This window comes from Paramisgurnus dabryanus, chromosome 7, assembly GCF_030506205.2.
Source record: "Paramisgurnus dabryanus chromosome 7, PD_genome_1.1, whole genome shotgun sequence".
Classification (NCBI taxonomy): domain Eukaryota; kingdom Metazoa; phylum Chordata; class Actinopteri; order Cypriniformes; family Cobitidae; genus Paramisgurnus; species Paramisgurnus dabryanus.
The window spans coordinates 865029-1009207 of NC_133343.1; the positions used below are offsets into that span (position 1 = coordinate 865029).

Here is a 144179-nt window from a genome sequence, read left to right on the forward strand (position 1 = left end):
CCCCACATTCCCAGACTTTACACAGAGACGTACCGCACTGGACTTTAAACAGACTTTACACAGAGATGCACCTTGCCAGACTTTATAGAGACTTTATACAGAGATTCACCATGCCAGACTTTACACAGAGATTCACCTTGACAGACTTTACACAGAGATTCACCTTGACAGACTTTATACAGAGATTCACCATGCCAGACTTTACACAGAGATTCACCTTGACAGACTTTAAACAGAGACGCACCATGACAGACTTTACACAGAGATGCAACGTGCCAGACTTTACACAGAGATGCACCATGCCAGACTTTACACAAAGATGCAACCTGCCAGACTTTACACAGAGACACACCATGCCAGACTTTACACAGAGATAGACAGTGCCAGACTTAACACAGAGATGCAACGTGCCAGACTTTACATAGAGACACACCATGCCAGACTTTACACAGAGATGCAACCTGCCAGATTTTACACAGAGACGCACCATGCCAGACTTTACACAGAGATAGATTGTGCCAGACTTTACAAAGAGATGCAACCTGCCAGATTTTACACAGAGACGCACCATGCCAGACTTACACAGAGATAGACCGTACCAGGCTTTTCACAGAGATGCAACGTGCCAGACTTTACAGAGAGATTCACCTTGACAGACTTTACACAGAGATTCACCTTGACAGACTTTACACAGACTTTACACAGAGACACACCGTGACAGACTTTACACAGAGATGCAACATGCCAGACTTTACACAGAGATTCACCTTGACAGACTTTACACAGACTTTACACAGAGACGCACTGTGCCAGACTTTACACAGAGATTCACCTTGACAGACTTTACACAGACTTTACACAGATACACACCATGACAGACTTTACACAGAGATGCAACGTACCAGACTTTACACAGAGATGCACAGTGTCAGACTTTACACAGAGATAGATCGTGCCAGACTTTACACAGAGATGCAACCTGCCAGATTTTATACAGAGACGCACCATGCCAGACTTACACAGAGATAGACCGTGCCAGACTTTACACAGAGATGCAACGTGCCAGACTTTACAGAGAAATTCATCGTGTCAGACTTTACACAGAGATAGATCGTGCCAGACTTTACACAGAGATGCAACCTGCCAGATTTTACACAGAGACGCACCATGCCAGACTTACACAGAGATAGACCGTGCAAGACTTTACACAGAGATGCACCATGTCAGGCTTTACACAGAGATGCAATGTACCAGACTTTACATAGGAACGCACCATGCCAGACATTACACAGAGATGCAACCTGCCAGACTTTACACAGAGATGCACCATGCCAGAATTTACACAGAGATGCAGCCTGCCGGACATTACACAGAGACGCACCAAGCCAGACTTACACAGAGATAGACCGTGCGAGACTTTACACAGAGATGCACCGTGTCAGACTTTACACAGAGATGCAACGTACCAGACTTTACATAGGAACGCACCATGCCAGACTTTACACAGAGATGCAACCTGCCAGACTTTACACAGAGACGCACCATGCCAGAATTTACACAGAGATAGACCGTGCCAGACTTTACAAAGAGATGCAACGTGCCAGACTTAACACAGAGATGCACCATGCCAGACTTTACACAGAGATGCAACCTGCCAGACATTACACAGAGACGCACCATGCCAGACTTTACACAGAGATGCAACCTGCCGGACATTACACAGAGACGCACCAAGCCAGACTTACACAGAGACGCACCAAGCCAGACTTACACAGAGATAGACCGTGCCAGACATTACACAGAGATCCACCGTGTCAGACTTTACACAGAGATGCAACGTGCTGGACTTTACACAGAGATGCACCGTGTCGGACTATACACAGAGACGCACCATGCCAGACTTTACACAGATTTTACACAAAGATGCACCATGCTGAACTTTTAACAGACTTTACACAGAGATGCAGAGGCCAGCTAATGTGTGAGAGCTGTGCAGTGAGTAAACATCACTCCCAACCTCAAGAGGTGTTCTAGCAACAGACATTAGAGGTCATGTCATTTAGCCTTCTTGTTAGAGCGCCCAACTCCCATGCCGGACTGATTGGCGGTTCAAGTCCCGCTTGAGACGGGCGAGAGGGTAACCAGACTTTACACATAGACTTACTGCACTGGATTTTACACAGACTTTATCAAGAGATGCACTGTGTGTGTTTGTGTGTGTGTGTGTGTGTGTGTGTGTGTGTGTGTGTGTGTGTGTGTGTGTGTGTGTGTGTGTGTGTGTGTGTGTCATATAGAGATGAGCAGGCCTCTATCTGTGTGTGATGTTGTTTCTCAGTAAGGAACATCATCTCCTTCACTGAGTTTGTCTCCTGAGGGCCGTGTGTTTGTGAACAGTCTTTTTCGTTAAGCCTCTGTACTGAAGGTCAGAGTTTGTATGTGCGTATCATTGTTGAAGGTGTTTCCAAATTGCTCTGATTGGCTGGGGCTCTGCTTGCTCTCCTAAGGTGAGGTATTAGCCAAGATTATTTATTTTCATTTCCCAACCTTTTATTCTCCAGCCCCCCAGTACTCATTTTACTCATTGTATACTTTCTCTCCCTCTCTTTCTTTCTGTTTCAATGTCTCTTCTCTTTGCCCAGAATAATGGATCTTCTTCTCGGGCTGACGGGCTACCGCTGGGATGACGGTAAACTGGATTCTTTTTTCTTTGCAATTAATTGGTGTACAGCCATGTGAATATATGATAACAGATTTTTTTCTTCAACCAGGAAAAGGGAGGTTAATTAATGTAAGCGCTGTGTTCATGCAGATGCAGATTTGACTTTGCACACAGACACACACACACACACACACACACAGACACAACCCCCCCACCCCAATGCTGCCTTAAGAGCCCTGATTCCCCGTTAATGACCCAGTTCTTTTAATGAGCAGTATTAACCCCACGGCTACAGTCGCCCAGGTCTTAATTGTCAACTGAGGCTGAAACAGGAGATCCCCCACCTCCACCCCCCGTCAGCAGGTATGGGACATTACCACATGTCATCACAGGCACACCATAAATACATTTGTCACCAAGGTAACCGAAGCGGCCTCTCCTATCATCTGTCACCTCGGTTGTCTGTTAAGATGTCTCCTTTTTCTTCATTTTATCGTTATTTTTACAATCCTGGAGTTTTTTTAGAAGGGACAACACCCCCTCAACCCAAACCCCGCCCCCTGTGACAACGACGTGTCAGTTGCAGCCGCAACCAAATAATGCAGTAATTATGGGATCGCAAACCTAGAAACTCATTAAAACGTGTTTAAAATGTCTTGGCTGGAATACGATTAAATATTCTGCTTTATGTTGTACCCAAGAGGTGCTTTCCAAATTCAGCCATTATTTACAATGAAATATAAAATGAATTTATTGGGCAGATATGGACACCTCATTAAAGGACCTCTGTACAGATCACCACATTTCATTCTGCCATTGGGGCATCAAACCTCCTTTCATGGAGCTTACACTACAAATCTGATTTTGAATACCACAGAATATTAAGATTGCAGTTACAATAGATGTCAAAGGGACAAAGCAGAAATAATCTGTGTATTTTAAAATGTAAATATTCATTGAGAGCATGTTTGTTATTTGAGCTGTGGTTGAGGTGGGACTCATGTAAACATGTTTAATGTTTAATTCTTGTCTCTATCAAAACTGGCTATTTAAAATGCATGCTATGAAAAAGTATTAGTGGCACTGTACTCAATAACTTGGTCAGCCAATCAGATTACTAGATAAGAAAGTCTTTTCCAGTTTTGCCTACATTATGCATCATACAGATCGACTGCAGAAGCTAAAAGTGATTCAGACATCAGGTTAAGACAGCAAGCAGACTGTGTGTATGATGGACCTTGAGAAGAGAGAAGGTGATGTGGTTTTCGAGAACCGGATCAGAGAGGGCAAGAGTTTGACTGATGGTGATTTGGTCCAAACATGACCTGAGAGGTCAGAGATACAGGAACAGTGCTTTTAGTATGTGGCAGTCTGACAGGAGAAGAGCAGCAGTCGGGTCATGAGCTGTCCTTCATATACAGACATTAATGCGCACCAATATCCTGTCAGAACACTTTATTTCACTTCTTTCACCTCACACATTCATAAACTTTATCTCAGAATGTACTCATACTTTTAAATATCGGCGTAAAAAATGGTGTGAAGTGACCGGTCACACATCTGTGTGTTTATAATGAAACTTTGAAGAAGTGATTATTTCATACAGTTAGAGTTACGGCCCTATTTTAATGATCTAAGTGCACTGTCTAAAGCACACGGCGCACAGTCTATATGTGTGTGTCTGAATCCACTTTTGCTAATTTAACGATGGGAAAAATGGTTTGTGGGTTGTTCCTATTCTAGTAATGAGTAATGGGTGTGCTTTGGCGTAACATGCAATAAACCAATGATAATCTTCCATCCCCTTTAAAAGCCAGTTGTGCTCGTGCCATGCCGATTCCTTATTTACATGGCAGAATTTGTAAACTGAAAATAAAAAACTAAATGGAGAAAGAAGACCCCCTAGTTTAGGATTGATGGAGATAAAGAATTTACAAACATGTGGAGAGACGAAACCTTTCAGCACTCGGACAGCGCTGTGAGTGCTTTGAAAATCATTACTTAAAAAGGTTTTCATCTCAGCATATCCACAGATACAAAACCATCATATAAAATAAATCCATGGGGTAGCATTTAAAAAAAACTTATGGCAATATTTGCATTTGTTTAAAACAAAACATTCAATTACTTACCAGGCTGCAGGTGAAGCAGCTCTTTATGCCTTCTAACGTCTTGTAATCAGTCCTCAAGAGACTCAATTATAACCTTTTACATTTTAATCCTTTAATTTTTTATTTTTAACGTTTATGTGCTGCTGCGCCTCCATGCGTGTGATAAGCAAACGCACCTTGTCATCTTGTTTATAGGCGCATATTACTAATGCGCTCATTAAATAACAAAAACAATATTGTGCCATAGACTTGAGACTTTAGAGCAGGTTTTAGTTGGTCGATGGCGTAGTCTATTTATTCGCCTCAAAATAGCAATGTGCCAACAATGCGCCTGAACACACCTCGTTTTCAGACCAGAACGCCCATGTGTGCAAAATTGGGTGCAAATGCATTTGTTATTTAAACAACCTGGTGCTAAACGTGAAAATGCTAAATTGCACTGTGTTGAAATAACCAAAAGACACTGGCGTCGTGCATTGCCCTGCATTGCGCAGGGAGTATGATGGGGCCCTTAGGGTTTCTCAAAGACCCTCCAACAAAGCTAAAAGAAATCAGATTTAAATGTGATTTGGTTTCCTTCTGGATTGATAGAAACGATTAGTCGTGTGTCCCATTAAAAATGTCTGTCTGAAATCGAGTCTGAATCGCAAGGCTCTGATTCTGTGTTTCATGCACAGCTTGTGGATGTACTATGGCATTTGGTCAGTAGGAAGTCCTTATCAATCTTAAATCACTATGAGTTTGAGTCGTTTATAACGTGCATTTAAAAAACCAACACTCGTTAAAGAAAATTATTCAAAAAATTCTTTATTATCATAAAAATACCTGAAACTATTTGAAGAACAGCGATATAAATATTCTTTTAGACATTTCTTGGAATAGTGTTTGTAATGCTGCTTCTTCTGTGGCACAAAGGGAGTTTCTGCATGAGAGCGCCCCCTAGCCTTGGGATGTCAGGATCTCACTGTAATTCATTAAAATTCATTCATTGAGAAAACGCACATTTGCACGATTAATTGTTACAGCCCTAATGACGATGCTGCATTTGACTGTAAAGCTCTGGGTATTTTTTACGCAAACGTGCAGCCTTGCAACAATTTGCAATACCTCTCATGGCTCACATACTTCATACTCCTGTGCACGTGCAACCTACATTGTTCATGGGATTTCAGCAGTATGCATAAAATACATGCGCACTCTTCTGATGACGAAAAGTTCATCATGCACACTATATGATGACCCTCGCGTACATGTAAAAAATACAAAATATTTCAACTTAAAGTCGTAATTTTACAAATGCCTTGCATCTGAAATGGCATACTGTGACAGTACATGATGAATTAAATAAAGTAGCTACTTATCAACCGTTAAAATTGTATGCATATGGGTTCATGGGTATGCACATGTTGATACATCACACAAAACATGTCGGCATAACAACACTTGGATGATGTTAAACAAGCAACTGTTTTACATTTGAATAAAGAGGCGTTCCCACTTTCCGACATACATTAATATGACGATGCCTCTCGTTCTTCTTTTTTGCGTAACTTGGGATTGTATTTTTTTTTATTCTGGAAGTAATAAGTCATCAGTGTACTTTTCCACCCACTGAATACGGACATACTATTCGCCTCGCCTAATGATTTTTGCCATAGTATGAAAGTAAGTGATTTGGACGCAGCAAAGGTGCATTTTTGTTTATATTCATGCAGGGTTAGCGACTCTGGTGACTCTGTTCATCTCATTACAGTGTTTAAATAACCTCAGAATTATGCAGAACGCCGAGCGTTTGAAATCAGGTTAATTAGAGAAGAATATTTTGTTATTTATGTTGTTGTCTGAGAATAGAATAGATTTTTTTCCTCCTGTTCACATCGGCTGTAGTCTGTGAATCTGTGTCTGTTCTGAGGTTTAAAGGGGAAATTCTCCCACTCCAATTGCACTTCAGAGACGTCACGGTAAATTTACACCGATTCGCTACCTCAGGAACTGTGCAGACGCTCGCTACTGCCCCAGGATCTGCTAAATGTTTCTTTGACACAGCTAGTATCTCAGAAGAGAAAAAAGTTTCTCTGGTTTTTGAAATAAAACAGGCCCCCTTCATCACCATCATCATCATCATCACAGTGTCGATGTCGTCTGACGCTTCTGGAATGGCAATGGCTTTGATGTCCCTTCGTGAAGTGCTTTTCTCCATCTTCACTTCTTCGTGGCTTCTTTGTGCCTGAGGGTCTCACCGCCGCTGTGGCGTTCCTGTTTATTCTGGGTAATCTCACACTCATCTCTGTGTGCCTTTGACAGATGGTTTCGGGCACAATAGCATTAAGAGTTTGATTTTTCTGCTGCTTGCAACACAACAAACAGCCATCAGAGCAGCCGTGTGTGTCACTGGCCGGGCCGCGTGTGTGTGTGTGTGTGTTTGTGTAGCGTGACATCTACACACATACACACGCCTGCACATCTCGCTGCTAGATTACACCCCTTTATGCACCCCCTGTGTAAGGTAAACTACATTAACCTTGCTTGCTGTTATTAAAATGATAGATTTGCCAGGTTTACCTTTTTATTCTCCACACAGACGCGCACACGCGGAGGCAGGGTGTCGTCGTTAATATCCGGGCATGTGATGGCAGTGCTGTCATTTTTAAAGCGGGTGTCGTGGTGTCAGCGCGGCGCTCAGAAATGATGCATAGAGGTAAATAAGGAGGGTGAAATTAGCCCTCCTGTCACCGCGCTACCTTTCACCCTCGGGCCGGGGGAAATTGACTGCACGCTAGATTTTCAAAATTAGCCCTTAATGTTGGCCTGACAAACGGGGGCTTCATAATGCTTTTCTGTGTCATCCGCAAAGAATCCATCATCACCTGCCCCCCTCACCACACCTCTCTCTCTCTCTCATAGATTTCCGTAATTCAGTAATACGGTAAAGGAGAGCGAGAGAGAGGTACAATACCGTGTCATTTATATTCAGGGTTTGCACAGGTATTTTCCCGTAAGGGATTTGCATTATAATATCAGCTGCCTTTTATGGGCGGAAATCGGCCAATGAACTGCAGGCTGTTATTGCGGGGATGTTACGGCGGCGTGGTGCTAAATGTGTCTGCTACTACATAAAAACCTCATGCCCTGAAAAATTGTTTGCTAATACAGATGATGACCCCTAATGGCATCCGCATAAATAAATCAAGATTTAATATTCTAATGTGCCCTCATTTAAATATTCGCTTTTTATGGATACCTGAAACGGCCATATATCTGACGGTGGATCTCACAGTTTATGTGCTTATTTCAAGGTTGAATATTTTATAATGCAATTTGGGAATAATACAATATAACAAGTCATGAAATAAAATATATTTTTCTTGGACGTTCTTTGTCATATTTGTCATTACTTCACCAGAATCTCTGCGTGTTTTTTGAAGAACCCAGAAAGCAAAACACTGATCTGAGGACCAATAATGTGACTTCTTTATATCCAAAAAGTACGTCAGGAGTCCAGATCAGAAGAGGATTCTTTGTCGTTCCACTGAAGAATTTAATATTTTTAAGTGTACCTAAAGCTGAAGCTCTTATCCCAGACGATGATGGACACCAAGCCATTTATGTGTTATTAGTGTCTGAGGAAAAACTCACTTTTATCCAAAGCTGCTCAGTGCTGACGGACCTGAGAGGGATCAGGAATATTTTCATGTGACACATCCCTTCAGGACAACACAGATCCTGTGTGACTCTGACCAGAAGGTTTCCTCAATATTGAGCTTTATTAAATATAATCACACTTAAAGGTGACATACAGTATATGAGTGTTTAGATTATCAACAGTATTATTCAAACATTGTAACATTTAAGTGATTTCATCTTTGTCTTTGGAGTGTTAAATCTTTTTCATGTTCGTGTGGTTTTTCCTTTCAAATACTTTAAGGCTATTTTGTACCACGGTTTCGAGGCTGGCTGGAGAAACGCTCTGTTTAGCCACATTGAAGACCTGGAAGTAAACGCCCACTGCTATGATTGGAAACTAGCTTTTAATCCTGCGTCATTACATGAAGGGAATTGTTTTGAAAACTTCTGATGTGGAAAAATGGTAGCCGTATGGATGAACCCATATATGTTCAACCTGTAAGATGTTGTATGCATAAGACATGATGCACATAAATGACAACGCGTATGGGTGAAGCAAAAAACAACAAATCTTCAAAAGCGACGGGCCTAGAAATTACCGTAAACAACACAGTAAGCGTGCATCAGAATTCAAACTGCAGTTGGCTTGACGACAGACACAGTAATACCAATGATGCTTCAGCGTGTGACAGTGTGATAAGTCCTTATCACCAGGCCCAAATGCAATCCATGCCCACAGATTTCCGCAGAAAACTCTGCAGAATTTCGCGGATTGAATGCCCGTCATTGACAAGCACACATAACCCGTGCTTGAGCATGTTTGTGACGTCATTGACAACAAGCACACATACATAGCCTATCCCGCATGTTTGACAAGTACATTAACCCTGCGCATGCTATTTGCTGTGATTTTTTTAATGATAGAGAGCACAAACCATTTGATATTTGAGATGAAATAAAACTTACCGCTGAGTTAAGCAGAGCTCACTTGACTCTATGGGGCTGTTTACACTTGGTATTAAGATGTGTTTTCATCGATTGGATCACAAGTGGACGAGAGAGACACTTTACGTTTACACCTGGTATTTAAATCCGTCTCTTTTGTTCACTTTCGACCGCTTCTGTCCTGAATACTGTGAGGGGACGGTCCGTGAGACGGTGGGCTAGTCTCTCTGCTGTCATTCACACGCGAGCGGGAGTAATTATGAGTTTATATGGACGCAAACTAATATTATGTTGGAGTCCACTGCTTGTTTAGCAAGTAAACATGCTGAACAGTGTTTTGTACGGTTACATGCTTGAGCTTTTTCTGAATTTTCGGTGCAATTGATGAAATAGGATCGCGCAACTTTCACACGCTTTCAAAACAAAACTACGGAGAACACCCCGCAGTAGTTTTATCAATGAAAGGCTAAAAATAGCGCTGTTCACCGTATGTTCACGGCAGAAGTAAAAAAAATACGTAAAACTTGTGTTTAATACCTCAGATTAGATAAATGGGCGGAGAGAAGGCAGTCGCGTGTGGCTGTTCAAACACATTCAACCACATTTGCGTTCCGCAACTACAAAGCGATCCGATCGAAAATGGTTTCGACTACCTCTGGATGTGGTTGAAAGTGGTCGAAAACGTTTTGAACACTGTTTACACCTGGTATTAACTTCGTCCACTTGTGATCCGATCGATGAAAACGCATGTTAATGCCAAGTGTAAACAGCCTCTATGTGACGCGCAACCATTTTAAATCCATTTACAAGACAGATGCCCTTGTTATGTTTAATATAAAGTTCACTTTGCATTGTAAAAATGATGAAATTATCATCATATGTGCTTTATTCATACAGTAACAAGAACGTAATAACACAAGCTTTTCATTCTGCTATAATATAACACTATAAATAATAATATATATTGCATATTGTTGCCGCCCCATGTAGTGGACACACTAAGGGGCGTAACATTTTAGTCACACACTCATTCACAGCTGGCCAATCAGAGCACACCATGCTTTTCAGAACAATGAGCTTTGTTAAAGTTGATGAGTTTCAAAAAGACAAACATAGAGGAGCAACAATGAGGAAAATAATGTGCTTTTTGAACCTTTCACTGCGTAAACACATTGTATTACTCCAAATACACAAAATCATGTTATTTTTAGCAACGTCATACACTGTAAAAAGTGTTACTTTTAACTCTTTCCCCGCCATTGACGAGATATCTCGTCAATTAAGAGAAAACGCTTCCCCGCAAATGACGAGATTTTCCGTCTTTCCGCAATACCGCTATTATCCACCAGGTGGCGCCCTTCCGCAACTTTTTAAAACCGGAAGTATTGCCCTATGGCAAGCTGCTGCATGTCCGTGTCTGTTTTAAAGATCGCTCTGAATGGGATCTCTATGAAAAGTCCGTCATAAAAATGGAATTATTTCTGCTTTTTGCTCAAAATGTGGTGTTTTTGCAGAAACCTACCCATATTCAAAAGCTGATTGCAAAAGAACCACTAAAGGTAGGATGAAACGTTTTTTTTTTGTTTGAAAGCAGAGGGTCTGTTCTTTCATTTGGTATATTGTATGTTTATATATTTAAAGAAGAACATTTTCTGGAAGGCATTAAACTTTGGTGAAAATCATGAAAAACGCTGGCGCTGGCTGGCAACTTTTTTTAAAAACGCTGGCGGTGAAAGAGTTAAAGGTACTTAAAAGGTTACTTCAATTGGTAACACCTAAAAAAGTTTAGTTCAACTTAAATGTTTCACCTAGAGTTAACTAAAGTGAAATAAACTTACATGTTTTTAGGTGTTACCAGCTGAAGTAATTTTTGAGTGTATTATGTCCTCTTTAAATTAAAGCAATATCTTACCAAGACTTTTTGTCTGTATGAGGTCAGTTGCAGCTTATTTCTCTCTTTGTATTCTGCAGATGACAAAAGATCATACAGTATGGGCTTTAAATGGCACAAGGGTGAGTAAATGATGTTGAAATGTAATTTCTGGAGCTGATACCACCAGTAGGGTTTTGATGTTTCTGTAGGTCTGTTAGTGCCGATGAAATATGATTTTCTCCTCATCATCCCTCTGAGGTTCTTATCGGGTCACATAGGTGCTCCACAGAGCGTCTGTCAGATTTATTGATACCTCTCGCTGCGGGACTTTGTCTCCTTGTAGAACATCAGATGTGTAATAACACAACAAAAGCACTTTTGCTGAGAAAGCATTCGTTCTGTCAGCACAAGCTGTCACGGTTGGATCACGCAGGTGCCGATAACAGCCGGACAGACAAGAAAAGCTCTGCTTTTTATTTCAGGAGCAGCAAAAGTGCCCGAGGCTCTGCGCTTCCTCTGTATTCAGCTTAAATAAACTAATTACAATAAGTCATGGTCAATAATTACAAAGGTACGGCCGCTAATACCGTGCGAGAGAACCGCACATAAAGCTCAAACTAATTGTGTTTGATAAGGTTACGGTTAAACAGCACTTTGGGATAGAGCGACTGCAGCCATGAGATTCCCATTAAAACTATTACCTCCATTATACATGAATGTGAAATTCACAGAGCAAAACTAAAGTGTGCTCACATATTTCAGACGGGGCTGAAAACGATCAAATGTAAACCATGAGGGCAAGATAGATGTAATGTCACCTTTAGATACAACCAGAAGGTGTCTATAGCTGAAGAACATCACATTACTAAAAATAAAAATGAGCTTTAAGCTGATAGAGGTGAGCATAACTTCACAAAAAATGTGTTTTATTTACTCACTGATGAAATACGAAAGGTTAGCAGACTCGGGTTCAGATGCAAAGCTTCTCCTTGAATGTCTGACCTTATTTGTTTGCACTGAAGTAATTTCATTATTGCGTGCGATTCCCTGAGCTCCGGTGTTACCGCTAAATGCTGGCAGGGGATGCACCATTGCGGGATTTGGCACCGGGATTCTCAACAGAGAGAGGCCACGCAACAATACGACTCTTTCATGTTGACAAATTCCATTAGTGAGCAAAAGGTTGAGCTTAAAGAGCGTTTTATTTATGATAATAGCTCACCATAAAGTAAAGAAATATCCATCACCTGCCACCTATACAGACAAACACAATGAGCTCTTCTGCCTTTCTGCTGTCAGAGAGGATGAGATGCATCTCTCTCTCTCTCTCTCTCTCTCTCTCTCTCTCTCTCTCTCTCTCTCTCTCTATCTCTCTCTGTGAGCTCAGGCAGGTTTCAGGTTAATCGTTACAGGACGGGTGAACATGTAGGAGATGTTTAACATTCTCATCTCTGATCCTTTGACATCCAGCAGTAAAATCAGTCAAGCGCAGAGCAGAGATAAAACTTAAGTGTCTTCAACATCAGACCTCAATCTGTTAGACGTGTACACTCTGAGATTGGGTTCCTTAAAGATTTTAGGGAGTTTAAGTCTTTCAAAATAGTCAGAATTTTTTGTTACAGTTTGACTAAATCTATTACATTTGTCCTCCAACAAATAACAACCTCATAAGTCGTTTGTGCAAGCATGTTATTACAACTTAAAGTGACTTATTAAGGGATTAGTGTCCTCTGCATTAGCTTATAAATACAACCTGTTGTTACGTTTGAAGTTTTTTTTGCCTTATACGTCCGATTAGAAACATTTAATTTTATGAATTTGTAAATGTAGAAACTGTTTCATAAACATATATGGTTTTAAAGATATTTTGGAGCATCTAACCCCACCCTCACCCTTACCCTAAACCCAACCACTTCTCAATCATATTAAACACAACACGCAAGTAAAAGTACAGTCAGGTATTTATTGCATAAAACAGCATAAAAGCATTACATACCATTCGCGTTGCAAACCTTGCGAACTGAAGCCATACGATTACTTTATATGAAGAACGCACATTCAGATCTCATTCAAACATAAACCAGCATGACGTAGCATCATGGCTTCTTCTGACGGCAGTTTTTGAATCAGTATTTTGATCTGATATTTACAGCGGATTGTCATCACTTTTGCAAATTTTATTCAAATGAATCAATCTTTTGACCTCGGTACACTTGGTATATTTTAAGTACATTTAAAAATGTGTTTTGTATGCTGTGTTTATATCATATAATAAATAAATGGGTACGTTATTTGCCCTAAATGCCTGAATAGTGTATTGTGTAACAAAATACATTTAATCCTGTCGGTTTAAATTGAAAATGTTATCCCAGTACATGTCACCATAGCAAAATTATACCCCAAAATATCATTTTATATTAAGTTTCACCTGCTGCTAATTTAGTAAATGCATCTATTGGTTGTATTTGGTGAAATGGACATACAACCAAATCAATCGTATGGGTTGGAGGATATGTTGGACATTTGTATGAACTACTGCTGTGATAGTAATATACAAATATATTCTGGAGATGAGCACTGATATGCATAAATACTGTAGTCACTCTTTGTCTAGAGTTCCCATCTATTCTGAGCTCTTATTGATGACTATTTCTTTATTGTTCAGTCCAATTTATCCATTTAAAAAAAAAATTATTTAAATATTTTTAGTTTTCAAATAATAGACATTAATATGTTGTCACAATTATATAACCCTAACACCTTTGTCTACAAAAGTAATTTCAAGCTTTTAAAACCCTCAGATTAAAAGATCACAGAAAACATTACAGTCTATATATATATATATTAATCACATATAAAATAAAAGTTTGTGTTTGCATAATATATGTGTTTGTCATGTGTGTAATTATTATGTATATATAAATACTCACACGTATGTATTAAAGAAACATTTGTATATATGTTTATTTATATTTTTTATATATTTAAAATTATATATACATTTTAAAAATTGATATATAAATAAAACATTTCTGAAATACAGACATATTTGGGCAGTTTCCCAGGACAGGGATTAGACTAGTCCTAAGAGCTGTCCAAACTGAAAATAACTTGCACTGACATATCTTAGAAAACATCAGCACACAAGTACTGTTTTAGTAAGGCATGTTTGTTAAAACTAGTTCTATTTCCTAATTAAACTAAAGCCTAGTCCTGGTTTAAGCTAATCCCTGTCCAGGAAACCACGGCATTGAACGGGTGAAATAAGTATTGAACACATTACCATTTTTCTCAGTAAACATATTTCCAAAGGTGCCATTGACATGAAATTTTCACCAGATGTTGGTAACAACCCGAGTAATCCAAACATTAAAGAAATGAAAATAAATAAGTTCAGAAATGAAGTTATGTGTAATATTGTGAAATGTACTGAACACATGAAGAAAAGGAGGTGCAAAAAGGCATGGAAAGCCAAGACAACAGCTGAAAACTATCAGTAATTCAAAAGCAATCCAGCCCCCTGTCAGTGCAAATGAATATCAGATGGTTCAGTCTCATTGCCAAGGTGTCACACAAAACACAACTCACGATGTGTAAAAGCAAAGAGCTGTTGCAAGACCTTCGCAACCTAATTGTTGCAAAACATAATGATTGCATTGATTATAGACGCGTTTCTAAGCTTCTGAATGTTCCACTGAGCACTGTTGGGCAATAATACGGACGTGGAAAGACAATCATTTGCCTCATCTATGTGTGTGTGTATTTATATATCAACACATCCTCATCCCATTGCGTCAATATTTGACGCCACTTGACCATGCGTCAATATGTTACGCGGAGGGTATACCCTTCGCGTCATTTTTTGACGAACTGGGGACTTCAATACTATTAGGTACGCGAAATTAAACAGTTGTCGCCTGACATTGGGGTTAGGGATAGGTTTGGGTAGGGATGTCATTATGTAAATCTAACCCTAAACCGACGCGAAAATGGTAAGAAAATGGTACGAAAATAGGAAAGAGAATGCAACGGACTCAATAGTATTGAAGTCCCCAGTTCGTCAAAAATGACGCGAAGGGTATACCTCCGCGTCAACATATTGACGCATGGTCAAGTGGCGTCAAATATTGACGCCATGGGGTGAGGATGGGCTGTATATATATAGATAAGAATTACACACAGGACAAACATGTATAGTATACAAACACAAACCTTTATTTGGTATGCGATTAATCACGATTACTCGTTTGACAGTACTAATATATATATTTATGTCAGTTAAATCAGTTTAAGGTTTGGATGAAGCACAGGGTGTTTTAATGAGACAGAAATGTTTATGTAAGGGAAGCACTGCTACTGACATCCTCAGAGAGAGAGAGAGAGAGAGAGAGGAGAGAGAGAGGAGAGAGAGAGAGAGAGAGAGAGAGAGAGAGAGAGAGAGAGAGAGAGAGAGAGAGAGACGAGAGAGAGGAGAGAGAGAGAGAGAGAGAGAGAGGATGAGAGAGAGAGAGAGAGAGAGAGAGAGAGAGAGAGAGAGAGAGAGAGAGAGAGAGAGAGAGAAAACAGAAAGTCAGGAGCACTTGAATAGAAAGCACATTTGAATAGTTGGCAGTCACACTAAAGTTTGGGGGTCAGATGAAAGTATGACAGAGATGTTGGAATTGTATGTAACTTACACATCATGGTGGGTCTTTATCCTCAGAAACAGACGACAGAGAGAGAGAGAGAGAGAGAGAGAGAGAGAGAGAGAGAGAGAGAGAGAGGAGAGAGAGAGAGAGAGAGACCACAGGTTGGAGCGATTAGAGCAGCTTAGTAATTCAAGAAGAGACAATTTTAAAGAGTCAAAAGAAAGAAACAGAGATTATGAGATTCTGTATTCATTTCCTAAAGAGCAAATACAAAAAAACTTAAAGAAATCTTAAAAATAGACAAACAAATCAATAAAAAAATGTATGTATAAAACTGAGTTGCTTTGAGGTCATTGTCATGTCAAATCTGTGTTCAGATACTTGATCTTATCATTCAGAAATACATTTTAGGAGATAAAAGTTTCCAAATGGTTCCAGTGTCTCTCTTCAGATCTCACAACAAAATATATTTTATCCTAATTTTGCTGTGTGATGAATTAATGATTTGGGCAAATTTTGTAACAAAAATGACTGTACACCATATTTTTAACATATCAGCACAGAAATATAATGATAACACTGTGATTTACCTCTGCAGTCAATAAATGCTGAACTTTCTCTTTATATTTGTGACCCTGGACCACAAAACTTTTAAGTAGCACAGTTGTAAATGATTTATAGCAATAACAAACAATACATTGCATGGGTCAAAATGATCAATTTTTCAATAATGCCAAAAATCATTAGGATATTAAGTAAAGATCATGTTGCATAAAGATATTTTGTACATTTTCTTATTGTAAAAATATATAAAACAGTATTTATCATTAGTAATATGTGTGCTAAAGACTTCATTTGGACAACTTTATAAATAAATTTGATTTTTTTCCAAATAGTCGTATATTGGCCAAATATTGCCCTGTCCTAACAATACATTAAAGTAAAGATAATTTATTTAGCTTTCAGATGAATTTGACATTTGAGTTCACTCATTTTTACATTTAAAGCAATAGTTCATTCAAAACTGAAAATTAGCCCATAATTTACACCCCTTAATGCAATCCTATATGAATTCCTTTTTTCAACGGAACACATTGGTTTCCTGGACAGGGTTTAGATTAATCCAGGACTTATATTAGGACATTGAAGTAGTTTTACAAACAAATCTTACAAAAAACAATACTGGTGTGCATCTTGAGACAAAACAATGGCACTGATATATGTTAAGATAACATCATTAAAGGTGATTTTAAATGAAGACATCTTAAACATAAATGTTAGTCTGGGTCTAGGATAAGCCCAGTCTGGGAAACCATCCCTAAGAGTTAAATAAAGTCCTAATGTATTCAGGCAGGATTAGTTTTACAGGGGCAGATGAAATAATGCAACTTTACCACATGCAGGACATCTGTAATATTAATGGACAATTGGCACAGGTTCAGTAAAAATCTGAAGTTGGAGGGATAACTCGATTATGCAATGCTATCACCCTGTCATTACATGCACATTACACTGTAAAAAAATGCAATTGCACTGTTTTTTAAGTCAATTCAACTTACTATCTTTTACCTGACTTTACTAAGTTTAGTTGACATAACTTAGAAAAAGAAGTTGAAATTGTTTAACTGAAGTTAAAACAAAATACAAATATATGTTGATTTGACAAAAAAATCCGATTTTTTACAATGTACTTAAAGCAACACTAAAGAGTTATTGCTCTTTGCTCCCCCTACAGGTTAGAAGCGTAATTGTTCATTAGCACTGTCGTAAATACTGCAGCATACCTGGCTCTGATTGGATTGTAGGTCTGCCGTAAAGCAAGTTTTTGTAGTTTTCACTCGAACTACAGGACCACTACCCGACGGTTGGAAACTTCTTTAGTGCGGTTTTGGCCGATAGAGGGCTGCAAAGAGAATGTGAAAGTGCCATTCACCCTGTTTTGAGTGGATGAACCACTGAGACTTTTTTGGAAACGTTATTTTAAGGTAAAAAAAACTCTTTGGTGTTGCTTTAAGGCAATATGATCATTATATATATATATATATATATATATTTATATATATACACAAACACATCCTGCATTTAAACGTGACATTAATGCTGCCATTTTAAACCACATCACATGAAGACGTATGTGTATTCATCTGTTGTATTTCTCATGAAAGTTATGCAAAGTAGAAAGAAATGTTCCTGTTTTTTTTATGTCACATGCATATATCATTATTTTCTACTTGTTATTGCTCGTCTCGGGCTGATGGTACTGAAAGCAGGATGTTGCACTCGGGTGCAAGATGATGTCATTAATGTATAAACATCTTTTTCTTTTAGATGTATATAAATGTTTATTTGGTCGCGTTTTGAGTAGACCAGCATATAAATGGCCTTAAAGTTAACAGACAGAAACTAACTAGCAGAAATTGAGATTGTGTGGGGCTTTTAACAGATGAAGGTTTCTCAAGGTAAACGGGCAAGGACAGCACGGCTCCATATTCCTCAATGCTTTACCGCACTTATAAACACATTTGCATAATTTGGTTACTTACGCACTAAATCAAAATTCTCTTCTTTGTACTTGGAGCCCCGGCTCTTAATTTGCAATCACGCAATGCTACAAAGGACTTTTGTCAAGTACAGCAAATCAACAGAACGGGAAATGAGTCTTAAAAAATGAGCATGATTCGGATAGCCCACCCTCTCCTCCCACCCAGCCACTTTAGCTGTATAATCTAGTAAAGATTAAAAATAACTATCATAAACCGCGCATTTGCCGAAAGTAATCCACCTCTACGGAAGAGGACGGATCCCGGCGCCTCTCCTACTCGATCTGTCAGCCCGTATTTTAAACAGTTCTAATCATATACCTTTGTGGACACTTAATTAAAATTACAAAACCAATTTTAATCTGTAGTCCAATTAATATGTAAATATATGCAAATGTAGCGAAACAAGGTGGTGATTAAGTTAAGAACACTCTCCTTTAAGTGTGAAAACAAACCCTGGGTTTTTTTCTCCTTCCTCTCTGATGGATTGTAATGTTTACTGGGCTCATGCTGAGCGGCGGAAAATAGCCTTAGCAGAATCATCTTTGAGAACGCGCCAAAAAGAAACGTACGAGTAAACGAGGACGGACGTGACCGTTCCATATGTCGAAGCGTCGTTCACGCTCGTCGCGGTGATTCGGCTAAAGGTCGTGACAAAGTTAGACGACTTTTTAAAATGCAAGACTCGGTTTATCCCGCTCTAGGTGAGCGCTGACAAAAGGATGGCCGTATTTCTAATTAGGCCTTGGAGATAGACCTTCAAAGAGCTCTCTGGAGGAGGTCGTCCGGACCAGGTAATGACTACGGCTCATCATCAGATCGCTTTTTTATTGAGGATGTGTTTTAGTGAGAGATGAGTGGGTGGTGAAAGGCCACGGCAGCAAACTTTTCTTTTTCTCCTCCCAATTATTTTATTTCAGAAGGTTAAAACGACATATTCCACAAACTGCATCGTCGCCGCCGTCAACAAAGTTTCCACTCGAGGAATCAGAACCTCTTCTTATCACAACACGCCACCTTACGCACTTAAAGAAGACGTCTATAAGTTGCGCTTAATTAGAGCGTTTCTGATGAAACGGCCAAAACAATCCAAGCGACGGCGGCGGACGACTCCGCAATTTACATCCTGGCCGAGTGGCGCCGGGCTGAGGTGTCTGTTGGACTCTAATTAGTTGTGTTTGAGGGAAAAAAGGTTCATTTTTCTCTTCCTTAACAAACCACAGAGAAACCACCGCATGCAAATGAAGATTTCCCAACCCAAACAGAGATGAGATGCAGAACACGTATCACACAACTAATGAGTAGCCAGAAAGCTTCGGTAAATAACAAGATTTGGGGGTTAATGGATGTTAGATGCGCAGGTAAGAGCTAGACGGAGATTTCCTGGACTAAACAGAGATCTTCAGATTTGACCTGGAATAAAGGAACAATTTTGGGAAGTAGCTCAATTTGTCAACGTTTGTCAGGTTAATGGCATCTCTGAAGGATATCGTTTGAAGCTATTAGTTTAACTAGATATAAATGCAACTTGATGAATATCATGAGACCCCAGATGTTTGTGAGGTGAGTTTGATTTCTTTGGAAAGTTGAATATTAGTTAAATCAGTGTACTTACTGTACCTGCAAAACCCAGACGGACGATGGCGAGAGGATAAAGCTTTAAAACATCAGTGGATGTGTGTTGGGATACAGTATGAAAGGAGACACATGCAGACAGGTATTACTGATGATTCTGTCAATGCGCTCCTATGAGACCTTCACTCAATAGTCATTTGAAAATGAAGTCAGAGTCATAAAACAGCCCAACAGCGCGCTTAAGACAAACGCAACCCAATATCTCATTTATTAATCAACAGCAATTCCACTGATGACTTCTGATCGGATTAGATATAAATTTCAAAGTTGAAAATCATTTGATCTAATTCTCTTTATTGGTAATAATCTGACGTCGTCCCTGAGAAGCAAATAAATCCAAACTTCCATTGATTTTAGCAAACTGAGCTACGCACACAAACAAAATTGACTTTGTACATTACTGACCAACTTTAACAAATATGTACTTGATCATCTTTAAAGGTCAAAGGTCCTGACAAGTTTTGGACCGAAATCAGATTTATTCTAGATGCATTATGTGCCGACACCATCAGTGATGATCCTACCCAGTCTCACAGTCACATAATTTTTGATTCTTTTTCACTAATTTCTGCGTTTTTCTTGATCGTATCATGAATTTTTGTTTATGTGTCATTGTCACGTATTGGTTACTCAACTGTTTTTTTTTTCAATTTTCAAAACATTTTCACTTTGGTTTAGGGTTAGAGTTGGGTTTGAGTTAGGATGTCACGTATTGGTTTATATTATTTTTTCAGATTTAATTTTTATATTTTCTCAATTTTAAACCATTGTCGCCTGGTGTTAGGGTTAGAGTTGGGTTTGGGTAAGGATGTCATTTCATGTAAATGTAACCCTAAACCAAAGTGAAAATGGTAAGAAAACAGGACAAAACAGTTGAGTAACCAATACGTGACAATGACACATGAACAGAAATTCGTGATATGATCACGAAAAAACACGGACATTTGTGACAGTATCACGAAAAAGAATAAAAAAATTACGTGACTAGGTACGTAATTTCGTGTGACTGGCCTGGATGATCGGTGCAGATCGAGGGTCTTTATTTATAAAGCATGCATGCGCACAGAAATTATTGTAGACGCAAAAATCCACAGCAACGTTCATACTTATAAAATACGTCTTTGGTGTGGAAAAGTGCTTAGATCCAGTGATGCGTGAGGCGTACAGATATACGTATACGGGCTTTTGTGAAATGATCGTAAAATCAAATTAAGGATGGCTACACAGCATCTCTTTAAAATGAGGGCGTCTGAAGCAGTGCAAAGAATTGTGGGAATAAAGTTTTCATGAGTTTATGAAAATATCATTTGAAATTGCCCTTTGATCTTGAGCGCTTAAGTTATGAACAACGCCTACAACATGACTGCCAAGAATCCACAAAGTCCCATACTGTATGTAATCAACACCTTTAATTGAAATCTCTCCTACCCTATATTTGTGTGTACTGTACCATGTATGTTTGTTCTTACAAGCTTGGTTGAGTGCATTAATAATAAAGGACACAAATGAGCAAGTGATGTGGGATGGGATATGGGAACATTTAATAATTTTGTGTAAATGCTTGGTTTGACTGTTATAATGCACAGGTTGGTTAACCACTACACACAGTTTACATCTTTTGTCTAGTTTTGTCAATTTCTTTTTATTTAGCACATTTTAAAACAACCGGAGTGGACCAAAGTGCTGTACAATAACATAAGAAAGCAGACAAAAGAAATAAAAGACAGCAAGAAATAAAAGAAATAGTCTAAAAGAGTTTGGGTTTCTTTCTAATGCTGCCTTAATAACTTAGTAAAACTTAATATTGCTACAAATACAACAGTTTGATTTCTCCATTGGCTTTACAATTTGTGATGTAAAATCAACATCTCGCCTTATACATAATTCATGTAAAATGGCTTCGGTGATGGAAGAGGATTCTTATACAGTAGCACCTCACTGTATGATTAATTCCAGCCTTGGATATTTATATATAACACAACATTGATTCATTAAAATCAACATTAACAGCTTGCAGACACACGCAGACAACTGCGCAGTCAACATCAGAGAATCTAATAATCACCTGATGAGAACGCTCTCATTTATTAAATGCTGTGCATAAACCATCCTAAATTCTTATGACAGTTTTTCAAAGTGCATACCTGTGATTCATAAAATGAATAAATGCACAGAAAACTCGCGTACGCCTCTTTTCCAGATGTGAAATCACAAATGATACTGAATCAGTGCAAACGATGGCTAATTAATGTCATTGACGTATTAAAGAGCCCCTGTCAAAATCAAAATCCTATATGAGCATCAAGAACGACTTTTTATTCCAAAACCTGCAACACTTAAAATCAAAAGTATATACTGTATGTTTGCTTCGCACACTTTACCATCAAATCTGAGAGCCCAGATCTTCTGCTTTCCGCTATAGAAGATCAACAATAATCTCCAGTCTTGTTCATGTCAGTCTCAAGAGAAAAAGCACAGGGTGATAAAACATGCATAACATGGTAAATGTTTCACTATGTACACAGCTTTAGTAAGTCAACATTCAGGCGTTGTGTATGGAGTAATATCTCTGTACGATCTGTGTCTATCAAATCACACATCAAACCCTCATATTTACTCCATTATTTCTTTCCTTTTTGCCTTTAATCTGCACATCATCTGTTTGTTTGTTTTTTCTAATAAAAACAGCAATTTTCTTCAAGTATTACAACATGTTTTTTCATATAAAGGGCTGTTTTAAATTTTAAGTGTAGTGTGTCAAGAGAGGATATTCTTGAGACAGAGAGATATTCATTTCACCCAAATACTCTCTCTCTCCTCTTAGATAAGTCTCTGGATGAAATATCATCACTAATAATCAAACACACACACACACACACACACACACACATATAGTGCTGAAAGTTATTTGTTAAATCTCAAAGGGGCGGTTTCCCGGAAAGGGGAAAGACTAAAATGCATGTTTGAGCTGCTTTAATTTAAAAACACATAATCCTGACATATCTTTACATATTTCTGTGTCATTAATTGTTTTGTGTCAAGATGCACACCAGTATTGTTTGTAAAAACTACTTATATTTCCTAATATAACTAGGCCTAGTCCTGGATTAATCTAAACCCTGTCCGGGAAACCCCCCCCCAAAGGATTTTAAATATCTATTTCATTATGTTCAGAACTGAGGGTGCCATCCACTGTGCTAGACCAAAGGTACCAAAGAAATGTACCTGACCCGAATCACTTTTTATTCAAACTCGACATGCATAAATCTCTGTTTTTTTTTATAGAAAGACTCGACCTGAGACAAACCTAAAAAAAATTAGACCTGAGTCCGAACTGAAGCTGAATGTAAACAGCATCAATGTGTGTACAGTCTGCAGCTCTGCGCACATCAGTCAGACAGATAAAAACCCAGGTGGCCTTGCAACCAATTTGGCTCCATTTATTTTCATTTATTATCTGATGACAACACCAAGGTAACCGCTTACAGTGTGCATTCAAAATTGATTGACAGGTCTGTCTCAACGAAAATTAACCTACCGCCATCCACATGATGTTGCAAGCGTAAGGACTCGATGCATACAGGCGAGATAGTTTCTCAGGTCAAAAAGACATGAATTTTAAATTACCCAAGACCAAATGCTGCTATTATTATACCCGGGGCACATGTGAAACTTTTAGACCCAAACTCGCTTGGGTCAGACATTGGGTTTTCAGATCTTAGTGGACCAGTGAAGACCTCTACCATCCACCTTTAATGATTTTATTAAGTCCCACCCACATTCTGTCTCATTGACTTCCATGTTTAACTCTTAAATGTGTTTGATTACAGATGTTCATGCTGAGAATGTCATTTCACTTGACATTAATCCAAAAAAGTATTTCAATTGCAAATAAAGAATAATTCTGAATGTCATCAGTTTGAAAGCTTTCCATTAAGATTCATTCATTCTGTTTCTCTTTAATAAGATCAGATGTGTGACAGCACCTTTGTTTATCATCATCCCACACATACTGTGGGAATTCAGTGGGTTCGAGCTCTCTGATTGGTTCAAAGACAGATTTGTGCTTGATGTGGCACACGGATGGATAGCACACTTTTTTCAGTTCTTCCTGTCTGTCTGTTTCTATGCCATCAATGCCGTCTCTCTCTCTCTCTCTCTCTCTCTCTGTGTCTCTCTCTCTCCCCCGTGGAGAGCTGATTTGTGGATGGCTTGGGGAAACAGTGCTCTCTGTTCTCAAGACCTTCAGTGAAAGCGTTTCTTCTGGCTCACGAGCGAGCGCTCTATACGTCTGCCTCGCCCGTGGCAAATCCTTTGACTTCCTCAGCCTGTAGTTGTCCATGATCAAAGTTTCTGTACAGTAAGTCTGTCCTGACAGTCTGATAGCTGCTGCCCATGACTCTTTGTTTATGTCCCATTGAATCCATCACAGGTTTAGAGAGGTGTCTGAGGAGGACAAACACCACACTAAAGGGAAGGGACGCTCCCCATGATTTTACCTTCCATAGAAAAAATGAAATGAATTGAACTAACTAACCAGTGATTACCAGCTATGTTCTTAGTGACCACCCAGACAGCAGACAACTATGGGCCGGATCTGCACCGAGTTCAGCACAGATTTTTAATTACACTGAAATATTTTAATCAATGCATTGCAGTATTTCAAATGAATCCATAATCAACATTTGTTTCTATATATGCACCTTTCAGATAGATTTATCACAATGCATTCTGGGATTGCCTTCTCCATGAAAGATACATGTGATGCTGTCTCTGACAGAAATAAACTTAAAGACAGCATTCTGACGCAGTGTCCTAATGAAAAGTGAAACATCAAATAAATGTGTGTAACTTTGAAGAGGTTTAAGTTTGGACTCTGTTAAAAACACCACACAAGGAAACAGACAGAGAGAATGAGTTGTATTGAAGCTGTGTTGATGAATGAGTTTGTATTGTGTTTTCTGTCAGACAGGTCAGTTTCTATTAAATTAGCACTTGTCAATGTGGTGGTGGTTGATTGATAAATGATGGTGTCACAGAGATGAGGGATAGAGAGAGAGATGAGAGAGAGAGATGTATTGTTCAAACTCTTTGTGTTACACAGAAAACCTCATCTAATGCCAAAAGCTTTAATTCACTTTAGACTTCTCATTGATTTTATTGTTGATCATTACTGATTCTGTTAAGAATGATGTATTCAAACACAACTATGACCTCCTTCATTTAGTCTGAAAAAAAAATGTTTCTTCAATCTTAATTTGTAATATATATATATACATCACTGTTTATACGTTTAGTGTCACTTGACTTGAATCTGTTGGAATTTTGTGAAGACAAATGTATTTGTTTAAAGTTTATTTGAATGTAAATTTTGAATTTAAATTCATTACTTTTTCAGTTTTTGAAAAGAATGTCCTAATGAACAAAAATTAAAATGTGTGAGACCTCAAGGAGGTGCTTGAAAAAATGATGAGAAGATTTCTGTTAATTCTAGACAAAGGGTGACTACACTGAAGATTAACAAATATATAAATATTTGTGTTTCATCAGTTATACATACCATTATAATTGTTTTAATGCTAATAATTATAATATAGTAAATAGTATATAATAATAACAACATTAACAAGTCGTGTTATAGTAACGAAAACGTTTATTAATTTATTTGTGTTTGATGACACGATTTTCCGCTGTTTTTTGTGTCTCTGGAGACGAATGTCTTTAGGCACGACTTTCTATATTGTGCCATTTAGAATTTTTTTTCTCATCGTTCTTTCCTATTTTTTTAAATCTTTGTTGCTTGGGGTTGGGGTTAGATTTGGGGTTTGCATTAGGATGTAATTTTATGCATTGCTTTCTACATGTTTTTCGTCCGCTTTTAAAACTATTCTGGCCTGGAGTTGGGGTTTGGGTAAGGAAGTCGCAGAAAATGATTCTAACCCAAACCCCAAGCGACAATGGTCAAAGAATAGAAAACAACAATGAGAAAACAAAATATAAAATGACACAATAAAGAAAGTCGTGCCACAGACACGAACAGCCATTGATAGAAATTCGTGATGGGAAGGACGAAAAAGACATTTGTCTCCAGAGACACAAAAACAGTGTCATCAAACACGAATAAATTAATCAAAATTTTCGTTACTATAACATAAATTGCCATGAGACTGGGTAGGAATTATCATAGACATTATAGCTAATGATAAACACACAAAGTATTTGTTGAAATGTGGTGAGATTTCTGGTGGAAAATATGATTTATTTAACAGCAACCTTCTATTAAATTATTATTTTCTTGAAATTTTTAAGAACAACAGACACCGTTTCCTGAGAACGTGAGGATTTTTTCCTTAAAATTCTCTCCAAAGAAAGTGAAATTATTTGATAATCTGATCAATTTTTTATTCACAAACACTTTTCTTGCCCTGTATCATGTCCTGATGTAAATGATTGTTAAAGATGTCTATGTTTTATCCATGTGTCCATATACAAAAAGACTTCAAAGACAAAAGCATTGAAAATCACCTTCAGTCGCTCAAAGCAGCAGAGCAAACAACCACTAACTGTACAATATTTTAGTTTATTTTAGTTAAAGTAAATTTCCCTTTTGAAAATGAGCTGCAAATAATCATCAGCTCTCTCTCTTTCTCTCTGTTTTTTAAAAGAGATGGAGAAAAATAATGAAAAATGTTCAAAATCCTGCTACACTGTAAAAGAAATTTGTGCTTGATCGAACATCACCTACCCTTTTCTGTAATTTTATGAATTTAAAATTAATTATTTTGGAAGTTATCATCTAAAAATACCAGTCTGAGTCCAAAACATGCCCATACTGTGCATGCGAGGGTGTGTGTGTACGTGCATGTTTGCGAGTGTGAGCATGTGCGTGTTTTACAAACAAGACAATCTTTTGTCAGTCCACAGTTTTGGTCCCTTTAATGTGAAATGAAAAGATGTTTCATAACTTCTCAGTTGAGCGGCTTTGATGAAGATATTTTGGACTTTAGGTAGAAAACAGCTCCCAAATGTATCTCATTGGTTATGTCCTGCTCGTGTTTCTAGGTCTACCTTGAGTTTAGCGGCTGGCCTGACGGATTAAACCTGCAGTCGTGTTTTTTAATCAAAGTGTGGTGATCCCTGCAAGACAAATTACTGCCGGAGAGAGACGAGAGCCAAACCTTCTGACGGCAGCCAATCAGAGAGGAGAATGAAGTCTTGGCACGACTCTTTGAAGAGACATCCTCGCTCCTGGATCTACAGACCTGTGGTCTGGCCTGCACACAATCTTCAGCCATGCGAGACTTTATCCTAACCTTAAATAGGAAAGAACATCTGCTACCAACATGCACGAGAGAGAATCCAATAAGGATAACAACATATGCCTGTGTAATTTACAGCCTTAAACTTTAATCTTTTGAAAATTTCCCATTCTGTTGTCAGACTTAAACTTATCCAAATCTAAAACTAAATCAATGTAAAACCCAGTGGTGGGCTGTCAGGGCCCAAGCCTTCTCTGCTGGCCTAAACACTATCTGAATCACTGATTTATATTTTCAGACCTTTTTCCATAAATATGTATTTAACTAACCCCATAGTAGGCTAGTCTATTATCTTTTTTCCCAAACTTTTTGTCTTTGTTGCACTGCTTCCAGTAGTGTTTATATATGATAGAGCATTTATCCAATCATATTTCAACCAGTGGCTGACATCATGTGTTGCCAGGGTCAAAGAAATCTGCCTAGGCCTTCAGAACGAACAGTGCAGGCGTCTGTAGCTTCAGATCAATGGCAACGAAATCATTGAATCAACCAATCAGATTTTGAGTTGGTGTCACCGGGCCATCTAGAAGGCTTACAGTGACTTCAGTACTGAACCCCTGCTATTTCAAATATACTGAAAAATATTCCCACATACTGTACAGCGCTGGTAAAACCAAAAAATCTAAAACAGTTTAAATAAAAAACAACACTGATCAGTAAGGGATTACATGAGTGTGTCAGATTATTCAACCAACATTTGAATTCTTTCTTGACATTATCATAAGTATCTGTCATTTTATCAAACAGGACAAATCAAATACTACCACAAAACATCAAATCATTTCTTAAATCTATCTCCCTTACTGATGTATCTGCTGTTATTTTCATGCAATGAAATGATGTCACTTCCTGGAAGATGATGATGTCATTAAGGCTTTGGTTTGTTGAATGTACTGCAAGAAACATTACATAATAAAATACAGTTAAAATATGAAAACATGGTTTAAAACATTTTGAATAGATAAAGGAAAATTACACTCTGAAGAAATTATGTAGTAATTTTTAACACATTGTTTTGTGTTTTCCTATAAATAAATAAAAGGTACAACATAAAATATGTTAAAACAACACACAAATAACACAGATGTGTCTAGTTAAGGACAACACATTCAATTGTTTTAACACTGTCGTTCTAAGAGCAGGCACGTGCAGAGGGGGGTGGGTGTTTGGAGGGTGCCCGAGCACATGACTCTTTACCCCTGGATGACCAAAGTGGCCTTTTTGTCAAGTCATTTTTTTTGTAATTAAATGCCTTTTTGTGAAGGCCTGACCAATCTAACTATTAGTAAAATTAATAAAAAAATAAGCCGTAAATAAAATGAGTCACATGATGACCTATTGACCTTTGACCGGACAATCTCTTCCGTGATGATCCCTAGCTCACCTCGCTCACACTCTCTTACAACGACACAGTGCACATCACCCTCGAGTCAGCAGTAATGCTTGTTAACATTACTTATTATTATTTTACAAGAGCGACGTGAAGAGAGCATGCACAGCTTTTGTTTATATACAAGTAACGTTAGCTTCAGCAGCTAAACATCTACACACAGCATACAAATAAACTATGATGCATACATTTTCACTCACTTAGGGGTTTTTTTTGGCATAAAAATAGTTTCATATCACTGTTACCAGGCTCTGATTTGTATAATTCTCTGATTTATCCTCATAAATACAGTTTTTATTATTATTTAGATAATTAAAAAGAATAAATTCAGAACAAGAATTAAAATAGAATTATATTTAAAAACCATAAAAAACAATTATATAAAAAACACTAGCCTGTAAACCTAATAATATCTTAATTTCACAATGCAATATATAATATAATATAGCCTACTATCAAAACGGCATACTGTTGACACACACACACACACACAATGTATACATTGTAATGCACTGTAAGTCGCTTTGGATAAAAGCATCTGCCACATGCATAGATATATAGATATAAAACTCTGATAAAAAAAAAGATTTTTCTGTCTCAGTCTATTTGCAGGGAAAATAAATAAAAATGTTAGATTTAAAATGGTCTTTTTATTCTGTTTTGCTTTATTATTTGTTTCAGTTGTGTGCATGCGTGTCAGCGAGGAATGTCCAATTTTATACTTTGAGCACCTGCCACTATAAGGTCTTTGCACGGCCGTGTTTAAGAGTGTAGGAGTCATTATGACAAGCAGCCACTTTCAAATAAATAATAATAATAATACATACATACTAATGTATGTGGTCAAGATAAACTCAATATATGATCTGTGGCTAACAGTGAAGATGGAGGACAATTTCTTAAAGTCGTGTTCATCTGCTCGGGTCAGACTGAGTTTCTCAATCAGAATGAAATGAAGATTCACAACCGTCTGATAAACGACAGCAAGGAATTCTGGGATTTATTATTAAGAGACAAATTCAGCCAAACAACAACCAATCAAAATAATTATTATTCCACTATTAATGAGCGTTTCAATGAGAATCAGACGCTTTGCTTGTTTAAAAATATCTGGTGACCAAATGTTTTCTCTTCCCAAAGACAAATGATTTCTTAACAATGAGAAAGTTTGGGCTGGTTTATTGTTGTGTGTTAATAATCAATTTGTTGACAGTGAAAGCGCTGCCGTTTCTAAAATGGTCAAATAATTAACAGCGCACTGATGAACATCATTTGGAAAATTAAAAATCATCAACAAGATTTTTTGTTGTTGAGCACACATCTTTTGTGCATATTAATGAAGTATTATTGTAAATAATTAGGTGTGAAATCTTCAGCGAGCAGGAGACCTGTCATTACCTCTCTGAATTTAACCTTTATGATTCCTGATGTTCATTTATTTACTCTTAATCTTCTGTTTTTGTTGTGTTTACTGTACTCAGAGTTTGTTGTGTCCAATTTAACCAGAACCTTGTGAAACTCGTCCAGAACACATTCACATTACAGTAAAAAGAAAAAAACCCAAATTTACATTTATGCATTTATCAGATGCTTTTATCTAAAGTGAATTACATCGGTACAGAAGAATGAAAGAGAAAAGAGTATAAATAATAATAATAATACACAATAATAATAATAATAATAATACACAATAATAGTAATAATTTAAAACAAACATTTTTTTACATCGTGTTGGTATTTGCTGTACTGCTCTTAATTCAGGCTGATGAAAAAAAAATGGCAATAATAAATATAAAATTTCTGCATTATCATATGAGAATAATGACTAATGACCTGTAAAAAAACTAAATTAAACCTTGATGTCTAATGTTCGGATGTTTATGACCAAAACAAAATGTGTATAATGTATGTGTCTGTAAAGGGATATCTTATGCCAAATATCACCAGCTTTCATTGTTGTAGGTATTTTTGTGTAAAATAAAGTTTGTTTCTCTCACATGGAAAAGAGAGAGAGAGCGAGAGAGAGAGAGAGCGAGAGAGAGAGCGCTCATGAATCAGTAGTAATTAGAACGGTGACAGTCTACTGCTCTCTGCCGATCTTCAGATGAATGCAGACAGGTCAAGAGTAAAAGGTTAAAGGTCAACCTGTTCAGTTAGAATGAAGAGCGATCTGAGGTGACCTACATCAAAAGATGAGGAAATACGGGAGAGAGAGAGAGAGAGAGACTCCTCATGAGGAAAAGCTGCATCACTGCCAGGCTTTAAATGGAGGTGTTTTGATCTGTTGAAGGAGTCCACTCAAAAGTGTGCAACCTTTTTAAAACAGACAGAGCAGTAAAGAGTAGAAAAGTGAGCATTAAAGAGATAAAGACCCTGTTGTTTAGGAGGTGGTAAAGGACGCATGACTCTTATGCCCACACTTACATTTCTAACAATCTGATCACCCCTGCTTTTATACAAAAACCTCCAAAATAAAAGTGTAGACTAACTTTCATATCAAATACTATTCCATCGGATTAATGACATATTGGCATCATATTTACATCTGAAACAGCATGTTTTGTTAGTTTACGTTTTGTTTAATGACTTGTTTAATTGTGTCATTAATGCATTTTGCACAACAACTGCATTATCCTATGAAATTAATGTAATTTTAAATCCATAAAGTATATAAACAATGAAAATTACATAAGCTATAGCCACGTGATTGATTTTAATGTTCACTAATGATTAAAAAAAATATGTTTAGATAAAATTATATTAGAGGAACGCATTATTGCATAAAATTTTAACTCATATGATTCTATGCCCCAGTGAACTCTGGCGAACTTTGGCGTTGTACCAAGAAGATGAATCTAGAAATCTACTAATATAACGTGTAGACGGTCACATTTTAAACCATACATTTTCTACACTACACAGAGGATGTTAACTGAACATTACCGTACTGGGGTTTGGAAATGTTGTGAGTGTTTCTTACACATTTTAATTCCTCAGATAGCAACATGCAACAGCAACAACAAAGTTTGTGAGCGCGCTCAACGCTGATGACGTCTGTGACTGCGTTGACTTCAGCGCCTGCGCCAGAATAAAGTAATGTAACACCATCAAAACACTATCAAAACGGCGAAAATCTCTGAAAAGTGACAAAGAGGCAGCACTGAATTAATAATATTGTGCATAGTAAACAGATTAAAAAACAAGTAACAGATTAATGGACGCTTCTTTGATTTTGAGGTTGCATGGAAAATCCATGTGGCCCGTGCCCCCTCAGTTTGAATGGGCATGACGCCTCTGTCACCATCACAGGTCATGTGACATCATTAAAACTCATTCATTAATTATAACATGTATATATATATATATGTTATTGCTATTAATATTATCATTAATTTTTACAGTAATTTTAAAAGTAAAATGTAAGTTTTTATCCTTTGGGGGGGTCTCTATAAACAGTGATTGTATTAAAGAACTCACCATTTTATCCTCTTCTCAGAAAAATGTCAACGAACTTGTATTTCTGCGGGTTGGATTAAGTGGATTTGAAGTGAAAGTATTTGATGATTGTCCAAGAGCATTGGGTTAATATCATTATCTCATTTTTGACGGAGGTGGCATTTAGTGGCTTTTGCATCTGAGCTTTTCATTTCTTCTCTTAAAAGCACAGTTTCTTTATTCGAACGTGTAAGAGAGAAATAAGAGCTGTATTTTTTCAGGCCCGTGTGTGTGGAGATAAGACGCCGGTCGCTCACGACTCCATACGCATGTCTTTAGAAGTAAAAGAGTTTGTTGTTTCAGCGCCTTTGACTGAGGTCATATCAAATTAACAGTCTATCTTCAGTGTAAAAATAGCATACCATTAATTTCAGCTGCGCATAAATCTTAAAGGTTGACCTGATTTTTACTCTTAAAGTCTGTGAAGAAATTAAAGAGTGCAGAGTTTTACAGTACACAGACTGAAGTAATTTTAGCTCGATCTGCGTGTCTTCATGGGTCAAACACACGCTGTCTGTCAGTCAGTCACTTTTTACAGTGATTTACTGTTGCAGTTTTAATGAAACATTGGTAAAGCGATCTTTAAACAGTTATGTTTATTAATTATCGCAATCCATACTATAGATTATTAGTCAATATAGACGCTTCACGGTTGCCATGCAGAAGAGTTTTATCAGTTTTATAATTAGGATTTTAAAATGTGTGTCATTATGCAAAGAACTTCATTTAATAAACCATTAACAAATACAGCGTAATGCTCAACAGATCACTAGTGCATGTAGATTCAGCTATAAATGTACGTATGAAAAGATATGAATCAACGTTTCTTGACATTTCTATCTTGCTGAATGTACGTTGACTAATGATCTGTTAAGCATTGTATAGCATAATAACGTTTGTTAACATTTTAACTGGTGGAGATTATTACGAAGACTTAATGGAAATCTTCAACTTTGTGTGCATGCGACAAACTGGTGCAATGCTAATGGTTTCTTCAGGTAATACAATTCTTGGTTAAGTTTAGCGGTCTCAAAGCCTTTAATTGTATCTGCAGCGGTTAACAAGCTTAAGAATGTGGTCAGCGTAGTTTAAATAGATCCTAATTATTTCTCGTTAAAGGTTTTAGATTTGTTGCCTCTTGTGCGGAGCAATGATAAACCTTCCCGCTTTCAAAAGCAGCCATTACAAGTGCATTAGCTGAGCATTAGCACTCGCTACTTTATTAGCACGTTCAGCCGCTAGCGCAGACGCCTTCACCAGCCAAAGCAGATTACGCCTCTGAATCAAGCCTGAACTAATGATAAAGTGGTACCACAGAGTCAATTATAGTATTTTCATCGGCCTTTGTGCTCGCCATTTATTGTTTGTTATTGGGAACGCTGGATGTGAAGTGACAGCGGCTTTACTGGGCTGAAGATGAGTCAGTCAGACTGCTGGAGATGGTTTTAAAAAAAAATCATTATGGTTAAATCGGGACTGTTTCCAGAAGCTGAGAGCAGAAGGCGTTTGTGTTAAGATAGCAAGAACCTTTGAAACTATAATGCATGCATGAACTAGAAAATGTACAACAATAAAGATGAAAATATGATAATATTAAAGTACAGCACTGTTAGATTGAGGACAGCGTTTATCTGGAATTACAACTCAAAAATTAATCAAAATTGTATTTACTGTATGTAGTGCTTTTTTACAATGTTGTTTCAAAGCAGCTTTACACTAAATAATTGTAAAAATAAATATCAAATTATACACCAAATATACAGAGATGGCACTAAAGAGTTTTTCTATCCAAGCTTTATGTTTAGAGATATTATCAAGCTCGACTTCAATTCATCCCAGGTCAGGTTTGTTTGACATATCTTAAAAAACGTCAGGCCTGAAACATATGAAATGAAGCAGTGATCAGGAGAAAGCTCTTTACTTCTCCAGCTGATGAATAACTTCAGTAAACCGACCCGATGGGGCTTTAACCTAATTTAACTCTATACAAGGTTAACGTCCAAAAATATGCGTCTTGCGATGATAACTTCACAAACAAGCAAACTTCACTCCCGTGGTAAAGCAATAAAGTCTTTTTAAATAGTTTCTCAATAAAAAAGCAGCTGGAGATATAGCGTTTAAGGAGGGGTTAGACTTTTTCTCATCAAAACTTGATGGCGTCGAAGACGAACAATTTAAGAAGAAAAGTGAGAGCATAAAACAGCGTGAAACGATGAGAGCCATTAATAAAACACATCTTGCGGCCGGCGACGTACAGACTGAACCTTTGAGCTTCAGAAGCGGCCGTGTCTCTTTAAACGCAGGCACCCGCTTCCAATTCTTTCATGTGGTTCAGCCCGCGAGTCTCCAGCACATCACCGCACATCGTCCCGTCCAGGAGTATTTGTATTTCCTGCGCTTTCTAAGTTTCAATCAAACCTTCAGGACGAAAGCGTTCCCCTCCCAAAGAAGTGCAGATGTTTGAGTTGAACCAGATGAAGCTCATCCGCCCCTCCTGTTTTTACCCATGCAGCGCTGCCAAGCTCGGTCTCAGGGACATCCACATTACTTTAACTGCATTCAGAAACAAAGACATTCCTCAGATTCAACCATCGGCCTTTGAAAATGATCCTGATTAGTTTGCTTCCTCTGATTTCTGCCCTTGGAAAATCCTGAGATGAGGGTGAAACCCAACCCTTGTGTATCACGCATCTGTGCTGATATCATACCATGAGTTTCAATACTGATTTCACATAACAGAGAGCAGCCGGTGAGACGGCGTAAACATTATTGATCAGTGAAAGATTTCAATTAAAGGTTTAATCCATTTTCTTTATCTTGATAATTTACTCACCCCATGTCATCCAGAATGTTTATGTCTTTGTTCAGTCGAGAAGAAAGTTTTTTAAGAAAAACATTCCAGGATTTTTCTTAATTTAATAGACTTTATTGGACCCCAACAGTTTACAGTTGTATGCGAAACTACCGCTCCATTGTTTACAAGTGTGGATAAAGAGAAGCGTTCAGATGTTGTTGTATGTGGAATGATACTAATTAATGTATTTGTGTCAGTTTATTGTTTAAAATGGTCCGCAAGTGTGCGTTTGCAACCTGATCTCACGAATTTCCGTGTCATAGTCACAGAATTTTTTGCTAATTTTTCCGTGACATTCTCACGGATTAGTTACTCAACCATTTTGTCCTATTCTCTTACCGTTGTCGCTTCGGTTTAGGGTTAGATTTACATAAAAATGACATCCCTACCCAAACCCAACTCTAACCCCAACGCCAGGTGACAATGGTTTAAAGTTTAGAAAATATAAAAGAATACATCAGAAAAAATAGTATAAACCAATACTGAAAGTGACATACTAACGCAAACACCAAATCTAACCCTAGACCGAAGTGACAATGGTTTGAAAATAGGAAAAAGCAGTTGAGTAACTAATCCGTGAGAATGAGGGCCGCGAAAAAATGCGGAGATCCGTGAGAATGCCAGGGAAAAATTCTGTGATTATCCCACGTAACTTTGTGAGATCATGTTGGCGTTTGACATATGTGTCGCGTGACCTTTCCACATGATGACGCAATCACGTGAGGTCGCGCTGGCACGTCACATGGCTAGAGAAAAATTAGAAGTTTAAAAGTGCATATTTTTATTTTTCTTGTCAAAAATCATTTTTCTATATAAGACCCTTATGCCTCATTATGGATCGTTTAGAGCAACATGATCTAACAGAAATTTGTGTTATAGTCACAAATAATTCGATTCATTTATTCGTGCCTTAAACACTAATGTCTATTTCGTGTCATTCAGCACAAATTTATAAAAATAGTTTTTTGTGTCCGTGGCACAACTTTCTTTTTCATGTCATTTTATGTATTGTTTTCTCATTTTTCTAACTATTTTTAAATCAGTGTTGCTTGGGGTTAGATTTGGGGTTTGGGTTAGGATGTACTTTTATGTTTTGGTTTCTTAATGTTTTTCTTCAACTTTTAAAACTCTTCTCGCCTGGAGTTGGGGTTTGAGTTAGGATGTCTAAAAATGTAACAGAAAGTCATTCTAACCCAAACCCCAAGCGACAATGGTAAGAAAATATGAATAAAAAAAAACAATAAGAAAACAATACATAAAATTACTCAAAAAAGAAAGTGGTGCCATGGACACAAAAAACTTTTTAAAGAAATACATTCGTGCTCAAGGCATGAAAAAAGCTGAATTTCGTGCCATGGACATAAATAAATCAATAATTTTTTTTCCTGACTTTAACACAAACACAACTTGCTGTGAGATCAGTCTGGTTTAAAGTCCTTCTAAACTGCATTGAAACTGTAAACTGTTGAGGTCCAATAAAGTCTATTAAAGTGAGAAAAATCCTGAAATGTTTGTGAGTAAATATCAGGATTTTTTAAAGTTGAGTAATCCTTTAAACACATGCAAACGTTGCAGTAGCAGAGCGACATGATCTCATTCATTTCAGTGAAAGCTTGGCAACTCCAGGCGAGATGAGTTACCGTTGATGACCGGACAGGGTGTGTCCAGTGGCGCGACTAAGTTGAGAGAAGATTAACTATATACAAGTGATGAGCAACTTTTCATGATAGTGAATTAGCCATCCATATCTCGTCAGTTACCGCAGTGGGCAGTTACTCATTTGTAACTAAAACAACCATGACCTTTGATGACCTCATTAAAATAGACAGGTGACACACAACGGTTAATACTGTAAACCACTGTGAGTGGTCACATATAGACAGAATATTCAGTGGGTTGTTGGTTTCACACAATCGACATCCATATACAACTGATGCAAAATGGAAAGAGATTTTAACTGTGTTATTTTTGCAGCAACAAACGTATGAAATAAACTAAGGCCAAAAGTGAAATAATACTTTTTTAGACTGCACCCTGTCTGGCTCAGTTGAGTTCCTAAATCAATTTGTAATTCTGTTTTGTGCAAGTGGTAAAAAAGTGTCAAACTTTATCCATAAGAAACTTTATCCACATTTAAACTAGTTCTGAAATATCAGATGGGTGTTGTTTAACTGTGATGGGTTCAATTTTAACCCCGTGATGTCATTGCTGTAGAGGCTCATATCTCATTTAAAAGCAGAAGCACTTTTATCTTTATTAAAGACATGTGAGGACATTCAGTAGCCAGAAGGTATGATTCAAATATATGTATGTCATTTAACGGCTATCAGAAGAGAAATCTGCTTTACTGATGAAAGTTAAGAACACATGTACTGAGAGCACTGATTAAACAAAACATCCAAAACTGAATACAAACACCTGTAAGAGGACTTTAATACCGTCAAGTTGTCGGTTACTGTGCAAAGATTTTAACAAAACCACAAACAGCCAATCAGAAAACACTTGCTACAGCAATGTAGGGTGGGAGGGGCTAGCCAATATAATGTCAGGGAAATAAAAAACAAAAAAATCCACCTCATGTCTTACTGCTGTTAGGACAGATTATTTTTGATAATAGAAGAACACGCCTTGTCTGCGTGTAAACCTACATAAAAGCAAATCTGTAATAGTGATGTCACGCACATGTGTTATCTCTAGCCTGATCTCACCGGTAATACCTAGTAATAATGTGTAACAAATCTGTACATCTGTATAGACGGTTTCAGCAGTAAAAATATAAACACGCAGTGGTCATCACGTTACTTCCAGTAAACTCTGCGAAGAATAAATAACAACAAAGTCCTTTTAAAGTAGTTTATTTATATAACAAGCAAAATAAACAACACATAGATTACATAGGAACCCAAAACATTTGTTATTTTCAACGAGGTATTTGTTTAAAGCTAGGATAGGTAATGTTTGAGAGCTAGCAAAATTAGAAAATGGCACCTCTTCTAAGCTACACCCCCTCTCGTTAGCACTCCGTCCAAAGCTACGCCCCCACAAACATGAACGCACATCCACAGTCGGAGTCAGCTGCAGGTCACAGGAAAACCGAGTATTTCAACACATTATAGGCATCAACCAAACGACTCCATGTCTCATTCACCTGTAACTCAACTGATTTACACCGACAGAGAATCTAATGTTAGCATTGGGCTAATACTAGCTACAAAAATAGCTACGTTGCCTAACGTAACATTTATCATGGAAATAACAAATCCCCCCGAAGCAAAACAAATTATTACCTGTTCAGCAGAAAGACCGCAACCTCGGCATCGCTTTTCAGGCCCTTCAGCTCCCTCAGTTGTCTCCACCGTTCAAATGCTCCACCGATGTTTACGCGAGTTTGTCCTCTGGCTTTATCCAGTACCTGTTTAGTTGCAGCCTTTTCTGCCTCAGATTTTCTTTTTCTAGGTTTTTTATTAGGGCGAGCAGTTACCAGCAAAGCTGGCAGTGGTAGTTTTGGCTGCTTTTTATCTTCCATTGTGCCGGTGCCGCAAACTCCTGCTTACTCGGTGTAGTGTTCAGGGTGACGATGACGTGATTAGTGCACGCAGGGCAGCGCGCGCAGTGGGGCTGGGCCACGAGACATGAAGGCATCTGATTGGTTCTTTACACACGCACCGAATGGCAGTGATTGGTCGGAGTTTTTACTGTCCTGCAGCTGCTACAGAGGTCTGATTGTTTTCATTCCGTTTTCTGAACACATAATGTATTAACTACTCTCAGGATAGAAGGACCATTTCACCCAGTATAATAAAAAATGTATCTGAACAGGATTACCTACGCTAGCTTTAAGAGTTCAGTTTCAGCAACTAGTCAGAGCATTAAACAAACAGAAACCGGAAGGAAAGTTCAGACCAGACGCGTATTGCGTCACTGCACGTGCGCCCGATGAAACCGTATATAGCTGTTAATACGTAAATAATGAACATATTAGTCCTGTCAACACATTGATATTATGGGCCCTATTTTAACGATCTGAAACGCAAGTGCGAAGCGCAATGCACAAGTGAGTTTGTGGGCAGATCTTGGGCGCTGTTGCTATTTTCCCGGCGGGAGAAATAACTCTTGCGCCAAGCGCAAATCAATAAGGGGTTGGTCTGAAGTAGGTTCATTATTCATAGGTGTGGTTTGGGCGTAACATTAAATAAACCAATCAGAACGCTATCCAACATTACCTTTAAACGCAAGGGCGCAAGTTTCATGGCGGGTTGCTATTATTATGACGGATTTACCAGGCGCACGCCAGGAGCGGTTCACAGCCGAGGAGACCGACGTTCTTTTAAGAGCAGTCAAAGACAGAGAAGTTGTTTTGTATGGGGATAGGAGAAACCTGCCCAAATCAGCATAGGTTAAACAGGCGTGAGAGGAAATAGCCACAATTGTCTCATCAGCTGGCATCCCCATCATTGCGCCAAGCACTACAATGATGTCAGGAGACGGGGGAATCCCAAGCTTGCCAGCATAAATCGGGCACGCCGTGTAACGGGAGGTGGATCTGCACCTACACAGACTCCAGCAGAGGACATCGCTGCGTCCACCCTCACCGCTGAAAGGGTTTGGGGGCTTTGAAATTGGACCCAAGAAACGCAAGCAAGGTCCAACCTCAAAGTACACTCACAAATCAAGTTCATATACATTAAGGTTTCTTATGAAAATATTTTAATCGTTATTTGCATGAGAATTTTTTAACGAAGCCACACAATAAATAAAAACTATCAACACAATGCTCACCACTATGATTCCCCCAGCCCAGTCTCACGAAATTTTGTTATATAGTCACGTATTTTTTTTATTCTTTTTTCGTGCTATTATCACGAAATTTCGTGTTTTTTCGTGATCGTATAACGAATTCCTGTTTTCGTGTGATTATCACGTATTGGTTACTCAACTGTTTTGTCCTATTTTCTTACCATTGTCGCTTCGGTTTAGGGTTAGATTTACATAAAATGACATCCCTAACCAAACCCAACTCTAACCCCAACGCCAGGCGACATATAAAAAAATAAATCAGAAAAAATAGTATAAACCAATATATAAAGGGACATTCTAATGCAAGCACCAAATCTAACCCTAAACCGAAGCGACAATGGTTTAAAAATAGGAAAAAGCAAGTTGAGTAACCAATACGTGATAATCACACGAAAACAGGAATTCGTTATACGATCACGAAAAAACACGAAATTTCGTGATAATAGCACGAAAAAAGAATCAAAAAAATACGTGACTATATCACGAAACTTTGTGAGACTGGGTAGGATTCCCCTTATCTCATGTGTTAATATTTTTTATTGTAACAATTTATGATTTGCAACACGATCCTTTTTTGCGCTGAACCGCCCAGGGAGCGCAAGTTTATTCCCTAGTTTGCCGACGTGCGTCTGTGGAGGGAAAAACCCACTGTGCGCCGGGGCAAAATACGAATGATACATGCGTCACTGACAAAGTCAATTGTGCTGGGTGCAACATACAGTAGGGCCCAAGATGTTTCAGTGTGTATTTAAACGTAAGTTAATGTGTGTGGTACAACAATACTTTATCTAAAAATACCCTCATATTCTCATGAGATCACGTTGGTTATCTCACACAAATCTCATGCACTAGTCATGCACGAGTATAACCAAAACAAACATGTTGGCCTACAGGACTGTATTTGTGCTGCTCAAGATATTAAATTAATTATTGCTTCTCCAACAAAGATTACAAAATATTGTGGCTTTATAGTCCAGGTTCACTTGTAATAATAAATCTACCATATCATCTGTCTAAACAAAACTGCTCGATGCTTTCGCCGTCTTGATTGTTTGTTTTTATCGCTCTTTAGAGTAATGCATATGTGCGCAGATGTGTAGTGTTTCTTTACAAGGTAACATCGCCATCTACTGGCCTGGCACACATTTTTGCCCCCAGCAAAAGTTCTTTTTTGGACAGAGAAGGGAACGGGACCGCCAAAGGATGCCAAACCGGGACTTGAGGTCCAGGGTAAGATGGAAATCTGGTGTGGTTTAATTTGTGTTTTCTACAAACTATGATGCAGATCACCGCAGAAGACGACTGCTGAAATGAAACCAAGAGGTTGTTTTTCTCTTCAAGCTTTCCTGAAGAACCCATGAACTCTATTAAACTCTGACAGGTCTGTTTAGGTTGAACTTAATTGTTTACAAACCTGTTCAGCTGAGGTCTGCAGGAGAGATTTCATTGAGATTAATGATATGGAGCTGCTTTCTAATGAGGCCGTTTGACAGTAGACACTTCCATTCACTCGGCCTCTGGGAAGTGTCTCTGTAGTTCAGGTAATTACACACAAAACCCTTCACAAACACTAACCTTTACACACACACACAACAGTAAATGCATTCAACCATTGGACAAAATGGTCTTCGACAGACACGAGCAATTAGCTTGAGCTCTTTTTGTGTGTTGTGCGCAGTGTGAATGCGTTCTGCTTATGATTCATTTGTTGTTTAATGTCTCAGTTGTTTCTCCTTGACAGCAAACTGAGATCAAATGAAGATTTTTGTCCCAAAATGTCTCAAACAAATGTCAGACATCTTAACATCTGAGCTATGCTTTAGGCATTCGTTTCATTGCTCTCTTACCAGGAAATATTTTACAAAATGACTCATTTAATTGTTTAAAAGTATTTGTGGATATAACTAACTCAATACCTAAATGATCTCCAGTAAGTCTCTGCACATGAACAAATACTACAGGCTGATCACCCATAATTTTGACTCGAATTTAGCTTGGCACGCATTCGGCAGAGCCGAAGGGAAAATATACGTTTAGTCCCAGTAGTTTGATGCGGTTTTGTGCTGGGAAAAACAGCAGACAAAAGATCGGGCCGGAGACGGGCCGCCATTGAGAGGCGAGAAAGTGCAGAACAAAGTGATCCGTGTGAAAGGCGAACGGAAGAAAGAGACAGATTATCTTAATTATCATTCAGAGGACGCACGCGGCAGCACCTGTGCATGAATAATAACATTTATCAGCGCTGGGAGATGTGTGAACATTCTTCAAATCACCCTCATTACCGCTGAACTGAGAGATCAGGCCTGAATTATCTGTGTCTACTCACAGACAGACTGAAAACACCTCTCTGTCTCAGAGGAACGGGCCGTGCACGGGCGGTAAAATCCCTGGCGGGCCACACCGGGACCCTCTGAGTGGGTACGGAAAACAAAACGCTCCCGGGAGAGACGCTGTGGCTTCACCTTGCATTAACTCACAGACCTCACCGCGCTCACGGCGCTCGCTTCTAATATTATCTTGATGTGAAAAGCATTTGATGGGATAAGGCCCGGTGAATGACTGAGGCTCTGTACTGTCACACACGATCACTTCTCTTTAAGACAGACGGACGTCGTCAGACACACGTTCATTTTTACAAATTACTGCATGGAAAATTGCGAAAATTCAAACAGAGCCAGTAGTATATGGTAGGAATCAGATTAACAGATGAGAAAAAAACACATAGTGAATGGTTCTGTCTAAAACATTGGTTTGTTTACAAACATTCCTCAAAATAACTTATTTTGTGTTCATCAGAACAAAGACATTTAAACAGATTTGTAACTACATGATAGTGACTGGATGATGACAGATTTTTTGTGTACTAACTCTTTAAGTGTTACAAAGAGGATTTTGGCATTTTTAGTGAATAATTTAGCAATCCCAGTGTTATGTATGGGACATTTTCAGTCAAAAATTAAAATGTAATGCATCAAATGATGAAACCATCTGTTGATGTTTTTATAAAGTCCAGACATCATAAAAATGCATGTTTTCTGTCTTCGATGAGTACATATACGTATGTTATGTATGTTATAAAAGAGGACACAAGTTTTTGGGTTGCCAACTTTGTCAGTCTGAAATATGGGACAAAAGGTGGCCTACAGCAACAGACTAGTCTGTTGGATTAGTCACTGGTTAGATCACTTAGTAGTCAAAAAACAGGACACGGGATGTCCCGTACGGCACAAATCAAATCAATTTAGCCCAAAATACAAGACATCCCGGCTAATACAAGACAGTTGGCAACCCTAAGATAACATACTTTGCAGAAATTTGGTGAATTCAAATGCACAAACCAGAAGTATTAAAATCTTTCCCCGCCATTGACAAGTTATCAATTAAGAGAAAACATTGCCATAAAAAAGTGTTCCTGATGAATTTTATGTTAGTCTGCAATACCGCAATTATCGCACTTACCCAATATATGAAAAAAAAAAATGTTATTTACTAAAACTCTGTGTATGTTTTGATAATCGTTCTAAATCTGATCTCTAACAAAATTCCTTCACAAAAATGCAATTATTTCAGCTTTATGCTAAAAAAAAATATTTTTAAAGAAAAATACCCATATTTAAGAGTTTATAAGCTGAAAAAATATATTTTTTATTTGATTTTTTTTTCGGTTTGTTTGTTTGTTGTTTGTTTGAAAGCAGAGGGTCATTATTTAAAAATAAAAAATAAAAAATTTGAAACCTGAAAATCACAAAAAGATGCTGGCAAGCAACTTTTCAAAAAATGGCTGGCGGGGAATAAGTTAATACCAAACAAATGGAGAACGGAGATTTTTATATTTATTTCATTAACATTTCCATGTGCGTATTCAACCCTGTATCACGAAATTATGTACCTACTGTATAGTCACCTAAATTTGTGAGTCTTTCTGTGACACTGACACGGTTTCCCGCCTTTTTGTGAACATGTCATGTATTTGTTACTCAACTATTTTGTCCTATTTTCAAACCATTGACGCTTCGGTTTAGGGTTAGATTGGGTGTTTGCGTTAGGATGTCACCTTAAGCATTGGTTTATACCTTTTTTTATGATTTATTTTTTATATTTTATTATTTTTAAACCATTGTCGCCTGGCATTAGGGTTAGAGTTGGGTTTGGGTAAGGATGTCATTTTATGTAAATCTAACCCTAAACCGAAACGAAAATGATAAGAAAAAAGACAGAACAGTTGAGTAACAAATATGTGACAGTGACACGTAAACAGAAATACGTGACATGTTCACACAAAAAGGTGGAAAAACGTGTCAGTGTCATGGAAAAGACTCTCAAATTTACGTGACTATAGGTATGCAATTCCGTGATACTGGGTTGGCGAGGAAAAAACAGCATTATGATTTCTCTGTACTGGAATTCTAAAATCCAACTATAGAAAATAATTTTAAAAATTGACACAAATAACTAACAAAATCTTAGGTAGCAGCACTGTTAAAAACAGTAAGGTTGGCGTTTGCATGGAATCGCTCAGCTGTACATGCACAGTAAGACTTTTCTAGTTTATAACTGCTGAATAATTTCACTGACAGATCTCAGATCATTTGAGAGTTATTCACTGAAAAAAGTCTGAATTAATTATGCTGGTGTTAATGGTGCTCTAGTCCAGAGACTACCGAGGTTTAAATAAGACTGCATTATCTGTTTCTCCACGGACTACAGCTGGTCAGTTTCTGCTGGATTCTTCAGTCACGTCATGGTGAATTGCAAGGATTCCCCAACAACCCACGTCAACAAACACGCACTACGTTTGCAAACAACCCTGTTTCTGGCAGAACCCAGAGTTCAACACGCCGGTCGCCTACGAGAGCCGCCGCTCCCGAATGTTTCATTCCCTGAGGGCTGCGACACGCAATGCCACATTCCAAAGTCACGTCGTGGGTGAGGAGGAGACCCTCATTTATCAAAGACACGTCATCTACGAGGAGGAAGGAGGTGAATAGTTGTAGAGGAGTCGCAGGGCAAGGGTTCGAGGTTGAGGAGGGAGCACCATGGGAGGGTTTGAACAAAGACGCTCAATGCAAGAAACACGGAGAAATGTGAAGAATTCAACCACTGCAATGCTGTCACCAAAACATGAGGAGATATTGAGCAGAGCTGTCAAAAGTTCAGCAACATAAGAGTCGGCTTTGTGTAAGGATACAGAATAGAAGTCTTTCATCCCAACTGAGAAACAATTCAGTTGTGTCATTTCCTTCTGACATCTCTCAAATGTCTGTCGGTTTGGCGGGTAACCTTATGGTTTTAGGTTCAAGTTTCTAAAGCGATTCCCATTAGCACGAAACCACAGAGCTATTAAATCTGTAGATAGTCACACATAAGAGAGCTTTGTCATGAAGAAAATTTTGAAAATTTCATGTTTGCATTTATGTCTTTCATCTTTTGCAATAAAATGTGATCCTGTTTGTGGCCTCGTACACACTGCATTTAAATTTGGTTGTCACTTCACCTTTTAGTGCTTAATCCTGTTCTGTGCACACACACATCAGTCATTCTACAACCAAATTCATTCCCGCAAAATGCAGGTAGTGACAACCGCATTTACAGAAACTGCATATTGTTAACATAACCCAAATGAACAACTAGTTGTTGATAAAGTATAAAAAATGCATCATGGAAATGACAGGTCTCTCTTCTGAAAAAATAAATGCATAGAAGGGGAAAAAGTATGCAGAAAATGCAAAACTGGTGTTGCCAGATCTTGCATGTAAAAAATTCAGCGAACAAGAAAAATCCAATAATAAACCGAAATATGTCCAAATGCTTTACCTCAATAATCAAATCATCGGAACCGGCAGCTTCTCACTTTAATATTGCCAAAAACTTGTTTGCTTCATGAGCCAAAAGCCATAAATGGTTAAGCGCCACAACGGTATGTACAGTAAGTACAAAAAGACGAGGACCTGGCAACACTTCAAGACAGCGCGCTGTGGAGCAGCCTCACAAATGCTTTCAACACACAACGCCAAGATGCAAAATATTATGTTTAATGCAAAACATTACGCTGTAATATTATTTTGGTCAAAGCTGTGAATGATAACCATGCGAGACGGCAGAACGTTGCTATGGTTTCTGTGTCAATCATCCCAGTTTTGGGAGTGACTCTTGTTCTACGATCATTTATGGGATTCACTACTGCATTTAAATGCGGTTGTCACTCCCAAAAGTTTGCCGTGTTTATGACCGGGGTGTAATTTAGGTTAAACTCTCGTAATCTAGTGTTGAGATTTAGAGCATCAGTGTTTGATTTCACATGATTTCATGATCTTAAAAATTTTATTTCTCAAAATATTCTCAACTCAACTTTCAAAACCATTTAAATGAACCAAAGTGCCATCCGTAAGTAATTATAAATAGTTACATTATGTAGGAAGAGTTCATGTAGAAAACAGTAAATCACTAAAACTAACCAAATAATCTCAGATGTAACGCACCTTTGACAACAACAGACTGAAATGCGAATAAAACATTTGATCAATTTGTGCATCTTGTTGAATCACATTTAATAAAACGAATCATTTTTAGCTCTATTTTTATGTGATTTTTTTCTCTTGTCTTAAAGATAAAGCCGTCTATATTCACCTCCATCAGTGTGTGTGTATGTTGAAAGAGTTTTATGAAGGTAAATGAGATGATATTATTCAGCGGTGTGATACGCTCCGGCTGTTGAATTTTTTATAGATCTCTAATAGCTCTTCAGAGTTTTGCATGCATGTGTCAACCGGTGAATGTAGTTCACTGACCTTCAGACAGCAGATTAAAGACGCCCAAATCATTTCTTATGAATATTTGCACGTCCTCCTAATATGTGAAAGATTTGCTTTTACTGTCTCTCCTACTGTTTGATTTATATAAAATATCCCATCACAATAAATTATTCATGTCAATTAGCTTTTCATCTTGCCGGATATAAATGCATTGATCCTTTTTAACAACTGTTTGTTTCAGCTGGCGAGTGTGTTTTCACAGTGGTGGGCCGGCTCCGAGCCTCGGGCCACATTTCTTTAATAAAAGCATCAGATTTTTTGCAGACCTATGATTTCCATATTAAAGGCGTGCGTGTCTCTTTAAGTGGATTTGGGCACTCGGACTTCCCCGGAACGTTCCTGGGAATTCTACAACTAATTAAAAGAAATGCTAATCTAAATGATTGTCTTACATTAAAACAAATACTGTACAACAAACACCACTACATGCTGTATTACAGTAGTGAGAAGTGGGTTTCATTTAATCTCAATAGTCTTGAATACACCGTTGCAATGAGCTGTTTGTTTTTTTAACTGGTACAGTAGATCAGGAATGAAAGCATCTGAAACAATAAAGACATTTGAAGCGTAATACTCCAGCCCGATGAATATGGATCAAGAGAAAGCAAGGAAACTTTAATCTGAATCTTTCCTGTCACCGAACATAAATTCCTCTCCGTTTCTCGGGTTGGCGTGCATCATGGGTTGAGCTTTACTTCGATAGGACAGAATGATCGTACGCTGACAGTTTGTGGGTCTCGTACAGATGTCAGATGGACAGTAATACTAACACATATGTAACACAGATCAGACATGTCCATTGGTCAGCTACAGTGAAACATCGCGTCAGGTCACGTCAGGTTTATTGTAAGAGCACATGATTTAATAAAGCTTATAAAGGCCCATATGTACGCTGGACTGTGACCTGCCACCCGTCAGTCGACTCAAACTTTGACTGCTTGTCCCTCTGGGCTCAAATGTTTGAATCACTGAAGGAAAAAGACTAAATGCTGAGGTCAACAACTGCATCATCTCCAGCCCTTCACCGTCTGACCCAATGAATCAGATGTGATTGGTTACTCAAGTAAGAAGTTTTGTGTTTGCATGTTTACTAGATTAAAAACTCATCTGTGAGAGTAAGTAGGTCAAGATTGACATCACAGCTTATTGTGTTTTTACATTCGGTTAGGGTGGTCAAAAATATTAAAGGGGACATATCATGAAAATCTGACTTCATGTTTTAGTGCTATAATTGAGTCCCCATTGCTTCTATCAACTTAAAAAATGTGAAAAAGATCAACCCAGTAACTTAGATTTGGTAAACCATTCTCTGCAAGCATGTGAAAAAATAGCTAATTGAAATTTGGCTCCCCTTGTGATGTCAGAAGGGGATCTTTTTACAATAATACCACCCCTTAATCTACACTATCCAACCACGACACTGCCATTCAGTGCATAAAGAGAGAAAATAATTGGCAGCACAAATAAGTTTCAATTTCAACAAACCACCATTATGGCAATCAGTGTTTGCATGACCAACTCATTTCCATTTTAAAGGACAGACCCAAAAATTGCAAATCTTTGCTAAAGTGTCTATTTTAACGTTATAATAAAGTATCTATATGGTAGGAGTGCGCGGGGGAAAAACAAACGCAGGGTTAGTTGTAACACGGACTGTTTACATTGTTGCACAAGGTTGAGCATTTTGCTTTTCCGGAATTTTTTCATGCTGCAAAAAAGGCAATCTCCCACAAATGATTGGAAATGTATAATGTTTTTCCAGACAGTTATTGATGAACGAAAAATTGATGTTTTGGTGGCATATAAGTAAATTTTTTTATCATATGTTTTTTTTTTTGGGGGGGGTTCTAAGTTGGGTGTGTAAGATACCAAATCCAATGCTATGTCATATTAATCAGTGTCTTGTTGACTAAAACATACCATCGTTTTAAAATATGTTTTAGCAACTTTTTTGGAGGGCTTAAAAATATTTGACCCAGCCGATTTGATTGTAACGCTGTGTTGACTAACCCCTCAGCACTTACGATATGAGGGCTACAAATAGGCTACACAGCACGAATGATTGCTGGCTGCCAACAAAATAAATGTGCCTGTCTTATCAAAAACTGTTTGTCAAATTGATTTTTGTTCATATCTTTAATATTGATTGAATAAGACCTTATTGTCAAAGATTAAAATCATAATGAAATCGGACTTTGATGCTTATTATCTCTGTAGTATAAACTGTACAAACTGTAGTATGGTTATTACAGACTGGGTCACAAATAAAAAAAAATGTTTTGTCATAATTGTGCTGCTTTTTCTCACATATTTAGGCATTTGTATCCATTTATAATTGAACTATTGTTGGAAAATGCTGGAAATATAAACAATATCCACTTCAAGTATATATACAAAATTGTATTGAAATATTTGCCTGCAAACTTAATTTTAGCAAGCGTTACAACTAACCCCCTACCTGTTATAATTAACCCCACCTATGGGGTAAGTTGTAACGTTTGCACTTCTTTTACGTTTGGTGTAATTGTCTAAGAATGGTAAATACTAAAAACAAACTTCAAATGTTCATTTGTAGCACAGATGTGTGTGTTGCTTGTGTTAAAATATAATTAATCAAACTTAAATATTTTTGAATGATTGAGCCAAAACCAAAAAGCGTTAGGTTGTGCCCCGATCTCCCCTTATTTTGAGCGTAAACTTCACATATGTAGTCAGGGGACACCAAAGATTTATTTGACATATTTAAAAAAATCTTGTGAATTGTCCCCTTTAAATGCTTTCATTTCAATATTAAGTAGTTGATAAAATATATTTAAATATTAACTTAATATTTATAAGGTTAGAGGTGTAATGGACATTTTCTCTCTTCGGGTATTCGGTAGCTCTATAAGTGAGGTACACAGAACCAGCCAATCAAAACCCATCATTTCAACAATCACCAGCTTCCCAAAATGAGGATTTTATCAATGTCTGAAACAATTCCAGTATGAAGTTTATTTATTTTTTTGCTTGTTTTTTCCGTGTTAAGGGTTGGTTTCTGCAGCGTGAGAGTTCTCGTGAGTTTTTAATGAAGTAAAAACAACTCCTACGCAAGTTCACGAGTGTTTCTGAGCAAAATCTGAGATGATTACAAGTGATGGAACCGGAGGAGGTCTCTGACTCCTGTGGCTTTTTCTTTCTCTCTTTTCTCCTGTTTAGTTTTTCTCTCTTTCACACACACGCATTCTGCTGTTTTAATCACCCTGACTTTTCATAATCGATACGTGGCTTCACGCCAGATCGCCGTTTGCAGCGAAATGAAAGAATTAAAGAAGTGGACCGCATGCAAGCACAAACAAATAAACATTTCCACCAAAACTCAAGTAAAGTATGCAGAAGAAATGATTGTCCTGGACTCGGTCCAGATCTAAAGCACATCACATCTCACAGGTCTTCAAAGATCTTCATGCAGGAGACGGTGAGCAGAATCATTTGATGTTCATCTCTCCGGGAGGTCAACACGGAATCCGGCCGGAGTCTTTAACATATCACAAACTGATTGCAGCGAATCTACAAATAAAAACTCACATCAAAACAGCGCGTGGATGCTGACCGACACCACACCAGTGCCCGCAGACGAACACGCGGCTCTCGGGCGGTTCGTGTATTTGGCTGGATAATTACCGGTGGAAATTTCTGCCTCGCCCTCAAAAATGACATGCAAATGAGATACGCATAAAATTAGGCCGGTGAATAAATGAGTAATTGAGCCTCCAAACCTTTCCTTTTGTGTGGGGACGTTTCACACTTTCTTCTCAAAGCCTTTCTGCCGTTCTCTCTATAATGGACGGGGTTGGAATCGGTTCGCTCTCGGCTCTTTGATCTGGTATTAAAGGATAAAGGAAAGTTGAATTTTTCTAGATTAAGGTTTCAAAGCAACAAAATGGCCGAGACCTTTTCTCTTCTTTTATTTCAATTGAGCGAGCCGAGAGTATCTTTGCCTCTCAAGAGTGAAACTTCATAACCGACGAGGAAAACGTCAGGAGGTTAATTATGAGACGATAATGAGCCGCTGGACGTTTGTGTCACTTTCTGTTTCACACAAATAAAAAATAGAGAGAAATTAAAGAGAGAGAAACATTTGATTTATTATTATGTGCTTTAAATGTCTACCAAATTTACAACAATGATATTTATACTGTAAGATCAGGCATGTGATGCTGTTAAAGCACCTATATATAAGCAAATATATGAAGCAAAAAAATGCTTAAATAATGTTTAATTATATAAATATTAGAGCTGAGAATATTAGTTATAATACTTGATTTGATCAGAGTTTATAAAAGCTCAGTAAAGGCTCTGAATTAAAATGAGTGTATATTTTACTGCTGTAATCCGGGTGATGAATGACAGTACTCATAAATAGTTTTTCTCCATCTCTTTTTCCTTGGATTCTTTATTTTTTTATGTGATATTAAGACATGTAATTAACATGAAGCACATTAAAGGGGCTCTTAACTATAATTTGCAGTTCATGAACTGTTTTTAAAAATTACACTTAATATAATTAACTTCTGTCATTAAGGCCTAATCCCCAGCGGCTGTGTGTAAATGCTTCGCCTTAAAAAATTACATATAGAAGAAAGAAATGAAAAGAGATTTACTGCAGATCCACAGAGTTTAAAACATATTAGACTGACTTCAGATACAACACAATATAAACTATATCTACACAAACACACACACATGCACGCACACACAATTTGTCAGTGCTTCGGAAGAATGTGCTTATAAACATTTAATAATAAAAAAAATATAAGTATTCGGATGTGTACTTTAAATATTATAAAGTATAAATCACTGACTGTTTTCATGAGGTCCCATGAGATGGTGCTTTGGGGAGTTATGACATTTGATAAAAATAAATAAATTTTTTATACATTTTGTGTGATTATATCTTAGAAGTATAAGGCTAATAACCAACAGCAATAAATTGTATCATTTAATATGTTATGTTAATACAAATTATTTTTGTTTTCACTTGGGCGGGGGCTGCGAAGGGAGGCACCCAATACAAGGGTGTGTGTTTGTGAAAATACCTTGTAATGCACTGTAAGTCACTTTGGACTAAAGCATCTGCCAAATGCATAAATGTAAATGTGTGTGTGTGTGTGTAATGTAAACAGATACAGTATGATTATAACCTGTATGACACGATCACAGCTTTGCTCCATTGGTTACACATAATGAAGGATGTTCCTGATGTCCAGCTGAGAACCTGCAGTCAGAGTCATGAGAAGATATCTAATCAGTGTTCAGATACACACACAACCATGCACACACACACACAAAGTTTGTACAGCAATCTTTGTGAGGACACTCATATGCAACCCCCTCCCCAGCCATCACAACAAGATGCCTAACCATTATCGAAACCCAATCGAGACCCAAACTCTTTCCCTCAAACACAACACAAACGCACACACACAACACAAATGCACACACACACATATTAGTTCAGCCAGCATATGGTTAAAATCGGTCAAAAAGTTCAGTCAATTGTGTGATTCCAGCAAGACTCTTGTTGATCTGCTGTGTGTCAGAATTATATCGACAATCTTTCATTTATAAACACTGTAAAATATAATTTAGTCTATTTTGATTATTTATGCTATAATACATTTATAATAATTTATTAAAGTTTAATTAAACATTTATTACATGTTTTAGTGCAACAATTGGGTCCCCAGTGCTTCTATAAACATAGAAAATGTTAAAAAGATCAACTCAGTAACTTAGATTAAGTAAACCATTCTCTGCAAGCATGTAAAAAATAGCTCATTGAAATTTGGCTCCCCTTGTGATGTCATAAGGGGATCTTATAATAATAATAACGCCCCTTAATCGGCACTATCCACAGCATTGCCATTTAGTGCAAAGATCAGTTCATTTGCATTTTAAAGGAAACACAAAAACGGCACATTTTTGCTCACACCTATAAAGTGGTAATTTTAACATGTTATATTAATATTATCTATATGATATTTTCAGCTAAAACGTACACACACACGTACTCTTGGACACCAAATTTATTTAACATTTTAAAAAAGTCTTGTGAAATGTCCCCTTTAAAACTATTTCACATTTTAAAATAATAGACATGACAGTATTTGAGTATTTTGTGTAAGCACCTGTGATCTTCAGCTCTGTACACACTGTTCAATCTCTTAAACATCATCATGAGCTTCTCATGTGTGCTGCTGGACATCTGATGATTTACTTCACTCTTGAATAAAAATAAAAAATATTAATATATTAGTTTTTGTTAATATTTATATTGTGTACTAAAGCAATTTAAATTATTTTTACACATCTTCTTTATTAATTATATTGATATATAAATTTGAGTAAATGGGTCCCTTGCTATAGGTTTATTATATGTAAGTTTAAAAACCCCTGACCTAAGGCAATGTATAAATATTAGTGCTGGTTTACACACAGGAGAAAACATAAATCCTCATGCACAAAAAGCTGTGCTTTAGTGATGTTAGATTGTGGTTTTGAAATATTACATTTCTTTATTTAAAAACTGAAATGACAACAGCGTCAGATTTTTTATTATCTACGGGAAAATGAGTGAACACAAAAAATCACAATGGCAAACATTCAAATCAACTAAATAATGAATGTAGATTTTAATTTGAATATTTTATTATATCTTCTGCAATCTAACACAATGGGTAATTACAGTGCAAACGCTTCATTGGCTGAGTAGGGTTTTTATTTTATTATATTTTGTAAAGGCTTTAAGGTTTGTAAATATACAGAAATATTCACCGGAGTTAAAACTAGCCCCAGTCTCCGGATGCATCTGTTACACGTCAATCAAAAGTATAAACAGTCAAAGGAGAAAGTTTTAATATTTGATGTATTTATATATATATATATTTTTTTTAGTTGAGCACAATTTAATTCTGCTCCTGTGATAATTGTGTTTGTTATTTCATGCTTTGGCAACAAACAGTGAATAGAGTGTAGATGTATCATCAGTTGATCAGGTAAGGAGATATAGAGACGGTCTTCTGTGTGAAAATATTTGATCTGTCTTTCATATGCATATGCTGTAAGAACTGAAGACACGTTAAGCTTCACTGTCCTCTCTCTCTTTCTCTCTCTCTGTGGCTTTGTTCGACAGGTTCTTTGCTCTTTATTTGAAGAGTTCATTGAAAACCTGCTCAGTCTTTATCGACTGTGAAGTTGTTGAATATCTAATGATGAAGGCTGTGAATCACCTCTGAAAGGTGAAATATCTGCCGCTTTGAGACAGAAGATTATAATGATGTGTGTGTGTGTGTGTGTCCTCTAAAACAAAAACACATGAATATATGGAGGACCTGCGATACATCAAACGGTCACACACGCTTACGTTCACACAGTGGCGTTCTTGGAAAAACTTCTTTAATTTGGCTACTTTTATTTGAGCATGGTCATTTCCAAGAGAAATTACAAATGAAAAAATCCATAATACTCTTACAAAGACATATTATTTTCAGGAAAGGTTGTCGTGTCTCGTCCGTTACGCTATCTTACATAGAACTCAACTGTCCCCGTTCCGCTTTAAACATCAAAGCGGATGTTAATTTTTTACGTCGTTCAGTTGAAAATACAGTGATCTTACAATATCGTATCAAAATTTCCAAATTTTGGAATTTCCAGTCACTGGAAAATAAAAGAACAGAAAAACAAATCATTTGCATTTCACAATTAAGGTAAACACAATAAATGCTCTCATTAACTTCATGTTGCATTTTACTAAAATAGATCTATTTATTGAGAACTATAATACTGTACTGTACAGTATGAAATAAATAAAATCAGGAGATACAAAAATGGGCCACATAAATAAGATGTTCTTTAAATCTACAAATAAAAAGATGCGGTTCTGGTTTGGTGTAATACTGAGAAGAAGAAAATTGCACAAACATCATTGTAAACTAAAGAGCTGCTTGGCCAAGAGAGAGAGAGAGAACGAGCTGAACGGGGTCGGCACTTCAGAAACGTGCTGAATAACAGGTTTGTCTATAAGGCAACGACCTTACAAAGGCTTCATCTGACCCCTCGCCTGTTTCTTTGCTCGTTCTCTCTTCAGCAGTCTCTTTAAGACTTCATATCATCCAAAACAAACCAAATACTGTCACGTTCCTTCACATAAATTAGGCCTTAAAGTGTGTGTCAGTGTGTGTGTGTGTATCAGTGTGTGTGTGTGTGTGTGTGTATCAGTATATGTGTGGTAAGGGCAGAAACACTGAGCATTAAATACTGACGGCCCACAGCCCGTGAGCTGCAGATTCTTTTTTAACACTGTACTGTATAATAAATATACATCGGCAAATAGTTTTCTTATTTTCGTAGTGATTATAGAAGCAGAGTGCAATTATTGTACAAGTTACTAGTTTGTGCTATAAATACTATGGAACACAGGATTTTAAGATGGTAGCACCACACATTTTTTTTAGGCCATAATACTGTACAATTTTTTAAAATTTCATTATTTCGTTTCCTTTTTTCATTTTTGCATAATGCAGCTTCTCGCACCCCTGAACGAAAACATCGCTAAACCGCGATGTCCTCCGCAACGTCCTCGTGATCCGATTTGAATTCGGCTTTCCCGTCCACGGAGCTCTCGTCCATGGACTGCTCGCAGTTTTCCTCGTCGTCCCTCATCGTGTCGCCGTCCGTGTCCATGCTTTTGTTCTCGCTCTCTTCCTCCTCCTCTTCGAAGTCCTCATCCCGCCGTCGACCCATCTCGGCGAACGTTCCCTCCACGTCCTTCAAGCGTTCTCGTATGTTCCCGTTCAGCCCGTCTCTGAGGATAGGCTCTCTCTCCGGGTGCTCTGTGTATCCGGACGGAGCCATGCCCTGCAGGTACGCCCGGTTCAGCAGCAGCTCCGTGGGCTCCAGGTGTCCCTTTTCCCGCGCCTCCCGCTCGGCCGCCTCTCGCTCCTCGGCTTCTCTCTTGCAGTAGGAGTATCTGTGGTTCATGTGCTGCGAGTACGAGCCGGAATGCGAGAAGCGTTTGCCGCATTTGTCGCACTGGTAGGGCTTTTCTCCCGAGTGCAGGCGACTGTGTTCGATCAAGTGGTGCTTGTGTTTGAAGGCCTTCTTGCAGATCTGACACTGGTGCGGCCGTTTACCTGCGGAAACACAAGACAACAGAGGAGACGCCGTGAGCGAGCGCTGCCGCGCACATGAAACATCGCACATTTTACAACCAAAATAAACTCTTAATAAAAAGGGAAACTAAACAGTTCGGATGAAAAAACAAGCGGAAATAATCGAATACGCTGGAGTGTTGTGTGTGTTTGTCTTTCTTCTCTGGCTGCAGTTCTGCTCGGTGTGCCGTCTGTGCGAGCGTTTGTGTATTTACTTTGTAACATTCCCTCACAGAAGTGAAGCGTGAAGCGGTGAGCCGGCGTCGCAACAACGCTGCAACACAAATAAACCGTCGCAAACCAAACAAACACACAGAGCTGTTGCGCAGGGACAAACAAATAAAGAGTGAGATTGAGCGAGGGTTTCCTGCAGCGTAACTCTTTTGTAAAGAGACTGAGACTGTTGCGAGCTGCATTACTCATGACGCAACACGCTCACGTCCAGAAGAAGAGCCTACACAGTGAGGACTAATGAAGAGAGAGAAAGAGAGAGAGAGAAAGAGAGAGAGAGACGTAAGGTAGAAAGTAAAAGAACAAAACATGAACAGAAGAGAGGAGAGGAGGTTTGAGGTATAAATGAAGTCTTCCTGTAGCTCATTCCTAGGGTGTTGTGTTAGCTGCACAAAAGGTCAAGGGTTCGATCGCAGGAATGTACATACTGTACTGATAAAAATGTATAGCACTGTAATGCACTGTAAAATGTAATAGTCACTTTGGATAAAAGCGTCTGCCAAATGCATAAATGTAAAAATGCACAGTAAGTGACAAAACACCCCAGAATTTTTTAATCAACGGCAAAATAGATGAAATCAGATCTTGTCTCACCACCCCAGAGCTTTAATGAAAACAATCCCAATAACATACAGTCACAAACTTTAACATGAGGACTTCAAAAAAACATTTTCCTGTTCAGTGTTTTCAGCACTATAACTTGTGTATTTTATATTAATAGAACTTAACATCCAGAAAATCTAAAACTTACACATTGCACCTTTAAATTATTATTATTTAAACTTCAATAGCAAAAACAATATTAAAGTTTCATTTGCTATAAATCAGTTCAAACATACCTAATGGGAATTTTGTTTATGGCAATTTCTGCATGGTATAACTAAATCTGGGTAATAATAATATCTATCACGGTGTAGTAAAATCCCAAAAGTTCATTCAGTAAAAATGTATATTTTACTTTCTGAATTAAACAATTATATTTGCTTGGAAACTAAGACGACACAATGTTGAATGCTCTCTCGTTTGTAAGTCACTTAGGATAAAAGCGTCTGCTAATAAAAAAACTAACAGCAAATAATTCACTTGAGAAAAATAAATCCAACTTTTAAACCAGAGGCATAAAATACATAAATATTGAGATATAAGATTGAAAATGATGTGATTGTCTGATTGTTGTAGCTCTACTGCCCAACACTAATCTGAACTTTACTGTTATTCTGCAAACACACAGCTGCAGCTGAGAGAGAGAGAGAGAGAGAGAGAGAGAGAGAGAGAGAGAGAGAGAGAGAGAGAGAGAGAGAGAGAGAGAGAGAGAGAGAGAGAGAGAGATGGGGGAATTAAGTTCATTCCAGTCTGTATGTTGTGATGCAATCAGGAGAAAGATAATGTGTGTGAGTGAGTGTGTGCGCGTTTGTGCATGTGTGCGTGCGTGCGTGTGTGTGTGTGTGTGTGTGTGTGTGTGTGTGTGTGTGTGTGTGCGTGTGTGTGTGTGTGTGTGTGTGTGAGAGAGAGATCTTCATCACATTTAATCCATCCACATGATTTACAGATGTTTTGTAACACAGTGAGTGTGTTTTTTTAGTTTTGGGGGTGAATTTAAATCCAGCTCATGATTTTTCTGTTGTAAATTTAATTTAACATCCGCAAGTCAAAATGTCCATTCTGTTCACATGACCTTTATCACACCAATCTAAACTGACACACATTTATTAAAACACTTTATACTGTAAGATGAAGATTTATATAGATTTATATTACTTCATATTAGAGATGCACCGATATATCGACCAATAATCGGTATCGTTTGCTAACAGCAGTTTTTATCTTACATTATCGGCCGATAGTTTTAAAAACAGCTGATATTCATGGCGGATATATCTTGTCAATCAAAAAGAACTGGAAAATGCAATGAATTTGAGATCTGTGTGTACAAAATGTAAAGAAACATCACTCGTTTAATGTTCAATATTAATTCTCATTATATAAATGAATAACATTAGAAAAATGTAATCTTCAGAATTTAGTTAATGCAAGTTAATATAACCACCAAAGATATCAGTCTAAATAATCAGCTATCAGTATCGGTGGAAAGATTTAATATTGGTTAATCTCTACTTAATATATCATGTTATATGTTCTATATAAAATTAAAAGATCTTTGACTTTCAAAGACTTAACATTCAGTTAACATCTATTTAATCTAATTTCACACCTTTTATTTTATACAAAATATATTTTTTTCACTTGACGTATATAATTCTACAATTTATATAATTTACGGTTGCATTTTATTACTGGTAAAGAGAGCAATTATGACAAATGTCAATTAAGTCTGAATTCTCTTGGAGGATTATTGTGAAGATATTAACTGTTCACACAATAACTATTGTGTGTCTAAAAAGCTAAATCTTCAGTCATTCAGTGTTCAGGGAGATGATATAGGTTTGTTTTTAGTTGTGTGTTTTTAATATCAGTATAACATCAGTGCTGTGTCTTTTTATATGAATTAAGTTTACTGACTGTCAAAAGGAGAGAAAGTCAAAAAGAGGAGAGAAGTCAACATGATTAAAGAAGAGAGAGAGAGAGAGAGAGAGAGAGAGAGAGAGAGAGAGAGAGAGACAGCAGCAGTGTGATTATCTGACGTGAGTTAGACAGACAGTTATTCAATGATGGTGTCTAGAACAGTATACATATACATATATATATATACCTGTGTGCTCATATTTGTGTCTGAGGAGGGAACTGCTCTTCTGGAATGTTTTGTCGCAAAGGTCACACGCGTACATACCACTTTCTGTCTTCTTAATCTTCTTCCTGGACAGACAGGCCTCGGGGTCGGCCATATCATCTAGACTGCTCAGATAATCTGCCGTCCCGTCGAGAAGTTCAGTCTGGAAAGAGAGACCATCAGCATTACTTTAGATCAGACAACATTAACAACACAACTCAAACCATATGACTGTATTTTATCTATACTGCATATTATTGTTATGTTGATTTTTAATAAGGATTGATAGTTTTACTGTTTGTTTCAAAATAGCAGATTATTTTCCCACCGATTGCAAGCATAAACATTTTATGTGCAGCGTGCCGTGCTCTGAAATACCAAACTAAGCTTATATTGTAAATGTTGGATTAGCTCATAAACGGGAACTTGCTTATTATAAATGTCACTATATTTTCAACTTTTTAGGCAATTTAAATGCCCTGCTAAAAGAGAAGCCGTTACTGGGATCAAAAGAATTAAACATTAAAATATTTGTGCGCTGAAAAGACGTGTAAAGGCAGGATATTGCAAATGAGGCCTTTCTCTCTGAGGTTTCTTAATCACACCTTATTCCATATATTTGCATTCAAATTTGGTTTAATTTCATACATGAAAGGGTGTTAGCGCAGTATTTATCTGAGCAGAGATTACCCCGATAGGCTTAAACTTAAATTAATGGGGAAAAAATATTATTACATTAGAAGCTAATAACAATACGAGGAGAGGCACGGCGGGGCATATTGCCACAGTCCTCTAATTTCAAGCGGTAATGATTAAATCAAGAGGGGCGCGAAACGGCCGAAACGGCAGCGACGATGCCCTCATTAAGGACAGTGAGGGCTCTGGACTGACAATACTTCTACGCAGTCTCTTTTAAGAAACCTCTACGCTATCGTTCCGCAATCAATTTAAGCTAAATGCCCTTAGCTGTATTTTTAAAATCTAATTTAATAACTTAGAATAGGAAACATTATTAATACTTTTTATCAGAATGGTTTCCCCGATGTTAAACAGCCTTCAGCGCCGAGATGTAATGAACATGGGGAGTGTGCATTATTAATCTTAATGCTCAAACTCATTTGAGCTTTTCTTGCTGTAGAAATCTAGAAAAAAAGAGGAGCAGAAAAAAAAGGCGAGGGGACGGAAATAAAGAGAAATGTCTCGAGCTCACTGACTCGTAATCCTTTTCTCGCACCTGAGACAGGAAAGAGGACGGCAGCACCGCAGGCGAACGTACACGAGCACTCATGAGCACTCGGAGCACCTGCCACTTTGAATCTGTTTCCTGCTCTCAGTCGAGGGCTGGCAACAGAACGCTTGGCACTATATAAGAGCCTGTGTACGGCACTAGAGGCAATGACGTCTGCTGCAGGTTCGCTCTCATCAGTCACCGGGCTTGAGGTGAACTCTCCGCTCCCACTCTGAGTGGCTTTTAATTAGTGTCTCAAAGTAGCCGAGCTCCGCTCGCAACCCACCCACCAGAGGGCTAGAAGAAAGACACACAAGGCCTGAGGCTTTTAAAAAGGACGAGACGGTTATTTACCTGGAACCCTGGTTTCCGATGGTACTTTCTCCTCTGTTGCATCTCGGCGAAGCTGGCCGCCCCCGCTGCGTATGTGTAGGCCATGTGTGGCAAAAAGCTTATCTGGTCAAGGCTGGGGTAAGGTCTAAGTCCCGGGAGACTGGCTTGCACAGGGGGCATGAACGTGGGGGGTGGAAATGCGCTTTGGGGCGGCAGGGAGGTGTACATGGGCTTGGCAGCGAAAGGGTTCAGACCGAACATGGGGCTAGAGCTTTTCTCCAGATTGTTGTTTGCATTGGGGCTGCCAAACTCCTTCTTGGAGAAATAAGCCAAGTTGAGCGGCTCGTCCACGTGCTCGCGGGGCGTCGCGACGTGGTTGTGGTCAACAGGGGTGCTGTTGAGCTTAGGTCTGCTCTTCACAGTCAATATATGCTTTGGCTCCTTCATGAGCTTTGGCAACGAGAGGTCCAGCGGTTCGCCCTGCAGGTCCTCAGAGGTGAAACTGTTGGGTGTGTAAGAACTAGTGTGAGAGTTTTTTGAGGAGGCAGACGACAGGTTAAGAGGAGATGGCGTGTTGCTTCTCGAGTGGTCCAGCTTCTCTCCCAGTGGCTTGTGGTGAGAGAAATGGGGTGTTTTGGAAAGCATGAGTGGGGTATCACAGTTGTTGATGTTGTTATGAAGCTCAGGGACGGAGGGGGACGTGATGCGGTCGGCACCTTTGACCAGGGACATAGGGGACCGCATGCCTGAAAAGTCTTTAGTGGGCGTGTGAGCGGAGATCACGTGACCCCGCTCCACAAGGTTCATGTCTAATGGAGGAGTCCTGGAATTGGCGTACTGAAAGACTTTCCTTTGTTCGAACCACTCTTTCACAAACTCCTGAGGAAGGCCGACTGCTATGGAGATTTTCAGTAGCTCTTCTGAGTTGGGCTCCATGTTCATGGCAAAATAAGCTTTTAGCACTGACATGTGGTCCTTGTACGGACTGATAGGGCCGTTGACGCCCTTCTCAGGGATGACGGAAGGGTGCAAGAGGCTGTGTTTCTCTGCGAACAAGCCGCTTTTGTTGGTCATGGCATTCTGAGTGGGTTGAAGCACTGCCTTGATCTCCTCGTTCATCTTGCAAAGGTAACGCTCATGCTGGTGCAGGGGAATGGGACCAGGGAAAGTCTCTTTGCAGTACTGACAGGAGAAAGGTGTAAACATTAGGTTACTATTCTCGTGGGCTTTTTCCTCTGTACCTATATCAAGCATGTGATTTGCCTTCTCTTTCTTGATATTGCTAATTTGTCTCTTAGAGTCCGTGGTCAAGCTCTGAAGGCAGGCTTTGGCTTCGTTGACTTTCTCTAGCGTATAATCTATGATGCTTTTGGTTGCACCGTTGTGATTGATGAGAGGAAGAGTATTCTGGGGTCCAGTGGGTAATGTGAGCCCCTGCTTCTGTTCCTCTATGTGGGTACCTAACTCCTTCATGTAAGCCTTCAACTTGGTGATCTCCTCTGGCTTGTAGTCCATTTTTTGTCGACAAACGGTGTTGTCCACGATCTGCAGGACCTTTTGCACCTCATTAAAGTTGTTTCCCAGTGACGGATATCCCAGCATCTGCCCTTCCATAGCCATACCCAAATGCTGAAGGGGACTCTGGGAGTTCTGAACGCCCAGCGGGCTGCCTCCCCTCACGCCGCCGTTCAGAAACGGACTGCCCGTACCGTATCCATGAGAAGCCATCATCAGCTTATAGTCGTTGAAGTCCAGTGGTTCAGATTTGATGTTGAGGTGGTTCGAGTGGTCCTGCAGGCCGAGAGGTTTGCCGTTCTCCAGTTTGTGTCGGAGCTGTGATATCGCAGCGTTTGTGGGTGAGGAAGACGCAGAGGTCGGAGATGAACCCGTCTTTATGTTGTTCCTCACCCTGCCGTTGATGGCGATCAGTCCGATGCACTTCTTACTGCTTATGTGCGAACTGTATGACCCCGAGTGAGAAAATCTCTTCTTACAGTTTGGACATTCATATGGCTTCTCACCTAGAATTGAGAGATAATTTATGATTAAGAACCTCATCAATTGTGCATTTTTGCAAAGCAGCAACATAGAAAAGACTTTTACAGAAAAATTATGTTTTAATTTTTTTCCGGTGCAGAAAGTTTTAGCTCATGTCTGAACAATGCTTATTTATATCACAAACCTTAAAATAATTGTCTATGGATTATGATCTAAAAGGGATTTTTCTCAATGCTAAATAACGTAGTGAGCAATAAAAGGAAAGTGACGTACCACTGTGTATCCGCAGGTGCTCCTTGAGATGATGTTTGTATTTGAAGGCCTTTCCACATTCAGTGCATTTGAACTTGCGGTTTCCAGAACTCTGGTTTAGGATCTGGTGCTGTGGAGGAAAAAATATTCACATGAACAAACACACATAACAGGAAAGATTTAAGCAAATGATTTTACGACAGGCCAAATGCAATCTTGCTTGGTTTGGGTGCATTTAAACAGTGATAATAAGCCAACATTTACCATTTAGAAACACTGCACAGGCAGCTAGTTTTTTCTTCATTAAGCAGTCAGAAATGTCCCAGTTTAACTAATGTAGGATAAACGTTCAAAACGAATCCAGCATATTTAAGCAACATATCCTTCAGATACCTGAGCAAACGGTTCATTACGCGAAAAGGTGGGTTCGCATAAATATTGCAATTTCATAATTGGACTCAAATGCGCAGACTGTTTAAAGTCTTCAAACGTCTCTTTAATAAGCCGTGAACACGGCTTGTAGGCAGGCACTTCATTTGCTGTTCAAAGGTAGAACATGAGAACTGCGCCCCTCGCATTTGCAATTCAAAGCAGAGCCTCGAAAATCAAAATATAATAACAATAACAACAACAACAATATGGGCGTCGGTGCAGAGAAGCAGAGAGCGCACCAGGCGAGCACAATTAATTCAGAGTGGGAGGTGAGCATGTCGAACGGGCAGAGAAACACAAAAGGCCTGTGAGCGCCGCCCATGATCGGCTCCGACAACTGGTGGTGAAGAGAGCGAGCGAGAGAGAGAGACAAGAGAGAGAGAGAGAGAGAGAGAGAGAGAGAGAGAGAGAGGCCCGCATTCCGCTGGAGACAGATGGCATAAAGCGCGGGACACACAGAGAGAATTGTTCAAACAGCGGCAACCTTCAAACATCAAGCAAGGAGCGAGCGGCCCACGGCGGGAGGGACCCGACCATTCGCTCATATGCTGCCGAGCCGCATAAACAAACAGCAACAGCTGCTTTCTGCCCTCCCCACCCTCCCTCTGAGGAGGGAGGCAGGTTCGGTCCCAACGCGCCACCCTCGATATGTCACCCCGCCGTCCTAATTGTGACTGGCAGCGGGGAGAGGATAGGGACCCGCCCGCCCGACATGATGCTTTTACACAGTGTCAAGCACGGTGTGGGCGGGACTTTGATTGGCTATTTGCATATGTTTGGGCTTAGCAGGTAAAAATGAGCTTGGGTTCACAAATACACATAGAGCGCTCTATTTCCGTCTCCTGCACGTTTGGACAATCACGGTCTGATTTCGAGTTTTTAACAGAATCAAGCACACAAACGAAGAGCAACAAATAGGAAGTAATTTGTGGATTAGGGAGGTCACGGGTGCAGAATGGGCCATCTGTTCATGTTTTGAGCGGCCCATGGCATCAGGTGAAAAAGTTGGCAGCTCTTCGCGTATCGAATCATTCTGTTCTCGTCACAGCGTCGTGTCTGAGAGATAAAGAGCTGCAGTATCTCATCTCACACGACCTCGGGAGTCATCCTGATCCTGAGCCGAGATGCTGCGATAAGTGGTTTTGTCTCCGGAGAGACCGTCGATTCATTGTATTGTACTTCGTCAGTCAGGAGAGAGACTCTACCTGTTTGTTGAGGGAATTGCACTCTACTGTATTCGGATATGACGGCCCATTTAACGCGTGTAAATAACGGCAGAACAGACTGTTAAGAGACAAACGTCAAGCTCTCGACGTACCCGAATCATTTACGCAAATGGAAATTGCGATGCGTTACTCTGTCACCACGGACAAACTGATTTTTAGAGAACTTAAAAAAGAAAACCTAAAGAGCGGATACGAATTCTAAATTGGAAATTAACATAGCCATTGGATCGTGAATATAAGACTGCAGTATCATATCAGAGGAGGCCATCAAAAAACCATTTAGACCTCAATTAAAGCTATAACCATTAAAAGATCTGCATCTTCAAAATGCCATGAAAAATTAATAATGATTGCCAATCAAAACGATATCTTTTCTCCGAGGGAATACAGCACATTAGACATATACTGTAGAGCGCAGGGAAAGAGAGAGAGAGAGGAAACGCAGCTCACCTGATCTCGTCCTGGCTTGTGTGTGGCCATATGTCTCTCCAGCTGAGTGCGGTAAGCAAACGTGTAGCTGCACAGAGGGCAGGCGAAGTTCTCCTCGTTCTTCTCGTGCCGGTACTTGATGTGCTCCTTTAGGGAAGTCAAGCGTTTGTAGCCTCGGTCGCAGTAGGGGCAGGTCAACAGTTGGGCAAAAGCATCTGGAGTTCCAGGTGGCAGGTCTGCGGCAGAGGGAGAAGCAGAGAGGTCAGCAAAGCGACGGCTGAGAGCGGGCACTGTGCCCGGCGTGGTATGAGGAGGTATCTGTACAATCTGCTCCACTGTGTGCCATCATCGAGGTTGGCACCGCCGCTCGTACGCGCTCACGCCAATGCATTCGAGAGCGTGCTCTCAAATTGACGTTTGACGATTTTGCTCGAGGGCTTTGTTGGTGATGAAAAAATATAACAGGATTTATAAGCTATTTTAAACTGTAGCCCTGTTAGACACTGGTGGATCAAGACCAGACCAGACAACATGTAAACCATGCTCTCAAAAATCCATTAAAATATAACAAAAACGCAATAAAACATTGAAAAATCAGCTTAAAGTAGTAACGTTCTGTCACGGCTGTATGATAAGTGGTGTCGAGAAACTTTTTTAAATTGTATTGGAATAAATGGCTATATCCTTGGCTAAAAGCAATATTTCTGGCAGCATTTGAAGCCAGTTGCGGTCATAATCGTTCCCAATGGTTCTCGCATGTCTAATCTTTCACACGTTCTTCATCAGAGAGGTATGCGCTGTAATGTCCTCAGCTCCTCCTCCACAAGAGAAATTTAGAGTTTCTAATTTCACCACGCAGACAGCTGCACCTCGCTCTAAAGGTAAACACTCGGGCATCAGGCCAATCAGACGACAGCAACAGCTGCCCGTGTTAGCGACGGCATTCTCACCGTTCTCCTCGTGTCCGTTGGCTTCGGGCGTGGCTAGGCGGGATCGGGAAAGCTCCTCGGGTGCTTCGGGGTAGATGATGGCCGTGTCGCCCCTCTGGAGGTATTCTGCGATACTGACCACGTGACTTTCGCTTTCCACCAGTTTACGCTTCCCGAAGAAATCCTCGAACTCGGGAACGCAATGCACACCCTTCACTAGAGAGAGAGAGAGAGAGCGAGAGAGCGAGATTAAATAAGACCTGGACCCCTTCTAGCATGTGAAAAATATGGTGCATTGGAAGGTGACGGAAACATGTAGCAACAGCTGTGATAAAAAGAACGCAGGAACATTAGAGAAACGTTCTGGGAAGGATACGTCTAAATTACTGCCTTATCTAGCCACCTAATGGCCACTAAAATAAGAAATATGACTTAATCTAGCTGGAGAACCATTTGAATCATGGAAAAGCTTTTAACAATAAACCCTTTTTCTACTTTTAACCGTATTAGAGGCAGTCAGACAAGTAGGAAATGATGCTTGCCGTAACCCCGACATCACTTCCTAGTTCTCTTGACCAGACGATAATTCCATTACCTTAGATAAATTTTGACGTGAACATGCATCATGATTGGTTTGTGCATTTTGGGTTATTTTCCGTTTAATATGTGATATACATGCATTACATACAAAAGAAAAATCAAGTGTTTTTTTTTTTATATCTTAAATGCAATCTCACATCACCTCAAGAGTTTTAGATAAAATCTCAGCAATGTCTGCAATCAAAAGATTTTTAATACGTTTGCATCAGAGCCACTTAAGATTCATTGAGACACCCAGTGCAGAAGCTTAAACCTCCCCTGATCTTTTAAAAATAACAATCTTTGAGTAATAAAAATGTCTTTAAAAGAAAAATGCATGTACAAAATGATTCCCTAATACTAAATCTTTAAAAGAAGAGCAGAAGGTGTGAATTCCAGCACAATGTTTGCGTATGCAGTTGTTGTATAACGTACAAGTTTATTATCTAACAGCCGTCTCCATTTCTAATTCATCAAGTGACAAGTGAAATATTCTGGAGGAGGAACCGAGCGTGTTTGACTTCACTTTTATAAGCTAGCTTTTAATTAGAACGAGCTTGTGTAAGATATAAACACTGTAGTCAGGTTTGTCTGACAGTAAACATTTTATCGTCTCATTTGTGCAAAGGTCGAGCCGCTGGGCTGCGTCGCTGTCAAAAATGTCTTGAAAATGTCAGAGAGCCGGCAGCCCTTTAACATTATTTAACACGGCGAACGGCTTGGCTCTCATTACTGTACCTGCCTCACAAACCAACACGTTCGACTCCTCGCTCCTGTGGGTTTCGCGGCGTACATGATCTAAACAAATCGAGTTTACGTGCAAATTAGATTTTGGGCTGAAATGTGATTTGGGGGAGGTAGATCTCACAGAAGATGGTCTAAAGTCAAGGATCTAATGTTTCACTTCTCCTGTTGCTCAAAGAGCCCAGCTGCAGAGGAACGTCGTGGGCTGCACAGCGGAGACGAGCTGTTTATCTCTGGAGTGCGCGTCTAACATTAGAAAGCTTTATTAAAACTACACACCCTCACAGAGAGAGAGAGAAACAGGCCTTTCCTTCTCAACCACATAGGCTTTTTATTGTGGTAAATCAATGGTCAGGCATCTATTGTACACCTCATCAGAATGAAACAAAGCAAACGTAATCTACATCGAGATTGTGATCTGACCATCAGTAGTAAATATTTCCATGTATAACTCAAAAAGAAACAGACTGTACTGCTCATTAACATCTAGTTTACATGCTAAACCTCTCTAAGATGCCACTAACTTTGTCAATTCCAGCGACTAGATCTAATGAATGGCAAGGTTCATTAACTTTATTAAAAATGTCAAGCAAATAAAGTAGACGCACGTGACTGACCTGAACCGTTCCCGACTGATGGCAAATTGGCATCAGGCCCCATGCTGTCATAGTCACCCTTCAGATCATCTGTGAATGAGACAGACAGACAGACAGACAGACAGACAGACAGATAGACAGAGAGAAAGAGAGGTGAGTCTAATGATGCACACACAGTTGGATTGAAAACATGTTGTTCTGCATCTTGTTTATAATGACAACAATCACACAAAGCAGATGAAAGAGTCAAGTGCACTGAGAAACAAACTACAGCAAACTCAAAGATCAGGGCAAGAATGTTCAGACCACCTGAACAAGCAAACAGAGAGAGAGAGAGAGAGAGAGAGAGAGAGAGAGAGATGCAGTGAATGAAGTGTTACTGCACTTGATTTCCTTTAGACTAACTATATAAGATTAATTTAAATCAAGATAAAACAGCCTGTGGTGTTACCTGTTTTAATTTATTATACAAAGACAATTTTAATGCAAAAAAAATTGCAAAAAAATGCTATAATTGCAACAAATGTTTCCATCCAAAGTTGCATGTCAAACTTACGGTCAAAATTATCCCGGGTTTCCTCATGCTGCCTTGCGCGCAAATTTATACACGCTGCAAGTCTAGCATGGAAACCATGGCCCAAATTTTCGCCTGAAATAGGGAACCAATCACAGAACGGGGAGGGGGCAGCAAGACGATGACGATGTCTTTGCAACACACCAATTGTCTATGAGCTACGTACAGATGCATTTGATAGATATTCGTAGCGCCCAATAAACGGCTTTGGGTATTCGTAAACCACGCCTCACATATGAGAAAATGAACATGTGGTTCCCAGACCACGTCTCATTCTCTATGAGACAAATTTGGAATATCGCATAAAATATTCAATATTGCGAATAAAGCCTTGCTTTCATCAAGTGAGTTGTGAGAACAGAATCGTTACTTCCTACAAAACTGCCCCAAAACATCAGTAAGAAAAGCAGGTGAAGCCACTGTATAAAATCCTTTTGGTGAATAATAAAGTATTTGCGCTTTATGATTTCGGAGGTAAATTCCTGCTGTTTGAGAATGACGTCAAGTAAGATCATTTTATTTATTTCTAATTTCAGATAAGTCATGCAATGAGATTGGTCCGCTGGTTAGTCCAGTTATGCCGTCCATCGCACAAACTTTTTTGGTGCGAATCTAGTGATTTATTCTGTTAAATTGTTTTCATTGTTTCTTTTCTTTTCGGATAAGAACTTTATTCAACTTAATTAAGTGCATGTGTTTTTATAATTAAGGCTCATCTTTCCATCCAGCGGTTTTTTATGCCACATCCCAAAATGTGCATAAAAATAGGTGGATAAAAATATAGCTACTCTTGTTACATGTCTTTAATTCTGCTGTGAGATTGGACTTTGTACCACGTTATTGTTTATACTACATCAGTATAAAACTTTAACTAAACATATATTACTTACAAAAACTCGAACATCCTGCTCTCTCTCTCTCTTTCTTTCTCTCTCATGCACACAAAGTATTTGAGTGCTGATCTAGTTGTGCTTTTGTCTCAGACAGATAAATCAGTTTGGAGGTGGTGGATATGTAAACAGAGCTCTGAAGAGATTCATGTCGAGTCTCTTTCACCTCATGATTTCACTCCATTCACTCAGTTTACTTTCAAAACACAGCCTGTCAGCTCGCTCTCTGAAAACACACGGCTCCTGTCTGAACCGAACGACTCTCTGAGGACTTCGCAGAGACCCAAAAAAAGTAAAACAGTGAGACAAGGGCAGCGAGACGGGCAGGTGATTTATTTAAAGTCTCTATCACTGATAACACACTGGTGAAGGACATTACAGGATACGAGAATGAGTAAAGGACGACAACAGCACAGAAATCTGAGCGACCGGAGAAAACACACAAGAAAGAGAGCACGAGAGAGAGGGCTGGGCTGATCTCAGGACAGAGTTATGTGCTGAGGTACCAATACAGACAGTCAGGCACCAAACGCGTGAAAAAAGTCTTAAATGCTGAAGAAGAGTGCCCACAAGTTTGAAGAAAGAAAGAGAGAGAGAGAAAGAGAGAGAAAGAGAGAGAGAGAGAGAGAGAGAGAGAGAGAGAGAGAGAGAGAGAGAGACCAGCAAAAACACAGTTGTGGTTTTTATCACACACACACACACACACACATTGAAGAATTGCAACAGAGAAATCACAGACATTCTGGCTCCACAAAGTTTTATCAAATTAAAAGAATGTTCTGGGTTCAGTATAAGTTAAACTCTATCAACAACATTTCTGCATAATGCTGATTACTGAAAATAATTTCAACCCAACCGTTAGGTTGGAAAAATGTGGTTACAGTAAAGCAGTTACGATGCAAGCAAAATGAAATATAAAACTTGTTAAAAGTGGTTTCAATTTGAAATTGAGATCCCTGTGCTTTTTGTATTCTGTTGTGCAAAATAGTTTTAAATGCAAGAACTTTTCATGTGTGATCGGTTCCTCACTTTTCTGTGTAAAATCGTAAAATGTGTAAAAAAAAAATTTGCAAGGATGATGGCCAAGTTCTCACCAGCAATGCATCGTTCTCCAATAATAAGTCATCGACCATCAGTTCATTATTTAAGTTTATAACAAAAATATTCAAATATAAAAAGGAATCGAGAGCATAAAGGGGCGTTCACATTATAACGATAACTATAACGTTAACTATAACAATAATTATATTAGCATCCACACCACCAGACGATAACGATAACTTTATGCTAATTCACCCGCTAGGCGCAAATCATTTACCTTCAATGGCATTAACTAACATTGCATACATATACGCTTGTAATTGTTCACATTAAATGTATAAATATGCTATAGTTTTTTTTCTCTAAACAGTGAATCTAATTTGTGTAATCTAATTACCTTTTGGTGTAACAGTTATTGTAGTAGAATAAAAACACTCAAATTCACTGCAAATGCATTAGCGCTGGACACCTGAAGTCATTTTATGAGCAGTGCCACAGTGCCATTTCAAATGCTTGCACTTTAGATTCAAGGAGATTTGATTGGCTGTCATTGGTTTATCATTTACTGGTTGAAAAAAAGTGTTCCCAACAATATCATTCCTTGTATCTTTATCGTACACCACTATTCTCTTAAAAAAATTATTTTAAAAACTATATTTTTATAGTTAACGTTATAATGTGAACGGCCCTTTAGTAGACTCAATTTGATGACATGTGACTACTCTATTTGTTTGATTTCAAACAGTTGGGGTCATGAAAGGGGTCTTGGGTTCAAAACATTGGAGTAAAGCAACAACGCTTGGAATTTCCAAACTGCAGCGACTGACTGTAAATTATGAATCCAGCCGCTCTCCTGCAGTAATATCAGGCTTCATGATATTCCTCCTCATGCCGACTCGAGCGCTTCTCGCTAAACGTGCAGGAAGGTTTTTTTTTTTTCGGGGGGGGGGGGCAGTATTAAATTTTTAGACTCCTGAACGCCCTCTCTCTTTCTCGGCTCTGTGCACAGCTAGTTCATTAGCACAAATGAATAGTGAAGAACTGCTCATTTAGATGGCCTGTCTTCCATGGTCTCTCACTCTGCTATGTTTCTGTCATATGCTTCCAAGAATCATTGACTCTTATTACACATGTAAATGGCTATCATAAAAATAAAAATTTCATTTAAGATTCTTAATGACTTGAGCAGCAGCCTGGCCTCCCTTAATGATTACCTCGCTCCCTCATTAAGAGTATTTATCTCCCCGCGCCTCTGACTGCGCCTCCCGCACCAATGACGCTTGCAGGAGGAGAAACCGGGAGCCGGGAGTTTACATGGACTCGCGTACACCGTTCTGCTATTACTGCAATTACAGACGATGCTCGACAAAACCAACAGAATTAGAACCAGAGGTAGAAACTGGTGTTGTGTGCTAATTAAAGAGGAAAATTACACTTTAGTTGAGAAAAGGAGAGGAGAGGAGTGTGTCTATGTAATGAGGTGCACGCATCGGAAAGGTAAGGGTGTGGCTGACATTAGAGGGGCGTGTTTAAATGATCACAAATTTGCTTGTTGCTGTGTTCAATTGCCAAATCTTCCCAACATGGGTGTTTAAACGCACTTCTCCTAATAGCAAACTTAAAATTCCAATTCAATTGAAGAAAGCATGAGACAAGCGAAATGGGTGTGTCTGAGAGGAAGGTGTATCTGAGCGAAAAGGGGTGTGTCTAAAAAGAGAGGTGTTTGCCTAAGAGTAGGGGGCGTGTCTAAGAGGAGGAATCTGCCCACAAGAAGGGGACATTTCAGAGAGGCAAGAGGGGTTTGTCTAAGATAAGAGGCCATGTCTGAGAGGAGTGTGGTGTGTCTAAAATAAGGGGCGTGTCTGAGAAAAGTGGGGTCTGTCTAAGAGAAGGGGTGTGTCTAAGAGGAGGAATCTGCCCACAAGAAGGGGACATTTCAGAGAGGCAAGAGGGGTTTGTCTAAGAGAAGGGGCCATGTCTGAAAGGAGTGGGGTGTGTCTAAAAGAAGAGGGTGTGTCTGAGAGGAGTGGGTGTGTCTAAGAGAAGGGGGCATGTTTGAGAGGAGAGGGAAGGGGTGTGTCCTAAAGAGACGTGTTCAATTCAATTCAATATTTTTTTTTATATAGCGCTTTTCACAATTGTTAATTGTTTTAAAGCAGCTTTACATTAATAGATGTAGAAAAAGCATAGAAAAGCAAGCGTAGTAATAATGTAACATATACAGTAATGTAGTAAGCTAAGCCAAAGGTGGCGGACTCTCCAGGGGATAAAAAAGACCCTAGGAGAAAAACCCTCCTGGCTAGTCCAGGGGGAAAACTCCTAGCAGTAGAAAAACCCCTGAGAGAGATACATATAAATTTATATATATAAATACTATCGGGGTATGTAAACGGGTAGTCATAGAAAAAGGACAGTACTCACCAGTGCCATCGATTGAAGTGCTCAGCAAGTCACTGTCATGCCAGACATTCTCTATTCCACTATCCTTCATGTCATCTTCCTCATCCACAGTCTTCCTCAGCAGCGTGTGATCCAGGGTCGGGGAGGGCGGAGCTACAGACTCATGATTGACGAGGCTAACGGGACTCCCCGCACCGTTGAGAAGGCCGTCCTCCTCCGACACCAGGAGTCTGTCGTCATCTTCCGTCTCCGAGCCGGTCTCCACAACGTTCTCATAGTCCACCACTGCAGAACACAACAGAGACGATCAATATTAAAGACATTTAATACACACAAGTTAATCTGACACTCTATGTTAACAACTGACTCATGCATCTATCTTTAAATCTGTCAGGAGAAACATCTGCATTAATATCAGGAGGCATCATATTCCATAAACAGAAAGCAGGCTTTAGTTTTGTACGCGTATCGTTCGGCTTTCGATGGAGCGAGCGTTGCCACCCCACACCACGCGCAGCAAAGTCTATCTTAACATTCCCCTGTGGACAAAAAGATTACACTAGGCATATCTGTTCCTAACATGATCTTTGACTAATCCACTGGTCTGCACTTGCCTCCTGAACAACTGCACAACAGGTGCAAATTAAAATGAAAACAGCGTGTGTGTGAGCGTATGTGACCTGGGCTGAATACCAATTGACAGGGGAAACAAAACCTTTTCAAGAGGTGTGACCACAAGGGTTTAGGCAAGTTCAGACTGAGTAATGCTCTCGGTGAAAGAAAGAGGAAAAGAAAAATGGGGGGGGGGGATAAGAATAGAAAAGCCACAAGAATAAGTGAGACATTCAGACATGATGTGCGGTTCACATATACCTTCAGCACAGCACATTAAAACTTAAAAAGTCCCACGATACCCCCCCACGCCTGGGCTCGACATTTCTACACACGTCACATCGCTGAGTATTAACACTTAAGAGAGTCCAAGCGGCGCTCGAGTTTCCAAAGCAGAGATTTCGTTTAAAGTAACCTTTTAAAAATAACACGACACTTAAACTGTTATAAACCAGAAAGATTCAGTTAATAGACAAATATATGCAACACTTTATGCTATCTCTCTCCGCGTCATGTATGATTAATGTGAACTACAATATTATATTTCTTAAGCATTGCATCAAAAACAGCACGCTGTAGATGTTTACAAAACTTAAAATAATGAAAGTTTGTGATGCAGTATATAGGTAAAGCTGGAAACAGGACAAAGAGACTTCAGGAGATGAAGTTAGAGAAAGATGAAGAGAGAGAGAGAGAGAGAGCTTTCACAAAGTGAAATCTTGTAAAGTTAAAAATAAAATCCATCAACTTTGCGCTGCAAGATTTGAAAAGGCCGATAAATAATGATGGGTTGGGCCGAACTTCAGATGGAGTAAAAATTCAAGAGCGAGCGCATTGTTTGGCTGACAGACAGCCTATCACGCGCCGGTATTGTGCTCTTCAACACAATAATTCCAACCTGCTAATGTCACCGCTGCCATTACAGTGATTTCTCACCTCATCTCTAATCAGTCTTTTGTGTTTCTGGAGCGCAGACACAATGAAGCGATAATGTTTACTTGCTGGCTAAGTTGGGCTCTGAAGACACGCTCTATTCGTCGGCGTCTTCGGCGAGTGTCAAAGGGAACAAAGGCGATTACGGCTGCCATTCTTGCAGCGATGCTACCTGCTACTCTGCTTTTGATTTCAAACAAATAAAAGGAACATCTCTCACTCCCATGCCACAGATAATTAAAATGACATTCCTAATTGCCCCAGTCAACGCTAATGCCGGGCTTAACCTACGCGTCTCCGGCAGACGGGCCTGTCATATCCACGCCTGCTAATCGCAGGGGCTGTGCAAGATGGTATTGATTCCGATGCTCGGTTTCTCAATGCACAACACAGATTTAGATGACTATGATTGAGGGAAAGTCATTTAGAGATGGAAAAACTGGGCCAAAACCAACCGCAGAACCTTTACACCTCTTGAAAGATGTGATGACGTTTCATTTGCAATTGCCATTTATTTCAAGACAGAAAAAGGTTTTAAAGAACTATAAAATAAAATTAAAAAAAGAGGTCTGGAGATTTTAGTCAGTGAACTGAGTCCAAGTTCATTTAGGGTTTTCGGTTCATATCTGTTGATATTTTGAGCCCAACATTTACAATGCATGCTAACGGTTCATAGAGTGAAGCCTATTGGCTATTAAAACAAAAGTCACAAGCCATGTATCCCAACCTAACTTTCTTTTTAATGTTAACACACACACAAAACAAAAAACACCCACCATATGATTTTATGAGATTTTTAAAAATGCAACTATTATACATATTTAAACTAGTTGCCACAAAGTATTACAAATAATCAAGCATATAAAGAGTAAATATTGTTTCTTCCTTTGACCTCTGACTGCAGATATAATCCTGTAATCCACACGAGTCAGAGGCGTTCCTCTGAGAAATTCCCAAAATACTCCAGGGTTTGGTCCTTACACACCATCACACAAGTGCAACCTGAGGGCTTCACAGCACATACACACATGTGGTCCAGTACAGTAACACAACTCTGTGTGTGTAATGCCCTGCAGATAACACACACACACAGTGATGGGCACGCACACAGTTATTTTCTGGTCTATATATGATAACAAAATTAGGTGAGCTCTGTGACGACTCAGTTGCTAGAATAAAATCTGCCAAAGTAAGTGCCGACTCGATTTTTGCAATGTTTTTGTAATGTTTGCAAAGAATTGTGAGTGATTTGAGGACAATCTCACTTTATGCATCCTTCAAAATAGGCCGAATGAAAAACATGAAACGAAGGCTGCCATCGAAGCATCCTTTGAACTGAGACGTTCGGCGACAATGCATGATGACATGCCAGCCAAAATGTAACACTGTAAAAAACATATATAAAAAATAATGGACTTAAAGGGGGCATCTTATTTTTGAATGCGTAAAATAAATCTTTGGTGTCCCTAGAGTACATATGTGAAGTTTTAGCTCAAAATTTCATATAGATAATCTGAAGAGTTTCGTTGTTAAACGAGATAACTCCATGTTATTATTTTGTTTAATGCTGCTACTTAGCTGTATTTTTAAGTTATGAAGGTTTAAATCAAAACAAACCAACTGCAGTTGAATTGATATTAATTGGAATGCACAACCAAAAAAACGAGATTTCTGAAAAATGAAAAAAAAAAACTTTAGTTATCTCGTTTGCAAGGAAACTCTTCATTTATTATAACATGTTAAAATTGCCACAATTGAACAAAAATCCATTTTTGGGTGTGTCTTTAAATGCAAATGAGCTGATGTAATGCAAACACTGATCACCATAATGGTGGTTTGTTGAAAATAAAACTCAATTGTGCTGTCAATTAGTTTCTATCTTTGCACTAAATAGCAGTGCTGTGATTGGATAGTGCAGATTAAGGGGCTGTATTATTAAGATCCCCTTCTGACATCACAAGGGGACAAAAATTTCAATGAGCTATTTTTTCACATGCTTGCAGAGAATGGTTTAGCAAAACTAAGTTACTAAGTTGATCTTTTTCACATTTTTCTAGGTTGGTAAAAGCACTGGGGACTCAATTATAGCACTTAAACATGGAAAAATAAGGTTTTCATCATAGGTCCCCTTTAAGTTCTTACAACTATTTTTTTAATAAAATTTATAGCAACCTTTACTAAGTCAAAAAAGTTGAAATTATTTAATTAATCAATTCAAGTTGTAAAAAATTAAGTGCAACAAGGAGTTTTTGGAGTGTAGGACGCGTCATTGACACCCACAATATACAGTATAATAAAAACACATTTTACATACCATTAATCTCATTACTGACTAAAAGAATAATCGAGATAAAACTTTATGAATACCTTCTTCCAAAATGTGTATGCATGTAAAGTTTGGTTTATATAAAACTGTAAGGTTGATGTGGGGTTTCTAGGGTGCACATCTTAAAAAAACAACACAGACAGAGAGAGAGAGAGGGGGGGGGATGAACAGAGGGTGGTGTGGTGGAGGGAGAGGACAGAAGGGTAACAGCCCCGAGCAAACAAAAGAGTAAAGCAGCTCAAAGGCCAATGAATGGAGAGAACTCAGTGATGTGTAAACCAACTTCTGCCTGGATGTGTGTATGAGAGAAAGTGTGTAGAAGAGAGAGAGAGACGGGTGTGTGTGTGTGTGTGTGTGTGTGTGTGTGTGTGTGCGTGCGTGGGTGTGGGACAGGATGAACATGTGTTTTATGTGTGTTTATCAGGAAGGGGGTGGTTATGTTCAATCACTCGCGGCAACAGTAGCCGGACTTTAATTGGACTCTCATTTATTTCGGGGAGGCCGGAGCAACAGGCTGAAGAGAGCGGGTCTGAGGGTTTAGCTGCTCGGCCCGACTCGGCCCACTTACACCATCTGTCCTCGCTCTGGGTCGCCCCTCCTCTCGCTCCATAAGCCAAGAAGAAACACAACACACACACAAAGGAAGTCTCATCTGCACAGGACCAGAAAACTCGACAGTAAGATCAGACTGACGGCCGGGCCGGTGTGACATCGCTAATACAATTATCACTGACACTATTAAACATTTACAGTTCTGTTTTATTAAATGTTATTGCAAATTGAGTAAAATGTGTCACAAAAATAATGTTATCTAGAGTAGCTGGATGATATAATAGTGATATTTTAAAAACATCCGTTTCAAGCTGTCATTAAGATATATTTACGGCCTTTTTAAAATGCGTTTGTATTTTTGTTTGACACGGTTAATACATTATAAAGCTATTGAACGTATTTGTGGTTGGGCTGGCGAAAATGTTTGCAGGGCAAATGTCGAGCCCTGCCAGAAAGAGAGGCGAGATGTCGGAGCGAGGACGGGGGCGCGTGCGTGCAGGTGAGCGCGGGGGTAACAGGGGTATCTCCGGCTCTCGCATCCGTCAAGTAAAGGAAAGGTTAAAATTAGAAAATTTAATTTATTTGATAATTTCCCAGAATAATTAGAGTTAATATGGGTTAATTAATATGCAAATCTCTCAGCAGATGTTCGGCAGTAAGAGTTGCGCGAGGAGGCAGCCCGCTTCGCTCTCCCGCATGCGTTTGGCTGTCAGTTAGTGACCGTAATTGCCGTAACTAACCAAATACACAGAAAACCTTTAGCGGGATAAAACGCTTTCTGCCCCAGTCCCGGCACACCGCCACTTCTCTCGCACAAAGACGCACAATTTCTTATTTTCTCTCGTCTGAATGGGCCTTTTATGCGGCGTTGAATGGAGCGAACGTTCAGCTCGCTTCACTTTTCTCTCTCTTCGCTTTATATTTTCCATAAACGTGTATAAATATAAAAGGCGAACAGACACGGCACCTGCTCTCGGTGTTGTTGCGGTCTTGTTACCTAAATGCGTTCAGATGGGGACGTTTACGTGCGGCTGCGGTGAATGAACAGGATGAGGGAATGTGAAAATGCTCCTCGACTCTTTTCAACCAGGTTGCTCATCAAATATTTATGCGAGTGCAAAAAGTCCTCAGCTGTGATCACTTTAGTGTGGATGTGATCTCCGAGCGGTTAAAACAGCACATTTACTCAAGTGCACACAGACGTGTGTATCTTACGCTAATGTTTACCTCAAAAAAACACGTAGGAAAACATGTAAAACACGCCATACAAAGGCCGGTAAAGTGGTAAATTTCATTTCAAGATGACGGTTTGATATATTAGCATTTCTTCTTACTTCATAAAAGCATTTCCAGGTGTCTTCTGGGAAATAGTGACAAAGTTGGAGTGTTGGTGAAGCTACTTTTGCCAAGATGTAGGATTGTATCGTTTACATAGCAAAAACAGAAATAAATTGCAGTGCCCGAGTATAATTTACATTTGATATGAGACCTAAGAAATGAGTTCATCTGCGATGGAAATCGACCACCTGAGTTTAGCATCATTATATACAAATATTTACTATAGACGTTTGCATTGACCAATCAGATTGGGGGATTCCAGAGAGCGTGTAATAAGGTCAGTAAATGTAGTTTGTCTCTCTGTGGAATACTCGAGGTCTCTTCCAGGGTAAACGCCTCCCTTCCCTCCCCACACAGACAGACACAAAGACACACACAGGCGGTGGACGCCTCCTTCATTCCCTGCCCCCTCCACGGTCTATCTATCTGTCTGTCTGTCTGTTTGCCTGTCTCTCTGTGTCTGCCTATCTGTGTCTGTCTGCCTCTCTGTGTCTATCTGTCTGTCTGTGTCTGTCTGTCTCTCTGTGGCTGTCTATCTATCTGTCTGCCTCTCTGTGTCTATCTGTCTGTCTGTTTGTGGCTGGCTGTCTATCTGTCTGTCTGTTTGTCTGTCTGTCTGTCTGTCTGTGTCTGTCTGTTTGTCTGCGTCTGTCTGTCTCTCTGTATCTATCTGTCTGTCTCTCTTTTTTCTGCCTGTCTGTCTATCTTTCTGTATGTCTCCCTGTGTCTGTCTGTCTCTCTGTCTGCCTCTCTGTCTGTCTATCTGTCTGTATGTCTGTCTGTGTCTGTCTGCCTCTCTGTGTCTATCTGTCTGTCTCTTTGTGGCTGTCTGTCTATCTGTCTGTCTGTCTGTCTCTCTGTATCTATCTGTCTCTCTCTCTTTTTTATGCCTGTCTGTCTATCTGTCTGTCTGTCTCCTTGTGTCTGTCTCTCTCTCTCTCTCTCTGTGTCTGTCTGTCTGTCTGTCTATCTGTCTGTCTGTGGCTGTCTGTCTGTCTCTCTATCTGTCTGTCTATCTATATCTCTGTGTCTGTCTGTCTTTCTGCGGCTGTCTGTCTATCTGTCTGTCTGTCTGTCTGTGTCTGTCTGTCTGTCTGCGTCTGTCTGTCTCTCTGTGTCTATCTGTCTGTCTCTCTTTTTTCTGCCTGTCTGTCTATCTTTCTGTATGTCTCCCTGTGTCTGTCTATCTGCGTCTGTCTGTCTCTGTGTGTCTGTCTATCTGCGTCTGTCTGTCTCTCTGTGTCTGTCTATCTGCGTCTGTCTGTCTCTCTGTGTCTGTCTATCTGCGTCTGTCTGTCTCTCTGTGTCTATCTGTCTGTCTCTCCTTTTTTCTGCCTGTCTGTCTATCTGTCTGTATGTCTCCCTGTGTCAGTCTGTCTCTCTGTGCCTGTCTGTCTGCCTCTCTGTGTCTGCCTCTCTGTCTATCTGTCTGTGTCTGTCTGTCTCTCATTGTCTGTCTGTCTGTCTATCTGTCTGTCTGTGGCTGCCTGTCTGTCTCTCTATCTGTCTGTCTTTCTATCTCTCTGTGTCTGTCTGTCTTTCTGTGTATGTCTGTCTATCTGTCTGTCTGTCTCTGTGTCTGTCTGTCTGTCTCTCTATCTGTCTGTCTCTCTATCTCTCTGTGTCTATCTGTCTGTCTCTCTATTTCTGCCTGTCTGTCTCTCTGTGTCTCTCTGTCTGTCCGTCTCTCGGTTGGTGACACAGGGCAGGTAGTGGAATGCGCTGACGGTCGCAGTATGTTGTGTTGTGTTGTTGTGTGGGGAGCGGCTGTCACAGTTCAGTGTTATCAGCCCAAACAAACTGTTTAATAAGAGTGAGGCATTTCTTCTGCTCTGGATCAAGATAAAAAGTTAATTATAATGACTACCCCTACCTCTCTTCACATACCTTAACTGCATGTCTAAACCTCACAGCTTGTTTTTTTATTCATCTCAAACTAAATATGGCATTTACTTGTGACTGAAACACAACACACTGAATTCAGCTGCTCTTTATTTTTAACATTCTGTATACACGGCAAAACAAATCAGGCCATGTTTTGTAGCTAAAGGGCCATATGCCTTATATTAATAAAAGAGGAATCCATAAAAATAAATAACTTGTACTAAGTAGATGCAAATTCAAATATATGAAATCGCTGCAAAATTAATTTTGCCAGAGTTGATTAAAACATTAATACATCTGTATGGAGTATTTCCCCAATCTGCTCCGGCAACCGTATTTCACCTCGTGTGAGATTAATAGTAATGCAAGAATAACACAGAGCTCTGTCAGAGTAGATTACTGTGTGTTTGCAGTAATAATGGCTAAACACAATCTAAGATGTAATTATATTCTGTAACGGGATCATTTTACTGTGAGTTGCTTTGTTATAAATAAGAAATGAACATACGGTGGAGAGGTGAGACGGGCTCTGTTTATTCACTCGCGCCTCATTTTACTCTCGTCATGTGACGGATTTAGAAGAAAAACTGGATATTTAAAGAAAGAAAACGCCACGAGGGAATGACTCGATGGTGATAAAATTGAAAGGTGAATGAAAGATAAGAGCCGGTTTATCTTTGAAGTAATCGTTCGTAAGATTTCATTTCAAATGTGACATAGGCCGCTTGTTTTTTTCAAACATATAAGTGCAAAGATTTCGATATTCTCGGTTTTAAGCCTCATTCATTTAAATTTGAAAAAAACAATAACGAATATAAATTGGATAAGCGGACAGATATTCCCATATCAAGACGTGTCGTGCGTCATTGATAATGTAAGGTCAACTCAGGTGGACACCACCTCATGACTCTTCTTAGCTTAGCTTAATGTTGAAGTTTTAAGTCTTGTTACAAAAATAAAGCTCTGTTATCTATTATAATCATTTTGTCTGTGTCCATTGCATATTGCAGCATTTTACTTGTTTCAGGTCAGTATGTCTACCTTGAATTGTTTTCCCAAGTGTTTACTGTAAATGCTGATATCGGATACGAGACGCTTTTGGATACAGGCAACAAATCAGAATTGGGCATCAAGATTTACAGGGTAAATCCAGCCATAAAGACAGAACTCCTTGTTTTCACACTAAGGTTTATAAATGTCTATTTTCTTATACCGCAGTACTAAACTATCAGGCGGAGGCTGAGATAAAGACAAGCTGAGAGCAGCATTCTGACTCCATCAAGGCTGCGGTGCATTCCTGACCCGCAGTCCAGCGCAGGATAACCTTTATCTAACAGAGACCCACCTGAAGTTCACCATGACTTCAGTCAACATTTCCCACCAAATTAAAACACATGCACAAAATCTGCAGAGGTGACACTGCTTTCAAATACTGGATTTGTCTTAAATTATGCTCACACATCAATGTCTATAGTATGAACAAATCAAACATTTCTAGTTCCCTTCTATACTCATACTTGCTGACACGGTGTGCAGTTTGAATTCTCCCGGGAGTTTTAGAAGAAACATCTGAGACAAATGTATTACTTCCAATGAAAAGTCCATAAAAGAGCAACTTGATGTTCCTCTGGGTCTGTCAGGAGTAAAGAAAAGGCGATGTCATTTATCAACCCGATGCTGTAGAATATGGAGGCTTTATTGTCCGTATGAATGGAAAATTAATAAAATAATAAAATGAGTGGAGACGAGGGGGTGAAAAAAGCCTCTTGGATGTCTTCCAAACCTCGGCGAGGGGGGTCACGGGGAGACGCATTCAGCGCGGGGCAGAATTTTCCCGATGCGTTTGGGGCACAATGAGAGGGTGAAATCCGTGTGAGGGCAGGTTTTGAAAAAAAGCATCTGTGCTCAGGTCAATTACTGTCATAAAACTCTGCCAGCACCCAGCTGGAGGTCATAGAGAGGGGCGCTTTTGGATTCGGTGGGGTCAGGGGGACGGAAAGGGGAGGAAGAGGTCCTCAGATGGTATAAAGATCAGAGCAGGACTATCCAGGTGAGAGGTAAAACCCCCCGGCCAGCCCAATCCGAGCGACTCATTCAGATGCTAATGAGAGAGGAGAACACATCTGTTCCACCCCTGCCGCTTCGGGTCTTTGTCACCTGAAAGCTCCCCACCAGGTATCAAACAAGCTGCAGGAAACAGCCTCTTTTCATCCTGTTACCTCCGTTCTCCAATCAGCAAATGAGGCCTCGGTGACAACAGGGGCCCCCGAGAGCCCGACGGGGCCACCGATGCTCCACACGCACCTGACACAGTTGCGCAACCCAATTAACCCTTAACACGCCACCAGAACTTAACCAGCTTCACTGAACGCAAACCACAAATTTCCCACATATGGTATTTTGATGTCTATTGATCATTGATATAAGACCTGTGAGTTTACAGTAAAGGAGGCATCTGGGAGTTTGTGATATCTGAAGCCGAGCGCACACGAGGAAAAACAAGTTGACTTACGCCCCTGCACTTTATTTAAAATGTCAGCATTGTGCGTAAACACGCAAGCAGATGTTTGAATTACAGCGTGTGCTTTCACCTGCCTTTTCACTGTCGTCACGAGAAACGCTGCGTGTTTAATTGGAGCGTGATGCTGCGATCGCCCCATGCGCCATCACACAAGACCTGAACGCCGTTCAGCCCGAATAACGACCTGAGACAGACAGGCCCGCGGCACGCTGACGGACCCCCCGTCGGCCTTTCTTATGCTAAATGTGCATCTCTAAAGCCTAATCTTCGGCTGGGTCGCTTAAACACAACAGCCCGCTGCACCTTTACTGCAGAACAGAAGCCGTTAGCATGACAAAGATGCTCATATTCATATGCTGAACGTTCTGCTAAAAGAAACTACATGTTTGCAATCTAAGCTTAAATCAGACGATGTGCATGATGGCTAGTTGTAAAAAATTCACTGTACTGAAAGAGTGGACACATGAGACACTTAAATGGTATGAACAGACCAGCATGAATTTGAATGCTGGTCCAAGTTGGTTAGCTTGTGCTATCTGGTTAAGCAGCATGCGATTTGTTGTTAGCATGCATACTTCAGCATACTATGGTAGACAAAAACACACACAAGCATCAAAGCTCCAGTCTTTCTGCCGGCGGTGCACTTGGCAGTAACCACAATGCAAATGCATTTCCATATAGTTTCTGTTTTCGCAAGGTGTACGGAGGAGCCGTGGAGAGTTGCACGCTACGGTTCAGTGGGTATAAAAGAAAGTTTTGATCTCGTGTCCACCTCTCCGGCTTAGTTTTCCCTGCGAGCAGCTCTCTTTTGATCAGCGGCATGAGAGCCGTTTCTCGTGCGAGCGCAGGTACCTGGGGTACGGCTAGGTGCTAATTAGCTCAGCAGGATAATTGATGTGTAGATTACACCACGAACAAATGCCTCGACTTGTTTGTTCTTCTCACTTTTACTCCCCCCACCTTTGCCCTAATGAACGGTACCTGCTTTGTTAAAACGCCCGGGCTGACGGGAGGGCGGGTGCATGTGCGGGGAGGGCTTTCCCCAGGTGAAATACCTTTTCGGAGCGATCGTGACCCGCAGAAATGCCTCCGCTGAGCGTGGGGATTTATGCCGCCAGCTCAAAGCTTTTAAAAGGGAAACAATTTCTAAATGAAAGGCCGTGCCATTAGAGCACCAATAGAGGTCTATTGTTATGCCCTGTAATGCCATTTCCTACATCTTTTGTCTCAGAGAGGCTATTATTAGCGGCCTCTCACAGCTGCGTATCCGTTCAATAGGGTTTGAATTTGGTCATTAACAAGTGAATATCAGCAAACACATTTGTGGAGCCCCTGCCACCGCTAATAAACTAACAATGAGTACAAGCCTAATTGGGAAATGCAATGAGGGAATGGGTGCGAGGTGCCTGAGGTAAGAAAGAGAAGAGGAAGAAAGGACAGGTCATTATGAGGACGGATGTGGAGGGAAAAAGGTGAACAGTTGAATTGTCGCCTCTCCGCACTTTCCACGGACAGCTATAATCCGTCTCTCGCTAGTTTACACGTTAAACATGTTATTGTGATTATAGACTCCCATATTATAGTGGAGCTCAGCAGTTAGAGCGCCTACACGCTAGAGAAAAGCTCTGACAGAGCGTTTGATGGATAGCAATGCTGGAAACTGAGTGTTTGCAAAGAGCCGGTTCATTTTAAAATCAAGCAGGATTATACTGTAGCTCACTGGATTGTCCAAAGCACAACCGAAATTCTCACCGGTCGATGGAGGCGAGTGAGTGTGTGTTTTGGCTACATACCTTCCTAACGGTTGGTCTCATAATGGGAGGTCACTTTCTTAAACCCAAAAGATTTTCTAATGTAAGCATATAGGTGACCAAACCAGGAACTTCGTCTATGCTTGTAAAGGGCCCAATTTACTTCTGCGTAGGTCCTACGCATCAGTTTTCATTCATACTTCTGCATCGTTGTTCACCTCGACATGCACATCGCTGGTAGGCAATGTCCACAAGCATTTTACAGTATCGATTGTGTACGTTTCTAGAGAAGCATCAGCAGTGATTGAGGTAAACAGATTTTTGTTGCAACCCGAATTTTAAAATATAGCTCCTCAGTTTGGTTCATCATAAGATGGGTTTCCATCCAAACGTCAAGCAAAATTCACAAAAAAGAAAAACAAAGAAATGCATATTAGGTGCGTTTCCATCAAGTTGTTCAAGCGAATGATGGTGGTATTGATAATCCAGTAACCAACAGTAAATAAATCAAGGCACGAAAATGGAAACAAGGCATTACGAAGACGTTGATCCGCATATATGGTTAAGACAACATCAGTGGATTCAGCTGCCGTAGATCGTCAGTCCATTGGGTTTTATGATCGCTAAGTCAGATTTTTTTCTGCAAATGCGTTTCCATCTCCCATTATTCGGATTTACTTCTTGTGAATGGAGGTTTTTTTTTTTTATTGTCACAAGCATATATGTTTGCTAGAAAATGCGACGCAGGGCTGCGTAGCATTGGCACGTTGTTACAATTTGGGAAAGATGCACATCAGGCTATGCTGTAGGCTACTGCGTAGGGTTTGGGTCTCTGGGTAGGCTACGCAATAACAATCGACGCAGAAGTATAAAATGCACACGTTTTTCCCAGATGTCTGATGGGTTTCCGGGTCATTCAATGTTCTTTCTGCCTGAACCAAAATCCATGTAGGCCTTCTCAGATCTTCATTCAGACCAAAAGTTTTTATTAAACATTGCGTATGAACTTGCAGAAATTTGATACAAAAAGTGAACTTTCACTCAGGTTTGGTAACTCTGAAAACACACTACTGTAAGAATAAGTTGTGGCTGATGAAAGTGTTGTGTATTTGTACTTTCTGCATTGTTTTAGCAAACATGGGCAAAAAAATCAAATGATAAATAATGTGTTGCTTTTGTACAATTTGTACCGCACATTTCCTCATCTCATCATCTCACCGTCAGGTTCTCTGAAACACAGAAAGTCTGCTCTTCTCCATCATTTGATGAATTACTGCAGCCATAATCAATAGAAATATATAAACTGATGCTTACCGTCTGCCTTTTGTGTGCATTAATAACGCAACCATGTCAAATATTCTGACATCGATAAATAAGAAGCAGTCTCAGATATTTACTGCATAAGAACGACAATAATGTCATGAACTAATTTAAATAAAGCTATATCAGTGCATTACGTGTCAGATCATACTGGACTGCAGGTGGTTGTGGTGATCGTGTTAAAATACTTTGGAGAGGTTCTAGATGGAAGTCCAGCAAAAAGTCCGTATTGCTTCTCCAAACTAAGCCAAAGGGTTTTAATCCTCCAACAAACTCCATAAATGTACTTTCTCCCATCGTAAGAAAGTGCAAGGGACCATTTTTCCTGGATATTTCTGTGCTCAGGCCGCACCATAATCATCTTATACACGCTTTTCTTTGTTTGGGGATTTTCGCGTTTCTCCTTCCAGAGAGATAAGCAACACAATAATGAAAGCTTTAATTACCCCCCCACCCGCAGAAGGACGAGAGACGTCGTGAGGTGTGGGGGGACGAGAGATTGTACAGGAGCTAAGAAAAACAGCATTTGGACTACTCGCTGAAAAAGGTTTTCGGACAACCTGGCGGTTTCTGTCTCCAACCTGATAATTCTCCTCCCATCCTTCACCCTGGAGGTTTTTTGTTTTCACCCTGATTCCTGTCACCATCACTGAATCAAACCATGGCACACTTTACTTTTTTTTCAGGAGAACGTAAGATTGAGATTTGAGACAGAGATTCGAGTACTTGAGTAGTGAGGGATGGAGTTTTACTAGACCACAGGAAACCTGCACCCAAAGTCTTTTATCTTTTTTAGTTTTAGTGAAATTTAAAACCCAAGTGTTTTAAAGGTGTCAAAGAATGCAATAATTTGTTAAATTGTTCTCTACACAGAAAGTATGTAACTTCCAAAAATGATCCAGAGACAGTTTTACATGTTCATTTACAAACCTCTTTAGAATGAAATGATCTATTATTAACTTATTTGGAAGGATCATGAATAATAATGTTGTGCTCTGCTCTGATTGGCTGTTTCTCCTTCAGTAGCTCTGTGTGTTTGTAAACAGATCTTATGTTTGAGTCTGTATCAGATGAAGATACAGATTTTGAGGAATAATCCAACGTGATCTCCATGGGATGGTCACGGAATTTTTCTGTGGCATTTTCACAGATCTCCGCATTTTTCCGTGGCCCTGCTACGGACTGTCTTTTTCCGTGGCATTCTTACGGATTGGTTACTCAACTGTTTTTCCTTTTTTTTTTTTAACCATTTTCACTTCGGTTTAGGGTTAGATTTGGTGTTTGCGTTAGTATGTCACTTTAACTATTGGTTTATACTATTATTTTCTGATTTATTCTTTTATATTTTATAAACCAAAGCGACAAAGGTAAGAAAATAGGACAAAACAGTTGAGTAACCAATCCGTGAGAATGCCACGGAAAAAGAAAGTCCATAGCAGGGCCACCGAAAAATGCGGAGATCCGTGAGAATGCTACGGAAAAATTAGCAAAAAAATTCCACGAAAATTCGTGAGATCAGGTTGGAATCATAAATTGTTTGGAGATATGATCCTCTCCCTATTAAAAACACAAAACAGGTCATGACAGTGTGTAATCTGTCCATCTGTCTCTCTGACTGTATTGTTTTCTATTTTCTTGTACTGTCAGTATCACAGGCCTCAGATCAGCAGAGCATTGTATAACAGCTGTAAATACCCCGAGCTCAACTAAAAGACAGGGAGAAAGGTTTACCTGCAGACTAAAGCTGTGAGGTGGGAGGACACACCGTGCTTTTATTTGTGACGGCCTCGTTTCTGTGTTTTCTTGTGCACTGCGTGTGTTTGTTGCCGTGTCTCTTATCAGCGCTGGTGTATGTGTAAGGTGTGAGAGGATGAAAGCCGTGTGGGTGACAGGAACTCAGCTGCGGCGTAGCAGAAAGAAACTAATCAGCCTTTTACAGCTTGAACCGAGGCGGTTAGGTAGCCTTGCGTTAACCGCGCACACACACGCGGGCGCGAGCTCTGTCACAGCTACAAATTGGCTTCTTACAGAACTCAAGGTGCCAAAAGACCATTAGACATAGAAAAGCAAGAGTTTTCCCAGCTTCTCGTGTGAGAAAACCTCCACCTCCCCGCCGAGTAAAACGCGCACGAGCTCTGGAATAGCTCTGTTCTGCCAAACCTAAGATATTTTTCACAGGCCGAAGGTTCAAAACACCTCGCCTTCAGTAGCGTCTTTCCGGTATCAAGCCGGTTTAAATATATATTTACACGCCTTTACAAGACCTGGAAATTAAATAACGCAGCCCTGATGCACAAAGGTGATTTTATTCCCTGAAAATAAATCGCGCACACACACACACCTGCGGTAAACAGGCTGACAGAGAAAGGAAGCTGTCGCCAATTAGCAGCAGCGCTAATCTGGTTGTGTCGAGAGGATTATACTCTGTCCTAGTGGGACGGGAGAGAAATTTCATTTCCTGTGCAGCGTTCGTCGACTCTACCTGAGTCAGCGGAGCTGTGTGCGTCAAATCCACACTGAGATAACAGTTAATCATCTCTAACACTGAGAAACTGTTTCCCTCCACTGGGCCGAGCGCACCGCGCTTTATTCCTTCTGAAAACACACACACGTGAAACTGTGACCTCAATGAACACCGACACGGCTAACACAAAGATACGCCGCATCCAAGAATTCCCAGAGATTTTCCACTGTGTCATTCTGTCCGACAGATATCACGCTGCCTTCCTGGGAAGATCCTTTAGAAACTGTAATGTGTTTGCATGTTTTAAAAACCTTTATCATTGCTTATACTCCTAAATAAACTGAGTTGTTTCAACTCACGGTTGAATTAAATATGGACGAACCCAACCATTAGGTTAAAATTAACACACAAATTCTAGGTGAACTGGGTTTGGTTCATATTAGACTCAATGTAGAGTTAAACAAGCTCAACTAGCTTTTGTTATTCATGACTATACTTCATTAACCATCCATAAAAAAGCTTTTATGCTGATCACGAAAGACCAATCTATAGATATTACATTTATAGTTAAAATGGCAGATTTAGTGCATTAATAACTTTTTTCTCAAATTAAACTGTTTAGACTGTTTGCAGCACGAGGGAAAAATAAAAACTTGAAGAAAACTAATGAAATATAATAATTTCCTTTTTGTTTTAAATGCATTTCAGTGGAAGGCAACTAAAAATGAATACAGCTTATTGCATTAATAAGAGATAAGTCTTTATCCAGGGAGTTTTTAGCGTGTTATGGTGTGGTTTTGTCCCTGGAAATCCAGGTGGAGTCATGCATTCATCTGTCATACAGTAGAAACATCTGCTCTCCATCACTTCACAGTCACTTTAGTGTATGAAATGATATGCAGATAAAGACTTTAAAAGCTTTCGCTGGAGACAGTATTTCCCCACACTAGATGTTTAGTGTCGTTTTCTGTCTTTATTTCATTATTTTGAGCTGATAACACACCGGCGAGAGAAAGTGTCCATCTATCTGAAATTTAAGCAGCCTACACTGACACAAATTCCCAGAGAGAGGAGTGATTTCCTCAGGTTCAACTAAATAATTTATCTTCACCTCACTTTAGCATGATGAAGCAATTTTAGCTCGTACAGCTACGCGTTCACTCACACACACACATACATACACTAAAGAGGGTGAAAGATAGAGAAAGAGACTTCCAGAATATCTGAATAATTCAAACATCCAGATGAGAAGACGAGAGAAATGTTCACACTTCAAACTGAAGTGACCCAAGAACTGGAAAGTTACTGAGGTCACAAACCCCAACATTGATCACAGCATGATCAAAATTGAACACTGGCACAATACAATGCAAACAATTCATTTCTTACTTGGTATTTTTGTCTTGTTTTCAGTACATACATCTAAAAATATTTAAATTAAGATGCATTTTCTTGATGAGCAAGAAAATAAGTCTAGTTTTTAGACAAAAAAAAAAAAAAACATAAAATTAAAGTGAATCTTAAAACAAGCACAAAAAATCTGCCAATGGGTTAGGAAAAAAATATTGAACTTTTTATTAAACACTTAATTCAAGACAATTTCAAGAAAAAACATTCTTACCCCTTACTTTATTTTCATTTTGTCATTTTGCTCATCAAGAAATGCATCTTGATTCAAGGCTTTAGATATTTGTACAAAAAAAGACCATTATTTGCAATGTACACTATTATTTTATTCAAAGTGCAACAATACAAATCTAAAACAGCAGCACTAAACATTGTTAAATGACTCCATATATAACCATCTAAATAACTTCAGCAGTTTATTTAAATAATTAGTTTTGTGCAAAATAAACTATGCACTACATAAAAAGAGTATATGCCATGTCAAACATGTCCAAACTGGATCTCTCGCTATTCATGAACAATCCATCAAGCCACAGTGCTCGAAAAGTGTACTATTTTTAAAGTAAGTGGATTTTCCGGATTACCCATAATTCCTTGCAGTCACCATACCACTGTCATTAAACCAAAGCATCAGCAAAATCACAAGTAGCTACGATTGACAAAATGAGTGTCGAAAGAGGAGAATCAGAGTCGTTTAGCTGAATGGACTCGTGCGGTCCGTTTAAGAGAACAAGAGACGGGCCGCAGACAGAAGCGGGGAAATTGGAGGTGTCGTAACTTTAGAAGGTCAGATTGGTTTTCCTCCGAGTTCTGTACGGCAGGGATTTGTGAGTCAACAGCTACTCTGGCTTCCTGTCAGCGATCAGAACGAAATCACGGGGGACCGCTGCCCCTCGAACCCGACACGACTAGCTCACAGGAACACGAAAAACAAAACTAAACTACTTTTATCAAAGTGTGGAGAAAAGTGAAACAACGACTCCTATGGTTCCAAGACAGATGTGCCTCGTAGATTATCACTAAATATTTGAATTGTCCAATTTTTAGGTACATTTTCTGCTTCAATCAGTTTATCATTTTATTAAACTCAATTTGAATCCACTTAATTGATTCAAATGAGCTATTTGTCATAAATGCACACTTTTTATACAATTAGAAAACTTAAAGGTGACATATCATTAAAATCTGTCTTTTTCCATGTTTAAGTGCTTGGGTCTCAGGTGTTTGTATTAATTTAGAAAATGTGAAAAAGATCAACCCCGTAACTTAGTTTGGGTAAACCATTCTTTGCAAGTATGTGAAAAAATAGCTAATTGAAATTTGTCTCCCCCTGTGATGTCAGAAGGGGATCTTACTATAATGATACCACCCCTTAATCTGCACTATCTAACCACAGCATTGCCATTTAGTGCAGAGAGAGACAGAGAGAAAATAATTGGCAGCTCAAATGAGATTCAATTTCAACAAACCACCATTATGGTGATCAGTGTTTGCATTATCAGCTCATTTGCATTTAAAAGGAGACACCCAAAAAAGGCAAATTTTTGCTTACACCTACAAAATGTCAATTTTAACATCTTAAATTGTCTAAACATTTTTGGGGGGGCTAAAACTTTGCCCAAAGATTATTGTTACATCCTAAAAAGCCCCCTATAAAACTGTAAAAACTTTGTAAAATTATTTCTGGCAAAAATATTTCCCGTTAAAAACAAGATAATTTTTGGCACTGGTTCGGAAACGATGAATAGGATGAACCAGGTGTGATTCCGAGCCGTACTCGACCTTGTAAAACCTTCAGAAACATGAATATTCCTGCAGGAGACACTGGGAAACGATGGATTACGAGTGAAAGGAGCTTGAACCGCCAGTAACGCAGAGGTCAGCAGAAGTTGGCCAGCGTTTGGCAGGAACATCTGAACGCGCTCTTTCCAAATAACAGCACAACTGCACAACACTCAACTACACTTGGAAGAGCGTCTACACCACCAAAACTTCTAGATGAGAGCGAGGGGGAGGAAGGATGTGTGATCGGTGTAGGTTAGTGCTGGATATTTACAGGCCACGTTGGCTAAACAAAGACTGATATACAGTGAGACCTTAATAAAAATCAATACATCAGTGAACCCCCACCTGCTTTGCCCTCTTACTGTGTGTGTGAGAGCACGGATCGTGTTTCTGAGGCGGCTGCCTACGCCAGATCGGAGAGCAAAAGAGCAAAATCCACTGGGATTCTGCACAGGACCAACCCACACTGAACAGACGTACAGTATACTGTATATGTGTGTGTGTGTGTGTCTGCGTTTGGCCTATAGCCTACAGGAACAAAGCAAGGTAATATGAACCCTTAATATCATATGCATGCATATAAACGTCTGTTTAATGGTTTATACAATTTATTCGGCTCAAGAGAGTGCTCTGCATCTTTTTTGATTTTGCATTCAAGCAATAAGGCGAAAAGAGCCAATGCAATGAAAATTTCTATTTTTTTATAAAAACAGGTTTATGAAGGTACAGCAGTAAACTGAGGTTAATATGGGTGATGTGCAGTAATAAATACAGTAGCAGGTGTTTGACGTATATATACCAGCATTTAAGGAGTTAGGAAGTTATATTATATATAGATTATATATTCTTATACTCATTCATACAAATACACTTCAGTTTATAAGTGTGTGTGTGTGTACAGTATATGTGTGTGATGTGGGCGAGGGACTGCTTTTGACCCTGAGGGGTTGTGGGATAGACACAGACAGAGAGAGAGAGAGAGAGAGAGAGAGAGAGAGAGAGAGAGAGAGAGAGAGAGAAAGCGAGAGAGAGAGAGAGATTTGGTCAAACAGTGCGGCAGATATGAACGCTGGGCTCATAAATACAGTGGGCATCATTAATATTTCAGTGTAATGCTTCAGTTCTCTAATTAAACTTGTGTCTGATAGATGTTATTGTGCCATCATTACCTTCATCAGCATGAGATGAAAAGATTTCATTAGCACTAATGACAAATGATCAGCAGTATACTGCTGCTATAACAACTCTACCTTCTATTAGCATTATCTCATAATAATATCATTTACATATAACCACACACATAACATATTACACGCTAAAATTAGACAAATCATCAAACTAAAATGTTTGGATGCTCTCTTACTTCATCTGTAAACTATTATGCTCCTAAATAAAGTTTAAGCAGATATATTCAAAATCGACAGTATTTTACTTGATAGCTATAGCATATTTTACTCTACGACGTGTTTAATATTTCATGCATTTTGATATGATAAGAATGTATCTGTCTAGCTAATACTCTGATTGTGCTAAAAGAATAAACCAGAAAACGTATGCACCTATGTAATGGGGTTGACCTGCCTGCTCTCTATTTGTTTAAGTAAAGAAATAAACAGAATATAGGTAGAAAGATCCTCCAAACACACAACACAAAGTGTGTGTGGTGTTAATGGCTAATCATTACTATAGTAAATTCTGCAGTAATAAAACAGAAAAGTTGCTGATGCAGTGAACACCCTGAAACACACTGGTGATAACCGAATAAGGATAAATAGAGACTGACAATCTAACCAATTAAAACAGAGCTAGAGCTAAAAAAGTCACTATAGAAATGTTTGCATCTATCAATTTCCAGGTTTTCCATCGCCCTGCCTCTTTGTTTGCATATAAAGAGTCAAAGGTCGGTCATATCCGGCGTGATCTCTGACTCTGACGGATATATTGACAGCTCCTTAAAGAGACGATTATTCCCATATAAAAGAAGGAACTAAAGAGTGTTTAAAGCAGGATCTCGAAGAGATTTATGGTCCAGCACACAAACAGAAAACTGACATGCATTCTGACTCTGGGGAGAAACCAAAACAAACTGGACCAGAACGGCTTTATTCTTCAGAGTTTCCCCTGATTCTGAGTGACCGGGCCGGAGCGCTCGCTCGGGGCTGAAGTCAGAATAAACCCAGCACAGCTGCAGCTGAGAAAAAACTACAGTACATGGAAACAAAGAAAAGAGGAGAAATGCTGACGGGACAACAGTTTCTGATTTATGTCAACTTAGTAACTCTTTCGAGTAAAATCAGGACGGCCGTCACTTCAGAGGTCCAAATCAAAACCATATCAGTTTAATCCAGACTTTAACTCCACACAGCAGTCGATATCCACTGGTGCATTACTGCTTTAACAGGTCATGTAGACTGCGTCCAAATACCCACACTTGAGGTCTTGGTCACTTGAGAGCGCATGCACATGACAGGAAGTAAGTGCATGAGACTGTCCCATGTATTAAAACTGCGACCAAATGCAGTGCCGTTAACCCACACGAAAGCTATATCGAAGGTTAAGCGTATCCCATCATGCATCATCTTCTGGATGTGAATCATGAGACTTTTGCCAAAACCTTGCGAGATGATGTCGCAGAAACTTTTAATTGTAAGTTAAAGATGCAGTGTGTAAATTTTAGTGGCATCTAGTGGTGAGGTTGCGAACTGCAACCAACAGCTCAGTCCACTGCTCACCCCTCGCTTTTGAAACACATAGAGAAGCTACGGTAGCTACCACCGGACAAACATGTCATCGTCGGAGACAGCTTCATAAAAAAAGTTTGTCCGTTAAGGGTTTCTGTAGAAACATGGCGGCACAAAATGGCAACTTCCATGTAAGGGGACCCTCTGTGTATGTAGATAAAAATTTCTCATTCTAAGGTAATAAACACATAACGGTTCATTATGAAAGGTCTTTATACACCCCTGATAATATAGTTTTGAATATTATTTTGCATTTCTGTCAAGAGATCTTTCAAAAAATTACACACTGCACCTTTAATAAATGAATATTACATATTTGGTAACTGAAAGTGTTGCACATGTCATTGGTGCAAACATTGTTATGTATTTTGTGTAACATCTGCAACTGTGTTTATCACATAATAAGAAACAACATTAAAGCAACACCAAAGAGTTTTTTTTACCTTAAAATATAATTTCCAAAACAGTTTCAGTCGTTCATCCACTCGAAACAGGGTGAACGGCACATTCACAATAGCTTTGCAGCCCTCTTTCGGCCAAAACCGCACTAAAGAAGTTTCCAACCGTCGGCTCGCGGTCCTGTAGTTCGAGTGAAAACTACAAAAATGTGCTTTACGACAGACCTACAAACCAATCAGAGCCAGCTATGCTGCAGTATTTACAACAGTGGTAATGGACAATTACGCTTCTAACCTGTAGGGGGAGCAAAGAGCAAAAACTCTGCGTTCATTCAGGGACTACAGAATAAACAATAAACTTAAATAAAGCTGCATGCACAAAATTGTTTTTTTACAGGTGCAAAGTGTTGATAATAATCTTTAAGTTCAGCAAAAGTTTCTTTAAAAAATGTGTTTATTTTACCTAAAGAAAAAACAAAAAATATAGATTTTAAGTAGCCTAAATAAAAAAAAAACGAATACATTTTTGTGCAAAATGCTGACACTATACCTGGATTTACACTTGCAAAGTGTCCCATCAGGTGAATAATCCTACATGCACGCTTGGGATCTTCACGCAAAGGCCGCAAGTATGGGTATTTGGACGCAGCCACAATGAGACTGCTTGCTTTCATCTAGATTAGTTCATACTGTATGAATATGAAATGAGTGACTGGACTAACTAAACGTTAGACAGTAAGATATCTTCTTTAGTCAAAATTTGAAGGACTGCATTTTTAGAGCTAATGAACAAACATAATGACTTGAAACTGCATTTATTTTTCTATTTCAGCATGCATTTCTATATAAATGGCTAAAGCATGCATGCAGTGGAGTCATTCTTTCAAACGGACACATCATCTCTGCATTTTATATCTACTCATTTATCACACAATAAACGCAAGTTTGGCACACAGCCTGATGCCAACAACACAAAGCCCCACACACTTACAGAATAAAGACGTACACCGAAGACGAAAAATGTGCAGTCATGCCCCGAACCAAAGTGAGCGATGTGGAGCGAGAGATGAGCGCGCGGGGGAAAGGTATCAGCGCTTGTCAATTTCAGGTATTTACACTTTGGTGGTTCTCTGTGTTTTGTCCCGAGGTGGCACCTTTAGTGCGGCAGATGTGCGAGAGAATGGCGTCCTGAGTCGCGCCCCAAGGGCTGCTGGGTAATTCGGTGATGTCAGGGAAGGGTTGAGGAGAGCCGAGCTGACAGACTTTAGGACCAGAGGGCACAACTTCCACTCAGCTGGATCAGAGGCCTGCAAATCGCTTATGAATAGTCATTAGAGTTTCATTACCTTCCCCTCCTGTCTCTCTCTCTCTCTCTCTCTCTCTCTCTCTCTCTCGTCACCACCAAATGTCTTTTGTCATCCTCACAAGGTGCAGCATTTAATTGCCAATTGATTTTTTCTTCCTCTCTTTCGCTGTGCCCCAATATGACAACATGTCACATGGTTAAACAGAGGCGGCGTTCCCAAGGGGGCCGAATGGAGTCTTGATCTCCAAGCTTCCTGGTCGGCAGTAATCGTTCTGTGTTGGGAACCGTTTCATTTGAACTTCTCCAAATCTCATCTATAATTAATAAGCAAACCTTTATATAACTCAGTGTGGTGAGCTACTTTCAGTCATCTTGATTCTAGTTTTACACCCCTGATCGTGTACGGTTCGCGTGGGAGCGTTCATACCACTAAAAGCAACAAACACGTCTGTTTGGGTGCTCACCGCTCGCAGGAGCCGTCAGTTACACGTGTCAGATGTGAACCCATCAGCCTCCAGTAAAGCCATCAAAAATCGCCCCGCTCTGACAGGTAAACCCCACCGATTCCCTCTCGTCCACACATTCGGCTTTAAACTCTCCATCTCTGCGCTCCGCCGTCTGACACGTTTCACGTTCGACTTGAGCAAGCAGCCAGAAAACAGAACAAAGACGAGCGCAAAAAGTAAATGTGAGTTGTGTGTCATGTTCTGGGTTGTATCTTGTTTCCGCTCAGTGATTTTTCTACCTCTCTACAATTCATTCGGTCTGCGAGTCTGTGAATGCTGCCGTGTTTCCTATTATGCCAACACATCTGAACGCACACGATTATCAGTCAGGTACACACGCTCCGTGTGTGTGTGTGTGTGAATAGCGTCTGCCCTGCTTAATAAAACACGATCCATCCTGTATTTACTAAACAATTTCTCCCGTCGCTGCGGTTCGAGGGTTCGTGCATTGTTGCCGGGATACGTGAATCGGCGCTGCTCTCCTTTGGCTCGCCGTGCAGGTTGATTACCGACTCGCTCCTTTAATACGCCGCATAATGAGCAAATCTCTGAAATGCAGGAGCGCCGTTCGAACCCAACAATGTGAGGCGGTAATGCGTGCGCGCGTGTCGGAAAGGCCAGCATGTGTGCGTGTGTAATAATAAGAGTTGTGCTGGGTAATGTTCACTCTATTGTAGAAGAGCAAACACAGCGACGATGCATTTTACTGCTCAGACGTGTTTGAAAGAATAGCCGTGCAATCTCTCTCTCTCTCTCTCTCCTGGTGTGATTGGCAGCTCTGGAGCTTGCCAGCGTTGTTACTTCAAACCTTTTTCGGTGTAGCAGGTGCGCCGTCCTGGTTAACAAGCGATAATTACACATTCTCTACCACCCAGACACGGATCAGGTCACTGCCACAATTACAGGCCTTGTTTTAGAATGCTTGACATAGAGAGAGAGACCCTCTGCTGTCTGTGACTCTCAGCGCTGATACACAAAGATTACCGCCATGAAATTGAGACTTTAACTGTTATAAAATAAACTTTGATCATGAACTACAGGCCCCTGCATGCACAAATCATCTGCTTTAATATCTATTAGGTCATCAGGAGGCCCAAACAGAACCACAGTGATATCATAAAAGATGCTGATGTTCAAAATTTTTTACATTCATCAATAATAGTAATCTTTTGAATAAGAAGTAGAGTAATGGTAAACTAGTTATGGTTGCCAAGCAGGGGTGCGTTTCCCAAAAGCATCGTTAGCCAACTACTGTCGTAAGTTATGTCGTTACTGACGAAGGTCAAGGATTTGGTGTTTCCCAAAACCATCGTTCAAACGAATATTCGCAAGCTGCATCGCAAACTTGTGCGGTTTGAAAAACAGCTCTTGACCTGTTGTTAGAAGTATCATTCCTTCTTATTATAATATGTAGACTTACGTTGATCATGCTTTTGAACAAAATAAGCAAAAAACATGTAGTACAGTCTATATCCATCAGTCTAAATATAAATATTTAAGTTTGTAAACAGAATTAAAGTGCTGCATTTGAAAACCGCACATGTGCGCAGGCCTATGAGCTTTAGGACCCTGGGGAATCCCTGGGAGGAGTGACGTAAGAGGGAACTTGCGCATGAATTAAATATCTAAAAAAAAAAAACACTAAATCACGATAACTAAATCAGTCATCCACTGCAATATATGTTATTTACAGCAGCAATGTGACATTAAATTGATTTGCACAGATTAATTAGTACTTCACCTCCCATGTGACATCATCAACTATGTGGTTAAACCAACATCGTTCAAAAGATGAATGTGCGACAAAGTTACTATGCTTTCGTAAAACAGTTCTGACAAAGTAGTTAGTTTCTCCAACTATGCATCGTACTATGTTGGTTTAGCAGCAAGTTACGTAGTTGTTCGGGAAATGCACCTCAGTGTAGCAACAATTTGCATGAATTCTAGAAGACGACGTCAGTCCAATAGAGAGAAGATAAAAAAGAAGAAGTAAAAGTAAAAGATGTTAGTTTTAAACACTGCAGAATTGCCCTAGTTGTGTTCCTTACCACAGTAAATGTTTCACTGTATATAAGAAAGTGTCAGTCGAAAGTCATTTCGAGGCCTCAAAAAGAGATTTCGGTCATCTAATAAAGATGTGCTCTTTGAAGCATGACCTGTGTTTGAGATGGCTGCATACGGTGGTTTGAAGACGCTTGAAGTGCGTGACAGAGAGGCGGATGAGAGCCACACGCATCACAGATCCATGAAAGACAGAAATAAAATCAGACTGTAAATGCAAACCTGTCTCGGTCTCAGCAGCTGTCGTGTGTACAGTGACCTTCATGATTCTGATGGTCATTAAAATAAAAGCTCATTAGTCTTCAAGGTGCTCAGCATTACAATGATCATTGCACAACACACACACACGCGCACACACACACACACACACACACACACACACACACACACAGACAGAAGCCTGTTATTGTGATTGCATCCTGCAGTGTCTAACCCACCAATCAATATTAACAGCTCGTATAAAAAACTGTGCTGGAGAGATTAGCTGCAGAAGTGGACAGACACTTAAACAAAGAGCACTGAATGCAATACCGGTGTAAACGTACCATGATTTTACCCTCCTGAGCTGCTGTGTGAGTTGATGCACACGTGTGTTGTTACAGCTGTGTGTGTGTGTTTGTGCATGGACATTAAAAACACAACCATGGAAACACAACACACATACCCATAACACAAAGAAGAAACCTGTACACATAAACTGCGCTTGTTTCTCAGCTAACAGCTTAATAAACGTGGGTAAATAATGTGGTAATGAAAGTGTAAAACAGAAAGGATTGGGTAAGGGGTCAAGACATTTCTCAGAATGAGGTCTCCATCACTATCTAGTGTTTGTTAGATTTATGTCTCTATTTAGTAAATGTGTGTGTCTGTGTCATTCCAGTGAACTGCTGTTGTCAGTGAGACTCTTAAATTATACAGGTGTTTATCTAATTGAAGGAATGTCATTCCGACCGCCACACACCTAATCCCCGTCCATCTACTCCACATTCCCAACAGTCCAGTGTAAAAACTCTCCACACACAGCAAGCGCTGTTCTCTCTGATCATAACTCAGTGTGTCAGCGTGAGATGTCTGTCCATCTCTGTCTGTCTGTCCATCCCTGTTTGTTTGTCTGTCTGTCTGTCTGTCTGTCTGTTTGTCCCTCACTCTGTCCATCTGTCAGTCTGTCTCTGTCTGTCCATCTGTCCACCACACTCTGTCTGTCTGTTTGTCTGTCTGTCTGTCCATCCATCTCTGTCTGTCTGTCTGTCTGTCTGTCTGTCTGTTTGTCCCTCACTCTCTGTCTGTCCATCTGTCCACCACACTATGTCTGTCTGTCTGTCTGTCTATCTCTGTATGTCAGTCTGTCTGTCACTGACGCTCTGTCTGTCTGTCTGTCACTCACTCTCTGTCTGTCTGTCTGTCTGTCTGTCTGTCTGTCTGTCCACCACACGCTGTCTCTGTCTGTCCATCTGTCCATCACACTATGTCTGTCTGTTTGTCTGTCTGTCCATCACACTCTGTCTGTTTGTCCATCTCTGTCTGTCTGTTTGTCCCCCACTCTCTGTCCTTCTGTCTGTCTGTCTGTCTGTCCATCACTCAGTCTCTGTTTGTCTGTCTGTCCATCTCTGTCTGTCTGTCTGTCTGTCTGTCTGTCACTTACTCTCTGTCTGTCCATCACACTATGTCTGTCTGTTTGTCTGTCTGTCTGTCCATCACACTCTGTCTGTTTGTCCATCTCTGTCTGTCTGTTTGTCCCCCACTCTCTGTCCTTCTGTCTGTCTGTCTGTCTGTCTGTCTGTCTGTCACTCACTCTCTGTCTGTCTGTCTGTCTGTCTGTCTGTCCACCACACTCTGTCTGTTTGTCCATCTCTGTCTGTCTGTTTGTCCCCCACTCTCTGTCCTTCTGTCTGTCTGTCTGTCTGTCCATCACTCAGTCTCTGTCTGTCTGTCCATCACTCAGTCTCTGTCTGTCTGTCTGTCTGTCACTCACTCTCTGTCTGTCCATCTGTCCATCACACTATGTCTGTCTGTTTGTCTGTCTGTCTGTCCATCACACTCTGTCTGTTTGTCCATCTCTGTCTGTCTGTTTGTCCCCCACTCTCTGTCCTTCTGTCTGTCTGTCTGTCTGTCTGTCTGTCTGTCTGTCCATCACTCAGTCTCTGTCTGTCTGTCTGTCTGTCTGTCTGTCTGTCCCTCACTTTCTGTTCATCTGTCTGTCTGTCTGTCCATCACTATCTGTCCATCTGTCTGTCCATCAATCTTTGTCCATCCATCTGTCTGTCTTTCATCACTCTCTGTCCATCTCTGTCTGTCTGTCTCTCAGTCTGTTTGTATGTATGTCCATCACTCTTTGTCAGTGTCCTCCAATCTGTATGTCTGTCTGTCCCTCACTTTCTGTTCATCTGTCTGTCTGTCCATCACTCTCTGTCCATCTGTCTATCCATCTCTCTGTCCATCCATCTGTCTGTCTTTCCATCACTCTCTGTCCATCTCTGTCTCTCAGTCTGTAGGTATGTCTATCACTCTTTGTCAGTGTCCTCCAATCTGTGTGTCTGTCTGTCTGTCTCTCTCTCTCTCTCTCTCTCTCTCTCTCTCTCTCTCTCTCTCTCTCTCTCTCTCTCTCACCAAAGCCTTAAAGCAACAGTTCAAATATGCAAATCCTGCCATTATTACTCATGTCGTTCAAACCTAAATTACTTTTTTCCTGACAAGGCCCTTTTGGATGTTTCTTCTCATTTATGTATATGAGAATAAATAAATAAGTTTTTGAGGTCAAGCAGTACTGGTTTTCAGACGTCTCATGACTGATTGTGACTGTCTGACGATACTTCACAGTGCATTCTGTAACACATATGAGTTTGGACAATGTAAATTTTGATGTGTGGATGAACGAGCCCTTCAAAGCATCGACTTCCTCTGATTTTACCTGTCTGTGTGCATGAAGACAGCAGTGTTGCCCGCGGGGTAAAAATGAACCCAAGGCTGTTGCCCCTGCCCTGTCAGAGCTCCTTTAGCATGAGTGATCTCTTTTCAAAGAGCCACAGACACGTACGGGATTCAAACATGGTGAAGTGGAAGCTAATCGCCTGCTCTTTTCCCACCTCGACAGATGAGACGCGATGCCCGGCAGCTGCTAGATTTCAATCAGGTGAGACGTTGCAGGAAAAGCACGTCTCTTTGAAGACCTCCAGAGAGGAGTACGTGCATTAAAGTATGTAAAAATTTGACATAAAACACTGATCGGGCCTGTAATAATTTCTATCAAAGAACGCAAAGATATTTGTCTGCACGGCTCACAGGACTTCCCCAAACTGTTCTGTCGATCCAAAATGAATCATGGATTTGGATTTTCAACTGATTCACTTGAACTTAAACTGATTCACTGAAAGGCAGTAAAAGCAGCTATTCTAATGGTGTTTTTGCTTGAATCAATTTCAATCAGAGAGAGACCCTATTAAAATATCTCTATCTTAACAATCTCCGACTCATGAGTCGCAAGAAGGACCACCAAACTAATGGCCAAATAAAAAGCCTGTTAAAATAACTGTGACTTTCACTATGCTGTTTAGTTATTTTTATATCACCACCTGAATCATTGTGAATGTATCATGAATATTCAATATATCTGGGTCAGTGACTGACACACACACACACATGCACGCTCTTTTCATTTCAACTATATGGCTACACATAAACAGAACAGGGGATCATAACTCTTATTTATGTTGTTCAATTTGCCCGCACAACTCAGCAATTCATATTCCTGATCAATTACAAATGCTTCAGGCCTCAGGAATCTATTTTCCGTGACACACCGCAGATCTCCACACGTATCCTGTCTGCTGTCCTGTCTTTTCTGTTCGTCACCTGTTCTGCTGCGTATAAGTGGTTTATTGAAGCTTTTTCATAAGGTTTTTAAGGTAAAAGAGAATAAAGTAAAAAATATAAGTTATTTTACGCAACAGGGAACATCTATTCGTTTGAAAAAACTGCATTTAAAAAAAAAACGCAGATATGTCAGGAGTGATGTGAAAGAACATAAATAAAGAAACAACAATGTGATAATGCTCGAAGAGAAACGCCGGTTATTCGGCTTTGTGGATATATTTAAACAGCAGACGATTTTGGTATATTTTCCCCAGTCTTCCTCACATAACTCGGGACGTTTTTTCCAATCATTACCCCGCTTTGGAGGAGGAGTACGCCGCCCCAAACGTCCCTTTGCTCATGGACACGAAAATTCATTTCAATATATTTACCTCCATGAATATTTTTTCTCTTTCAGTGGGAAATAATAAAGAGTAAAGTCGGTCTGCCCAATGGTGGAAGCTCCACAGACACATTAGAAAGGGAAATTGCACTCAGCAGGAAGAAAAATCATTGTGTTACCCCAGGTGAAAAATATTGTTGCTTTGCTTAAAAGTGCATGCAAGGCAAGCCGCATTATTAGAATGTTTAAATATTAATTCTTCCAGCGGGTAGTAAAGATGATCGAGACACTGTGTCAACTACTTTATTTTTCTTGCAGAGGCCACGGGATCTAACCTGCTCTCTCTCTCTCTCATTGCAAACAAACAAACAAACAAAGAACGGTTTCATTACGGCAGATTTGGGCCGCGCTTTAGACTCTAATAGTTAAAGCTGCCGGGATATGAAGATTTCATCATTTTATGGCTGTTTGCGTGCAGATGAAAAGGAATAATTTAAAGACTCTGGTTTGTTCTTGCGAGGTAGATTTAAGTGATGCTAAGAGCCAGGATGTTTCAAATCATATCATCACCGTTTCATCTTCTGTGCCACGTTAATATCTCTCATGAGCTCTCTTTGTGTGTGCGCGAGTGTGTTCAACGATCTGAAGAAACGCTAAAGCAAATTACAATTGATCCCATATGTCAGTGCGTACAGGTAACAGTCAATAATCTCCGAGCGTTTGGATCGCGAGCACATGCTTCAGAGCGACAATCTGTGTTGAGTAATTAAAACCAACAGTCTCGCTCTCTTTCAGATGTGTTTCTCCAGGGCTTTTCACCCTTCGCTCTTACAAAGAAAGCACAAATTGTGAACAGGAGCTGGCTTATTTCTCAAGATCTCATGTGCCTTTCAGGTAAACGCTAAAAAAGTTGGCTTCCTCATCGCCACCTGAGACGGATTTCTGCTCACCGTGTTCGGCTCGCTCATGCGCGCACGCAGACGGGGTGTAGAAGCACTTTAAAAGCTCATCAAGCGAGAGCTGCACTTGTAGGAAATACCTTATTCATGACGGAACAGCCCGAGTCGAGGTAATGACTCAAATCAAGGTGGCCTGGCAAATGTTTAAATCTACAAGGACGACGAGACCATGAATAATGCAAAATAATTTGCATCTAAATTTTTTAAGTGTTCTTTATTCAAAAACTAAAACGTGGCTTCGATTAAACTTTGATGACCGGGAGCCGAGACGCAGGAACCCAAAACCTTCTTATTTGCTGAAATTATTTAGAGGAGCGATAAAACAGCAGCGGCGAGGATGAGCAGAACTTCCAATAAATAGTAATTACGCGTGAGGTATTAGTGTCGCTGAACGACACGTGGACGACCCTCGTGTCTGACGACTGTAACCGTGGCACATTTACATTTATGTATTTGGCACACTTTTATTTCAAAAAATGCTTCCTGGGAATGGAGCCACACTTTGTGAACAGCAAGAAATACTACAGTACTGCATTTCTAAATATGCATTCAGAGGCTTTATCCAAAGTATATTGTTGGAATCAAACCCATGACCTTTGAGCTCCTAATGCAATGCAGGAACACGTGTATGATATCGCCGCCCAAATGCAAAAGGTGTTCAGAAGTTTGTAGTGATTAAATTATATTAATAAAACTTAAATAGATAAATATCAAATAAGCTTACCTGCTGTTGGATGTTAAGGGACAGATCCACAGTTTCACAGCCAGCAGGAGAGAAAAAGAAAGAGAGAAACATGGTATTGATTAATTTGGTGTTATCTATATCCTTTGTAAAAGCTTGCAGAGAAAGATTTCACAGCATGATGGCATTTAAGATGTGTGAAACAAACATTCAAACCCCTGGACAATGAAACTGTTATCCTAAGTGAATTATTTCTATTTCCACACGTGATCGACTATATTTCTGCGTTTTCTAAAGAAGGGACCCATGCAAAAACAATGGGTTCACACACCTTAGTTAACTTCAAATTCAAGGAACTTTCAGGGACTTTCCAGGTCCAATACCCTCAAAGTCAAGGACTAAATGTGGTGCCACATTTCAAGTGAGAGCAAGGTGTTACCTTTTAAGATACATTGTTACAGTTCCCTTTTGAGGGAACTCGCGCTGCGTCACTGCGGTGACACTTTGGAGACGCCTCCAGGGTTAAGTGCGTCTGAATGTGTATATCAAATTCAACCAATGGTGAGGCTTAACGACAAAGACAGGGTGACGCAGAGTCAGGAAGTATATCACTATCTGAAATATTGCCAAAGACGGCGTTACAGGGACGCAGGAAGTATGGCAAGAGAGACGCAGCGTCTCGTTCCCTTCTCAGGGAACAACAGTTACATACGTAACCCGAGTCATTTTCATGTGTCAAACACAACTATGCACAAATTTTGGTGTGAATTAACATTCATATACAGAAGATATAAGCATTTAAAGTGAACAGTTTAGCACGTGTGCTTATAAAGTCTAGAATTTTTATGATACTCTAAACTACTCGCAGGATGACTAGTTTTTTACCTCAAATGAAAACAATGCGTTCCCCTATTTTCTCATACAATCGGACGTGTCAAACCAGACGTGTCAATAAGCTCTTTGCTTGCTCTTATCATGTGAATTTCACACTTTAAAAAAATTGTCAACTTGCACGGAAGATGCCATTGAGGCGAGTATCACATTCAATTTGAGTCATTTGCATCTATTTGTGTCTTTGCATTGACTTTGTATTTAATCTACTCGTGCAAATAATTAAAGCTGGATGGTGTGTACATAACATGAGTTCTGGTGTGTTGCTACAGTATGTTGTTCCTTACGGTTGTTAAATATGATCTGAATGAACCATCAGTGAGCAAGCGACAGAAAAGCAACTAATGTCGAATGTACCTGTAACCAGGTGAGCAGACATACAGAGGAAAGCGTGTCTCCCTGCAGGCTCCTTTGCTCCACTGACCTCTTGCCACTCCACCATAATTATCGCTGCCTGATTCTCATTCAATTTGCATTTAACCCACATCTGAGTTCAACACAAATCCCCACACAGAGTCACTTACAATACAAACACACAGACGCACACATCTGTAATCTTCACTGGCTTATTTTGCACACCGTACATGATGTAATGATGTTTTTAGTTCGCACTCATTGAGATAACGCAAAGCAATTACACAACAAGCAGCTATTGAATTACCATTTGATAGGTGAACGTCACACAAACACACACACACACTTTCTTTCCAATGCATTTTGCTTTAGGATGTGTCTGGTGTAAGACAACCGTGTCAGTAAACCACCAACTTGTGTACAATCTGTACTATCAATGTGAAAAGAGTTTACACACTTACAGAGTCATTCATCTGTGTGTGTGACAGACGTACAGCTATTCAACAATTCGATAAGGAAAAAAATGTGTACAGTGATGAAACCCACACACAGTACAGTAGACATTCGGTGTCATGCATCCTTAAATGCTCTTCACAATTGCGTCGACTGTTGACATACAGTGAAAGCATACAGTAGCGCTAAACTATTAAAGTCTGAGACACTGTTGAGATCTCTCATGAGTCACATAAGATTATAGTGCAGAGATAAAGATTGCATTTGTGATGTTTCTCCTGTAAAACAAATTTCTCTGAGTAGGTGCTACGTTCGGTAGAGAATAACCCACGATAAGATCTCTTTGAATGAACCGATGGGTATCGCAAAACTGAAAGAGGAAGAAAACAATCAAAGACGAAATACCACCGCCACAAAAGCAGCGTGCAGAAATATCATGGATGTGATCTGCACCGATACGAGATATCCCGATAAATGGATGCTTTTGTGTTTTGATGCAGCGCTCTCATAATGAGGCAGTCCTCAAATATCTGCGCTTATTATTTGTTTAAATTATGACAGGAGAAGTGACCGGCGCAGATCGTCAGGAGTGGGCCGCATGTCGAAGTGCTGAAAGCGTCAGACACCGTCTCTGAGAACTGACTCACCTCTGATTCTCTTTCTCACTGCAAACACAAGTAATTAATTCAGTAAATATGCATGCATGTGTGTGTGTGTGTGGATGCTGAACTGTGCTCTGGCTGAGCAGTCATCCGTCCTGCGAGTACAACAGCTACAGGACGAATAATCGGGCTCTCGGTTGGAGCCCCGATGCTCCTCGCGTACACGCTAACATCTGCCGTGCATTGATAGCAGATGTCAGTCAGCGAACGCTGAATTAAAAACGCAAGCATCACCAACTTCCGCGTATTTACTTGCTGGAAAATAAACTAGTATAATAGCGAGAGGTGTTCAACAAATGCCAGCACGCCGGGCCGAGTAATTACAAGCCTTTCTCTCTCTCTCTCTCTCTCTTTCTCTCTCTTCACCACCTGCACACTTTCTCGCACAGCGTTTAGAGTCCTGCTTTCTTTCTCTACGTTTTAATTCGACAACACAAAAACGAAACCGCAGCGAGCGCTGCATTTCTGTCTGTTTGCATCAGTTTTTTCCTGCATAATTCATTTAAATTAGAGCAGAAGTAATAAAACCGAGTTGGGCTGAGCTACCGCGTAAATGAATTGTGAATATTTTACCCATGAAAATGCAGAAATGCTCTTAATCCACTTTCCTGCATTATAAATGGACGGCTTGAAGAGAGAGGAATGCTTTATTGTCTTTTCTAGGTGCACTAAAAGGTTGCGTCTAAAGAATAATTCTCAGCGCTGACAAACAATGTTTTTTTTTCTGCAGACGGCCAAACCCGGGCGGCCCTGGTTCACCCCACTTCTCCTGTACGTAATGAAACATCAACATCAAACAAACAGTCACCCTGGACCTGTACACAGACAGAATATAAGACAGGGCTCTTTTAAAACTCATCTACCCTGAAGATGTAATAAAATTGACATATTGATTCCTTTGAATTTACGAACGCCTGTTTCATAAACTCCATTTCCAAAGCTTAGAGCTCCGTTATTTTACCCCCAAATGGATCAATTATGTGCCCACGTAATCCAGTTACCTGTGAAATCCACCAATACTCACCCATCCCCGCCTCTCCAGGCCCGTCTCTCTCACACTCTTTACAAACACACGTGTGAGTGTGTTTCTCTCTCTCTCTCTCACACACACACACGTGCACACATGCATGTTCATTTATTCAAGCTATGCAGTGCTTGTTGCAGTGTAGTTAATAAAATACATTGTGACTCATGCACTTCGACTAAAAATATTGTGCTAATTCTCTCTGAATCATTATTATTATTGCATGCATTTGTACAAGCTCATATTAGTAAAAAAAGTTTTTGCAATGCTACATTTTTATTAAAAGCATAAAGATAGCAAAGCAGAAAACAGTGCTGCCCTAAAAGTTAAATCCTCCCCAGATTTATAAATGCAACACACTTCAAAGATCCACCAACATTACACAAAACCCCATGCACAATGTGTGTGTGTGTGTGTGTGTGTGTGTGTGTGTGTGTGTGTGTGTGTGCATGACAGCTGAAGTGTGTTTGGGTCACTGCGCTCTGGAATACCTGTCAGATCACACATGACCCAGACCACTGAGAGAGAGGAAGAGGATGAAATCATAATAAAGGGAAATCTGTGTGCTGTGGTCGGGGTCTTTGGAGATAAGGAGCTGTGTGTGAGCTACATTTGACAAGCTAAACATACACAACACCTTGAGTCTCAGACACGACACTACAAACACACCCTGACACAACACACCTCCAGAAAAACGCCAGATATTTGTCACACTGCTGTAAACGTTGGGTGCGAGCAGAAACACATCATATCCAATGTGTCTGTATATTACAGGCCTTTGCTTTTTTGTATCAACCAATATATTTACATTATAGATTATATATACAACCGTGGACCACTCCAGAATCATCATTTATAGATGTACTGTGATAATTTTAGTCCACTGTCTGTTGAATTTCAACAAAAGCAAACCTCGGGAGTGACATAAAGTTACCCATGACAAGATGTCACTAAAAATCTGGGTCTTTCCCCCAAAAATATTGTTTCCTCAAATGCATATAAAAACTGCTAATAAAATGAGAATTTTGTTGTTGAGAAATGAATTTGAACTTGTTTTCTCTGCAGCATTGATGATTGGAAAACACTGTTTCTTTTTTTTTACTGTTTTTCCCATTTAAATTTTTAATGAAACGAAAATGTATTGAAACACATAGTAAATGTAGAAAAACTGAATGAGACCACTAAAATTGTCTCTTAATGTTTTTTTTTCCCCGGCTGTATCTTTACATATATGAAACACACAAATATGCACATGCAAACATAAACAATAATCAATGTTTTCATCCGAGAAACTACAGCAATGACTGTTCTGTCTGATCTCACATAACTGGATTTCATTCACATTTATAAAACAAACCCTGTCATGACCGTAAAAGCAGGCAGTGTATTATTGGACGCATGATCGTCACCTCGCTGTAGACGACAGATAACCATTCCCTACATCGACTGTTAAATCCTCGTTGGAAAATGTCTGTCACAGGAGATGAGCCATCAGCCCAAGCAGAAACTGCGCAGCTCTCTGCCTTAAAACACTTCAAATATTTAGCAAACACATTGACGGTGCATGCTGGGAAACGTGCGGATGAGGCTTGTTATAAATCACCTCATCAGAGAATGAAATTAACACCGATTCTTGCAGGCAATTTCTCAATTTCCAATGCTAATTACGCTTTTTCTCTTTACTTTTAAATTCTGTACCACCTGTTTGGAGAAACACATCTTAGGCGGCGGGATGGATTTAATCACAATTTTAATTAACTGCCGCCGTACACGAGGAAAAGCGGCAATTATAATGCAGATGAATGATGATTTTTTTCCACATTAAATTGTTTTGTTTCTTGGTTATGTTGATTGCATAAATACTGACAGAGAACGGTTTTTATGTACTGTAATTTAGTAATTGTTTTGTAGGAAAAATGTTTAAGACTGACTGACTGACTTCATCTGTTTGCAAATTGTTTAATTCGGTTAACCGCGTGATTGCCGGAGCAGCGGATCTTCTCCCGCTCGTCCAGCGTCTCCGTTCCCCTCCTTCAGACGAGTGGAGACTCCGAGCCTATAAAAATATCACTGGATTTTCAGGAGTTTCTTTGGGATTTAATTGGTCGTTCTGTTGGAGAGGGCGGCTTTTATTAATGTCACACTGTGATAAACCCGGACACGCGCTCTCTAGCTCTCTGCATCAGTGTTCAACACATGTCAAAGTCTAGTTGTGCTCGGTGAACAAATGTGTCATAGTGGTTAATCTTTAGGTGAGCAAACCCACCTGACTCCTCTCAGTACGGTACTGTATGTCTGCTCATATACGAGAAACCAAACACTAATACAACTAAACCTCTCTCTCTCTCTCTCTCTCTCTCTTTCTCTCTCTCTCTCTCCTCTCCTCTTAGGGGATTTGAGGCATTTTTTTGCGATGAACTAGCAAAGTGCTTTGTAGTGCAGCAAAGACAGAACGAGAGCAGATATTCTCTAAAACTTTCAACAATTCGAGACTTATCTGCTCTCTCTAAAGCTCCTCCACGGGAACACTCCAGAAAATAATTGTGCAATATTTCCATGTCAAACACAAACCTTTTCATCTTTCATGTAGGGCCAAAGCGACCCAACAGACGCTCAGTGCTGTAATGTGTTTCACAAAGGTAAAGCTCCATTTCAATTCTGTGTGGATTTCATCTGGACTAATACCACAACTGAAATACACTGACAAGCATAAAATACACAATAGTAAATATGAACACACACACATTTAAACATATTGCTCTGCATTGGAGCTTTGGTGTGGTGGGTAGTGCATCTGTTCACGTGGATGCAGTTTCATGTGTTAATCTCAACGCATTCATGTTCCTCATAAATAAAAAATAAAGACATATTCAATGAACAAAAAATCTACTTTGTCGCTCTATACTCTCACTTATTTGAAACATGTGAGATATCTTTAATGAGATCGCTTTAAAGGGGCCATGGCACAAGACTTTTTTAAGATGTCAAAAAAATCTTTGGTGTCCCCAGATTACGTATGTGAAGTTTTAGCTCAAAATACCAGATAAATAATGTATTATAGCATGTTAAAATTACCACTTTGTAGGTGTGTGCAAAAATGTGCCGTTTTGGGTGTGTCCTTTAAAATGCAAATCAGCTGATGAAATTCAAACACTGATCACAATGATTGTGGTTTGTTGCAATTAAAACTTTTCTCTGCACTAAATGTCAATGCTGTGGTTGGATAGTGCAGGTTAAGGGGCGGTATTATTATAATAAGAGCTCCTTATGACATCATAAGGAGATCCAAATTTTAACAACCTATTTTTTCATGTGCTTGTAGAGAATGGATTACCAAAACTAAGTTACTGGGTTGATCTTTTTCACATTTTCTAGGTTGATAGTAGCGCAGGGGACCCAATCATAGCACTTAAACATGAAAAAAGTTTGATTTTCATGCCATGGCCCCTTTAATGTCTCAATTGTTTCTCTAAGAGAGCAAACATTAGATGAAGAGCAAATAGAGACTCCTTACATTTCTCCATAAATGACCAAAGCATTTAGAGATCTTAAAATAAAATGTATTAAATCAAGACCAGATCTGCTTTCCGTGTTGACTTTGTTGCTCTATACTCTTGCTTATTTGAAACATGTAAAAGAAAGATGATCCTTAACCAAAAAAAAAGAAATAAAGAAATATTCAATGAACAAAAATCTAATAAAATGATTGCTACTAATAGACGTTAAAACTCCATTACATACTTATTTTACAATGACAAAATTATTTTTTGTTGTTTTATAGGGTTCATATATATTTTTTAATTAATTAAATATTTTGCATAGTTATTTTTTTTTTAGAAATTGTTGTTCTGGGGACAATTTTGTTCATGCATATACTAAGACTGCTCGCACGATTATTTAACACGATTACTCTGTGACTTTGAAAACATGCATTTATTTAATCTTTTACTAAGTGTTGCAATAGACTATACATGTCAAATCAGTGGTGCCTTATAAACACATCAGTCCAGCAGCATGCAATTTATATTTTAATCGTACAATAATTGTTTTATCTCGATTATCTTGTTTTTGTAATTGTTTGGATTAAAAAAATTCACTGATTAATTGCACACCCCTAGCTAGCATACACAAAAGCACCCACACCTCCTCTTTGTCCTGTGAGAAGTCTTGTATTGTGTGACATGAAGAAAAACCTCTCCAGACAGACAGACAGACAGACAGAAGTGTGTGCGTGTGTCTTCTCTTGACTTTACACCCATGATGCTGTGACCCATCGTGCTCGTAGCTCTCACACCTCTGACACGCACGCCAAACACACACTTTGACCCCAAACACACACACAATCTCTCTCTCTGCTGTCGTACTTGTCATAGCTTGACTGACTTGATTTGATGCAAATACCTCGAGGTGAAATCCTGCCACTGATGAACGCTTACGTCAAGTCGATTTTGCACCGTTGGGAAAAGGTAACCTCTGCGTCGGACAGAGATCTCCCTCACAGACACACACACACACATGCGCGTGAGGTTAAAGTGAGTGAAAATCTGTGTGTGTGTGTGCGCACTAATTGTAAATGAGACTGTCTGCTATTGTAAGAGAACTGCCCACTCCTCACAGAAAAGGCAGAAATGAATATTTCATTACTTTAATTACCGATAGAAAGGCTTTCACCGGCCGTTCCTTCGCTAATTACGAGCGCTGATAACGTTTGTGAAGTAGGACAGAGTTAAAAAGCAAAGCTGAGCTGAAGAGGATCATCCACCGACGAGAAACACAGAGAAATCGTCGCATGATGTCATCGAGCGTAGGAAAGTCACAAATGAGATCTCTTTAACGTCTCGGTTGTTTCTCTAAGAGAGCAAACATTAGATGGAGAGAAAACAGAGACCATAAAAAGACCAAAGCATTTCTCCACAAACAGACTTTCACGTTGACTTTGTCGCTTTATACTCTCGCTTATTTAAAACATTTAAAAGAAAGCTGATCCTTAACCATTAAAACACCTGAGCCATGAAAGATCAACCTTTGAGCAAGTCTTTCTCAGACTAAATCATACAGGTTAATGATAACAGGTAATATTAACAGTGTCTGACACCACACACACACAGATACAGACGGGCAGGTAATGGCACTGAAACTCAGCCCCGGGGTTCGTCCTGTACGCCGGCGTCTGAGAAAGGCTGAGGACACGCTGTCTGTATGATTACTCGCTGCTACCTGAGGAGGTGTTTGTTTGACATTTGTGTGTGACAGCAGCGAGACGTCGCTTTGACGGGCGCTTCGGCACAAAGCTTTATCCGCAGTCAGACTCCATTAACGACAGCACGCGCGTCCGGGAGAAAAAGTGTGTGCGCGCGAGCGTCTCCTTGGCACACTTTTACCTAAGGTTAAAGAAACAAGCCAAACGGCAATTTCAACAATTTCCTGCCCCGCTTTGACGGTGAGATCATTAAAGACTAAATAGAAAAACCCACGTCAAAATCTCACACGTCAACCTAAACGCACTTCTCTTTCTTGAGGCCTCATAAACAGATATAGCCTGATGTGATGGTGTAATGATCTTCGTTTCTATCTTTTGAACGCACATATTTCAAGTCATTTATTTTCATGTCACAATCTGATATCTGCACATCTCCTATTGATTGTTTGAAGCTCATGACCTTGCCAGAAGAGATCCAACAATCAAAGAGAAGAACCTCAGTGTGTGTGTGTGCGCAATATCTTTATACACAATCCTTAAAAGAGACTTGATACAATGTATATATATTTATCTGTGATTGGTCAATAGGAGCATTCTGCATTACATAGTGACAGTAAACTGTATAATTGATTTGATGTCCTATGCATATCTGTGCGAGCTTCACGTTACGTTGGTTATGTAAGGGGATTTATATTGAAATGACTGTACACTTGCACATATATAACTCATGAATAATCAGATGTTTTTTTATTTTTACTCCCATCAAACATATGATATTGTATAACTTCTATAGGTTTTGATTTAATGCTCATTAATAATGCCTGCAGATTAACATAAGGTATGAATCACCATTTGTGTGATCTGGCTTCCGTCCTGAAATACCTTTAAATCGTTCGCCTGCACAATTTCTCCTGCACAGATGAGCCAAGTTAAAATGTGCAGAAATCATCCTTTTAAATCACCTTGAGAAGAGAAAAGATAAAAACGTGTTCGCGTTTCAACATAATGTGACCATCAAACTCAGCCTGCTAATTTATACAGAAGAAACCTGCGCAACATGGCAGCGTGTCCAAAAGAAGACATGCGTGTTTTCACACCTGAGCAGCACAAGAGTGGCAGTCACACCAGCCCTTCCTGCAAATTAACATGTTGACACCTGAGAGGTTTTTTCTTGCACACAATATTATGATGCACAAGCAGAGACAATGAAAAATGAATCTGAAATGAGCCGTGATATTTCACGAGGAGTCGATGCATGAAACGGAGGCCTAACATCACACAATAGAGAAAGACCAGAAGTGCGTACAATCACGCTGCCGACCGGACGATGCTCTGGTGCAGATGGTCCTATGACAAGTTTCATATGAAGTCATTTATCTACACGTGAGCAGAGACGTCCATTCACAACTTTGCCTCGATCTAAAAAATACCCCCTAAAAAAATCATAAGAGATAAGGTCCTCATCAAGCAGTGTTTATGAAATAGCACTTTATAAACATCTATCTAGATTGCAGAGAACTACATTACTCCCATTATATGCATGCTCAGTGGTAGAGCTCAGTGGTAGAGCATTGCGATCAAAAGGTTAAGAGTTGAAACATAAAATTGTTTTATAAAAGCATATTGAAAATGTATTAATAAAAATGCATGCTTACATGTAAAGTAAATCAACAAATCCTTCTACACTTCAGGTTAACAGACAGCTGATTTCTTGATGCTCAAACTGATGTAAAAAAATGTAAGTATAAATATTTTCAGGAAACTGACTGCCATACAAAACAATTTGTTATGAACTTCTTATTTGACTATTGATAAAAATTTGATATGCTAAATGTAATTAATTTTAATTACAATAAGGCTGTGATGTATTATGTTGTTTCTGGGCAAGGTTTCTGTAGCTTAATAGGTAGTGCAGTGCAAAGGTCATGTGTTCAATCCCCAACGAACACATACAAGAGAAAATGTACAAACAGTTGAGTTTGATTCCACAGTAAGTTGCTTTTAAAAAAAGTGTCTGATAAATGCATGAATTAAAATGCATAAATCTAAATGCATGAATTAAAATTGTAGGTGACGTCTTCTAGTTGTCAAATCACAGGAAATGCAAGCCAGTCTCAAAATGCTACAATTACTGTACAAAGAGGGAAATGGGTAACACAGTGCCAAAAGACTGTGACGGCACTACAGTTTTACTACAACCCATCACTAACCACCCACCATCTCACATCAAAACACGCTGGACTTTATACAAACTTCTCGTAAACAACACAAAAAAACATGTTAGATAAACTCTTGAGATGGGAAACACTGGACAGCTGGACACACACACACGCACACACACATGCATGGACACACACACCCACATGCATGCACACACACACACACACACACACATGCATGCACATACGCACAATCTCTTTCCTGTAAAAAGACTTAAACTAACTTAATGTGGGTTACATGCAATAAATTAATCTGTAAAGATCAATTTCACAACGACATAATTTCCTGTAAAGCACACATACAGAGAAAATCTCTTTTAAATCTCAATCGTTCTACTGTAAGTTAGACTACATTGAGGTCTTGTGTTGTTTTAATGATGAAAAAGAGTCGAGGTTCAGAAGAGATGTGTTTAGATGCAAAAGTCTGCAATCAGAACTCGGAAATCAAATATTTCTCATTTAATTCCAGATGTTCTTAAACGTTCTGACCTGTTTTATTTTTTTTAATTTATATTCTTACTGTATAATTGGTGAAATAAATAAAATACAACTATCAACTCCTTCTGGAGGTGTAAAATGCAACCTGTGAACAACCAACGATGTATTCAAACTGTATATTTATATGAAGATGCATCCTCTGGGAATCAAACCTGTCATGCTGGCGTTGCAAGCGTAATGCTTTGGCAGGACTTTACCAGCAGTCTTCACCTCTAACAAAGGACGCTTTTACAAACTAACCCTCTCTCACAAAGGTGTTTGCTGAAGTAAATCGGGATCAATCCCGCAGGCCGATAATCTCTCTGTTCAAAGTTCTGAGTTTGTGGAATTCTCATCACATGATTGTCGTTGGATGTGAAGCAGAAATGCTCGCATTTTGAAAATCTGTCCAAAACGGTCTGAACCATCATCGGGCTAAAATCATCAAGAAAAGAAAATTTGCTGAAAATGCTGAACGGTCAGAAAATGAAATGAAGAAATAATCAGTGAGGTGAGTTATTTACTGTCCGGCTCCGCTGAACTGACAGCATCCGTGAAATGATGTGCACTGAAATTAATGCTGACATCCGTTCAAAATAATTCACAGATTCGGTCGGGTATGCACGTTACTTTCTATAGAGCTTTAGTTTGATTATCCAACCAAGAAAAATCATTTACAAGTGTTTCTATCCTCACACACACATGCCCACACATTAAATTATCTAAACACACACACACACCTGTTTCTAGCATCATAAAGCCGCGTCTCACACACATGATTTTCTCTTAAGTGTGAAAGTGTGCATCCATGAATAGAGCTAACACACCACTGCGTAACACTATCTGTGTGTATGTGTGTGTGCGTCTATATAAGGGCCGTAACCAGGGGACGCCCAACAAACATTCACAAACACCTCAGTTATTTTGCTCTCGACACCCACCCTCCTCGGTCTTTATTCTCTCTTTATTTCTGTCGCTCTACCCCCTTCTCATGCACGCTCTCTAAAGCTGAATGCAAATGTTGTACGCTGGTAAAGAGAGCGAGCGAGCGCGAGGGACTGGGTTGTGATTAAGGAGAAAGGGTCGCGTTCTTTGTTCAGCCCGCGGGGAATGTTTACCGGTGGAGACGCAGTGAATGTGATATGAAAGGCAGTTGGGACAGCGCTGATGTGAGTGAAAGTGAAGTCACACCTAAGGCATTTCCACTGAGCTCTCGGCCTTGTGCGTGCGTGTGTGTGTGTGTGTGTGTGTGTGGGGTGGGGGGGTTCCCTTCCAAATATAAAATATCTTCACATGCAAGAACACAGAAGAAATTACTGCTGGTGTACATTAAATGATATTTGGGATTTAAATAAGGGCAGTTCATTACAAGCCTATGGACATTTTTGGCACAGATTTTGGGGGAAGCGGATTGAAACGTGCGATGGAAATTGGAGTTCTTGCTGTTAATACTGATGATCAAATTATAGTCAGAATAATGAGTAGATAAACCTGCGAGGGGCCAAGTATGTGTGGCAGGTTTTGAATGACAGGTGTTTCTATTCTGCCATGATTTAGGAAAAAAAAATATTCAGAATGCTCCCTTCTGCTTTTAATACGACAGATAAAATGTAAGGATAATTTTTGAAATGCAAATGAATATTCAAAATCATCAGCCTATCCTAGACAAAAAGAATCAGTCCAACACAACATAAAGAGCAAAGCAGATTTCAGAGCCACATCAGAGTCAAAAAATTGCTCGGGAATGCCGCTCGCGAGGAAAACTCTGGTGAGTAGCATTTAACAAACCGCAGGAAAAAAACTGAAGTCTGGAAGCTCAACAGTTTTCTTCCCGTGTAAGAAAGGCGTGCAGGGGACCAGAGGTACATGATCCCTCTCCGTTCACCTTACACACATGTAAATGAAAGACATTACGACTGACAGTCAGCTGTGAGCGGCCCCGCTCCTCCCAAACACAGAGTCAGAGGAGGGGCCGGGCGGCCAGGGAGCCGTGCGCCATAATGGGGGCACAGAAACAGTTTAGACGGGGCGGAATCTGCCATTGTTGGGGATGAAAGAGCAGCCCGAGCTAAAGCATCGCCCCCCTCCTAATTCGGCAAGCGAGGCTCAGCCGCCATAATCAAACAGTGAGATTCTCCTCTCGCCACAGAGGAGCTTTACCCAACCTGAAATGATGTAATCAATCTGGCCGAGCGGGAGCGTAGCACGCTGAATGGAGGGGCGCGTCTTTGTGCTGCAGGAAATGTGTGAAAATATGCATCTCGGGACGACCCGCGGCAGTCATCTGCTTAGGGGGAAGTGGGTCTTCCTGCGGTTTGAGGCCTCTGAAAGACTTCCCCTACATGCAAGACACACGAACACCCGTCTTGACCTCCGCGCATCACATTCAGAACCACAAACGGGTACAGTAAAGTGTTTAAAAACAACAAAAGCAAAGCTGTATCACGTACAGAGTAACCTTTACGGTGTGACAAAACTTTTACACCTGGACACAGCGGCATCCGCCATTGGATTCCAGCTCCTGAACTCTGACCTGCTCTTAACACATGAGATTCCCTATACAGTCTGATCAAACCGGGAGTTTCATCTCTATGTGATACATTGGAAACTGAAGCAATACTGTATGTTTGCAGAGAGAATTGAAATTTATCTTAGTGTTTCAAGCTTTCTTTCCTAGAGAAAACACAGCCGGACACATGCATGTAATCATTTGAATTATTTTGTCAAATTTTTGATTATCATTTTTTATGCTAAACATTTATAGGGTCGATGTAACCAATATGTACATACTTATAATTCTTCCTATTTGTATGTGCTAAATGTTTCCGCCGCACACCTGGACACAGAATCCAGCAGGTGTTTTATAATACAAACACATTTCACTCTCATTTTAAGCTCAAATCTACAGCCATCCAACATCCCTGAATATTTCATCTGTGCCCTCATTTCAGTAAGACTGTCACTTCATAGCAGGACACATTTTTACTGATGCATCTTTCATTTTTTTGTAAGCCAAAACAACACTCTTGTGTGCACGAACAATCATTCCCCCCAAAAAATGAACGCCAATTAGAAGCATTTACTTTATTTTCATGCAAAATAAGCAGGTTGTGTATAAAGCACAAAGGCGCACGCCAGCGAAGTACGCGTATGATTTTTGAATACATTTAATGAAGTGCGTTAATACGCATTATTAGTTTTTACATGCGCAAAAGTCTTATAAACGGATGTGCTGTATAAAAATATTTTTTTAACTTTGGTGCTTAAAGACACTCGTGAGGGTGAAAAGGCTCGTATTGATTTTTACGGATCAATATGAAACATTTCATAAAGGAGAGATGGAGATACATCTGAAGTGATCTGTGTTTACAGCGTTTAATCCCCGTGAAACAGATGCATTAAAACTCACATTTACGCAAATGTGCAGATAACCGAACCAACAAACCCAAACACGAGCGCACGATTCTAATGCAGTCCAGTCTATAAACTCAAATCGTTTGTTGTTTTGCGCTCATACGGCATGTCTAGTTTATGTAATTATAGAATATTTATGCATGTGCAAAACGCCCAAACACCAACTTGGCACGCATTCAACACCAGTGAATAAAATAAGTTGATCCAAACTCAATCTGCTCACCACAAAAGCATTAATGCGTTTTTATCAGACAACATTAGCGTGTTATAGCCAGCTGCACTTGTGTGACATTCACTGCGACTCACGGGGCTCTATACACACCCCACACAAAAACACACGACAAGCACAACACCGCTACAGAGGAGCACTAATTCATGCGTTAAGAATGAATGAAAATAATGCACGGCGGCTGACTATTTTCAAAAGCCCGTCGATGTCTTTGGATTGTCAACAGCTTCCTTAACAAATTAAAACGCGAGTGTAATGAATCCACAGGCATCTAACATAAGCGATAGATCACAGCGCGTGTAACGGTGCGGACGATTTACGCACAAACTTTCATTTCCAAACTCACTGTAACTTGCGCACAAATACAAAAAGAAAAACTCTCCGTGGCCTTTGTATACAACACGCCAGTTTAGTACAAATTATACTTCTGCTCTTTTCTATTATTTACAAGCATACACTAAGTCTGATTAGCCCGGTCTGATCTCACTCTGTCCTGCGTCACGCATCCATTTACGCACCGCACCAGGACACTTTCCCCAGCAGCTCTTACCGTTTTTCCTCCGCGGGTTGGCTTGCTTTCGCCTCTTACACCGGGGGCCATCCGCCATGATCAGCTCCCGCATTGATAAACGTGGATCAGATGGCAGTTTGCATGGACTCAAACCCGAGCGAACACTTGAACAATGCGCAGGGTGAGACGCGTCCTCTGGCAGCCCATCAGCCCGAGCAGAAACACAAGAGAAACACACAGGCACATGGGTGAGTGAATGTGATTGTTCACAGGGTCTGATATCATTCTGGGAGCGCGCAGCCTCTCTCTTGCCATGCATCTGATCACCAGAGACTATCGGACCAGAGTACCGACGGGTGCATTTACTTTAAGGGCGCGTGTGTCCTGTTGCTGTAATCTCTAATATACACAAAAAACTGAATGACGTGAAAAAAAAAATGTGTAGGTCAGTGTCTAGATTTATATTTGAATAGCAATGAAAAAAAAAGTAAGACAATTTTCCTTTTAAAAGCAGCTAGAGTCAGTTTTTCTAACTTATTTTTGGAAACTTCAAATAATGGTACAAGACCATTTTAAAGTAAAGGACTCTGTTTGGGGTTCTGTTCATATTTAAACATAAATATGTAGCATAATACTAAAATATTTTATTATAAACGTATTTATTTCTATGTAAAAAATAAATGTGAAAAATACAGATTTTTGACGTTTTAAGAGATTTAGTTTAAGCTGTTCGATCTGCTTTATGTGCAGGCATGAAACTTTATTTCTGTGGAGAAAACTATATTGAGAATGTTTAAAGGTTTGTTAATTATTTCTAATGATAACAAGATACATGTTTGGATAAATGTGCAGCTTTACTGTATTACAGATATCATCTGTGAATCAAATACACACTCTCATCAGCATGCAGTGAGATCTAATACTGTAAGATATATTTTATTTTTACATCAAAGTATAAAGTGCCGTTACGTATATATTTGTAATTTTATGTCCACTTAAAATTGTAGTCAAAATTGTTCTAGACAGAAATGCCCAATAAAATCTATGCATTTAATTGTACACTCTTCCATATTATTGATCTCACACAGAATAAAATATTAACCTAAAGACAAAAAATGTTTGTAAAATTTCAAATATTAAGCGTGAAGTTATCCTAAAATAAAACGTCAGTTTGAAACAAGTTCACCAAGTGTTTTAGCGCACCTGCACAGGTGAAGGCATAGGTAACTTGACACGCGCGCAGTTGTACCTGTGCTCGAGCATCCTGATTCCAGCACATGTGCTTTATTTCTAATCACGACTATTTCAACAAAAGTATGATATGAAGGTAAAAGAGTGCGTCTTACCGTGTCGTGTCGGCGGCAGGAGTGTGTGTTGTGTGTGTTAGTCTCTGGGTCCAGAATAAAGCCTGAGAAACAGACGCGCGTTATTCCTGACGCGCAGGTTTGCGACTGAATCCTCTCACAGACTCCAGGACTCAAACCTGCGCTCGGACTGACGCGTTTACACGCCTCTAATGACACTTTTTCCTCCTTTTCTTTTCGAGAGAGAGAGAAACACACGCCACCTATCAGCACAGGGAGGGATAATAGATCCACGAGCGCATGTGTGTGTGTCTATTATGACACAGACACACACACACACACACACACACACACCGCAGAGCATCACACACCTTTAAAGCGAAGACCAGAGAAACGTTTGAAGAAAGTTAAACACATTCACTCGATTCTTCTTCAGCTACGACCGCAGATCGACTGAAGCTGAAACAAAAGAGGATGAATTTGCAAGAGAAAAACTGACTTTTATGAAGAAACACATCCTGTCAGGAGAGACGAGGAAAGCGCGTTCGGGTTTCTGCAGGAAGGGACGCGCGCGTGCGTGCGCTCCGGCGTGACAGGTGAGTCTGCAGGTATGCAGGTAAGTTTAAGTAAGGATTGTTATTTTAACAAAAACATTGGAGATCATAAAACAACATTTAAAACAAAGCTATTTCCGTTTCTATTCAAAAATAAAATATTGAAAGTCGGTCATGCGACGCATTGAAGGGCGTGAATGAGCTTCTGTCGTTTGATTCATTTTTTTTCTGTTGTTTTAATGCTTTAGTGCGATGTTTTCTAGTGGTTTATGTGTATAAAATATTTTTTTTCAGCATTTATCTACAGTATAAGACTATTAAGACATCTGATTCATGCATTTATTTATAGATAATCTGACTTTTATAATTTATAGATGATCAGATATGTATCATAAAAATGCTAAAAGCTTTTGATTTTTACATTATACTACAATAATAGCATTACAGCTTGTAAAATACGATTTTAAAATGATTTTTATTGTATAGCCTATTTGATGAAACTATGCGGATAATAGTGCACGATGTGATCTTCATTTATTCACTACAGGGCGAGTGACAAAATAATAATTTTATCACAGTAAACAAGATTCTTGTTGATTTCTGTCTGATTATAAAATTCTGACTCAAAAGTATTTTATTGGTTAAACTGTAACCTGATGTTGTAAGGTTAATTGTAATTTAAATAAATATAATTTTGACTCGTACATAACCAGCTCATATATAAATGTTACAAAAGGAATCACATTTGCTCTTAATTTTTAATTTGAATTTTTTTGTTAGTCAGCCTACATCATTATAGGTGTTGTGAATGAGACAAACCCTGTGTAGGTTCGTGAATCTGTTTTTTTTTTTAAGGGGGGAATCAGACGCCCCCTCTCTGCGCGTGCTCTCCTTACACTCTCTTCTTCATTTCTGACCTGTCACATATTTGTACTGTATTGCATTTTGCTACTGTAAAGCAGTTTTATTAAACAGTTATCATTGCATTGCAACATACAGTGTTACATTTACAAAGTAAGCAATAATATAAATTGTTACTTTATAAAAAGGGGAAGAATAAAATATAATATGTGCTTATGTGTGTGAAATATACAAAAGTAATAGTAATTAAAGGAGCATCAATTTGACCTTTGCTATAAAATGTGTTTAGAAAAAGGTTTAAAAATTAAATAAAAAAATGTAGGCTATAATTAATATATATATATATATATTTTTTTTTTTTAATCCACAGAACAAATGCCATTTTACCGTATAAACTGCTGGGGTCTCTGTCACGTGTGGATCTTAGGCCGAGTTGTAAACCGCTCAACAGTACCGGAGATTCATGCGTGTATGTCATTAGCATAATTATCACATCTTCATGTGTGCCTGTTCATCACCAGCCAAAAAAAGCCCGTCCGGCTCTTCACAGATCCACCTCTGTGCAAATACACCAATGCATGCACACACATTACATGCAGTAGCGATTTCTCATCTGTACTTATTAATTATGCATTTACCCAACAAACCTGTTCAATTCACAGCCAAATGTTAATGTGAATGACAGCTGTACAGAACGAGTGTGTCGCACACACACACACACACACAAACGCACACAGTCTAAAGAAAGAAAGAAAGAAAGAGAACGGATGACGGATTGATGGACAATTAGAGAGCACTGTTACTGGCGAGTGATTTCAAAGTCTCTCAAACATATGAAATGAGGTCTTTTACTGTAGCCGCAGGGCCTGAGCCTCGCCGATGGGCTTCGTTCATCTGTATATAACAGCACGCTGGACTACTCACTGTATGCTTCAAACACATATTGATTTCCACATGTAGCACTTGTTCTGTACAGAGGAAGAACACCAATGATGTGATTATTATCAGACACTCTTCATTTGCACGAGACGACAGCGATTCTGTGTCTGATCCTGTAAAGAGGTCAGGCCTCCAGTGAGGTAAAGGAACAATGGCGCTCCAAACCGGCAGACATATATTTTAAACTATTTTGACGTTGAAAAAGAAATGTTAAACATTCACAATTAATTCTGACATCAGGAAAGTTCACACACACAGAGAGAGAGAGAGGGAGAGAGAGAGAGAGAGAGAAAGGTAAGGTCCGCTTAAATGAAAAACTCTGCCTACAGAAACATGGCTTATTGTTCCTGTGGAATTAATAATTGACGGTTGTTAAATGAATAATTTATCACGAACTGGAATAATCGTTGTATCTCTAATCTCAATGCACATTTGCATATGAATCTTGTAAAAATCTGCTGCTATGTGCTGTATAAACTTTGCAGGAATGTGAAATGTAATTTAAACTATGACGTAAAATGTGACTTTCTTCTTTCAGCATTCAGGCTGCTCGGATGAGAGGCGCTGCACACAGAAATGTGTTTTAAACCACTTACTGTACCGCACAAACATGCTTCATATTTCTGTGTTCAAATCTGTGTATGTTTGCAAAGAGTTTCTCAATGGCATCAGTCAAATCATTCAATAGATATCAGACATTAACAGTTCATAATAAAAGTAATACGTACAGTCTGGGATGCTTATTGGTCAATAATGTTCTCCAATTACTGTGGTGTACGTCACTGCACGGCACCCATAGAGAGCAGTTATAAACCTCTACATCTACTGGTGAAAATATAATTCATAAAAATGAATTAATGATTTGAATGAAACAATGAGGTGTCCATTGTGTAGTAACAGTTTTATAAAGCAATATGGCCCTGGAGTAATCAACACTATTCAGATCTCAGACATGAAATGAGCAAAATGAAAAATATTTATATGCAAACGTGTGATGCAAATAAACACCCATTGCCTTGGCAACAAACCTCACTGTCTGTCTGTCTGTCTGTCTGTCTCATGCGAGCAGGGTTTATAGGGTTGATCTGTGTTTTATCCGGGTGTGTATTAAATTAAAGAAGAAAACATTGTACGCAAAAATGACGGCAACAATTAGCTGCGAATTTAAGCTCTTGAGCGCAACATTTACACTCAAATTTACACATCAGTGTGTTGAATAAAAAATGGAAGCTGCAGGAGATCTCTTTTCTGTGTTTGCTGTATAATTTGTTGAGATTTGAGAAAGAGGACGTATATGTAGAGATGCTCATTAACATGTGAAAAGAAGGCAATCACAGGACACTGCTGAGACTATTGTCCATACTTATCCAGAGAGAGAGAGATAGAGAGAGAGAGAGATTTTACCTATGACTATAAATTGTAACATACTCTAATAAAAGGTTTTTTCATTGCAGGTCAAAGTGGACTTGAAGATGCTTTAGGATTTTTGTTTGATACAGGAAATAAAATTGATGTTTATCAGTAAGAACACTTATATGGGCACAAGCTATGACGAACACACTACTAAACACTGACTCGTATAAATGCGTTTATATGAGATTAGTTGAATTAGGTTGAATTATTGCTTTAGTAGCGCACTTCTAACACTTCTTCTTATGAAAAGCCATATTCTTACTGTACGGCTTTTATAGTTATGACTCTTCACCATCATTACAGGTTCTTTAGATCAGCATTGTGTTTTTATCTTTAAAGCACCCACCGGTGCATAGATTGAAAATGATTGCAACATTGCAATGTTATTTGTTTTCTAAATAGTGAACGGTCTGTGAACAGTAAAATACACAAGGGGAACACTTTTCTTTAGTCAATCAAAAATCTGTCATGGTCAGCATGTCATGTCATTATGGCAGGGTTTGGAAGAGATACCTTTAATGTATCTGTTTATTATATTTACAGCAAAATGCATAAAGAAAAATAAGCAGCTACAAAAAATAATACTACTAATAAAACTACTTAAGAAGCAACATTAGGTAAAAAATAAAGGAGAGATACAGTCAGTGAATACTGAACAATTGGCCTAGATTCATAAAATCTCAACGTTCTGTAAAAGTGACACATTTAACAGACGCTCCCTATCTGTGTTGTGTGTGTGTTGAATCAAATTTTAAAGATGTTTTTAATGCAGAGTGATTGTTTGATTTCTTGCTATATCAGTTTGAATAAAAGAAGTTTCTGTCTGTGAATGTAAGACAGACACATGAGCCCTGTTTGGACGGGATTAGTAGGGTAGACGGCAAACCAGGCTTACTCGCCATACGAACCTTTGCCTACATTTCTGCACAACCTGCTGTAGGTACATCTCGCTGCATATTTCATTTTAAAACTTGCAAAGCAGACACATGCACAAATTAAAGCCTGCTCATCATTGCTAAGTAGATTTGGGGACTTATTTAACCCTGGAGAACCCACGGCCAATCTTAATTGATGCTAAGAAAAGGTTTCTTGGGTTGTCCTGGGTTAAAGTCAAATGTGTGCAAATGCACGGCACATCTGAACTTGAATTAAACACAGCTGACTTAAACATACAGATGTATCTTGATCATTCATTACTGTCCTTTTCGTAACCACTATGTTCCTGTAAACAAGTTCTTGACATACCTCGACCAAACACGATCAATCCTGACAGTAAAAACATCAGACGATTAAATCAGCCACAATCACACAAGCATGAACTGAATTATAATATTAAGGCTCAACATGTAGGATTGCCCGGTGGCCCGGGGCAAGCGTGAAAGACGTTCGGGCCAGTAAAAAGTATTGCACTTGCCCGATTGGGCCGGTGCTTCAGACTCAGTCACTAAAATATATTTTTATTAATGTATATTATTTAACATCTTGGAAGCAGACATTTACTTGGGTAAAACATGACAAAAGAACAACCAATGCAAAATTTTGCACAGTTTGCTGTCAGTTTACAGGTAAAGCAGAAAAGTTGGGAGCCTTTTTTCGTCGGAACATGTCTGTTGTATATGAATACAAATATATTTGACTTTTGAATTATTATTTTTAAATATGTGACACTGTATAAACCGGGCCAGTATAAAAAATATACACCAATAATGTTCAGTAATATGTCTGCTTTTAAAAAACAAGCACCTCCAGTGCCTCTAGTGGACAGAAAACACATTTCAGGTTATGTAGAAATGTAGGCGGAGGTACATAATTCAAATGAGCTGTGCAGGTAGATGGTTATCACAGGAGGATGGTATAAAACATCTCAGAAGCGGGAGATGTAACTCGATTTGGGCACTGCCATCACCTATGTGCGTATTACGTTGCTTCCTAAAATCACAAATGCACAAACAGACCTAATATATGTTTGACTTCAGGTGGTGCCGCAAGGACCAACTTATAATTTTGATTATATAACTGCAGGATGTCCAAAGTCATTATTTTCTCTGCTTTTTTCAAATGGTTTTATTATTTCAATAATTTAGTACTCATTGTAAAAAAAAAACTGAAAACTTTGAATAGCAAATGACCTAATATTAACATACATAATTACAGCTGGTCTACTCGCACAGGATTAGTGTTACCTAAGGTCATTTTTCTGACCTTTTTACAGAATGCATAAGTCAGCGCAATCTTTACTGACATGGTAAGTAATGATTACTGAGATAGCAGATTCAGACGGGACTGAAATCAGTGAGAAGCTCTGGTAATAATTACTTTACCCCATCTCTCCATGTAAGACTAATCCGTCCAAATAGGCCGATACACATACTGTACAGACAATCATGTCAATAATATTGTATGCAAAAATCATGGAAAATAAAACTAAAACTTAAGAGTTGGAGTTGAACAGACTCAAATGTGGACTGACATACAAATAATTAAGTGTTAAGGTCAAACATGAACTTCAGCATCTGTGTTACACCTGTGAACCTGAGATGTCATGTAATCAAATTCGGCCCGTGAAGGTGAGTTAACCTTTATATCTTCCTGTCATCTGAGACACACAACAGCTCAAACTCAACACACTGAATGCGTACACATGCACTCATTAAGTTTAATAAAACTATCAAAAATCTGCATATTATAGAAATCTGTTTTTATGCATTTACATGCAAATCAATAAACCGGATATGCAATTGGAGATTTGTCAGGTTTCTTGCAGGCAGTGACGTCACGGCAAAAAAAAGCAGAAGGCATATCTGTCTTGTATCTCTTCTCATGTTTGCAGAACCTGTAAGTGTAATATGAGCTTTTATTTTTGCAGTTTCTCTTCCAACTGCTTGAGTCGAGCGCAGACTTTTATGCGCTTACTTCATTGTGTGACGCTTATCTTTCACACGTGGAGACATGCACACATGAACAAAACTGTGAGAAAGCGTTTTCATGCAATGCAAAATCGGGGTAATGAGCAAAAAACGACCATCCTGATTTTTGCTTACACCATCTATGGGCTTTCCCCAATAAAAGAAAAAACATTTAACGCGTTTACATGACCTCACATCTTATTCATTTATTAAGCATAATCGCCGTAAGACATTTAAACATTTAAAATATACTTCTTCACATAACAAACATCAGTGATGACCTCAACTATTTAACCCTCACACAAACCTGTTTGTGAGTCCTCTGACAGTCTGACTATATACAGTAAAGTGAAGATAGATTTGATCATGGCATTAAAGGTGAGGTGTGAACAGCTCATTTGATCTTCAGCTTCTGTAAACAAACACAGAGATTCAAGCTCTTCACGCTAAAGAGATTCATGTTATCAGTTCACTGGCTGAAATAAACCTGTACGTGATTTATAAGAGCCGACCCTCATACTGCCGAGTTAAAGCGTGTCTCGGATCGACCTCTGACCTCGTGATTAGATTTCCAGAGGAACACTTTAACCAACAGAGTACTCCGTTACTGCGGCTGTCACATTCAACTAAAGTCGACATTATTAAAGATCCGCTGGCTCTACAGAAGCACTCCTTAAGTGATGTGCATTAGATGCAGAGGCTGAAAGAGCGCAGTTAACACGCCTGTAGCATGAAGGTGCGTGAATATACGCGGCCTCCGATGACCCCCCATCAAACCTCTGAAGCACAAATCTCTCCACTCGTTTTAAACCAGCAGAGGCTGTGATTGGTCATTACACCAATATACCATACAGTAGTACAGACTCACACGCTTCATCTGACGTGCACACGCTCACGGTTTATTCAGGCAGCTGACGATGGACTTGAATGTGAAGTGTGTCATTGTTCTGATTATAAAAACACTTTTTCATCTGCCAACAGTACATAAATATATACATTTTCTGTCATAATGTGTGTTCCCTGGGAATCAAACCCATGACCTTTGCACTTCTAACGCAATGTTCTAGCAGTTACACAACTTTATTTAAGTTTAATGTTCAGAGTAACTGTGAAGGTTTTCGACACACTGATTTTATGCACATTTTATCGCATAAGAAACGAGTGTGGAAACGCCAAATCTTGAATAAAACTCCCTTAAAGGGACAGTAAAATATTTTATTTATCAAAATCAATGTCTTTATTCATAAATATGTCCTCATTGGTGTCAAATGACCTCTGCCAATCATCTGACTTTTCTTTGTAAGCTTAAAATTTCTTCTCTTTACTTACATTGAACGAGTAAGTCCAAGGAGGCTTCCATGTCGTTCCACCATGCGGATAAAATATAATAACAGAGAGGGACAAAAAGCACTAGCCTACCAACGCGTTTCCACAATGCGTTTTCATATGAACAAGCTGAAACGGAAAAGGAGATCAGTGAGTACATAACGGCTACCGTAGTTGCAACCTGCATTTGGAAAAGCGAGGCGCTAGAGAGCACTGTTCGTTTGGATGCAAAATACAATTTCACCACTAGATGGGGGAAAATCCTACTTGATGTCCCTTTAATTCGCAAAAAAGTGTTTCTGTACGTTTGAGGATTTTTTTGACTTAAGAGTAAATGCGAATAATGGGAGATGGAAACATATTTTCCATATAAATTCTGACGTAGTGAACATTACGGTACATTCACATGGGGCGTAAGTGTTAACGCTTCTTATTTACTTTGAATGGGTGACGTCATGCGTTGCCGAACTGAATTGTGGACATTGCGTCACTGCTGTTGCTCGATGCAGAAGTTGGACATTTCTCAATTTTTCAAGCACCAACACGTGCATCAGCCAATAAGATCACCTTATGCAAATAACCTAGTGTGAGCCAGCCAATTACGTTTATGGAGACCAGAGCAAGTTTTGCGGCCACTGTGATTGGCTGTTGGCCACGCTTCAGCGTTAACGTTTCCGTCCCGTGTGAATGTACAGTTAAACCAGGGACTGACTCAAGATGTATCAGCTGTCATTATCTTTACCATATATGAGTCTCAACGTCATCGTCTGCTAGTAAAATTCAGCATTTCTTCTTCTGTGCGCATTTAGTTTGGCATAAAAAACTGCACTGCTAGTAAATTTGTCAAATCATAACTAAATGCAGTCCTGTCTTTATTTTCTAAGCGTGCCTTGTTTTATTTACTGTTGGTTATTAGGTTACCAATTCCACTGTCAATTCAATTCAATTCAATTCAATTTTATTAATATAGTGCTTTTCACAATAGTTAATTGTTTCAAAGCAGCTTTACATTAATAGAAGCAGTGAAAAGCACAGAAATAGCACAACAAAATACACGATAGCATAAGCAGTTAAATTTTCTGCGACTATGACTCAACATTATAAGCAAGCGTATTACTAATGTAACGTCTAGAAGAGGAAGCTAAGTTAAGCCCAAGAAGGCTGCCTCCCCGGGGTAAAAAACCCCAGAAGAAAAAAACCCTTGGGAGATATAATATATATATACACATGTAAATGGATACGGAGATTAAGCGGAGATTATCATTCGCTGTCATTCGCTCTAACAACTTGATGCACATAATTCACATTTGTTTGTTTTTCTTTTTTTGTGAATTTTGAAAAGATTCACTTCAGGTTTGGACGGAAACCCCACTATTACTGAACTTTCAAACCTGATCTGTCAATTTCCAACTCAACCAATATGGTAAATATGTCGGTCTAATGGAGGAGTGACTGAAAGCCATTAATCGTGCTTGTCACTTTTAATTGTGCACATTTCTGAGGACAGGGATGCTGTCACCTCATTACAATTAAGATTTTGGTCTGGCAGATCACATTTAGAGAACATCAGAAATTTGGATCTTTTGACTTGGCCTGGTAATCAACCACCCAAGATCAACCATTCTCGCAACCATTTATCAACCTATTAAAAGCCACAGAGAAGACAAAGAACAGCATCTGTACTGTAGATAGTAAAGTATTTTCTTTCAAGGGAGGCACAAGTGTGCTTTAGTGAAGGTCGTGTTAATAAGGTCATCTATTGTCAGACAGAAGAGTCGCACAGGAGTTTTGCGTGTGGGGTATTTAGGACTGTTAGGGGCATGAGGACGTGCGACAGCCCTGTGGTTCTGTTGGACTCATGAGGGGTTCTGAGCTTTATGTTGAGTTACAGCTGTGGGTCACAGATAACCTCAGTACCTTCAAACACAAGCAGGATAAAAGAACGACATTCCCTAAAACACAGCACAGACCGGAGCGTGAGCAGAGGGAAAACGCACTCTCATTTAAAGTTTGATTGTTCCCCAAACCATTCACTGAATTAAAACTGCAACTAAACATCTTGTTATAAAAGTACAAGACCGTGTATTACAATTCTAACACCATTGGAAATGAAATTGTCAATCATACAAATCATAAGTGGACCTTGGGGACTTAAAGTCAAAAATGTTTTCTTTTCCACAAATCATCTAAAAACAAGAATACGCACACACAGCACACATCTCCTGTAGACTTTGTGTGATGTAAGGTTGGAAAAGTGTGTAAATGTGCAGAGAAGTGTGTCGGTGGTCTCGGTCAGCCCTCATAAAACATCGTTTCACAAATCACCTCTGAATTACTGCCCGCTGAACTCTCGGCAGGAGCAGACGACTGCGTTCAAACAGTCCGAAGCTTATTTTAGACACGAGGGTCGAGCCGCCCAGGTTTGGACTCTAATTAGAAACATCGGTGCAGAACATTTACAGACGGCAGTAAAGTCAATTCCCCAGAGCAGAATTACTCCTGAACGCATACATCACCTGCCCTCCTGCCCCGGAGACCACGCTAAAACCATCAACCACTTTGTGTCGGGACCTCCAAATCATGGAAAAAATTCATTATTTGCTCTTAACGTCCTTCAGCAACACACATAACAACTGATGCAGTGTGACACAAGATCACTCTTTATAACCTTTAGCTCTTCATTCAATGATATTTTATAACTTCTAAAGAAATAATGCATGATTTGTATTTTGTATGTCTTTAACTTATATTATATTATATTTTGACAATATCTCTATTCGTTTTTAATGTAGAAAACTTTTTTGTCAGAAAGTCATGATGGTGAGAAACATTTTTATTTCGTTTTTTTTTTAATACTTTTTTATTAAAAATAAAAACAGAACAGACAAACAATGACATACGCAGTCTCGTAAATAGTTGAAGCAAATAAGGAATGAATAAATTAATATGAAAAAAAATCCCTTTCATACAGTGCATGGAGATATTGTAAGATGTACAATAAAGGCACAATGTTTTACAAAGGTGTATGATTTGGGGTTTTGTCAGGCTCGTGGACCTCTGTTAGTTGGTTAGTTTATCCAAATGGTCAATAAAAAGCTCCAGGTAATTGAACATTTCTATATGGATTTGGTTCTCAACAATCTGAGTCTTTCCATTTGTACAACAGAGATGGTGTCTGCTATCCACATCGGGAAGGCGGGAGGTAAGGATGATTTCCAGTTCTTTAACACAAGTCGCTTGGCCACGACCTTGCCCACGTTTAATGATTGTTAAAGCCTCACTGGGGAGAGGTAGTATATTCTGAAAATCCAAAGACAGCTTGACAATACAAACATGTGACCTCTGACCTTGAGGCATTATCCCAGACAGTTACTACAGGACTGTAAAAATAGGTGGATCGACTTAAAATGTTTCCTTGTTGCCTTAAATTTTTAAGTTAATTCAATTAAAACAAATATTAAATGACAAAACTTTTTTAAGTTAAAACCCCTTAGCATTAGGGATGGGCACAAGTACTCAATTGCTCGATTACTTGAACGTGGCATCGATGATCGATCACGGAAACGATTATAATGTCGGTTTATTAATTAATTTATTTATTTATTTGTGGTTATTGCGGCTTTTGGAATGTCATGGTTAGCATTACAAGCGCCTGTGGTAGTAAAGAGTGGGCGCATGTTTGACGTTGTGTTGAGGTACGCAGACCGGCGTATGACATCAGTAATGTTGCCATGCATGATTAAAAAACAAACAGATAAATTCCGCTCACCCGCACCGCTGCAACCCACCACTCCACACAATGCTGTGAAGCCTAAACTGAGGCACTATGGTTTAAAAGGATGCTGTGAGTTTGGGATTCACTTCGGTAGGACAAAATACAGTCAGTCAGATGCAAAAAGTACAGCGCTGTCACAAGTTCCCTCATATCATCTCATGTTTAAACATCAAATGTCAAGAGATACCAGAGAGCCATACAAGCATTAACATTACATCCTGACTGAGAACAGGTGAGAGGACGACACGACACAGCTAATCCCTAAAATGACAGCAAAAGCTGCTTAATGTTATCACGCTTGTGCTTTGACTGGACGTGTTTTAAAGCGCGCTGTTATGGTGCACATCAACAACAGAAGTTAAACTTTTTCTCAAGTACATAACTTAGTTTAAGTCTTGCATTTTGAGCAGATATATGCACGTTGTGTAATAAATTTACGTTGTATATAAGACTTAAAGGGATAGTTGGGCCAAAAATGATATTAAACCCATGATTTACTCACCCCCAAGCTGTCCGAGTTGCATATGTCCATCGTTTTTCAGATAAACACATTTTCGGATATTTTAGAAAATGTTTTAGATCTTTCAGTTGATTAAATGTAATGTTACGGGGTCCACCCATAGTCCACGACCTTCAAGTCCAAAAAAAGTGCGTCCATCTTTCACAAAATAAATCCAAACGGCTCCAGGATGATAAACAAAGGTCTTCTGAGGGTAATCTGCGCGGTGTTGTTGTAGAAATATCCATATTTAAAACTTTATTAACGTAAATAAATACCTTCCGGTAGCGCCGCCATCTTAGTCGCGTCCGCATTCAGGATGAGCGCTTACGCAGCCTACGGAGGCTACTCTGCTGCTGCTCTGTGCCCCCGCCCTCCGAATTTGTCATACGTCACTTAGAAAAGTGCTTACACTACGCTAATACTCTCTCCTGAGTCTAAGATGGCATATTAAAAATAAAGTTTTAAATATGGATATTTCTACAACAACACCGCGCGGATTACCCTCAGAAGACCTTTGTTTATCATCCTGGAGCCGTTTGGATTTAATTTGTGAAAGATGGACGCACTTTTTTTGGACTTGAAGGTCGTGGACTATGGGTGGACCCCGTAACATTACATTTAATCAACTGAAAGATCTAAAACATTTTCTAAAATATCCGAAAATGTGTTTGTCTGAAAAACGATGGACATATGCAACTCGGACAGCTTGGGGGTGAGTAAATCATGGGTTTAATATCGTTTTTGGCCAAACTATCCCTTTAATATTATGTAGAGTGTGTCACATAGAAAGTGCATCAGTTTGTGTTTATTAACTAATATGTTTAAATTGAATTAACTTTCAAATTTAAGGCAACTTATTTTTTTCAAGCGGAACCAACAAATCTTTATTTACAGTGAGTAAGGGGGAGATTTCTGTAGTTTTAGCTCCAGTAATATTTGTTTTATTAAAAATGAATATTTAAATATTTACTGAAAGTTACACTTCATTTCAATAGTTCACTAATTCTAATTAATTTAAATGCATGTCAACTAACTCTCAATTGAGTATTAGTATATGGGAAGAATTAGCAAAGGGTATTAAAATAAAGGATTTCCTCAGATTCCAATATTTCATAACCGTAAAAGGTCTGTTCAGAGGATTGAGTACTTATATTAACTGACCCCACAACTGACCCTTGATCTGTAGATCTGTCAGTGTTTCTACAACTGTAAACCGTCATCCAGTTTAACTCCTACCTACACACAAACTCTTTCCAGAAATACCACAACATTCAGATCTGCCTACCTACACAAACTTTTCTCTAGCGCTGAAGTGAGCGTTTGTGTGAGCCGATCAGTCAGAATAAAGCGCTCACTTTTTCTCCACCTTGAAACACGTCTTTTAAACGGTTGCATAATGTGAGAGGAGGGATTTTATAAATATCTTTGGAGCATCAGTGTTGAGCGCTGTGAAAGCGTGCCGGAGTTAACCGGCTCTCATGTTCCCGTGCCTTTGAAATGCAGATTATGAGTCTATCAACTGTCACCTGTGCGGAGCGAAGCGCCGGGGAGAAGCAGGTTAGATAGCTATCGTCGCTCTGCTAAATTGCTCCTGATGTCTGGATCGTTCTGTAACGCCGGTTTGATGTCTTTATCCTCGAGTCAGACGTCTGAGGTACGTTCACCTTAGAAAAGAATCAATTTTAAGGACAAAACATCAATCCGACACACTCTCTGCTTTTTTCTTCAGCGATGATTCGGGTTTTATCCAAATGCGATTATGTAAGAGTGAGCGTGTGACGGTACGGGAGAGAGAGAGAGAAAGAGCAGATTCAGATAAAGTCTCTATTTTCACCTGAGACTCACCGTATGAAAGCAGAATCGTTCCCTTCGGCCGCTCTTCACATTCACTGTTTTATTCAACACATCATTGAAGCGTGTGAGAATTCTGCTCTCAAATTTGATCGAGTTAACAAAGGTTAAGCAGTGAATTAAATACCGAAATCCCACAGCAGTAGACATTTAACGAATACCTGTGAGACGCGTTTACACCTGCCATCGGCACTGTCGGCTCCATGAACCAAAAATCTACAACTCAGAAACTCAGCAGGGGTTTTCATACTGTTGGTCGTACGGTGGGTCACTTAACTGTTACGGTCAATTACACAAATAAATTAAGTTTGGTTTAATTAATAACTGGGAATGACAGTGATTTTGACATGATATAACTTATACACTAGCAAGAAAAAGTTTGTGAACCCATAGGACTTAACTGGTTTTGTACAGTGATTTGCCATAAAATGTGATTTGATCCTCATCTAGGTCACAATAATAGACAAACCCAATGTGCATGAGCTGACAACACATAAATAATTCTAGAAAACACACATTTGCTGAAGGAAAATGTAAGTGAACCCTTGGATTTAATCGCTTGTTGAACCTCATTTGGCAGCATTGACTTCAAGCAAACACTTTCAGTAGATCTGAATCAGACATGCACATTGTTCAGAAGGAATTTTTACCCATTCCTCTTTACAAAACCGCTTCAACTCAGACACATTTGTAGGATGTCTGGTGTGAACCGCTCTCTTGAGGTCATTTCTATGAGGTTAAGGTCTGGGCTTTGACTAGGCCACTGTGGTGGATTTACTTCAATGCTTAAGGTCATTGTCCTGCTGCATCAACTAACTTCTACTGAGCCTCAACTGGTGGACAGCCATCTTGACATTGTCCTGTAGGAGATTTTGTTAAACTTTGGAATTCATTTTCCCCTTGATGATGGTAAGTGGTCCAGGGTCTGAGGCAGCAAAGCAAGCCCAAATCATGATGTTCCCTCCACCATACTTCACTGTTGGGATGATGTTTTTAATGTTGGTAAGCTGTGCCCTTTCTGCCCCAAAGTATTTTTCCTGAACAATTAAACCTTTGTTTCATCAGTCCATAAAATATTTTCCCGGTAGCAGTGGGGATTGCCAATGTGCTCTTTAGACTCACAACAATGTTTTTCGGCATAGCAACAGCCTCCTCTGTGGTGTTTTCAGCAATAGACACCATGCCTTTTTAAAGTAGGGGTGCACTGAAAATGGCATTATCGGTTTTTGGGCCAAAATAAAAAAACTGAGATGAATGTCACCCCCCAATCCTTGAGAAGGCACTTAGGTTCCCCCCTCCATACTCCCCCAGACACACACACATACTTTAATTGATATGAGCCCGGGCACGCTAGTGTCATTAGGGTGCTATTGTTTTAAACAAAGCAGTAAGTAAAGCACTCTCTAAATACTGAAACTCATCTAAGGTTAAGTCTGTGTTTTTATTGGGAGTCATTTGGTACGCAATGACACACAGCCCTCTCACATGCCTATCATATTGCTTAGTTGATCTGTCGCTTGTGCAGCTCAGACATTCACGTAACCCTGTTGTGCACACCACAGACTGCACACAGGTATTTATTTATCTGCCCCAGACAGTGAGAGACCAATCAGTGCAGCATCTCATGTTCTTAATGAGAAGAGCAACCATCTTTCCAGTCGAAAAGCTAAGAAATTCTGCATTGTGCCTTAGGAGTCATTTTGGCTGTGCATCACTTCTAGGAAGGGAGGGCATCTAGAGTTTTAAATAGGTCTCCATTTATAGACAATTTGTCGAACTGTTGACTGATGGATGACAATTTTTTGGGGGATTGTTTTGTATCCCTTTTCAGCCATTTGGAGTGCAACAACTCGTGATCACATATCTTTAGAGAGGTGTGGTTCATAAGATCTGATGCTTCTTAAGGACAGCAATCTTAAAATGTTTGCGTGTCTTTGAATAAATCAAAGTTGCACTAAAACACACAGATAAACTCATTTTATTAATTGGACTTCAGTTTGCCAGCTTCTGACAAGAATGAGCTTTCATTAAAGTAATTAGTCTATGGATTCACTTACATTTTCCTCCAGCACTGGGTGTTTTCAAAAAAGACACAAGAAACTAGATTTATTTGTGTGTTGTCAGCTTATACACATTGTGTTTGCCTCTTGTTGTGACCTAGATGAGGTTTAAATCACATTTTATGGCAATTCCCTGTAGAAACACAGTTTATTCCTAGGGGTTCACATGCTTTTTCCTGCCACTGTAAGTAGTGTTGGGTACGTTACTAAAAAAGTATTTTTATTACTTGTTACTAATTACATCTACAATCTACATCTACATGTAATTAGATTACTGTACGCATTACTCTCTCCAAAAAGTATTTAATGATTATTACTTATCACTTTTCTAAATCCTATTTAGTAAATGATACAAAGATAAACTTGAAACAGCTCAAATAAATCATATAAAAATACATCAATTATTCTGCTCACACTTTTTAAGGTCAATTCTCAATATTATCAACTAACTAATTTATTAATACTTGGTAAAGTAGTGGGGTTAAGTTTAAGTATTGGTAGGATTAAGGATGTAGAATAGGGTGTTGCAGAATCAGGCATTAATATGTGCTTTAAGTACTTATAAACAGCCAATATCTCAGTAATGTCATAATGCTAAGAACCAACCGGTTAATAGTGAGAATTGTAAACTACACTGGAGTGTTATTTTAACCTTAGACTGTTGATGTTAAAACAACTATTGCATTATATATCATTAATCTACAGTCCATACACAGCATTTACTTCAATTGGATAAATGTGTTTGCTGGATGAGGGTCAGGTGATAATGTTCTGGAATGTATGGTGGGGGGTATAGGTGATATTAGCATTATAAATAGAGGACAGTAAGCTTGCCAAGACAGTATTGTGTGAATTCTGTGAAATTGGTAAATCATTTGAAATGTGTAAGTGTGATTGAAATTGATTTGCATCAAGATTAATAAGCATGGAAATAATCAGTGTGTTTTTATTTCAGAGTTCTACCAGACAGGACTGTCTTATCTACAATGCATATGATGTCATTTATATCATCTAAATTTGGAAAAAGTGACTTTGAGATGGGACTCTGATATAACTGATGAGGAGGATTGTGATGATGCCTCTCAACTATAAAAGAGAAATTAAAAACTTTATGTCTGCCTATATGATGAATATGTTGACATGACGGCAACACATTCAAGACATTCAAGAACACAGACCGTGCCCCATGAAAAAAAGGATTTTATCAGTCTCAATGCTGATATTTCTGTAATTGCCATCAATAAGATTGATGCCATCTCCCTCCATATACCACTGGAGTACCTGAAGACATGATCACGGCTCTGACAGAAAACACCAATGTGTACGGTTTCCAAAAGAGATGAGTTTTCATAAACAACAAAACAGGACTACTATCATTGAACATGTCTTTAAACACAGCTAAACACAGTAAATACCAGATTTCTTTCAGTTTATCTGTGTAAATACAAACTAAGCATATTTTTATAATAAATGAATTTTCATAAAAACATGGTTTGTCTGGTTATTATGTATTGTGTGATTATGTACAGTATATTGATATAGGATACTATTATTGGGGTACATAAGCAGTATACCCTGCAGAGTAACTCTTAGATGTTATTAACATTTGTTCAGACAGTGAGTGAAATCACAGCAATTCTGCTACACCAAAGGTATTACAACATTTCCATAAAAACTTACCAAAATGTAAAAAATTTAAAAACCCATTTATTTTTAAATTAGAGGACTCCTACAGCAACATACAAAAGGTTACATATTTTTTTCAAAGTTTTTTTATATTTGAGTCTTACAGGGTTAACTGTCATTAAATTACTGAGTAATCCCTTACTTTACTGTTTCAAAGGAAAAGTTTATTAAATTACAGTAACTAATTACTTGGTAACTAGTAACACCCGACACTGCATATAAGTCTTTTTAATACTGCAATTAAAAACGTACATTTCATTAATAAAAAATACTCAATTATAAAAGAGATAAAATTGTGTTTTCCTCACATTTACATAAAAAATATGTTGGTGGGTCCCAGGATAGACTTTACCTATCTGAGTGGGTCGTTTGGCAACCTCTGGGTTACAGGAACAGTGCCAGTATAAAACTGATACAATGTAGCAAACCTTCAACACCGAATTCTAACTAAAGATACAATGTAGACACGACCTCATGCCTCTAGTGAAACGTCTGGCTTCACGGATGTGCATAAAACATCTGATGTTCAGATTCCTTCATCAATCCAACTAAAGCAAGACCTGACCAATCCAAACTCCTCAGGCTCTTCAAACACACACACAAACCTCTGTGACCTCTTCATTCAGACACACTACCTGCACACACACACACACACACACACACACACACACACACACACACAAACACACAAACAAGCACTGAAGTACCTGCTTGTCTGGGACTGAAGCCAGAACTGTGTTCCCAGAATTCTCTTCCCTCGCTCTGGCACACGAGTCGTAAAGCTGTCAGCTCTCTTGTAGGTCACTCACCTCTGCTATTGTTACATGGAGGAACAAGCCACCTTCACACACAACCACACAGAGCTACACACACACACACACATGTGCACGTGCACACACACACAAACACAGATCTACACACTCAAAACACGCACGCATGCATGCACACACAGATGTCTGTTAACACCATGTTTTACTATTAGAATAACTGTACCTGTGCTATACGCAGAAACTGTTTAATTTTTTTAGACATCATTGATTGTGTTCTCTTAACTACACAAAAACCACAGAAAGAAGAAACGTACACTTTAACGTAATTAAATGTTTACACTCTGTACAGATGTGTAATATCAGCACACACACACATACACACAATGCTCTTCCTGTTTAACCCGTTTAATCCCAAATTTTTTCTTGGAATTTGAATACATGCAATTTACTCCTTAGACCTCCCTAACACACAAACTTTATGCCTTTTTTGATTTTATGTTGGTTAAGTTAGTGAAATATTAGGTTTTATACCCGGTCACAAAAGTGACCGGTGGGAAACATCATAACCGGACTTCATTAAAATTCAATTAGACATATTTACATTAGAAACAGTGTGTTATACTACCGGTCACAATTGTGACCGTTAAAAAAATTATCAAAATATATCTGTAAGTGACCCCACGTATAAAATTGATAGTTCTATTTGTTAATTAAGATGTTTTAACTCTTTTTGTAGTAGTCTGAGGTAGACATCTTCTTCTAGATGTGCAAGCAAGAAGTAAACTGATCTGGTCATGTGACCTTTCACCCTAGTCACATGACATTGATACATTTTAATCAAGACAATCTATTTTTTCATTTAAAAGTTTAATTTCTTGCCCAGAGCCAACATCAACACTTTTAGAGCTTTCAGAAAGAAGAAAAAAAACACGGTCACAAATGTGACCGGTGGGATTAAACGGGTTAATTGCTGTGTTATTATAATACTGGCATTACTATGAAACCAATGTGATTTCTTGGAGTCTAATGCAGGTGCTAATGCACACGAGAGGCTTATGTTATGAAATATTATTACGCTCTATTTAAACATCCTGTAGATGTTGTATTTCTCCCCTGATTCGTGCGCTCTCAGGTTTTACGAGTGGCCGGCGGTGAAGCGTGTCTTATAGTGTTATTCAAGACTTGGCTTGGAGACTGTGATAAAACACAACACTATACTCCCTCTGCTCTCATTCACAGATCAGACAAAAACACACACATTCATTTCTGTGGAGTGTAACATGTCAGATTCTCTCCAAACTAAATGAGCTGAAGTTTCAGATGTCTGACGATGAGCGTAAGGTCTCATCCACTGTGATTCTCAAACACTAACACAACTCATCACAATAAATGCTTTTTACATGCCTATTAAAGGATTACTCAACCTTCATAAAAAATCCTGAAAATTTCCTTACCCCTATGTCATCAAGATGTTTGTCTTTGAAATTATTTTTTTTTTTTTTGAGGAAAACATTCCAGGATTTTTCTCCATATAGTGGACTTTAGTGGACCTCAACAGTTTACAGTTTCAATGCAGCTTCATATGACTCTAAATGATCACAACCGAGTCATAAGGGTCTTATCTAAATAAACCATCATCGATCGACAAAAATGTACTTTTTAACCACAACTCCTCATCTTGCAGTAGTCGTGTGATGTGCCAGCGCGACCTTACGTATTATGTCATCTCCGTTGGGCAACTTTCCAATTTCTCTGATGAAGCCAATACCAAAAGACGTAAACTGCAGTTCATCGACTGGCCACTAGAGGCTCCAAAAGGGAGTCAATTCCATAGACCTCCATGTTAAAATGTCCAACTTTACAATAGAAAATAATATGTTTACAGCCTGGTACAAAAAAGTGTTTTTGGTCTGTATAGCTAATTTTGCCCTTCATGACAACTGTGAGGGTGGTGAATTTTTTTGTTCCTCATCTGTTTCATTTATATTAAGCCTTAAAAAAACTGCATAATTAAGGGCGTGGCCGCTTGAATGATGGGTGAACTGCCACTGGCCACTAGAGTCGAGCTAGGGGGGTGTGGTTTCAGCAACCAGTCACCTCAGCTTCACCCACGTCCCGCCTCTTTATCCATTTTCAGTTATCCACGAGTGATGCACGATGACGCACGGCCAAGATGGGGATGGCAGGCACCACCTTCTAATGGCTTCAAAAACGATCTTCAGAAACCAATGGGTGATGTCACGGACACTACGTCCATCTATTTTTACAGTCTATGATCATCACATGGAAAGGTCAAACGTTACATACGTCAAACGCACACTTGTGGACCATTTTAAACAATAAACTGACACAAAGACATGAATTAGTATCATTCCACATACAACAACATCTGAACGGTCCTCTTTCTCCACACTTGTATACACTAGAGCGGTAGTTTCGCATACGTCATGCGTGACCTTTCCATGTGAACACGTGACTACGTAACACACAAGGTTGTGTTGGCACATCACACGGCTAGTGCAAGAAGATAAGTTGAGATTTAAAAGTAGTTTTTTTTTTTTTTAGGAAAATCAGGATGGTTTTACTAGATTAGACCCTTATGCCTCGGTTGGGATCGTTTAGAGTCCTATGAAGCTGCATTGAAACTGTAAACTGTTGAGGTCCACTAAAGTCCACTATATGAAGAAAAATCCTGGAATGTTTTCCTCAAAAAACTTAATTTCTTCTCGACTGAACAAAGAAAGACATAAACATCTTGATGACATGGGGGTGAGTAATTTTTTAATGAAAGTGGAGTAATCTTTTAAGCTTGAGAAAACCTGAAACAACAGAACAGTGAAGAAAAGTGTGTGTGTGTGTGTGGTCAGCAGCTGGTTAACACAAACCAAATATGTGTTTACTTGGAATAACTTATACGGATATCAATAGTTTTGCTTTTTATTCCTTTTATATTATGATGTTGTGAAATCCTAGAAGTGTGACCCCATTATCACACAGTTCTAACGCATTTATCCGCTACAATGTCAGAATATAATCTACCCTGAATCTTTTGCAGATTTGAGCCTACAACTCAGTGATTAGTTCTTCCTCTCAAGCAACCCATTCTATTTTAAAACCAGATCTATATTATAAAACCAGATCTTGTTTCCTAATAAACATCTGGACAACTAGAATCACGCATTGGATTTAAGTAATCTGATTCAAAGTGGATAGGAGACGTCAGGAAAAACCTGCAACCAACTAAAGTTCTTTTTCAGCAAAAGGCTGTGACAGCGTTTTATAAAGCCAGACAAAAGACATCATTTACTACGATAACAAACGGCTGCAACATCAAGCCAAGGGTTCACAAACTCAACTATTATATTATCACCCATTCAGCAGTTTTAAAATAAAACCAATTGAAAGGTAAAAAGCTTGATGGCTTTCAGCGCGATCATAACTCTTGCATTGTTACTGGCTGCTGACGGCGATATTGACGGCGTAATCGCGGGCCAGACTTTATATTGTTACTCAAACACAGGAATGAAGTGAAATGTGCTCTATTCTCATGGCAAATAATATGTTATTTATTCCTGGCTTTCACTGGCAGCCGCGCCGTCTTACGTCGGCCGTGATATATAGCGGAGAGGTGGTGTCGTGTGGAGCGTCTGGGGATGAGACGGCCTCTTTCTCTCACTGCTCACTGACAGCTCACCTAAATCTCACTCTGAGGGGTATTACTAAAGCAAAGACCGCACACACGGGAGGGAGGAATATTTCCCCGTCCTGTCAGGTTCTTTAAGCATTTTGTAATTCCTCTTTAATTCCAGGAGTAGATGTGATGGATCCGTCACTGTGGCTGGCAGCACTAACAGCTCTCACCGCACAGTTTGATACTCAAAGTCTCCAGGAGAGACGCTTCAATCTCTGGCAAACGCTTCTCATTTACAACTTATGATAAATACAAGACGTCATCTTATAAATCTATTGTTTGGGCCGTTGCCTTCATGCATTTGAGAATGACAGGAAACTACTGGGCTGACATTCAATGGAATCTGGAGATGGTGTAGCCCAGATTCAAACCTGCGTGAGCACCTCAATGATTTCCCCAAAATACATACAGTAGCTTGAATGCACTGTAAGCTGCTTTAGATAAATGTAAACTCAAACTGGCAGAAGAATGCACTGCGCTTTGTTCATGAAATAATGAATAGCTTGTTAATTAATTTTGGATAAAGTGTAATCCTGATCAGATGTTTAGTGTCTATACACCTGACTATCAGCATCACTGCTCAATGTGAACTCTGAACACACACACTGCACAAACAAAATTCATGAAGTCAAAGCCAGAATGAGCTTCAGCGACTTTAATTACCTAAATAAAGCAAACACTGTAAGTTAGAGTTATAATTGAGGCTTAAGGGAGGCGAGGGGAGTCGTCTGTGGAACAGTTAGGAAAAGCAGCACCGCTCAAATCATCCACCTGTTGGTAATTACAAACTCCTGAGTCCCAGAGGAGCACACAAGCACAGAACATGTTGTAGAGCGCCATCAGCTATTCTAACATACACCTAAGAGAGACAGACAGACACAAAAAC

At 39.4% G+C, this 144179-nt stretch overlaps 1 protein-coding gene across 4 annotated transcripts; it reads right to left on the bottom strand.

Moving 5' to 3' along the window:
* Positions 1-53370: 53370 nt before the first annotated feature.
* On the bottom strand, positions 53371-121217 carry zeb2b (zinc finger E-box binding homeobox 2b). Of its 4 annotated transcripts, none has more exons than XM_073815315.1 (10): positions 121002-121217; positions 119695-119850; positions 72505-72768; positions 67600-67668; positions 65681-65875; positions 64752-64966; positions 62665-62773; positions 60415-62414; positions 58815-58995; positions 53371-55855 (listed from the first exon to the last, which is right to left on the bottom strand). In XM_073815315.1, the coding sequence occupies exons 2-10, from the start codon at positions 119765-119767 to the stop codon at positions 55275-55277; spliced, it is 3687 nt and encodes a 1228-aa protein (XP_073671416.1). In that variant the 5' UTR covers positions 119768-119850; positions 121002-121217; the 3' UTR covers positions 53371-55274. The 4 variants fall into 4 exon arrangements, with proteins under 4 accessions (XP_073671416.1, XP_073671417.1, XP_065098993.2 ...); XM_073815316.1 differs by having other exon boundaries at positions 58893-58995; positions 72505-72771; positions 121002-121216; XM_065242921.2 differs by having other exon boundaries at positions 72505-72771; positions 121002-121216.
* Between the last annotated feature and the right edge of the window lie 22962 nt (positions 121218-144179).

What these genes read in the sequence shown, in the direction of transcription:
- zeb2b (XM_065242921.2), bottom strand. Translation starts at nt 119,767, where the DNA reads ATGCGGGAGCTGATCATGGCGGATGGCCCCCGGTGTAAGAGGCGAAAG. An exon ending in ATCAGTCGGGAACGGTTCAG is followed by an intron (nt 65,876 to 67,599) that starts GTCAGTCACGTG and finishes CTCTCTCTCTAG; the next exon opens with TGAAGGGTGTGCATTGCGTT. An exon ending in ACAAGCCAGGACGAGATCAG is followed by an intron (nt 62,774 to 64,751) that starts GTGAGCTGCGTT and finishes TTTCCTCCACAG; the next exon opens with CACCAGATCCTAAACCAGAG.